The sequence below is a fragment of the Rutidosis leptorrhynchoides genome, chromosome 1 (genome assembly GCF_046630445.1).
Source record: "Rutidosis leptorrhynchoides isolate AG116_Rl617_1_P2 chromosome 1, CSIRO_AGI_Rlap_v1, whole genome shotgun sequence".
Classification (NCBI taxonomy): Eukaryota; Viridiplantae; Streptophyta; class Magnoliopsida; order Asterales; family Asteraceae; genus Rutidosis; species Rutidosis leptorrhynchoides.
Genome location: NC_092333.1, coordinates 220,598,195 through 220,742,373, shown reverse-complemented (window position 1 = coordinate 220,742,373; position 144,179 = coordinate 220,598,195).

The window sequence follows — 144,179 nt, the reverse complement described above, 5'->3', positions numbered from 1 at the left end:
AATAAACATGCTTTAAACGTCAACAAAAATGTTGGTGAGTTATAGGTTTAACCTATATATATCAAATCGTAACAATAGACCACAAGATTTCATATTTCAATACACATCCCATACATAGAGATAAAAATCATTCATATGGTGAACACCTGGTAACCGACAATAACAAGATGCATATATAAGAATATCCCCATCATTCCGGGACACCCTTCGGATATGATATAAATTTCGAAGTACTAAAGCATCCGGTACTTTGGATGGGGTTTGTTAGGCCCAATAGATCTATCTTTAGGATTCGCGTCAATTAGGGTGTCTGTTCCCTAATTCTTAGATTACCAGACTTAATAAAAAGGGGCATATTCGATTTCGATAATTCAACCATAGAATGTAGTTTCACGTACTTGTGTCTATTTTGTAAATCATTTATAAAACCTGCATGTATTCTCATCCCAAAAATATTAGATTTTAAAAGTGGGACTATAACTCACTTTCACAGATTTTTTACTTCGTCGGGAAGTAAGACTTGGCCACTGGTTGATTCACGAACCTATAACAATATATACATATATATCAAAGTATGTTCAAAATATATTTACAACACTTTTAATATATTTTGATGTTTTAAGTTTATTAAGTCAGCTGTCCTCGTTAGTAACCTACAACTAGTTGTCCACAGTTAGATGTACAGAAATAAATCGATAAATATTATCTTGAATCAATCCACGACCCAGTGTATACGTATCTCAGTATTGATCACAACTCAAACTATATATATTTTGGAATCAACCTCAACCCTGTATAGCTAACTCCAACATTCACATATAGAGTGTCTATGGTTGTTCCGAAATATATATAGATGTGTCGACATGATAGGTCGAAACATTGTATACGTGTCTATGGTATCTCAAGATTACATAATATACAATACAAGTTGATTAAGTTATGGTTGGAATAGATTTGTTACCAATTTTCACGTAGCTAAAATGAGAAAAATTATCCAATCTTGTTTTACCCATAACTTCTTCATTTTAAATCCGTTTTGAGTGAATCAAATTGCTATGGTTTCATATTGAACTCTATTTTATGAATCTAAACAGAAAAAGTATAGGTTTATAGTCGGAAAAATAAGTTACAAGTCGTTTTTGTAAAGGTAGTCATTTCAGTCGAAAGAACGACGTCTAGATGACCATTTTAGAAAACATACTTCCACTTTGAGTTTAACCATAATTTTTGGATATAGTTTCATGTTCATAATAAAAATCATTTTCTCAGAATAACAACTTTTAAATCAAAGTTTATCATAGTTTTTAATTAACTAACCCAAAACAGCCCGTGGTGTTACTACGACGGCGTAAATCCGGTTTTACGGTGTTTTTCGTGTTTCCAGGTTTTAAATCATTAAGTTAGAATATCATATAGATATAGAACATGTGTTTAGTTGATTTTAAAAGTCAAGTTAGAAGGATTAACTTTTGTTTGCGAACAAGTTTAGAATTAACTAAACTATGTTCTAGTGATTACAAGTTTAAACCTTCGAATAAGATAGCTTTATATGTATGAATCGAATGATGTTATGAACATCATTACTACCTTAAGTTCCTTGGATGAACCTACTGGAAAAGAGAAAAATGGATCTAGCTTCAATGGATCCTTGGATGGCTCAAAGTTCTTGAAGCAAAATCATGACACGAAAACAAGTTCAAGTAAGATCATCACTTGAAATAAGATTGTTATAGTTATAGAAATTGAACCAAAGTTTGAATATGATTATTACCTTGTATTAGAATGATAACCTACTGTAAGAAACAAAGATTTCTTGAGGTTGGATGATCACCTTACAAGATTGGAAGTGAGCTAGCAAGCTTGAAAGTATTCTTGATTTTATGAAACTAGAACTTTTGGAATTTATGAAGAACACTTAGAACTTGAAGATAGAACTTGAGAGAGTTCAATTAGATGAAGAAAATTGAAGAATGAAAGTGTTTGTAGGTGTTTTTGGTCGTTGGTGTATGGATTAGATATAAAGGATATGTAATTTTGTTTTCATGTAAATAAGTCATGAATGATTACTCATATTTTTGTAATCTTATGAGATATTTCATGCTAGTTGCCAAATGATGGTTCCCACATGTGTTAGGTGACTCACATGGGCTGCTAAGAGCTGATCATTGGAGTGTATATACCAATAGTACATACATCTAAAAGCTGTGTATTGTACGAGTACGAATACGGGTGCATACGAGTAGAATTGTTGATGAAACTGAACGAGAATGTAATTGTAAGAATTTTTGTTAAGTAGAAGTATTTTGATAAGTGTATTGAAGTCTTTCAAAAGTGTATAAATACATATTAAAACACTACATGTATATACATTTTAACTGAGTCGTTAAGTCATCGTTAGTCGTTACATGTAAGTGTTGTTTTGAAACCTTTAGGTTAACGATCTTGTTAAATGTTGTTAACCCAATGTTTATAATATCAAAAGAGATTTTAAATTATTATATTATCATGATATTATGATGTACGAATATCTCTTAATATGATATATATATACATTAAGTGTCGTTACAACGATAAACGTTACATATATGTCTCGTTTCAAAATCATTAAGTTAGTAGTCTTGTTTTTACATATGTAGTTCATTGTTAATATAATTAATGATATGTTTACTTATCATAATATCATGTTAACTATATATATAACCATATATATGTCATCATATAGTTTTTTTTTTTACAAGTTTTAACGTTCGTGAATCACCGGTCAACTTGGGTGGTCAATTGTCTATATGAAACCTATTTCAATTAATCAAATCTTAACAAGTTTGATTGCTTAACATGTTGGAAACATTTAATCATGTAAATATCAATCTCAATTAATATATATAAACATGGAAAAGTTCGGGTCACTACAAAATGTATCCATGTAAACGGTTCCAAAATCTTGAGACTCTGTTTAATAGACTTTGCTTATCTTGTCGAAACCATATAAAGATTAAGTTTAAATTTGGTCGTAAATTTCCGGGTCGTCACAGTACCTACCCGTTAAAGAAATTTCATCCCGAAATTTGATTGGAATCGTCATGGCTGACAATAAAAATGTTTTCATGACCCACATGAGCTGATAATTAGAGTTTTATTACCATTGAGTAATAAGGATAAGAGAATTCAATTATTCGAAGCAACGAATGAAACTATCACAAAAGAGTGAAATGAGAAAATAAAGTTTCGTCATATCTTTTAACGTAGATTCAATTGATTTCCAGAGTTCCAGGGATTTAGAGAAAATCTTCGTAATAAGATTTGATTCTTCGGTAATTAAGGAAATAGGATCTTCCTTGATTAAATGCAACAATCTATTTCGTTTGCCCTGTCGGATATTTCACTATAAATCCACCCTCTTCATTTCCTTTATTTCATCACTTCTATACTTTTCTTTCCTCGATTTTAAGTACAGCAAATAATGATCTAGAATTCGTAGATATGAGTTTTGAAATGAACATGACTAACGTTCTAAGAGAGAAATTGTAATAGCACGATCTTGATTGGTTAAATTACCAGAATTCAAGAGAAAAGATAGAAGTATCAAGAAATTATGTTCTTGATATGTTTATATATTAGATAGAATGTAAGAGTCGCGTAACATGGCCCATGATGACGTTATGGTCTGTGAATCATCACGTTTTATTAGAAACTCAGCATGACTTACTGTAATATAATCACGTTGATCAAGTGTCATTATATTATACTAACTCCTGCATTAATTTCCAACACTACTTCAAAATCATTCATAATTCAAACTCAAATTTTAAAGGAATTTAGAAACTATGGTAGTTTCCTTTATGATGTAATATAGATAGCACGAAGAGATAAATAATTTCGGACGAGAATATTTATGAAATTATCTTCAGAAATATCGAAGATATTTATGATGATATTTTGGAATTTCTAAGTTCGATGGTTGATGAAGAAAGATTTTCTGCAAGATTTTAACATGAGTACGGAGCAAGATATTCGTTGAAGGTTTCATCGGATCCAGAATTACCTGGATTCTTTGAATATATGGTATGGTCCTTGTATTTAGCCTTGGTCTCCTACATGGTTTACTCAATCTGTTCTTCAGTACCAAATTTCCTATCGAGCGTTCCTAACACTCCCTTCTTTATCACTAAACTTTTGGCCGTTTCGACCATCTACAATTTTTCTATTTCCTCTTCATTTAATGCTACAATGTCTGAATCATCAGTTATCAATCTGAGGTGGTTTCAAGAGAATTGTGTTTTTAGATGATTAAACGCTGATGGTAATATGGTGGAATATAAAAGGTTCCCCGGTAAATATAAAAGAGCACGCATATATATCAAGGTTATAATATGGCTGTTTTGAACGAATAGTCGAAGTTGATTTGCTGGAGATGTGATAAAATTGGATAATTTAGAAAGGGATTGTACGGCTATTGTCGGTAATAACAATGCGAAAGAAGCTAGCACGGATACGTGTTAAACGTTTACTCAGGTTCCAAGTGTTTTTCAGGTGCATAACTATATGCATAAATCTTTTCTTCCGTAGATGAAGTGCGGTTGGTTCATTTTCTCGATTGAGGTATTTTCAAGAATCATGAAAGGTTTGAACGCAGATTGTAATCGTCAAGATACAAATGAGGTTTAAGATGAAATCAAGTGGCAAACTTGAAGAATTGTTTAGTTTCATATGTTATAATCAATATTTTAATTCATTTTAATTGTCCAATGTTGGTAGTCCTCAGTTGATAGTCCACAGTTAGCAATATATAATATTCGAATTAATTAATACGTGTCGTGACCCGTGTACATGTCTCAGACTCGATCACAACTCAAAGTATATATATTATTGTAGAATCAACCTCAATCCTGTATAACTAACTCCAGCATTACTGCATATAGAGTGTCTATGGTTATTCCAAATAATATATATAGATGCGTCGATAGATATGTCAAAACCTTGTATACGTGTCCCGATATTTAAATGCGTAAATAACAGTATTTAAATGACGATAAATAAAGTGCGTAAAATAAATAACAGAAATTAAATGACGATAAATAAAATTGCGAGAATATAAATTGCGATAAATAAACTGCGATAAATTAATTGCGATAATAAAATGTAATAAGGAATTAACAGTTAGCTAGGATTTTGTTAGCGTCGATTCTTAACAAAATTTCTCATAGTTAATTTATTTGTTTCTAACAAATTTTATTTTGTCAAATGTTTTCTTCATTATGCCCTTGTTGGATTCTAATAAGTCAAAATCCAATTATGAAATTGACTGAAAATGGCTACTCTGTGGTGAACGGATTCGTATAGTTGTGGGTGTAAGTAGGATTGTAAATGACCGTTGAATCAGATTCAAAGAATGTACAATGTAACTTACTAATGTAAAAACTAAATATTCCTCGGGTATTACCTACCCGTTAAAATATTTTCATCATTAACAGTTTGTAAGAAAGAATTTTTAATTACAATCTTTATGAAAACATATATACATATATATTTTCTTCAGATGTAATCATGGATTTAATGAGTTAATATGATATTAATCTCATTTACTTTATGGTTAGAACTAGAGTACATAATCTCTAAAACATTAGAGGTTACATAACCATCATGTCGAACGAAGATAAACGATGTAGAACGTCATATAGAATGATGATTATTCTCGAGGTACAGAATGAGATGTTGAGGCATGTGGTGTTGAAACTTAGTTTGTTGGTGGTACTGTTGTTGATGTTGCTGGTACTGTTGGTGCTGATGATGTTGCTGAAGCTGGTACGTTTTGCACCATATTTTTTAAATTGATTACTCGAGCGCGAAGTTCGTTGACTTCTTGTATTACTCCGGGATGATTATCGGTCGGAACGAGCAGATGAATATGGTTTAGAATTTTAGATAGAATATAATCGTGGCGAGATACTCTGGAAATGAGAGAGAAAATGATGTTTCGAACAGGTTTGCCGGTAAGTGCTTCAGGTTCATCGCCAAGAGGGAAATTTGGTTGATGGAAAGTATCGCCTTCTTCTCGCCTCCATTGATTAAGTCGAACTCAGCCCCAATTCATCCAGAATTGATGATGGCTGATTGGTTGATTCATTCCGGTGACGCTGTTTCCGGATCTTAGGTGAACATCCATATCAGAATAGCTGTCGGAATAACTATCGGAATAGCTATCGGAATCTGAGGACTCGAACTGGTTGAGGGATTCATCTCGTACGATCAGATGAAGGATTTTCGATAAGAAAATAGATTATAGGATATAGATTAGTACCCTGCAATACATAATTTACATATGCATATATAATACTAAAATCCCATAAGTTACGGAAGAATCTACGGAAACTGTCAGGCAAAGGTAACAATAACAGATACGCTAATATATGAATTAGCAGATACGATAAGATATGAACTTCGTCTATACACTATTCATGCAGTCGATGCAGTAAAATGTGTCTAGACTAAGAATGATAAGCAGGTAATTTCCGACAAGAAATGATAAGCAAAACTTTTGACATGCAGACACGGTCGAAGCCTAGACTCACTAATGCATCTAAATAACTATCAGTTAGACACACTAATGCAAGACCTGGTTCACTAAGACCAGTGCTCTGATACCACATGAGACGACCCGTCCTAATCCATAAGGACGAATACAATAACATATGATTGCATCGCGAGGTATTTGACCTCTATATGATACATTTTACAAACGTTGCATTTGTTTTTAAAAGACAACCTTTCATTACATCAAAAGTTGACAGGCATGCATACCATTTCATAATATCCAACTTATAAATGACCTAATCTGTCATTTACTTAATAAAAATCTCTATTGAACTCAACGACTTGAATGCAACGTCTTTTGAAATATGCCATGAATGACTCTAAATAATATCTTTATAATGAGCAAATGCACAGCGAAAGATTTCTTTAATACATGAGAATAAACATGCTTTAAAGTGTCAACCAAAAGGTTGGTGAGTTCATTAGTTTAACATAAATAATCATTTTCATCATTTTAATAGACGACAAGATTTTCATTTCCATTTCTCATAAATATACGTCCCATGCATAGAGACAAAAATAATCATTCATATGGATTGAACACCTGGTAACCGACATTAACAAGATGCATATAAGAATATCCCCTATCATTTCGAGAAATCCTTCGGACATGATAAAAACGAATTCGAAGTTCTAAAGCATCCGGTACTTTGGATGGGGTTCGTTAGGCCCAATAGATCTATCTTTAGGATTCGCGTCAATTAGTAGACTGGTTTACTAATTCTTAGGTTACCAAGTAAAAAGGGACATATTCGGCTTCGATCATTTAACCATATAATGTAGTTTCGATTACTTGTGTCTATTTCATAAAACATTTATAAAAGCAGCGCATGTATTCTCAGTCTCAAAAATATATATTGCAAAAGCATTTAAAAAGGGAGCAAATGAAACTCACCTAATGTATTTTGTAGTAAAAATACATATGACAATATTGAACAATGCAGGGTTGGCCTCGGATTCACGAACCTATATCATTTATGTACTTATTAATATACATAATTGTAATCGAACAAATTTATTTATTATATCTTAATTTATATATTATATATATTTAATTTGTGTATATATTCAAAATGAATAATATTTATATAGTTATATTAATATATCTATATTTATATTTATATATATAATTGTTTAGTGTTATTTTTTTAAAAATCAATAATTTGTGATATGCAAATATTTATATAAATAATATTAATAGGTTTGATATATAAAAATAATTATTATCTATACATTTAGTTATATTACCATATCTATATCTATCTATGTGTTTAGTATTAGATTTACAGTTTAATAATTTGTTATATATAAGTATTTATATAAAAATATTATTATGTTTGATATATAATTATAAAGCTAGGATATATATATATATATATATATATATATATATATATATATATATATATATATATATATATATATATATATACACATATATATATATATATATATATATATATATATATACACATATATATATATATATATATATATATATATATATATATATTATGTATATTCTATGTACATTATTTATCGATTAAAAAATGATAGTTATGATAATATTAATGATAATAATGAAAACAAGGATATTTCAAATTTTAAATATATTAATAATACTAATAAAAATGATACTAATACTAATATTATTGAAAATAATAATAAATTTTATTCTAGTTCTTATATTTGTAATAATAACATTTATAATACTTAACAATAGTGATATTGATAATGCTAGTAATAAATGATGTTCATAACACTTAGTAATAATAACAATACTAATAATAATAATAATAAAAACAACTATAATAATAATAATAATAATAATAATAATAATAATAATAATAATAATAATAATAATAATAATAATAATAATAATAATAATAATAATAATAAATAATAATAAACAATAAAAGGCTACGTCACAAGAATTAGTTCCAAAAATAACAGTCCCCGCAGGGACTCGAACCCGCGACCTCTCGAAACACACACCAAGCACTTAACCACTCGTCCATTCTGTTTTTCCTTACAGTCCTCACAACTTAATTATATTTAGATCGTTTCTCCTTCCTGTTTATTCCTTTCCTTCTTCATCTTCACGAACAATCAACCAAAGAAATTAACAAACAAAACAGTCAAACACTAAATGAATTAAGTTCATCATTGGAGACGACTTGTGAAGGGTACAGTTGATCGATTAAACAAAAAAAAACTGCAGAGGCTTGCTGCTATCGCAGCCTTTTAACAAAAAAAAATATAGATTTTTGATTTTAAGAACGTTTTAACAGAAATTTCCTACATGAAATAGATTGAATATCACTCCTAATATCTTTATCAATCTGATGCAAGCTTGCCGTTCAAAAAAAAATATCTTTATCAATCATCAATTGAACTTGAATCATTGAGTTGAGTTCGAATTTTCACGAAGAACAGACTGTTGACTTTTTTGATTAAAAGTTTGACCTCAAAATTAAACTTTGATTTCGCGATTTACGATTTGAAAACTTACAGATGGATTGAACAAGAGATTCCTAATACAACTGCAATTCCATATTCTTCAATTGAATTCGTATTTGAGTTTTGGCAAAAAAATAAATAAATAAATAAATATGGAAGAACGGAGATATTGAGCTGATGTAATATGTATTTCTGTTTAGTTCTTCAACTGCTGTGATTGTGAAAGATAAATGATAGTGATATTGGAAGAATTCACTAAGCTTGATTATATGATGGAAGTGGGTCTCGACATGTACTCACGGGTGCCGCATAAATACAGAAAGAGAGAAATAAAATATATAATTTGATTGTGAAATAAAATTGGATCCTATGTATCTATTATAACTTTTATCATTTAATCCATCTAATTAATAAACAAATATAAATATATCAATATTGCTAATAATATTAAAACTAAATAAAATACTAATACTAATACTAATAATAATATTAGAAGTAACAAAAATAATAACACCAAAATAATACTAAGAATACTAATAATAATGATATTTAATAATAATGATAATAATAACATTATTAATAATACTAATAAAAATACTAATTTTTATAATATTAATATTATTAGATTATAATAATAATATTAAGAATAATGATAATATAACAATTTATACCTATCAAATTTCCTATTTATATATTAAATGAATAATATTAATACTACTGATATCAATATTAATAATAAATGAACTAATAATATTATTAATATAATAACTATATTTTAACTTGTAGTTTAATACATTAACATTAAATATGTAATATTAGATAATATATACATATAGTATTTATATCTTTTATATATATTCCACCATACCTAATGATTATCTATAGAAATTATATATAGTTTTAATTTAACCACCATTTGGTTATCTTGTATATTATTTTCATATTTTTAATTTTAATTGTTTAAAATGCACTTTGTTAATTTAAAATTTTATATATACACTTATATTTATATTTATATACATATTTACATAATTATTTATACCCAATTGTTCGTGAATATTCTTACATTTATATATTTATTTATATATATATTTAATTACATTTTTATTTACAAATAAATTGTTTGTGAATCGTCGGGAATAGTCAAAGGTTTAAATGTATCCATGTAAACGGTTCCAAAATCTTGAGACTCTGTTTAATAGACTTTGCTTATCTTGTCGAAACCATATAAAGATTAAGTTTAAATTTGGTCGGAAATTTTCGGGTCGTCACACTAGCAGTTCTTGTAATTGGCTCTAAAACTCTTGCATTTCAAAAGGTGCGAGTCGATAAGGTGCGCGAGCTACAGGTGCAGCTCCTGGCACTAAATAGATCTGAAACTCCACTGCTCTCGGTGGCGGTAATCCAGGCAATTCTTCCGGAAAGACATCGGAAAATTCGTTCACAATTCGTACGTCATCCACGCTCTTCACTTCGGTTTCTAACGTTTTCACATGTGCGAGAACAGCAAGACGTCCTTTCTTCATGATCTTTTGCGCTTTCATGCAACTAATGAGATTCAGTTTCGAGCTACATCTCTCTCCGTAAATGATCAGTGGCTCACCGTCTCCGTGTGGTATACGAAGAGCTTTATCTCTACAGATAATGTCAGCCCTTATCTTGGTCAACCAGTCCATACCGACAATAACATCAAAGCTTCCCAACTAAATGGGTATCAAGTCAATCTAGAAATCCACACCAGCATTGTTGATAATAGTTCCTCGGCTAACTTGGTCAACTTTCTCAAGTTTTCCATTTGCTACCTCTACAAGCATACTCCCCTTTAAAGGAACTAACGACCAATTTATCTTAGAGCAAAAGTATCTACATACATAACTTCTATCGGCACCAGTATCAAACAGAACAGAAGCTAATAGATTGTTGATAGTGAATATACCTGTGACCAAGTCGGGGTTCTCACGGGCATCCCTTGCGTTTACATTGAATGCTCTTCCATGCGGTGGTCCGCCGTCCTTTCGCTTATTGGGACACTCATTTCTGAAGTGGCCCGTCTGTCCGCATTCATAGCACTTTCTCGGTCCCGTGGGGTTCGGCTTCCCAGTCATGGTGGTGATCTTGCAGTCCTTGCCAATATGCCCGGTCCTTTTGCACTTTTCACAGACAACATTACAGTACCCGGTATGGTGCTTGTAGCACCTCTTGCACTGTGGCAGACTACCCTTGTAGTTGGGGTTCGAGTTGGTGTTCGGATTGGGGTTCCTCCCATCGTTGTACCTCTTAGTGGGGGTTTGATCATAGGCTCTCCCCTTGTTGTTGTCCCACTTACGCTTCTCACTGCTAACCCCCGATTCGGGATTTTGCCTTTTCCGGTTCATCGATGATAATTTGGTTCCTTAAGGTGTGCGCCATGCACATTGCTTCCGGGACATTAGGTGGCTTAGACGAGGTGACATTTCCCTTAATGGACTTAGGAAGTCCCCACAATTACCTTTCCATCCACTTAAACTCTGGGGTAACCATCGTTGGACACATTAGAGCTAATTCCAGATACCTACGGTTGTAACCATCAAGATCGTTTCCAACAACCTTCAACTGCCAAAACTCGGCCTCCATTTTCTGGATCTCTGTTCGGGGACAATACTCCTCAATCATGGCCCCTTTAAATTCTTCCCAAGGAGTAGCATATGCCTCATCAATACCCTTGGCTTGAGCAAGTGTGTTCCACCAGGTTAGTGCGCCGTCCGACAACGTACATGAGGCATACTTGGTTTCGTTCGTCTCTGAGCAATTGCTTACACGGAACACAGATTCTAATTTCTCAAACCGCCTAGTGAGACCAACGGGCCCCTCAGTACCACTAAAGCTGTGGGGCTTGCAGCTTTGGAATTCCTTATAAGTACACCCATTATGAATGGGCTGGTTAACTGGTGGAGCTTGGGGGTTTATTTTCGCTGAAGCTGCGGCTACTCGTTCAGTGATCATTTCTTCGATATGTACTGTTGTGGTCATTGATCTTCCGTTGGCCATTGATGTTCTAAACAAAAATTTTGATTCAAGTCAAAATCTAGTATTCAAATAATAATAATAATAATAATAATAATAATATAGTATATGGTTAACAACGTGGAATCAACACATCACATGTTAATTAAGTAATGCAAATAGATTCAGATACCACAAAATCATCATACAGTAACATAAATAGAACACCGTACAAGAATTAAACAACACAAAGTTCCATTCATTAATAATAAGTTGCATACATCCGTATAGGTTCGTACAATACATAAGTAATACATGAAACTACAAATGATATTACATAATGAAATCTAATACAAATGTCCTATGGTGATGGTGGGTGTAGGATGTCCATTACGTGGGACATCTGGTCCTCGAGCTCAGTAACTCGAGCAAGGAGGATCTCCACTTCCCTCGTCAGTTCCTCGACAGAGGGAGATGGTGGGAAAGGCGGTGCTGATGGTGCAGGTGGTGCGGGTGGTACAGACGGTCCGGCACCAGAAGTAGATGCTACGTATCGGGGAGCCTTACGTATGAATGGATCAGCAAGATACGGCACAAGCCGCTTATGACGGTAACTCTAGCCCTCAGTCCATGTGCGTTAACGGACGATCCCCCTCCGTTAACCCCAGGAATAACGGTACCGTCGAAACGATACTGCTTCTTCAGCGGAGTGGAGGGTGGCTGCACGGGTGCCTCATCAGGGTCCTCATCGGAATCCTCGTCACTGGAGTCATCGGAGGATGAGTCGTTGGATGATGAGTCGACGGATGATGGGTCATCTGAATCGGCTGGGGGTGGCTGCGCGGGTGGCTCTGCTTGGCCGGCTATCATCAGTCAGTATCTAAAAGGCGGGATCGGCACGAGACGTCCATTAGGATGGCGTCCGCACCAATAGTTATGCTCATTACGGAACGGACCTTCCCCAAGTTCCGCCGGAATCACAACACCACTGGAATGGTGCTGTGGCTCCGAGGGTCCTGGGAAAAGTGGAGCTGGAATCTTCTGTAGGTCCTCAGCTCCGTCAGAGATGATCAATGGGTCGGGTGCATGGATACTGGCTCCAGAGGATGAAGCGCCAGAGTCACTGGAGGGTGTCGACGATGGGATCTGAGAATCGGCAACCATGGCAGGCGAGGTGGCGGATGAGTCTGAGTCGCTCTCCAAAATGATAACAGGTGGAATATCCGACATCTGAACAAGGAAAAATAACTTTTTTCATGTCAGTAAGTCATAAAGCAAGCACGTATTAGGCAAAGTAACTACGATAGTCTAGATCATGTATAGTAGTAAATAACATGGCAATAATAACAAATCGTACAGAAGTAGCATGCAATTGAAAGCAGATAATAGCATGCATTAGTGAAAACAAGTAGTGGCATACGACATATAGCAGTAAAAGCAAGCAGCAGCATGCATTAAGTTCCACAGAAACAAGTAAACTAGCAAGTTGTAGATTAGTCCTATTAGTGAATCCTAGTCGGTCGGGTCTAGACTCACTAATGCAACCTAATTCCCTACAACCAATGCTCTGATACCAAATGTGATGCCCTGTACAAAACCATCGTGTACGATTCACCAACAACAGGATTATTACAAGGTCAAACACTATATGTTGTGTCGAAATAAGTTTGCATTCATGATAAAAGGTGACGTTTTAACCAACGTCAAATGTTTAACATCCTAAAGTATGCTTCTACGAATAGCAAGCAAAAATAATAGTATGTGACCCGTAGGTCGTTACAAATACATTGTTTCAAAAATAACAAAGTTTGAATGCAAATAAACGTTTCATGCGATGACATCTCTAATAAGCGCAGCGGGAGTCTACAAAGCATGGCAACTACAGCGGAAGTAATCAAACCTTAAGCACCTGAGAAAAACGTGCTTAAAAACATCAACACAAAGGTTGGTGAGCTATAGTTTAAGTATAACAGTAATGTAAGGTAGGCCACGAGATTTCAGTGTTTCAAAATAGTATGAAAAGTATATGTATAACCGTGGGCACTTGGTAACTAACTTAACGTAAATAACACCCCCTAAAAGTACACTTGGCGAGTGCGTAAGTTTACGAAGTATTAAACACCCGTTAAATGCTAGCACTACTAGTCCGAGTAGGGATGTCAAACCCTATGGATCCATATCTAAGATTCGCGTTCACCGGTTCAAAGACCAATGACTAAACGTTACCGAGCTAAGGGGAAAGTTTATGCCGTTGTATAACCCACACATATATAAAGTTTAAGTACTCGTGCCTAGTATGTAAAACGTAAAATGCGCATGTATTCTCAGTTCCCAAAATAGTTAAAGTAAAAAGGGATGCTATAACTCACAGTGGAAAGTAGTAAAAGTCGATACGCGGGAATAGTAAGCAAGTGGTTGGTCCGAAAGGTCCTCAACCTAAGTCAAAACTTACTAAGTCAGTAAATCATTCCCAAAGGTTTAAAAGTATGTAAATTATGTCTTAAGTATCATCATCATTCATCATCAAACAAAAAGTGTAAACTAAGTTTCAAGTCAAGACTAGGGTTTGAAACAAGGGCTGACTTCGTTCAGTCGGCACGACCTCTTTACAAACTGACGTCAACAGTCCCTCTCGATTCTGGGTAAAATATAAAAAGTGTTCAAATTTAATAACTAAATTCTAAATACATTTTTAGTAAGCCTAAAATTTATGGAACTCATTTTCGGATCACCGTTTATTTTAAAATTACATAAGTTTGAATTTAACTTGCTTAATATCAATCGAAACATCAAACGAGCATTACAATCATTTAATATTTATTTTTAATATACTTTGTTTATATATAGAGATATATTTTAAATAATAATTATTATAATATCCTATTTTTATTTTAATTTACATAAAAAATTTTAGTAACAACAACATACAATATTTAAAATTATGTTTCCAATTATTATATATATATATATATATATATATATATATATATATATATATATATATATATATATATATATACACCTATCAAGTTACAATTAATTGTTCGTGAATCGTCGGAACTGGTCGAAGGTCAAATGATTTCATAAAATAGTTCAAAAATTTTGAAATTCAATTTAGTAGACTTTGCTTATCATGTCGAAACCATATAAACATTAAGTTTAAATTTGGTCGAAAATTCTCGGGTTGTCACATTATTATCAATAGATAATATATAAATATAGAAATTGATATATATATAAATTGAAATGTTATTATTAGTATTATTATTAATAATATTATTGTTATACATTTATTGTAATTAACATTATTATCATTAGTAATAATATTATTATTACTATTATATTTGTATTATTAATAGTTATAATATTATGAGTATTATTATTATATTTATATTTATTAATAAGATTAACTAAAATATATAAATATATAAATATATAAAGAGATATGCATATATAGTGATATATAGTGATATATAAATACAAATAGATATACACAGATATATATAGGCCGTTATATACAGATATAATTATTAGGAAATCAGTATTATTATTATTATTATTATTATTATTATTATTATTATGTTTATATTTATTAATTATTAATTATTAATAAGTAAATATAATTTATATAAACAAGATATATTACGCGTTTAAATTAAATACCTATCACTATCTGATTGAATTTTTCTTTATCTTTTTCTCCTTGATTTAGATTCCTGTCTGTGAATTCTATTAGATGTCAAATTCAGTCCACAATCACAAACAAAATCGGTTTAACATCATATTCACCTTTTATCTTTATTTTATATTTTTCTGTTACAAATTGATTCTACCTGTCGACCTTTATCTGTGTATATAACAATCACATAATTCACGATATGGTACAAAAACCGTTCGAGCATATCACAAGTATTATCAATTATCAATTATGAGTGCTTTTATCAAGAAAATTAATCAGAAAATATAGAAAACAGTCGAGTACCCCTGTTCCTGGTTCATCATGTCAAAAGCTCGAATTTGAATCGTTCCTCAAAATGTATTAATACCGTTTTGTTAGGAATCTGTTAAGTAAACTTTCTGTAAAATTTCAATCTTCAATTTTTCATATTGAGTTTGAATTTGAAGGTCAAACTTTTATTTTCAAAAGTCAAACAAAATGTTCTTGATAAAATTTGAACTCATTGTTATGTTTTAAGTGAAATAAAGAATTGAAAAAGATTTTAAGAAAGTTTTAAAACATATTTTGTGTAGGAATTATGAGCTGAAACTGTGTTAAAATCGAAATCAATCTTTGAATTTTAAAAAAAAAATTTCGTTGAACAGCAGGTCAGTTCTTCGTTTATATTTTTTTTTCTTTTTTAGTTTCTATAATTACAAACAAATTTAAATGGTTAGTTACATTCCTACTGAGCAGTTTAATTAAGGTTAATAGGTGAGTTGAGAAAATATCGATCTCTGATCGATTTAGGGAGTGAAGAAGAAGGACACAGCTTGTTAAGGATTAAATAAAAACAGTTTGAGGATATAGGTAGGAAAATGGGTAGCAGCCCGATGGTTTAGAGTGGTTGCGTGTTTACGGGAGGTCTCGGGTTCGAGTCTCGCGACTGATATGCGTAGAGGTGTATACAAAATAGTTATATATTTACTACGAAAATACTATTAAATACGATACAATTTTACACAAGATATTTATTTATTTATAGAATGGATATACCTAAACCTTGCTACAACACTTATAGGCAGTGTACCTAATCGTACGGTAGTGTAGTTTTGGGTAAGTCCGGTTCGTCCACAGGGAACTCGCCAAGTTTAACGCTATATTTTTAAAACTATATTTGTAAATATATATATATATATATATATATATATATATATATATATATATATATATATATATATATATATATATATATATATATATATATATATATATATATATATATATATATATAAGTTGTATTATTATTATAAAAGGGGGTTTTTACCGTTTAATGACCGGTTTGTCGATTTAAAACTTTAGTCGCAGTTAAAACCTAATGTAAAATATTAAAAATAAATATAACTTAATTTAAAGCATAAAGTAAATAACGATAATGAAATTGCGATAATTAAAAAGTACGATAATTAAAATAACGGTAAATAAAATTGCGATAATTAAAAAGTACGATAATTAAAATGACAATAAATTGAAGTGCGATAATTAAAAGTGCAATTAAATATGAAATAAAGGAAATTAAATATGAAATAAAGGAATTATGCTTATTTAAACTTCCGTAATCATGATGTTTGACGTGTTGATTTTAGTTTATTACCTTGGGTTAATTGTTCTCTGTCCTGGATTATTCGATATGTCCATACGGATTTGTCCATAATAGTCCATCAGTCATAATCATAAAGTGCGGAAGTCTCCGTCAAATTATTCTTATTCCCGAAGTCAAATATTCCAACTAATTGGGGATTCGAATTGTAACAAGTTCTTAATACTTTGTTTAATGAATACACCAGGTTATCGACTGCGTGTAGTCCAAGGTTTTACTAATTTGTTAACAATTACACCAATTACCCTTGAATGTAATCCACCCCTGTTTCAACAAGTCTATTAACTATTAATCCAGTTCCATGTCCGGTAAAATGAACAATGATTGGTATTTATAGATATCCCGCCCACCGTACCCGATTAAGCGTATGTGGTTATTTATAGATACGTCAAATTATAACCTTTATATTAAATTAACGAGGTATCGTTAAGTTAATATAAAACCCATTAATAGCCCATAGTCTAATTTCCACAAGTGTCGTTATTTTATCCAAACCCCAATTATGGTCCAAAGTCTAATTACCCAATTTTAATATTAGCCCAACATCACGATTACTTCGGCTTAAATAAGCATAATAATAACTTAGCTACGAGACATTAATTTAAAAAGGTTGAACATAACTTACAATGATTAAAAATAGCGTAGCATTACACGGACAGAATTTTGACTTACACCCTTACAACATTCGCTAACATACCCTTATTATTAAAATTATAATTAATATATATATATATATATATATATATACGTTAATAGATAGGAAGAGAAAAAGATGTGTTAAATTGATCACCAAACTGCGAAATTTATAGGAGTGTGACCAGATACTGTTCACCATGCGATCGCATGGTTTTATAACTGCCAGGCCATGCGATCGCATGGCCTGCTTTTCCAGCTCACCTGAGCTTGTTTGCTTCTTGCCGACGGTTTATAAATATATATATAATATATAAATAATTTTAAGAATTATTTAAATATTATATTATATTTATGTGCATAGGTGACTCGTAATTTTTAGTTCGTTGCGTCGAGCGTTGAGAGTTGACTCTGGTCCCGGTTCTAGATTTTCGAACGTCTTTTCGTACAATTTAATATCTTGTATTTAGCGTTTTGCGGCTTGTACTCTTGTAATTTTGAGACGTTTCTCACCAATAATTTGAACCACTTTGATTGTACTTTGTACTTTTTAGCTTTTTGGTCGTTTGCGTCTTCAATTCGTCGAATCTATCTTTTGTCTTCACCTTTTATTATTTAAACGAATATCACTTGTAAATAGAACAATTGCAACTAAAAGCTTGTCTTTCTTGAGGGATAATGCTATGAAATATATGTTCGTTTTTAGCATTATCAAATATTCCCACACTTGAACGTTGCTTGTCCTCAAGCAATATAGTCTTGAAATAAAAATACTAGAATCACTTCTTTATTATTCACACTTTGTACATCAGTGATTTCTATACGGCGGTATGAACAATGGTAGTAACGTTGTGGTTTACAGTCCCACATGACTATGAAAATTTAGATCCTTAAGGAAATTGGATCTTTATGAAAACATTTGATCTTTTGAAAATTCAATCTAGCTTTTACCCTAGATAAGTTTTCCGGAATAACCCTTCACCGGTGTTTGCAAAATGTTTTTGTGGGTTTCATATTTGAAAATTTTAGATCAAAACTTGCGGTTTTGTGTCACCCACTTGCTAACCTTGTATTGGAAAAGAAACACATCCAGTTTACTTGCTCCGTATATTACCTTTCGGTAAACTACCGTCCGGTTGTAAAGGAAAGTGTTGAACAAGCAACTGTTAAGGCAATGTCCCCTGACATGCTTTTAATTATGGTCTATATCGTGTCGGATGCAATTACTATCCTTTGTAGGAGCAATAGTAAAGCTCACCCTATAATTTTTCAGTCTGGCACAAGGTCCTGTCTTCGACCATGCTATGCAACCACCGTTCTTACGGTTGACGCCCGATTTGGTTCAGATGACCTAATGAATTCCAGGTGAATTCCTAGGATTTTACGTTCAATGGTAATGAACGCATTAAAAATGGGTTTTCAAAAAACAAATCGGTTTGTAATTTTGATCAAAATATTTTCTCGTTCAAGCTCGAGTTTAGATATCATTGAATTCCATGAGTTTGTAATTCTCAATCTTTAAAAGTAAATCTCTAGGATTGAGTAATATCAGTCTTAAAAGCTGATTTTTGATCTTTAAGGAGATTATCCTTTCTGGGGATCTGATTCATTAGTCTTATCAAGCTAATTTGCACGGCGCCCTCCCCATTTTACGAGACAGATCCTCTCATGGTTAGGATAAGTCTGACCACTTGGCGACCCTGTTTGATGCTGAGGTCCGTGGATTTCCAGCTGATTTTTGAGAAAACTTTTCAAGGTTTTTCGTAGACTCTACAACTGGTCTGGACGACAACTTCCTGACCTAAATCAAGAAGCGCGTGTCTTTTTCGGAAGACTTTAATTCCTATTAATGATGGATTTGATTCATCGTGTAGATCCATCTTTCTTTCAAATGTATTATAAGAAATTGGGTAAAACTGATAAAATTGTCCAAAACAAAAGTATCTTCAGTTATTTGTACAAAAATATGTGATATATGTTTTAAATAACTTGGTAAATTTTTCCCACACTTGGCTTTTATTTTCCTTTCTTTGCCTTTTTATTGTCCTTTATTCCATTTTAAATGAATTCTAACATTTTGGGTTGTTTCTCAATTTATGTCCTTTCCGAGGTAACAATAATTTCGGTGTTAACAACTAGTTTTATCATTCATAAATATGTATAAACATGATTTTGAATTCATTTAATTGAAAATTTTGAAAATTTTACTAGAATTGGGTAGTCAGTATATAAGACTAGGGTTGTTCTTTATTATCAGAGAGCACTAGATTCTAATACAACTACTGCGTTACTAGTATTTTTAATGGTAACCAAGTGTTTAAATTAAAATTTTTTAAAAATCCGAAAGAATTTAACCCCTTTCCACACTTAAGATCTTGCAATGCCCTCATTTGCAAGAAATCAGTAACATTTTAAATTATTGAGGGTGATTAGTGTAGAAAAACGATTAAATTTTACCAAAGTTTCCAAACATATTGGCGTTTGTTTGTTGAATGATAAATGGTGCACATCATTTGTTCCTTCTATCTTGTTGTTACATCACATTTGTTTTTGGTTTTGTCATCAAAATTAGCAGCTTTTGCTGAACTTAATGCCAGTCTTTGAAAATGCACTGTTTTACCCTGTTGTATACAATTGACAATATACATACATACAAATATAAACATGCATGGTAATTTGAAATGGGACTTAAAATCTCACTTTCAAATCAAATATGAAATATTAGTACAACATAATAAAAATATTAAATATTACATAAAAGTATCAATATTTGTATGCTTAAACATAAATAAATAAAAATAATAAAAAGATAAAAATCATAAAAATAACCAACGGAACTATATCAATCTGGATAGGGGTTCCAGTTCATGTCATCGGTCGGGTTCCATGGTTGGTGATAGGTGTACTGATAGGCCTGGTTAGGGTCGTAGAGAGTATATGGTGGTTTCATCTCGGGCTGGTGTGGAGGATAGTAAGCGGGTCTGGTCGGTACGTAGTAATCCTGAGGTGATAGCCGACTCATGATCTGACGCTGATGATAGTCCCATCTATCATGCTGTCGTTGCCTGGAATGCTCGTAATCATTCTGGACTTGCCACTGCTCGTACCGTCTATGTCTCTCCTCGTTTGTCATATCTACCTCATCTACACGCTGGTAGACGTCAGTCATAGCCTCCCTAATGACATCCCTAATGTCATCTGCTTCCTCCATTTCCTCATCTGAACCTCTCTCTACCTGAGGATGATTACCAACATAGGGTATTGCCTGATTGCGTCTGCTTTTTAATACCTTAGCACCCTGATAGACCCTCAATCCTAAAGGCTCAACCTGTTCCCTACATTCTAAAAGTGGACCCCCTTGATCCCTATCTACACCCAAATACTCTCCAATGAGAGTAACAAAAATACCTCCTCCTATTATTCCCCCTTCCTGTATTCCTTCTACCATGTTAGACAAATAAAAACCAACACCGTAAGGGATATTAACAAAGCCTCTTGGGTCTCGAATACACTTTAGGTAAAATAAATCATGTAAGGTCATTTTCTCCTTGTTTTGACCTCTCTTTGTAATCGAGTTAGCCAGAAATCAATTAATTATACGAAGCTCGGCTCTGTGAATATGTAAGTAGGTATGTGTTCCTGCCCGCCCAAAAACATTAGAATCTGACATACGCCTCCAGACGGCGTTAGCATCAAAATTCCTATCTACCCTTTCACCATGATAAATCAAATTCATACAATCGGGTAGTAGTAATTCAGCGGGCGTATATATCTGCAAAGCCCTGGCCATGTCCAGCATGGACATCCTGTACATCCTACGGCCAAGTATAAATCTAAGAAAACTCCTATCATCTAACCTATCTACATACGCATTTAACGCTATAGTACTCATAAGCTCAATGCACCATTCCTTATATACAGGTCTACGAATGGTGAATAAACGTTCCCAATCGTGAAAAGAAGAGCAGCCATATCTTTGGATCAAATGCTGTCTAACTGAGTTAGCAAGTTGGACCCTTTCCAAAGGCTCCCAATCGATTACCCTTGGCACTTCTACATTTTTTGGTACCAGTTTGAATTTGTTACTTTGATATGTTGGGTAATCTTTCCAGCTTCGATCAAATCTTAGATTAGGATGCAACTATTCTTCATGAATCATTGGGTGAGCTACAATCGGATGCATCGGAAATACTACGTAAGCATCAACATATTCTTGATGCGGATCATAATAAGGTACGTGTTGATCAGGTTGTTGTTGTGGTTCCTGTTGTTGCTCCGGTTCAGGTTCATATTGCATTTCTGGTTCAGGTTCTGGAGCAGGTTGCCTAGATGATGATGAAGCACCATCAGTATCGGTATTTCTCTGCAAAACACATTAAACAAAAAATTTGTGCATCCAAATATGCATTAGTGTTAGCAAAATAACAAATTAACATAATCACAATAACATGTTTAATCAAAATTAAACTTATACACATTTTCACAATTTTTACAATTCTACACTTTTTCAAATAAGCATATATGAAAATGTTTACAAAGTTCATAAGCATTTAACTCAAATAACATGTTAAAACAATCATTACTAGCAATTAAACAAGTTTCAAATGGCATTTATATCAATTTAATCAAGTTCATGAATTTTATACCTAAAAAGTCCACTTTAATTCTCAAAAATCATGTTTAGGATCAAAGTTTGGATCATTTAGCTTCCTAAACATGTTACACTACTTAATTTAGTAATAATTCATGACAAAAATCGGCCATAACCTGTTTAAATCAAAAAGCCCCAAATTGCTCAAGAACACAAACCCTAGATTCCTAAAAATTTTGAAGTTTTTGGCTTCAAATTATGTTAAATAGCATCAATCTAGGTTATACATGCATAATATACTAACAATTTAACTCTAATTACACTAGAAATTAACAAAATCAAATTAGGTAAAATATTGATAAATATCACAAAAACTAGAAAATTTATTAGCTTAGGGGTGTAATTTTTACCTTCTTTGAAAAGCTTCTGAACAATTTCATGATTAGAGAGAGAAATTTGACGAATTATGGTGAAAAATTGTGAATTTTAGAGGTGATTTGGGAGTGTATTCGTGTATGTGTGTGTGTAAAATGTGGAGAGCAGAAGCAGTTCGCTGCTCTTTATGTTTCTGACCAGTTTTTGGACCTCATGCGATCGCATGAGGTTGAAGGCCAAACCCCATGCGATCGCATGGTTTTTTTTTTTTTTTTTTTTTTTTTTTTTTTTTTTTTTTTTTACTAAAAACCTTATACTTTTAAAATATAGATTAATAAATTTTAAAAATTTGTTTCTTTTTAGGAGTGAGAGCGTGTCGGATCGTTGTCCTAGTCTGTCCCTCGACAAAATTTTAAAATTTGTCACTTTTTAAACGTTGTTTTAAAAGTAAAGATTTTTGGGGTTTTTTTTTTTTTTTTATGTTTTTGGCATACTTTAATTCAATAAGATTAAAAATAATGATAATAAAAGTTCTCGTCCCTCCCTCGGGTAAAGCAATTTCGGTTCAACGACTTAGTTTTCAACTCACGACGAATTTTAAAAATCATATTTTTAACTTAGTGAAATAAAATAAATTTTTGTTTTTAAATTCACACCAAACTTAAATTTAAAATGCATAAAATTAAAAATTCATATTATTAAAATTTAAAAATTCACACCAAACAAATATTATATTTTTGTTTTTATACATACAAACTTATATTAAAAATATTAATTTTTTAAATATTTACAAACTTAAATATATTAATTTTAAAAAGTTTATAATAATAATTTAATATTAATTTTAAAAACAAAGTAAAAATAAAATTAAAATTTTTTTTGGTCTTTTATCCCACTTTAATCAATCAAATAGCCCCTCTTTTCGGTAAAGTAATTTCGGCTATATTACCTAGTTTTACTCCTGATGAATTTCTGAAATATTTTGGGTTGATTGATTAAAGATATTTATACCTTAAGAATAAACGGTAAATTTCGCATACCTAATTTTATTGAATACCAATTAAATACTTTATAGCGAACGATTCAGCGTTCATTATCAAAAGGTTAAAAGCAATATAAATAAAAATAAAAAAAACTGTACATACTTACATGTGAGAAAGAATTCTCAGAGACCTGCTTTATCTGACTCAATGGAGAGTCTTGTGATTTGGTTTTCCATAACTGCGTAAGCATAACCTCGACTTTTCAATATCTTTTCTTCTAAACATATAAACGGTCCTTCTCTGCATAGAGTAACAAATTCGGTATTTGAATATGTTTGATTATTTGAACATTTACCTTCGTGTGACCATTTTCTGCATTTGTAACATCTTTTAAGGTGTCGTGCTCTTCTTTTTGTTGCGGATTTTGATTTTCCTTTTCCAAAATGTATCTTATGATGATCTTTTCTGAGTTCTTTTCTTACTCCGTCCATTTTGGCTCTTATGAATGATACCAGTTCACTCGGAAGTGTGTCATTATTACGTTTAGTAATCATAGCATGTAGCATTAGACCATGGTTTAGATCAAAGGAATTCTTCATCTCGTAAAACTTAAAAAAAATAAAAATTCAGAATGGGGGGAGAAGACTAGTTCTTTAGGGTCTACTAGGGAAAGACCATTTGGATTCCATTCTCGAGAACTACACGAAAACAGAATATCTAACTCTAACAGAAATACATATTACCCTAAAAAGATTCGAACCTCCCCACACTTAGTTAGATGTGGTGTTGAAATTGTGATTAACGTTATTTTCAATTGGATCATCAACAACTTGTATATCTCTGACTTTTGCTTCAATCCATTTGTTGATTTCCTCCGTAACTTTCACAAATCAACTAACATCGCCTTTTTTTTGGCGATAAATTGGATACAAAATCGGTTACATAACTTAAAGTTTCCCTTAATCCTAGCATCGTGAATCCGTTTATAAAGTTTCTTCGTTGAACTGTTAAAAACGGGTTCATCTAATTTCGTATCATCAACGGGGTTCTTTGTGATCGGATTATCATTAAGTGTTTCTTCATCTTCCCCACACTTATGCGTTTTTATTGGTCTAACAGTTTTGGTTGGTGGAGATCTAAACTTTCGGTTCACAAAGGTGATCGATTTATCTCCATCCCTAAGTGTCATTCTACCTTTTCTTACATCAATGAATGCTTCGGTGGTTGCTAAAAATGGGCGACCTAAAATTAGAGGAATATCAAGGTTTTCCTCCATATTAATCACTATGAAGTTTGCAACAAAGGTCAAACTTCCCACGTTAACAAGTAAATTATTTGCTATTCCAACCGGGTGTTTAATGGTTAGGTCAAATGATTGAACACCTATTTTGGTTGGTTTTAATTTACCCATACCAAATCTTTTGTATAAGGAAAGAGGCATAATATTTGCGCTTGCTCCTAAATCTGCGAGTCCATTATATATAGCACCATCATTAAGCAAGCAAGAAATGATAAATTCGCCCGAGTCTCCTGCTTTAGTAAGTCGAGTTGGTTTGTAAACCTTTTTCGGGTGTTCTTTTCTTGGTTCTTTCACTTCTATTTGAACTTCTTTTTCTTCATTTCTTGGAATAGGAGGTTTATATAGGAATTCTTCTTCATCACTCCAATTTGAATCCTCCCTATTTACCAATTTTGATTTTTCATATGTTGTTGATAACATATTTATGTTTTCATTTTGAAGGTTTTCTTGGGTGGTGAAATTATGATTGACTTCATTGTCAACTTTCATCGGACCATGTATGTAATGTTTAATTCTGTGACCATTAACTTTAAATTCAATCCCATTTGAATTTATTAACTCTATTGTTCCGTATGGGAAAAACTCTTTTGACTACGAATGGTCCAGACAATCTTGATTTCAATTTTCCAGGAAATAGCTTGAATCGTGAATTGAAAAGAAGAACTCTGTCTCCTTCTTTAAATTCTTTTGAACTTCTGATTCTTTTATCATGCCATTTCTTCGTTCTTTCCTTATAGATTAACGAATTTTCATATGCTTCATGTCTTAATTCTTCTAATTCGTTTAGTTGACTTAATAGTAGATGTCCGGCTTCATGCAAATCAAGATTACATGTCTTCAAAGCCCAAAATGCTTTGTGTTCAATTTCTACTGGAAGATGACATGCTTTTCTGTAAACGAGTCTAAAAGGTGTGGTTCCAATTGGAGTTTTATAGGCTGTTCTAAAAGCCCAGAGTGCATCCTCCAATTTCATGGACCATTCCTTCTGATTTGATCCTACGGTTTTCTCTAGAATACGTTTTAAAGCTCGGTTGGTATTTTCAACTTGTCCACTTGTTTGTAGATGATAAGCGGTTGAGATTTTATGAGTTACTCCATATCTTTTGAGAACTTTCTCAAGTTGATTATTACAGAAATGAGTACCCCGATCACTTATTAAAGCTTTCGGTGTTCCGAACCTTGCAAAAAGACGTTTTAAAAAGTTGACTACAACTAGTGCATCGTTAGTCAGGAGAGCTTGTGCTTCTGCCCATTTAGATACATAATCAATGGCAATGAGAATGTAGAGATTATTATTAGATTTTGGAAATGGACCCATAAAGTCAATACCCCAAACGTCAAATACTTCACATACTTGAATGACATTTTGTGGCATTTCATCACGTTGACTTATTTTTCCGGCCCTTTGACATGCATCACAGGATTTGCAAAGAAGGTGTGCGTCTTTGAAAATTGTAGGCCAATAGAATCTAGCATCGTAAACTTTTCTTGCTGTGAGTTGAGGCCCATAATGCCCTCCTGTTGGTCCTGTGTGACAATGGTTTAAGATTTGACTGGCTTCATCTCCGAATACACATCGGCGTATTATTCCATCGGGATAACTTTTAAATAAATGTGGATCTTCCCAGAAATAGTGTTTTATATCACTAAAGAATTTCTTTCGTTTTTGGTACGACAATCCTTTTTCAAGGAATCCACATACTAAGTAGTTTGCATAGTCTGCAAACCATGGATTTTCATTATAATCTATCTTCAATAGATATTCATCAAGAAAGTTATCTTGTATGGCCGATTCATTTAGAACTTCTAATTCGGAATTTTCAAGACGAGAAAGATGATCAGCGGCGAGATTTTCTGCTCCCTTTTTATCTCGGATTTCAATATCAAACTCTTGTAAGAGTAAGATCCAACGGATTAATCTTGGTTTGGCATCTTGTTTTGAAAATAGGTATCTAAGAGCAGAATGGTCGGTATAGACCACCGTTTTATCTAGAACGAGATATGAACGAAATTTGTCAAAAGCAAAGACAATAGCAAGGAGTTCTTTTTCATTAGTTGTGTAATTCATTTGTGCTCCTTGTAATGTCTTACTAGCGTAATAAATAGGTTAAAATCGTTTTTCAATCCTTTGTCCTAAAACGTCTCCCATTGCAAAATCACTTGCATCGCACATAAGTTCAAACGGTAGATTCCAATTTGGAGTTATCATGATCGGCAAATTAGTGAGTTTTTCTTTAAGAATATTAAAAGATTTGATACATTCATCTGAAAAGATGAATGGAGCATCTTTTTCTAGGAGTTTATTCATAGGAGTGGCAATTTTAGAAAAATCTTTTATGAAACGTCGGTAAAAACCGGCATGCCCTAGAAAACTCCTAACTCCTCTAACATTGGTGGGATGTGAAAGTTTAGCAATTACATCTACTTTAGTTCTATCCACTTCAATTCCTTCCTTTGAGATTTTATGACCAAGAACGATGCCTTCTTTAACCATGAAATGGCATTTCTCCCAATTAAGTACTAGATTTGATTGTTCGCATCTAATAAGCAATCGTTCAAGATTAACTAGACATGATTCAAATGTATCACCAAAGACTGAAAAGTCATCCATGAAAACTTTCATGCATTCTTCTATCATGTCATGAAAAATCGCCATCATGCACCTTTGAAAGGTCGCAGGGGCGCGTGAATGTGGTTTTCTCTTGATCTTCGGGTGCTATTGGAATTTGAAAATATTCGGAAAAACCGTCAAGAAAACAATAGTAACTATTTCCGGCTAATATTTCCAACATTTGATCAATGAAAGGTAAGGGAAAGTGATCTTTTCTGGTGGTATCATTTAATTTTCTATAATCAATACAAACACGCCATCCTGTTACAGTCCTAGTAGGAATAAGCTCATTTTTCTCATTTGTGATGACAGTCATGCCACCCTTCTTAGGTACGCATTGAACTGGGCTTACCCATGGACTATCAGAGATTGGATAAATTAAACATGCACCTAGTAGTTTAATAATTTCTTTCTTAACAACATCTTGCATATTAGGATTTAGTCTTCTTTGGCGTTGCACATACGTTTTATGACCTTCTTTCATAAGGATTTTATATGTGCAATACGAAGGACTTATGCCTTTAATATCATGAATCTTCCATGCAATAGCTGGTTTATAAGCTTTTAGCACAGAAATGAGTTGAGATTTTTCATTTTCAGTAAGAGAAGATGATATTATTACAGGTAATTCAGATTCACCATGTAAATAAGCATATTCCAAATGGTTTGGAAGTGGCTTTAACTCTAATGTCGGTGGTTCTTCTATCGATGATTTATATCGATATCTGTCTTCTTCTTTTAGCATTTGAATTTCTTCTGTTGTTGGTTCATATCCATTAGCCATAAGTGTGGCTAATATTTCAACTTCATCAATTGGTTTCGTTCCTTCTCCTAAAGAACATTCTCCTGTTCCTTGTAATTCTGGAAATTCTTCTAACAATTATGCATGTGAATCTATAGTTTGAATATAATAACATGTATCATCTGCAGATTGCGGTTGTTGCATGGCTCTATCAACTGAAAAGGTAACACTCTCGTCCTCTATACTTAGGGTCAGTTTCTTACCAAACACGTCTATTATTGCTTTAGCCGTGTTTAAGAATGGTCTTCTTAATATGAGAGGAACTCGAGAATCTTCTTCCATATCCAGAATAACAAAATCTACTGGAAATACTAAAGTACCAACTTTAACTAGCATGTTTTCCATTATCCCTCTAGGATATTTTACTGATCTATCTGCTAGTTGTATGCTTATTCGTGTTGGTTTCAATTCTCCAAGGTCTAGTTTAGCGTATAGTGAATACGGCATTAAATTTATACTAGCACCTAAGTCTGCCAATGCTTCTATTGAACTAAGACGACCCAGAAAACATGGAATCGTGAAACTTCCTGGATCAGATAATTTTTCTGGTATCTTATTCAATAGTACTGCAGAGCAAATAGCATTCATAGTAACAGCCGAGAGTTCTTCCATTTTCTTTCTATTTGTGATTAGATCTTTCAAGAATTTAGCATATCTAGGCATTCCTGAAATCATATCAATGAAAGAAAGATTGACATTTATTTGTTTAAACATATCCAAGATTTGGATTGCTCGGCTTTAAGTTTCTCTTTTCTCATTTTACTCGGGTAAGGAAGTGATGGTTGGTATGGTTTAACATAAGGTTTAGTCTTAACTGTGTTATCTTCATTAACCTTTTCAACTACCGGTTCTGTTTCCTTATCTTGCTCAGATTGTGGTTCTTGTGAAGTAGGAATAGTGTCATTAAAAATTACAGGTATTTCAGGTGGTTTAAGTGTAATACCACTTCTTGTGGTAATGGCTTTAGCTGTTTCATTCCGGGGGTTAGAATTTGTATCACTAGGCAGACTTCCCGGTTTTCTTTTACCTATCAACCTTGCTAGGTTGCTTACTTCTTGTTCCAAATTTTGAATAGAAGCTTGTTGATTTCTAAATGCTTGAGCATTTTGTTCATTGGTTTATTTCTGAGATGTGAAAAACTGCGTTTGAGATTCAACTAGCTTCGACATCATATCTTCTAAATTTGGCTTTTTATCATCGGTTTGTGGTGATTTGTTTTGAAAATTAGGTCTTTGCTGACTATAAGTATTATTAGATACTTGTTGATTGCTAGGACCTTGTTGGTTGTTGTATGGAACATTTCGGTTATAATTCTGGTTTTGATTGTAGATTGGTCTTGGCGGTTGATAATTATTCTGATAATTATTTCCAGGCCTTGGGTTTATGTATGAAACATTCTCTCTTTGTTCTATTGTTAGTTCAATACTGAGACAATCTTTTGTCAAATATGGTCCTCCACACTGCTCACAACTAATTCGTATTGAGTGAATATCTTTAGTCATCTTCTCCATTCGTCTCTCGACAGCATCTATCTTTGCAGAAACGGAATCGAATTCATGGCTAGAATCGGCTCTAGCTGCTTTAGATGATCTAACGATATCTTTTTCTTGATGCCACTCATGTGAGTGAGAAGCAGTGTTATCAATAATTTTGTAAGCGTTAGTTGCGGTTTTCTTCATAATGGAACCATCAACTGCTATATCGATGTCTTTTCTTGTAGTGATGTCGCATCCTTGGTAGAATATTTGTACTATTTGACAAGTGTCTAAACCATGTTGCGGACATCCTCTTAATAACTTTCCAAATCTTGTCCACGCCTCATATAGAGTTTCATTTGGCTTTTGTGTGAACGTAACAATTTCTCCTTGAAGTCTCACGGCTTTAGATGCCGGAAAGAATTGTTTAAGAAAATTTTCAACTAAAACGTCCCATGTATCAATCGCCCCTTCAAGTAACGATTCTAACCAATCGTTGGCTTCTCCCTTTAAAGTCCAGGGAAATAACATGAGATATATCTGTTCATCCTCCACTTCTCTTATTTTAAATAGAGTACAGATCCTATTAAATGTACGAAGATGTTCGTTTGGATCTTCCTTCGGCGCACCACTAAATTGGCATTGATTAGTTACCACGTGTAGGATTTGTCCTTTGATTTCATAATCTGGCGCATTAATGTCAGGTTGAGTAATTACGTGACCTTGGCCAGTGCGTTTAGCTCTCATTCGGTCTTCCATACTTAGAGGTTCCAGATTCTCCATTATTGAATTTGTTGAATCTGAATCACTAGAGGATTCTGATTTAATAGGTTGTTCCTCAACAATCTCTGTTTGAATGATTGGTGGTTTCGGAGGCAAGATTAATGGTTCAGGATCTCTGAATTGTCCCTGAATATCCTCCGGATTCTCAATTGTGTTATCGGGTTCAAAAAATGGATTATCGGAAATTTGAATTGGAGTACTTGGTCGACTAGATGACGATTCTAAAGAAAAATCAACGGTGACAATATTGGCTAGATGTCTTGATCGAGTTACAGGTGGTGAACGTATAAAAGGTGGTGAACATTTTGCTCGGTGCATTCACTGAATATCCTATTAGTTATAAAAGATAAAAATTATATAAGTTATTAAATTAATAGACTTTTCTGATTTTGCCCACGTTTTGAATAGCCAAAAGATGTGGCAGGGAGCCAGAACCCTTTAAATCGGAAGCTCACAACTCAGCCACTAACAAATCCAACTATTACTACGAACTAGAAAATTTTGGATGTCTATCAATTTAACCACTTAAAATAATTTTTCGTTGAAATTTAAAGAAATTTTAGAGAAGAAATAGAAAATTCTATGTCCTAAAAACTAGAGCGTCGTGAAATAAGAAAGAAAAAGAGCGCGTCGAAAAACGTCGAAAAATAAAAGGTCGAAAAATAATAAAAAGAACGTAGCGCGTCGAAACTTAAAAGTCTAAAAACTAAGAACTAAAAGTTGCGTCTAAAGGTATTAAAGCTTAAAAGAAATACTATATCCAAAACGTCAATAACTTAAAAAGGTACTAAAATATTAAAACGGCGTCGCAAAATTCTAAAGCACCTAAATCTTAGTCTAAAGAAAAAGTACTTAAGGGATTTTATGGCAAAGCCTAAGAATCTAGAAATAAAAATAACTACGGCAAAAACTATGACTTAAAACTAAATACGAACGAAAAATACAGATATTACGCTAAAACAAATAAAAAGATACAAAATATAAAAAAATAAACTTAATGTTGTAAAAAGTACAATTTTTATTAAAATATTATTTTTATATTATTTATTTTACAAAAGTATTAATTTTATAATTTATTAAAACTAATTAAAACTAAAAATACAAATTAAATACTAAAACTAAAATAAACTATAAATTAATTAAACCCTAATTAGGTCATTATTAATAATTAATATATAATTAAAACCCTAAACTATCGGCTGAGGTTACCAGGCGGGTCAAATCAAGCCATGCGATCGTATGGTTTGATAGTTAAAATCTCATGCGATCGCATGAGCCTCGGATCCGGTTCAAAAATTGGACTACTACAGTTCTCGGCCTGATTGATTTATATATATATATATATATATATATATATTTTTTTTGTTTTTAGATTATATAAAATATATATATAACTTAAATAAAAATTTAATTTTAAAAACTAAAATAAAAATACTTTTTAACTTTATATATATTTAACAACTCTTAAAAACAAATATATAGATTTTGTTTTTCTTTTTATATTTTTGTATTTTTAATATTTAAAACGTATATTTTTATACTAAGAACTTAATAAATTTTTTTTTTTTTATATAGCGTTGCGCTTTCGGTGATGTTATTTCCCCGGCAGCGGCGCCAAAAATAATTGATGTGCGTAGAGGTGTATACAAAATAGTTATATATTTACTACAAAAATACTATTAAATACGATACAATTTTACACAAGATATTTATTTATTTATAGAATGGATATACCTAAACCTTGCTACAACACTTATAGGCAGTGTACCTAATCGTACAGTAGTGTAGTTTTTAGTAAGTCCGGTTCGTCCACAGGGAACTCGCCAAGTTTAACGCTATATTTTTAAAACTATATTTGTAAATAAATATATATATAAATATAAGTAGTATTATTATTATAAAAGGGGGTTTTTACCGTTTAATGACCGGTTTGTCGATTTTAAAACTTTAGTCGCAGTTAAAACCTAATGTAAAATATTAAAAATAAATATAACTTAATTTAAAGCGTAAAGTAAATAACGATAATGAAATTGCGATAATTAAAAAGTACGATAATTAAAATAACGGTAAATATAATTGCGATAATTAAAAAGTACGATAATTAAAATGACAATAAATTGAAGTGCGATAATTAAAAGTGCAATTAAATATGTGATGTTATGCGAGGTGTATATAAAATAGTTATTAATTTTAGCAGAAAACACTATTAAATACGATACAATTTTACACAAGATATTTATTTATTTATAGAATGGATATACTTAAACCTTGCTACAACACTTATAGGCAGTGTACCTAATCGTACAGTAGTGTAGTTTTTAGTAAGTCCGGTTCGTTCCACAGGGAAATCTTTAAACAAAGCTCAACGCTATATTAGTTTACTTTTATAAAAATACAAATATATATATAAGTAATATTATTATTATAAAGGGGGGTTTTTACCGTTTAATGACCGGTTTGTCGATTTTAAGACTTTAGTCGCAGTTAAAACCTAATGTAAAATATATAATAAATACAAGACTTAAATTAAAGCGTAAAGTAAATAACGATAATGAAATTGCGAATAATAAAAGTGCGATAAAATAAAATTGCGATAATTAAAAAGTACGATAATTAAAAGTGCGATTAAATAACAATAAATAAAAGTGCGATAATTAGAAGTGCAATTAAATATAAAATAAAGGAAATTAAATATGAAATAAAAGAATTATGCTTATTTAAACTTCCGTAATCATGATGTTTGACGTGTTGATTTTAGTTTTATGCCCATGGGTTAATTGTCCTTTGTCCTGGATTATTTAATATGTCCGTCTGGTTTTTGTCCATAACAGTCCATCAGTCATAAATATAAAGTGCGAGTGTCCTCGTCAAATTATTATTATACCCGAAGTTAAATATTCCAACTAATTGGGGATTCGAATTGTAACAAGGTTTTAATACTTTGTTTAATGAATACACCAGGTTATCGACTGCGTGTAAACCAAGGTTTTACTACTTTGTTAACAATTACTCCAATTACCCTTGAATGTAATTTCACCCCTGTTTTAATTATTCTAGTGGCTATTAATCCATTCCCGTGTCCGGTTAAATGAACGATTATTCGTACATATAAATACCCCGCCCATCGTGTCCGATCGAGTGTATATGGTAATTTATAGGGACGCCCAATTGTAAAGCTTTATATTAACATTAACAAACTTTCATTTAGTTAAACAAATATAAAGCCCATTAATAGCCCATAGTCTAATTTCCACAAGTGTCGTTCTTTTGTCCAAACCCCAATTATGGTACAAAGCCCAATTACCCAATTTTAGTAATTAGCCCAACATCATGATTACTTCGTTTTAAATAAGCATAATAATAACTTAGCTACGAGACATTAATGTAAAAAGGTTGAACATAACTTACAATGATTTAAAAATAGCGTAGCGTTACACGGACAGAATTTCGACTTACACCCTTACAATATTCGCTAACATACCCTTATTATTAGAATTATAATTATAATTAAAATTAAAATATAAATTATATATATATATATATATATATATATATATATATCGTATATATGAGAGAAGAGAGAAATAGATTATTGATTTTGATCAGAATTCGGTTGGCTTTATAGGGATTTTCGTTTTTTGGGGCTCCGCGACTCGCGGTGAATTTTGCCTTCAAACTCCGCGAGTCGCGGAGAATAAATTTACAGCTCACACCCTTGGAGTCTTTCTCTGCCGACGGTTTTATAATATATATATAATATATATATAATTAATATAATTAATTATATATTATATTATATTTATATACATAGTTAACTTGTAATTTTTAGTCCGTTGCGTCGAGCGTTAAGAGTTGACTCTAGTCCCGGTTCCGGATTTTCGAACGTCCTTGCGTACAATTTTATATTTTGTACTTTGCGTTTTGAATCTTGTACTCTTGTAATTTCGAGACGTTTCTTATCAATAATTGGAACCTCTTTGATTGTCTTTTGTACTTTTGAGCTTTTTGGTCGTTTGCGTCTTCAATTCGTCAAATCTGTCTTTTGTCTTCACCTTTTATTATTTAAACGAATATCACTTGTAAATAGAACAATTGCAACTAAAAGCTTGTCTTTCTTGAGGAATAATGCTATGAAATATATGTTCGTTTTTAGCATTATCAAATATTCCCACACTTGAGCGTTGCTTGTCCTCAAGCAATATTGTCTTAAAATACTAGAATCACTTCTTTATTCTTCACACTTTGTACATCAGTGATTTTCTATACGGCAGTATAAACAATGGTAGTAACGATATGGTTTACAGTCCCACATGACTATAAAAATTTAGATCCATTAAGGAAATTGGATCTTTATGAAAACATTTGATCTTTTGAAATCTAGTTTTTACCCTAGATAAGTTTTCCGGAATAACCCTTTACCGGTGTTTGCAAAATATTTTTGTGGGTTTGGTGGGTTTTAGATTTGAAAATTTTAGCTCAAAACTTGCGGTTTTGTGTCACCCACTTGCTAACCTTGTATTTGGAAAGCAACACGTCCAGTTTACTTATCCCGTATATTACCTTTCAGTAAACTACCGTCCGGTTGAAAGGAAAGCGTTGAACAAGCAACTGTTAAGGCAATGTCCCGTGACATGCTTTTAATTATGGTCTATAACGTGTCGGACGCAATTACTATCCTTGGTAGGAGCAATAGTAAAGCTCACCCTTATAATTTTTCGGTATGGCACAAGGTCCTGTCTTTGACCACTATGCAACCACCGTTCTTACGGTTGACACCCGATTTAGTTCAGGTGACCTAATGAATTCCAGGTGAATTCCTAGGATTTTACGTTCAATGGTAATGAACGCATTGAAAATGGGTTTTCAGAAAACAAATCGGTTTGTAATTTTGATCAAAATATTTTCTCGTTCAAGCTCGAGTTTAGATATCATTGAATTCCATGAGTTTGTAATTCTCAATCTTTAAGGTCAATCTCTAGGATTGAGTGATATCAGTCTTAAAAGCTGATTTTTAATCTTTAAGGAGATTATCCTTTCTGGAGATCTGATTCATTAGTCTTGTCCAGCTAATTTGCATGGTGCCCCCCCATTGTACGAGATAAATCCTTCTCATGGTTAGGATAAATCTGACCACTTGGCGACCCTGTTTAATGCTGAGGTCCGTGGATTTCCTGCTGATTTTAGTGATGACTTTTCTAGATTTTTCGTCAACCTATAGCTGGTCTGGACGACAACTTCATGACCTAAATCAAGAAGCGCGTGTCTTTTTCGGAAGACTTTACTTCCTTTTAATGATGGAATTGATTCATCGTGTAGATCCATCTCTTCTTTTCTTTCATCGGGTAAAACAGTTTAGTTTAGTCCAAAGCAAAAGTATTTTCAGTTATTTGTTACAGATATATGTGACATATGTTTAAAATAACTTGGTAAATTTTTCCACACTTGGCTTTTTATTTTTCTTTTTATCGTCCTCTATTCCATTTTAAATGAATTTTGACATTTTAGTTTGTTTCTCAATTTATGTCCTTTCCGAGGTAACAATAATTTCGGTGTTAAAACCTAGTTTTATCGTTCATAAATATGTATAAACATGATTTGAATTCATTTAATTGAAAATTTTGAAAAATTTTACTAGAATTGGGTAGTCAGTATATAAGACTAGGACTGTTCTTTTTTATCAGAGAGCACTAGATTCTAATACAACTACTGCTTTACTAGTATTTTTTAATGGTAACCAAGTGTTTAAGATAAAAATTTTAAAATCCGATAGAATTTAACCCCTTTCCACACTTAAGATCTTGCAATGCCCTCATTTGCAAGAAATCAGTAACAATTTAAATTATTGAGGGTGATTTGTGTGAAAATGATTAAATTTTTACCAAAGTTTCCAAATATATTGGCGTTTGTTTGCTGAATGATAAATGGTGCACATCATTTGTTCATTCCGTCTTGTTGTTATTTCACATATATTTTGCATCTTGTCGTCAAAATTAGTTGCTTTTGCTGAACTTAATGCCAGTCTTTGAAAATGCGTTGTTTTACCCTGTTGTGTACATAAGATAAACTGCAAACATATATACATATTTTTGAAGTTTGGTATATTATCCCACATTCAAAAATTATTAAAATCTAAGAATAAAAGTTAGATAATTATAAAAATGATTACAATATTAACAAAAGTATTAAACGTATCAATAATTACAAATTACAAAATAATAAAAAATAAAAAAAATAATAAGTAAACTAAGGATGATATTGGTACCAATAGGGGTTCCAGGCATAACCGTAAGTGCTATAGAATGCTTCGGCAGGGTCATACGTAGGATATGGTGGCTGCATCTCTATAGACCAAGGAGGGAAGATGGGTTTCGGTGTAGGAATATAGTTTCTACCTATATGTTGGCAATGAGCTATGATTTGGTTCTGATGAACTTGCCAATCTTCAAATGCTCTCTGTCTAGCATTTTCGTATTCCTGAGAAGCTATAAACCTATGCATTTCTTGCATCTCATTCCCCCCTCCTACATTACCTTGCTGCTGGTTTCTCTCCACCTGTGGATGTCTACCATGGTATCGTACTGCGGCGTTATTTCGCCTCTTCAAAACTTTCGCACCATGGTATACATTTAAACCTATAGTATCGCGGGGTTCTGGTTCTTCTACTAATAATCCCCCCCGACTTATATCCACACCGAGATATTCACCAATCAAAGTAATAAAAATACCACCTCCTATTATGCTATGTGGTCGCATCCCCCGAACCATAGCTGATAAATAATAACCCACACAATATGGTATACTTACAGCGCTTTGTGGGTCTCGAATACACATATGGTAAAACAAATCCTGTTCATTTACTTTTTCTTTGTTCTTACCCCTTTGTGTAATCGAATTAGCTAAAAACCTATGTATCACTCTTAATTCGGCTCTATCTATATCCAAATAAGAGTAATTTCCCCCTTTGAAACGGTGATGGCTTGTCATTTGACTCCACACACCGTGTGTATCAAAATTCTCATCTATCTTTCTACCGTTTAGTATCAATCCTCTACAATCGGCAGACGCTAACTCCTCAGGCGTATATATACGTAAAGCCTGAGCCATGTCCAGTAAAGACATGTGGCGCATCGAACCGCCTAACAAAAATCTAATAAAAGAACGATCGGTTAAACTAGCTACCCGATCATTCAACTCTATACTACATAACAATTCTTCACACCATACTTTATATACAGGTCTACGTATGGTGAATAAACATACCCAGTCATTAAAAGAAGAATTACCATACCTCTGTACAAGTAATTCCCTAATTGGCCCGGCCAATTCTACAGCTTCTAAGGGTCCCCATTCTATGACCCTCGGTACCTCAACAACCTTAGAATGAAGAGTATGCAAACCCCGTTGATATTTTGGATAATCTATCCAAAGTCTGTCAAATCTCAGGTTCGGGTGCAACTATTCCAAGTGCATATCGGAAAAGGTCATGATTGGATGAGGTATATCCTGCTTGTAGTAGTTATCCACCTCCTGTTGTTCTAAATTCTCAGCAGGAGCATTGCGGGCTTGGGATGAAGATTCACCCCTTTCATTCTGCAAAACACATCAAACACAATTTTTGTGCATCCAAATATGCATTAGTGTCAGCAAAATCATCAATCAAAATAATTACAATGACATTATCAATTTATATCAAACTTAAGCTCATTTTCACATTTTTATCAAATCTACACTTTTTCAAATAAGCATATACGAAAATGTTCGCCAAGTTCATAAACATTCAACTCAAATAACATGTCAAAATAATCATTACTAGCAATCAAACAAGTCTCAAATGGCATTATCTTTCAAAAATCAAGTTCATGAATTTTAGACTTGAAAAAGTCCACTTTAATTCTCAAAATCATGTTTAGGCTCAAAGTTTGGATCATTTAACTACCTAAACATGTTACACTACTTAATTTAGCAACAATTCATGACAAAAATCGGCCATAACCTGTTTATATCAAAAAGCCCCAAATTGCTCAAGAACACAAACCCTAGATTACTCAAAATTTGAAGTTTAAGGCTTCTAATCATGTTAAACAGCATCAATCTAGGTTATACAAGCATAATACATAAACAATTTAAGCCTAATTACACTAAAAAGCATCAAAATCAAATTGGGGAAAAAATAGTTCAAGAACACCAAATTTCGAATTAAATGGTGTTTAGGTGTAGAAATTTACCGTTTTTCTTGAGTAATTCTTAGATAGCATCCTTCTCAACATGATTTTAGCAAAAGATTTGGTGATTAACGGTTAAAAATTGGGATTTTTGGGGTGTTTTTGGGTGTATTTTCGGGGTTTTTTCGTAGCAGTTTTTGAGTTGGGTTGGGGACTGATCTGTTCTGCGGGTATATTTTTTTTCTGATTTTTTGACCCTCCGCGAGTCGCGGTGAAATACTCTTCAAACTCCGCGACTCGCGGAGTTTGTTTGTTTTTTTTTTTTTTTTTTTTTTTTTATAATCATTAACTTTTGAAAACAATTAAGAAATTAATTTTAAAATTTTGTTTCCCTTATTATTTAGGAGGAGGTCGTTTCGGATCGATGTCCTAGTCCGTCTCTCGACAAAATTTTAAAATTTGTCTTTTTGTAGCGATTGTTTTAAAAGCTAAGATTTTTGGGTTTTTTAATGTTTTTGGCATACTTTAAATCAATAAGATTAAAAATAATGATAATAAAAGTTCTCGTCCCTCCCTCGGGTAAAGCAATTTCGGTTCAAAGACCTAGTCTTCAACTTACGACGAATTTTAAAAATCATATTCTTAACTTAATGAGATAAAGTAAATTTTTGTTTTTAAATTCACACAACTTAAATATAAAATTCAAAATTAAAAATTAAAAATTAAAAATTCACACCAAACTTAAAATTTGAAATGCATAAAATTAAAAATTCATATTTTAAAAATTAAAAATTCACACCAAACTTAATTTAAAAATTCATATTATAAATTCATACCAAACTTATATTAATTTTTCAAATATTTACAATTTTAAATATATTGTTTTTACAAAGTTTACAATATTAATTTAAGATTTAAATATTAATTTTAAAAACATGGTAAAAAAAAATCTTTTTGTCTTTTTATCCCACTTTAATCAATCAAATATTATCAAAAATATGCGCCCCTCTTTTCGGTAAAGTAATTTCGGTTCCAAGACCTAATTTAACTCATGACAAATTTTTGAAATATTTTGGGTTGATTGTTTAAAGATATTTATACCTTAAGAATAAACGTTAAATTTCGCAGTGATGTAATAAATTTTTGAATGATATCAATAATTTCGGTCGCCAAACCTAATTTTATTTAATACCAATTTAATACTTTTTAGCGAACAAATTAGCGTTTATTATCAAAAGGTTAAAAATAAAAATAAAAATAAAAACTGTACAGACATACCTGTGAAATAGATTTCTTAGTTATATGATCTATCCCATTCATAAGATAGTCGGTTTAATTGGTTTTCCATGGCTACATAGGCGTAACCTCGAGCATTCAGTGTCTTTTCTTCTAAACATATGAACGGTCCGTCTCTGCATAAAGTAACAAATTCGGTATTTGAATAGGTTTGATTATTGGAACATTTACCTCCATGTGACCATTTTCCGCATTTGTGACATCGTTCTAGGTGTCGTGCTCTTCTTTTCGCTGCGGATTTTGATTTTCCTTTACCAAATTGTAACTTATTATCTTCGCATCTGGATTCTTTTCTAACTCCGTCCATTCTTTCTCTGATTACTGATACTATTTCACTCGGGAGTATGTCATTATTACGTTTAGTGATCAAAGCGTGTAGCATTAGACCATGGTTTAGTTCACAGGCAGTCTTCATTTTGTAAAAACCTAAAAAAAATAAAAATTCAGAATGGGGGGAGAAGACTAGTTCTTTAGGGTCTGCTAGGGAAAGACCATTCGGGTTCCATTTTCGAGAACTACACGAAAACAGACAATTAACTCTAACAGAAATACATATTATCCTTTAAAGACTTGATTCTCCCCACACTTAGTTAGCTGTGGTGTCGAAATTGTGATTAACTTCGTTATCGACTTCCATCGGACCATGTATGTAATGTTTAACTCTGTGACCATTAACTTTAAATTCAATCCCATTTGAATTTATTAATTCTATCGTTCCGTATGGGAAAACTCTTTTGACTATGAATGGTCCAGACCATCTTGATTTCAATTTTCCAGGAAATAGCTTGAATCGTGAATTGAAAAGAAGAACTCTGTCTCCTTCTTTAAATTCTTTTGAACTTCTGATTCTTTTATCATGCCATTTCTTCGTTCTTTCTTTATAGATTAACGAATTTTCGTATGCTTCATGTCTTAATTCTTCTAATTCGTTTAGTTGACTTAATCGTAGACGTCCAGCTTCATGTAAATCAAGATTACATGTTTTCAAAGCCCAAAATGCTTTGTGTTCAATTTCTACTGGAAGATGACATGCTTTTCCATAAACAAGTCTAAAAGGTGTGGTTCCAATTGGAGTTTTGTAGGCTGTTCTAAAAGCCCAGAGTGCATCCTCCAATTTAATGGACCATTCCTTCGGATTTGATCCTACGGTTTTCTCTAGAATACGTTTTAAAGCTCGGTTGGTATTTTCAACTTGTCCACTTGTTTGTGGATGATATGCGGTGGAGATTTTATGAGTTACTCCATATCTTTTAAAAACTTTCTCAAGTTGATTATTACAGAAATGAGTACCCCGATCACTTATTAAAGCTTTCGGTGTTCCAAACCTTGCAAAAAGACGTTTTAAAAAATTGACTACAACTCGTGCATCGTTAGTTGGGAGAGCTTGTGCTTCCGCCCATTGAGATACATAATCAATGGCTACGAGTATATATAGATTATTATTAGATTTTGGAAATGGACCCATAAAGTCAATACCCCAAATGTCAAATACTTCACATACTTGGATGACATTTTGTGGCATTTCATCACGTTGACTTATTTTTCCGGCCCTTTGACATGCATCACAGGATTTGCAAAGAAGGTGTGCGTCTTTGTAAATTGTAGGCCAATAGAATCCAGCTTCATAAACTTTTCTTGCTGTTAGTTGAGGCCCATAATGCCCTCCTGTTGGTCCTGTGTGACAATGGTTTAAAATTTTACTAGCTTCATCTCCAAATACACATCGGCGTATTATTCCATCGGGACAACTTTTAAACAGATGTGGATCTTCCCAGAAATAGTGTTTTATATCACTGAAGAATTTCTTTCGTCTTTGGTACGATAATCCTTTTTCAAGGAATCCACAAACTAAGTAGTTTGCATAGTCTGCAAACCATGGGATTTCATTATAATCTATCTTCAATAGATATTCATCAGGAAAGTTGTCTTGTATGGATGATTCATTTAGAAATTCTAATTCGGGATTTTCAAGACGAGAAAGATGATCAGCGGCGAGATTTTCTGCTCCTCTTTTATCTCGGATTTCAATATCAAACTCTTGTAAGAGTAAGATCCAACGGATTAATCTTGGTTTAGCATCTTGTTTTAAAAATAGGTATCTAAGAGCAGAATGGTCGGTATAGACCACCGTTTTTGCTAGAACGAGATATGATCCAAATTTGTCAAAAGCAAAGACAATAGCAAGGAGTTCTTTTTCAGTAGTTGTATAGTTTGTTTGTGCTCCTTGTAACGTCTTACTAGCATAATATATAGGTTGAAATCGTTTTTCAATCCTTTGTCCTAAAACGGCTCCCATTGCAAAATCACTTGCATCGCACATTAGTTCAAATGGTAGATTCCAATTTGGTGTTATCATGATCGGCGCATTAGTGAGTTTCTCTTTAAGAATATTAAAAGATTTGATACGCTCATCTGAAAAGATGAATGGCGCATCCTTTTCTAGGAGTTTATTCATAGGAGTGGCAATTTTAGAAAAATCTTTTATGAAACGTCGGTAAAAACCGGCATGCCCTAGAAAACTCCTAACTCCTCTAACATTAGTGGGATGTGGAAGTTTAGCAATTACATCTACTTTAGCTCTATCCACTTCAATTCCTTCTTTTGAAATTTTATGTCCAAGAACGATGCCTTCTTTAACCATGAAATGGCATTTCTCCCAATTAAGTACTAGATTTAATTGTTCGCATCTAATTAGCATTCGTTCTAGATTAACTAGACATGATTTAAATGTATCACTGAAGACTGAAAAGTCATCCATGAATACTTCCATGCATTCTTCTATCATGTCGTGAAAAATCGCCATCATACACCTTTGAAAGGTTGCAGGGGCGTTACAAAGTCCAAATGGCATGCGTTTGTAAGCAAAAGTACCATAAGGGCACGTGAATGTGGTTTTCTCTTGATCTTCGGGTGCTATTGGAATTTGAAAATATCCGGAAAATCCATCTAGAAAACAATAGTAACTATTTCCGGCTAATCTTTCCAACATTTGATCTATGAAAGGTAAGGGAAAGTGATCTTTTCTGGTGGCGTCATTTAATTTTCTATAATCAATACATACACGCCATCCTGTTACAGTCCTAGTAGGAATAAGCTCATTTTTTCATTTGTAATGACAGTCATGCCACCCTTCTTAGGCACGCATTGAACTGGGCTTACCCATGGACTATCAGAGATTGGATAAATTAGACCTGCATCTAGCAGTTTAATAATCTCTTTCTTAACTACATCTTGCATATTAGGATTTAGTCTTCGTTGGCGTTGCACATACGTTTTATGACCTTCTTCCATAAGGATTTTATGTGTGCAATACGAAGGACTTATTCCTTTAATATCATGAATCTTCCATGCAATGGCTGGTTTATGAGCTTTCAACACAGAAATGAGTTGTGATTTCTCATTTTCAGTAAGAGAAGAATATTATTACAGGTAATTCAGATTCACCTGTAAATAAGCGTATTCCAAATGGTTTGGAAGTGGCTTTAACTCTAATTTTGGAGGTTCTTCTATCGATGATTTATATCGATATCTGTCTTCTTCTTTTAGCATTTGAATTTCTTCTGTTGTTGGTTCATATCCATTAGCTATAAGTGTAGCTAACATTTCAGCTTCATCAATTGGTTCATTACCTTCTCCTAAAGAACATTCTCCTGTTCCTTGTAATTCTGGAAATTCTTCTAATAATTCTGCATGTGCATCTATAGTTTGAATATAATAACATGTATCATCTACAGATTGTGGTTGTTGCATTGCTCTATCAACTGAAAAGGTAACACTCTCATCCTCTATACTTAGGGTCAGTTTCTTACCGAACACGTCTATCATTGCTTTAGCCGTGTTTAAGAATGGTCTTCCTAATATGAGAGGAACTTGAGAATCTTCTTCCATGTCCAAAACAACAAAATCTACTGGAAATACTAAAGTACCAACTTTAACTAGCATGTTCTCCATTATCCCTCTAGGATATTTTATTGATCTATCGGCTAGTTGTATGCTTATTCTGGTTGGTTTCAATTCTCCAAGGTCTAGTTTAGCGTATAGTGAATACGGCATTAGATTTATACTAGCACCTAAGTCTGCCAATGCTTCTATTGAACTAAGACTACCCAGAAAACATGGAATTGTGAAACTTCCTGGATCATATAATTTTTCTGGTATCTTATTCAACAGCACTGCTGAACAATTAGCATTCATAGTAACAGCCGAGAGTTCTTCCATTTTCTTTCTATTTGAGATTAGATCTTTCAGGAATTTAGCATATCTTGGCATTCCTGAAATCACATCAATGAAAGGAAGATTTACATTTATCTGTTTAAACATATCCAAGAATTTGGATTGCTCGGCTTCAAGTTTTTCTTTCTTCATTTTACTCGGGTAAGGAAGTGGTGGTTGGTATGGTTTAACATAAGGTTTATCCTTAACTGTGTTATCTTCATTAACCTTTTCAACTACCGGATCTTTTTCCTTATCTTGATCAGGTTGTGGTTCTTGTGGAGTAGGAATAGTTTCATCAGAAGTTACAGGTATTTCAGGTGGTTCAAGTGTTGTACCACTTCTTGTGGTAATGGCTTTAGCTATTTCATTCCGGGGGTTAGCATTTGTATCACTAGGTAGACTTCCCGGTTTTCTTTCACCTATTAATCTTGCTAGGTTACTTACTTCTTGTTCCAGATTTTGAATAGAAGCTTGTTGATTTCTAAATGCTTGAGCATTTTGTTCATTAGTTTGTTTTTGAGATGTGAAAAACTGCGTTTGAGTTTCAACTAGCTTCGTCATCATATCTTCTAAATTCGGCTTTTTATCATCGGTTTGTTGTGGTGGTTTGTTTTGAAAATTAGGTCTTTGCTGATTATAAGTATTATTGGATATTTGTTGATTGCTAGGACCTTGTTGGTTGTTGTATGGAATATTTCGGTTATAATTCTGGTTTTGATTGTAAATCAGTCTTGGCGGTTGATAATTATTCTGATAATTATTTCCAGGCCTTTGGTTTATGTATGAAATATTCTCTCTTTGTTCCATTGTTAATTCAATACTGAGACAATCTTTTGTCAAATGTGGTCCTCCACACTGCTCACAACTAATTCGTATTGAGTGAATATCTTTAGTCATCTTTTCCATTCGTCTCTCCACAGCATCTATCTTTGCGGAAATGGAATCTAAGTCATGGCTAGAATCGGCTCTAGCTGCTTTAGATGATCTAACGATATCTTTTTCTTGGTGCCACTCATGTGAGTGGGAAGCAGTGTTATCAATAATTTTGTAAGCATCAGTTTCGGTTGTCTTCATAATAGAACCACCAGCTGCTATATCTATGTCTTTTCTTGTAGTGATGTCGCATCCTTGGTAGAATATTTGTACTATTTGACAGGTGTCTAAACCATGTTGCGGACATCCTCTTAACAACTTTCCATATCTTGTCCACGCCTCATATAGAGTTTCATTTGGTTTCTGTGTGAACGTAACAATTTCTGCTTGAAGTCTTACGGCTTTAGATGCAGGAAAGAATTGTTTAAGAAATTTGTCAACTAAAACGTCCCATGTATCAATCGCCCCTTCAGGTAACGATTCCAACCAATCTTTGGCTTCTCCCTTTAAAGTCCAGGGAAATAACATGAGATATATCTGTTCATCCTCCACTTCTCGTATTTTAAATAGTGTGCAGATCCTATTAAAGGTACGTAGATGTTCATTTGGATCTTCCTTCGGCGCACCACTAAATTGGCATTGATTAGTCACCATGTGTAGAATTTGTCCTTTGATTTCATAATCTGGCGCATTAATGTCTGGATGAGTAATTGCGTGACCTTGGCCAGTGCGTTTAGCTCTCATTCGGTCTTCCATACTTAAAGGTTCCAGATTCTCCATAATTGAATTTGTTGAATCGGTATCACTAGATGATTCTGATTTAATGGTTCGTTCCTCAACAATCTCTGTTTGAATGATTGGTGGCTCCGGAGGAAAGTTTAGTGGTTCAGGATCTACGAACCGTTCCTGAATATTTTTCGGAGTCTCAATTGTGAGGTTGGGTTCAAAAAATGGATTATCGGAAATTTGAACTGAAGTACTTGGTCGACTGGATGACGATTCTAAAGAAAAATCAACGGCGGTTATATTTGCTAAATGTCTTGATCTAGTTACAGGTGGTGAACGTACAAAAGGTGATGAACGTCTTGCTCGGTGCATTCACTGAATATCCTATTAGTTTTTAAAAGGAAAGAAAAATTATAATAAGTTATCCAATCAATAGACTTTTCTGATTTTGCCCACGTTTCGAATAGCCAAAAGATGCAGCAGAGGGGCAGGATTCGTTTGGTCTCAATATAATTGAGGACTGTTTGGCTCCAATAACCCGGTCCACGTACAAATCCAACTATTACTACGAACCAGAAAATTTTGATGTCTATCAATTTAACCACTTAAAATAAATTTTCGTAATTTTAAGAAATTTAGATAAGAAGTAGAAAAAATTCTAAGTCCTAAAAACTAGAATGGCGAGAAATAAGAGAGAAAAAGAGTTCGTCGCAAAAGGTCGAAAAAGAAAAAAAAATGGTTGAAAAATAAAAGGTGACGGAAAAATAAAAGAAACTTATAAAAACTTAAAAATACTTAACTAACCTAATCTTATTACTACAACCAACTTAAAATTATAATCGCAAATTGAAATTACTAATTGGAATGATAATTGATACATAGTAAAAAGTGTCTAAAAATATTAAAGCTTACAGGAAAAACTAAATCCCAAATGGAAATAACTTAAAAAGAAACTAAAACTTAAAAAGGCGTCGCAAAATTCTAAAGCACCTAAATCTTAGTCTAAAGAAAAAGCACTTAAGGAATTCTACGGCAAAGCCTAAAAATCTAGGAGTAAAAATAACTATAGCAAAAACTAAGTTTAAAATTAAATATGAGAGAAAAATACAAATATTATGCTACAACGATTAAAAAGGGACAAAATATAAAAATATACAAAAAGTTGTAAAAAGTACAATTTTTATAAAAATATTATTTTTATATATATATATTTTTTAATAAAACTACTAATTTTACAATTTAATAAAACTAATTAATACTAAATACATAAATTAAATAAAAAGTAAAAGTTAAAATAAAATTAATTATAATAATAATACATAATTAGGGTTTATATTAATAATAATTAATAAATACTCCGCAATTAATACAGATTTAGGGTTCTGTCGGTGGTGTCAGAGTAACTCCGCGAGTCGCGGTAATTAATGTAGAAAACCCCGCGAGTCACGGCGTTCCAGAATTCAGATGACAGCTTTAAATTCGACGCGTTTTTTCTTTATTTATTTATTTTTATTTTCTGTTTTTAATTTTTTTCTATAAATAAAAGATAGTTAATAAAACTTATATTTTTATAAACTAAAATAAAGATAAAGAAACTTATAAAACTTAAATATTTAACAAAATCTTAAAAATACTTATATTTTTGTTTTTCTTTTTATATTTTTGAATAATTAAAACGTATTTTTATAAAAACGAATTTTAATAAAAGTTAACTAAAAATCTTTTTTTTTTCTATATTATATTAGCGTTGCGCTTCCGGCGTTTAAGAGTGTCCCCGGCAGCGGCGCTAAAAATACTTGATGTTATGCGAGGTGTATATAAAATAGTTATTAATTTTAGCAGAAAACACTATTAAATACGATACAATTTTACACAAGATATTTATTTATTTATAGAATGGATATACTTAAACCTTGCTACAACACTTATAGGCAGTGTACCTAATCGTACAGTAGTGTAGTTTTTAGTAAGTCCGGTTCGTTCCACAGGGAAATATTTAAACAAAGCTCAACGCTATATTAGTTTACTTTTATAAAAATACAAATATATATATAAGTAATATTATTATTATAAAGGGGGGTTTTTACCGTTTAATGACCGGTTTGTCGATTTTAAGACTTTAGTCGCAGTTAAAACCTAATGTAAAATATAAAATAAATACAAGACTTAAATTAAAGCGTAAAGTAAATAACGATAATGAAATTGCGAATAATAAAAGTGCGATAAAATAAAATTGCGATAATTAAAAAGTACGATAATTAAAAGTGCGATTAAATAACAATAAATAAAAGTGCGATAATTAGAAGTGCAATTAAATATAAAATAAAGGAAATTAAATATGAAATAAAAGAATTATGCTTATTTAAACTTCCGTAATCATGATGTTTGACGTGTTGATTTTAGTTTTATGCCCATGGGTTAATTGTCCTTTGTCCTGGATTATTTAATATGTCCGTCTGGTTTTTATCCATAACAGTCCATCAGTCATAAATATAAAGTGCGAGTGTCCTCGTCAAATTATTATTATACCCGAAGTTAAATATTCCAACTAATTGGGGATTCGAATTGTAACAAGGTTTTAATACTTTGTTTAATGAATACACCAGGTTATCGACTGCGTGTAAACCAAGGTTTTACTACTTTGTTAACAATTACACCAATTACCCTTGAATGTAATTTCACCCCTGTTTTAATTATTCTAGTGGCTATTAATCCATTCCCGTGTCCGGTTAAATGAACGATTATTCGTACATATAAATACCCCGCCCATCGTGTCCGATCGAGTGTATATGGTAATTTATAGGGACGCCCAATTGTAAAGCTTTATATTAACATTAACAAACTTTCATTTAGTTAAACAAATATAAAGCCCATTAATAGCCCATAGTCTAATTTCCACAAGTGTCGTTCTTTTGTCCAAACCCCAATTATGGTACAAAGCCCAATTACCCAATTTTAGTAATTAGCCCAACATCATGATTACTTCGTTTTAAATAAGCATAATAATAACTTAGCTACGAGACATTAATGTAAAAAGGTTGAACATAAATTACAATGATTTAAAAATAGCGTAGCGTTACACGGACAGAATTTCGACTTACACCCTTACAATATTCGTTAACATACCCTTATTATTAGAATTATAATTATAATTAAAATTAAAATATAAATTATATATTTATATATATATCATATATATGAGAGAAGAGAGAAATAGATTATTGATTTTGATCAGAATTCGGTTGGCTTTATAGAGATTTTCGTTTTTTGGGGCTCCGCGACTCGCGGTGAATTTTGCCTTCAAACTCCGCGAGTCGCGGAGAATGAATTTACAGCTCACACCCTTGGAGTCTTTCTCTGCCGACGGTTTTATAATATATATATATAATATATATATAATTAATATAATTAATTATATATTATATTATATTTATATACATAGTTAACTTGTAATTTTTAGTCCGTTGCGTCGAGCGTTAAGAGTTGACTCTAGTCCCGGTTCCGGATTTTCGAACGTCCTTGCGTACAATTTTATATTTTGTACTTTGCGTTTTGAATCTTGTACTCTTGTAATTTCGAGACGTTTCTTATCAATAATTGGAACCTCTTTGATTGTCTTTTGTACTTTTGAGCTTTTTGGTCGTTTGCGTCTTCAATTCGTCGAATCTGTCTTTTGTCTTCACCTTTTATTATTTAAACGAATATCACTTGTAAATAGAACAATTGCAACTAAAAGCTTGTCTTTCTTGAGGAATAATGCTATGAAATATATGTTCGTTTTTAGCATTATCAATATGAAATAAAGGAAATTAAATATGAAATAAAGGAATTATGCTTATTTAAACTTCCGTAATCATGATGTTTGACGTGTTGATTTTAGTTTATTACCATGGGTTAATTGTTCTTTGTCCTGGATTATTCGATATGTCCATACGGATTTGTCCATAATAGTCCATCAGTCATAATCATAAAGTGCGGAAGTCTTCGTCAAATTATTCTTATTCCTGAAGTCAAATATTCCAACTAATTGGGGATTCGAATTGTAACAAGGTCTTAATACTTTGTTTAATGAATACACCAGGTTATCGACTGCGTGTAGTCCAAGGTTTTACTACTTTGTTAACAATTACACCAATTACCCTTGAATGTAATCCACCCCTGTTTCAACAAGTCTATTAACTATTAATCCAGTTCCGTGTCCGGTAAAATGAACAATGATTGGTATTTATAGATATCCCGCCCATCGTACCCGATTAAGCGTATGTGGTTATTTATAGATACGTCAAATTATAACCTTTATATTAAATTAACGAGGTATCGTTAAGTTAATATAAAACCCATTAATAGCCCATAGTCTAATTTCCACAAGTGTCGTTATTTTATCCAAACCCCAATTATGGTCCAAAGTCCAATTACCCAATTTTAATATTTAGCCCAACATCACGATTACTTTAGCTTAAATAAGCATAATAATAACTTAGCTAAGAGACATTAATTTAAAAAGGTTGAACATAACTTACAATGATTAAAAATAGCGTACATGGACAGAATTTCGACTTACACCCTTACAACATTCGCTAACATACCCTTATTATTAAAATTATAATTAATATATATATGTTGATAGATAGGAAGAGAAAAAGATGTGTTAAATTGATCACCAAACTGCGAAAATTATAGGAGTGTGACCAGATACTGTTCACAATGAGATCGCATGATTTTTTAACTGTCAGGCCATGCGATCGCATGGCCTGCTTTTCCAGCTCACATGAGCTTGTTTGCTTCTTGCCGATGGTTTATAAATATATAAATAATATATAAATAATTTTAAGAATTATTTAAATATTATATTATATTTATGTGCATAGGTGACTCGTAATTTTTAGTCCGTTGCGTCAAGCGTTGAGAGTTGACTCTGGTCCCAGTTCCGTATTTTCGAACGTCTTTTCGTACAATTTAATATCTTGTATTTAGCGTTTTGCGGCTTGTACTCTTGTAATTTTGAGACGTTTCTCACCAATAATTTGAACCACTTTGATTGTACTTTGTACTTTTTAGCTTTTTGGTCGTTTGCGTCTTCAATTCGTCGAATCTATCTTTTGTCTTCACCTTTTATTATTTAAACGAATATCACTTGTAAATAAAACAATTGCAACTAAAAGCTTGTCTTTCTTGAGGGATAATGCTATGAAATATATGTTCGTTTTTAGCATTATCAGCGACAACATATTTTTTAAAGCTTCTTTTGAGGTAGTTTTCCTATCAAAATTTTTATTATTATTATTAATATCATTATTATTAGAATTATAATTATTATTAACATTTGCGTTATCATTGTTATTATTATTAGTATTATTAATATGATTATTATTGTTATTGTTATTAATATTAGTATTATAATTATGATTGTTATTAATATTAATAATATAAGTAGTAATTATCAATTATTAGTATTATTAGGTATTAGTAATATTATGATTATTATTATTATCATTTTGCTATTATGTAACATCATTAAGTATTATTTAGGTTATTATTAGTTTTATTAATATCAATATAAGTATTATTATGATTAGGATTGTTATTATTAATGTTATTATAAAAATAATACAAACTATTATTATTATGATTAATATTAGTATTAGTATCATTGTAGACTTATTATTATTATTAACAAAAGTATTATTATTAAGATTATCATTAGTAATAAAATTGTTATAATAATAATTATTATTAAGTATTATGTATTATTATCAAAATTATTATATTCATTATCATTATTATTAAACTTTTCATTTTATTAAAAACTACTGTTATTATCATTATTATAAGATTTATCATTAAAACCATCATTAATATTATTATTAATAAAATCATTAATATTATTATCATTATTATTATTAACACTAGTATTATCATTATCATTATTTTAATTACTACTAATATTATTTTAGTATTAATATAATTACTATTTTAACAAACAAATGAAATATATACATATAAAATATTTGATACATATAACATAACAAAAGTTATATTTTTATAAAGTAATAATGAGATACATGAAATACTAATATAAAAATTATATCATTAATATATATATATATATATATATATATATATATATATATATATATATATATATATATATATATATATATATATATATATATATATATATATATATATATATATACGGGCAGGATCAATGGGGAAGTAACCAATCGGGAGGATGCGGGGGGAAGCAAAAATAAAAAAAAAATTTGGTTTTTTTTTTAAATTTTTTTTCCGACATCAAGATCACACAAAAATATGAACATTTAGAAGAGACACTTCGTGATGAATGTTATTATTTAGGCGGGAAAACGATCGACAAAAATAACATTCAAGATAATATTGTTCGTGAAGAATATGAACGTTTTTTCCATGTTTTGTGAAGTAAAATTTAGCCCGATTTAGAGTTTAGGGTTTAGGGTTTAGGGTTTGGTGTTTTGGGTTTATTCCATAAACCCAAAACACCAAACCCTAAACCCTAAACCCTAAACCCTAAACTCTAAACCGTTCGTGTTAAAAACTCAATCTAAATCCTAAATCTAAACCCTAAATCTAAACCCTAAACCCTAAATTTCTAAACCCTAATATCTACACCCTATAAACCCTAATATCTAAACCCCAATAGCTAAAACCTCAAAATACGCTCGAAAAACACGATAATTGTTATATATTACTTCTTCAAGCGTTTTCCCGCCAAAATAAAAAAATTTATCAAAAAGTGTCTCTACTAAATGTTCATATTTTCATCTCATCTATAATGTTCGTGAACAAAGTTTTTTCAAAAAACGAAAAAAAAAGTTTTTGCTTCCCCCCGCTTCCCCCCGAATGGTTACTTCCCTCTTGATCCTACCACTATATATATATATATATATATATATATATATATATATATATATATATATATATATATATATATATATATAATTGTTCGATTACAAGAATATGTATTAATGAATATACAAATGATATAGGTTCGTGAATGTAACGACCCTGGATTTTTCAACGCTTAATTATTAATATTTATTATTAATACTTGTGATTTAATAAATGTATCTTTATACGTTTACTTGTTATCGTACTTGACTTTACATGTCCCGACTTGTCTTTGTGACACACGAACTTTTCACGAATAATATTTCGGATATTATTTACATTCATGATTAATTTTTATTAATCATTTTTAATTAACTAAGGTTACTAGTTAATTACTTGGGCTTTTAGTTAGTTTATTGCTTACTTGGACTTGGGCTTGTGTTAATGGACTTAGAAGCCCACCCTACTTATCTTAATGGACTAATTAGCCCAACATTATGTTAATGATGCTTTAAGACTAACCAAGATTAATTAAGTTATGAGGAATCTAGTTACTAGTACATTTACACCATTTTCCCACACCCTTTAGCTTTAATACTATTTCAAGCCCTCACCACCTCGCCATGTATGAAAGTAGAAGTTTGAACCTTCCCCTTTGGTGCTTGGAAAGCCGTCGGCCACCATGGGTAAAGGGGTGCTCAAATCTTTTTTTGTGATACTTATCTACTAGTATTCTCTCATTACACTTCATTCTTCTCACACACACTTACTTGCAACTTCTCATTTTCTCTCATTTGCTCTCTACTTTGTAAGTAACATGAGCTTTTTTTTCTTCTTTCTTTTCTTAAAAATTGAATTATATCACTTGATCATCATCATTCTCTTGTTTAATTACTTGTTCTTTTGTTATTGTTATTTACTTACTAGTTATTAAGAATCAAACACTCTAGTTTGTTCTTCATAGCATCTTGTTCATATAAGAACATACAAGAACCTAAACTTTCTAGTTATGGTTCTACACTTAATGTTTTAAAAGATTTAAAGTTCATGAGTTTTAAAATCATACTTGTATTCATGTTTGTAAACTTAAGGTTTACTTTCCTTAAAGATCAAAGCCTTGGCTTGAATCTTTAAATTATGAACAACCATGAACTTGTTACTTGTAGATTTAATTTATTTCTTCATTTTATGTACTTTAAAGTTGTGATGTTGTTAAATTGGTTAAGTATTACTAGTTAATCTTGATCTCATTTTTCTTGAACTAAAGTTAACTTTATAAGTTCAAGAACATGGAAGTATAACTTTCTAGTTATAACTTCAAATACTTATGTTGGATCTAAGTTTATATAACTTATGGTCTTCTAATTTTGTTATAAATAAGAGCTTACAAGCTTACATACATTTTTCAAGTTGAAAATCTAAGTTTCATAACTTATGGTTTCATTAAAGTGTAGATCCAAGTCTTGTAACTTAGGATCTAACTTAAGAACACTAGATCTAGACTTTCTAGTCTAGGATCTTTAAGATCTAGCTAAGATCTAAGTTCTACAACTTATGATCTTAATTATTTAGTTTACTTTCAAGTTTGTAGCTTAATATTACTAGTAGAACTCATGTATGTGTCGGATCTAAGAACTTGATGTAACTTTGGTTCATCAAACTACATACAACTCTTAAGTGAGTTGTGTAACTTATCTTAGACTTACACTAGCGTTATGATGGTCAAACCTTGGTTAAGATGATGTAAACCCATCAACGAGTTGTACACTTGAAGCTATACGCATCAAGGATGAGAACCGTGATGAGCATCAAGCACCAAGAACCCACCGGAACACCTTTAGCTACTCTTTCTGGAACTGATCAGACTACCTGGGCTACTGTAAAGCGGATTTTCAGTTAGTTCGGTTCGAGTAGATGATTTTCCGTTTAGACCTCGTCTTAATCCGAGTTGGCCTCCCGAAAGTCACTACACCCTATTAACGTTGTGCTGAAATTTCTGACCTACTCGCACTTAAACCATCACCACGGTCAAACGAAGACGTGTTTGGTTCTGGAAATTGTTCAGCCTCTAGGGGACTCATATACGGATCCATGGCCACTGGTCTCACCTCATTTCAGTTTGTATAAAGGTCGTGGCGACTGAACGAAGTCAGCCCTTTGTTTAAACCCTAGTCTTGACTTAAAACTTACTTTACACTTTTTGTTTGATGATGAATGATGATGATACTTAAGACCTAATTTACATACTTATAAACCTATTAGAACTATTTACTTACTTAGTAACTTTTGACTTAGGTTGAGGACCTTCCGGACCAACCACTTGCTTACTATTCCCGCATATCAACTTTTACTACTTCCACTATGAGTTATAACATCCCTTTTTACTTTAACTATTTTGGGAACTGAGAATATATGCGCATTTTACGTTTTACATACTAGGCAAGAGTACTTAAACTTTATATATGTGTGGGTTATACAACGGCATAAACTTTCCCTTTAGCTCGGTAACATTTAGTCATCAGTCTTTGAACCGGTGAACGCGAATCTTAGATATGGATCCATAAGTTTTGACATCCCCACTCGGGCTAGTCGCGCTAGCATTTAATGAGTGTTTAATACTTCGTAAACATACACACTCGCCAAGTGTACTTTTAGGGGGTGATAAACGTTAAGTTAGTTACCAAGTGGCCACGGTTATACATATACTTTTCATACTGTTTTGATACGCTATTGAAGCACTGAAATCTCGTGGCCTACCTTATATTACTGTTATACTTAAACTATAATTCACCAACCTTTGTGTTGACGTTTTTAAGCATGTTTTTCTCAGGTGCTTAAGGTTTGCTTGTTTCGGCTGTACTAGTCATGCTTTGTAGACACCCGCTGCGCTTGTTAGAGTTGTCACCGCATGAAACATTTTATTTGCATTCGAACTATGTTACCTTTTGAAATAATGATTTGTAACGACCATTGGGTCACGTACTATTACTAATTGCTTCTGTTCATTGAAGCATACTTTTGTTGTAACACATTCGATGTTGGTTAAGAAATCACCTTTTATCATGTATGCAAACTCTTTTTGAAACAACATATAGTATTTGACCTTGTAATGATCATGTTGTTGATGATTCGTACACGATGGTTTTGTACGGGGCATCACATTTGGTATCAGAGCATTGGTTGTAGGGAATTAGGTTGCATTAGTGAGTCTGGACCGACCCGAGTAGGATTCACTAATAGGACTAATCTACAACTTGCTAGTTTACTTGTTTCTGCGGAACTTGCTGCATGTTGCTTCTTACTTTTACTGCTATATGCCGTATGCTACTACATAATTTCACTACTGCATGCTATCATCTGTTTACGATTGCATGATACTTGTCGTTATTACCATGCTACTTACTGTTATAGATGATCTAGATTGTCGTAGTTACTTTGCCTAATATGTGCTGGCTTTATGACTTACTGACATGGAAAAAGTTATTTTTCCTTGTTCAGATGTCGGATGCCCCGCCCACTATCATTCACTTGGAGAGTGACTCGGACTCATCGGCCACCTCACCTACCGTTGTTGCTGACTCGATCTCGTCATCTACACCCTCCAGTGACTCAGGCGATTCATCCTCCGGAGCCAGTAGCCAAGCACCCGACCCAGTGATTACCTCTGACGGAGCCGAGGACCTACAAGAGATTCCAGCTCCACTTGCCCCAGGACCCTCGGAGCCACAGCACCATTCCGGTGGTGCTGTGATTCTCGTGGAACTTGGGGAAGGTTTGGTCTGTAATGAGCATAACCATTGGTGCCGATGCCTTCTTGATGGACGTCTCGTGCCAATCCCGCCTTTCAGATATCGACTGATGATGGCCGCCCGAGGAGAGCCACTCATGCAGCCACCCCCAGATGGTTCTGACGACCCTTCATCCGACGACTCATCCTCTGACGACTCCAGTGATGAGGATTCCGATGAGGACCCCGATGAGGCACCTGTGCAGCCACTCTCCACCCCACCGAAGAAGCGGTACCGTTTTGATGGTACCGTTATTCTAGGGATTAATGGAGGTCGACCATTCGTTAACGCACATGGACTGAGGACTAGAGTTACCGCCCGTAAGCGGCTTGTACCGTATCCGGCTGATCCCTTCATCCGTAAGCCTTACCATTATGCAGCATCTACTTCTGGTGCCAGACCGTCTGCACCACCAGCACCATCTGCACCACCATCACCACCTACCCCACCATCTCCCTCTGTCGAGGAACTGACAAGGGAGGTGGAGATCCTCCGTGCTCGGGTAACTGAGCTCAAGGACCAGATGTCCCACATAATGGACATCCTTCACCCACCATCACCATAGGACATTTGTAGTAGATTTCATTATGTAATCTCACTTGTAGTTTTATGTTTTACTTATGTATTGTACGAACCTATGCGGATGTACGTAACTTTTTATTAATGAATGTAAGTTTGTGTTGTTTAATTCTTGCACGGTGTTCTATTTACATTGCTGTATGATGATTCTGTGGTATTTGTACCTAGTTGCATTACTTAATAAGCATGTGATGTGTTGATTCCATGTTGTCTACCATATACTATATTATTATTTATTGAATGCGGGATATTTACTTGACTCAAAATTTTTGTTTAGAACATCAATAGCCAACGGAAGATCAATACCAACCGCAGCACAGATCGAGGAAATGATCAACGAACGAGTCACCGCAGCTTTAGCGAAAATGAACCCCCAAGCTCCACTGCCACCGGTTATCCAGCCCATTCGTAATGGGTGTACATACAAAGAGTTTCAAAGCTGCAAGCCCCACAACTTTAGTGGAACTGAGGGGCCAGTTGGTCTCACTAGGTGGTTTGAGAAATTAGAATATGTGTTTCGAGTTAGTAACTGCTCAGAGGCGAACAAAACCAAGTATGCTTCATGTACGCTGTCAGATGGCGCACTAACTTGGTGGAACACTCTGGCTCAAGCAAAGGGTATTGATGAGGTGTATGCCACTCCATGGGAAGAGTTTAAGGGGGCCATGATTGAGGAGTATTGCCCTAGGACAGAGATCCAGAAAATGAAGATTGAGTTTATGCAGTTGAAGGTTGTGGGAAATGATCTCGATGGTTACAACCGTAGGTATCTAGAATTAGCCCTGATGTGTCCTACCATGGTTACCCCGGAGTTTAAGCGTATGGAAAGGTACTTGTGGGGACTTCCTAAGTCCATTAAGGGAAATGTCACCTCATCTAAGCCACCAAACGTCCCGGAAGCAATGCGCATGGCGCACACCTTAATGAACCAAATTATCAGCGATGAACCGGAGAAGGCAAAATCCGAAGCGGGTAGTAGTGATAAGCGTAAGTGGGACAACAGGAAGGGGAGAGTCTATGATCAAACCCCCGTTAAGAGGCACAACAACGGTGGGAATCCCAATCCGAACACCAACTCGAACCCTAACTACAAGGGCAGTCTGCCACAGTGCAAGAGGTGCTACAAGCACCATACCGGGTACTATAACGTTGTTTGTGAAAAGTGCAAAAAGACCGGGCATATTGGCAGAGACTACAAGATCACCACCATGACTGGGAAGCCAAACCCCAATGGACCGATAAAGTGCTATGAATGTGGATAAACGGGCCACTTCAGAAATGAGTGTCCCAACAAGCGAAAAGACGGCAGACCACCGCGTGGTAGAGCTTTCAATGTAAATGCAAGGGATGCTCGTGAAAACCCCGACTTGGTCACAGGTATATTCACTATCAACAATTTATTAGCTTCTGTCCTATTTGATACTGGTGCCGATAGAAGTTATGTATGTAGACACTTTTGCTCTAAGATAAATTGGTCGTTAGTTCCTTTAAAGGAGAGTATGCTTGTAGAGGTAGCCAATGGAAAACTTGAGAAAGTTGACCAAATCAGCCGAGGAGCTATTATGAACATAGCTGGTGTGGATTTCGAGATTGACTTGATACCCATTAAGTTGGGAAGCTTTGATGTTATTGTCGGTATGGACTGGTTGACCAAGATAAGGGCTGACATTATTTGTGGAGATAAAGCTCTTCGTATACCACACGGAAATGGTGAGCCACTGATTATTTACGGAGAGAGATGTAGCTCGAAACTGAATCTCATTAGTTGCATGAAAGCGCAAAAGATCATGAAGAAAGGACGTCTTGCTGTCTTAGCACATGTGAAAACGTTAGAAACTGAGGTGAAGAGCGTGGATGATGTACGAATTGTGAATGAATTTTCCGATGTCTTTCCGGAAGAATTGCCTGGATTACCAAAACCGAGAGCAGTATAGTTTTAGATCGAATTAGTGTCAGGAGCTGCACCCGTAGCTCGCGCACCTTATCGACTCGCACCTTCCGAAATGCAAGAGTTGTAGAGCCAATTACAAGAACTGCTAGACCGTGGATTTATCCAACCAAGTTTCTCGCCTTGGGGCGCACTTGTTTTGTTTGTGAAGAAGAAGGACGGATCATTCCGCATGTGTATCGACTACCATGAACTCAACAAATTGACGATTAAGAATCGATATCCTCTTCCCCGAATTGACGATCTTTTTGATCAACTACAAGGATCGAGAGTTTACTCTAAGATCGATTTGCGATCCGGTTATCACCAGTTGAGGGTGAAAGAGAGCGACGTGATGAAGACTGCATTTAGAACTCGTTATGGTCATTTTGAGTTTCTCGTGATGCCTTTCGGTTTAACCAATGCACCTGCCGTGTTTATGGACCTCATGAATCGTGTCTGCAAGCCATACCTGGATAAGTTTGTTATCATCTTCATAGATGATATCCTCATCTACTCCAAAAGTGAAGAAGAACATGAGCAACATCTTCGTCTAGTGTTGGAACTCTTGAGACAAGAGCAACTTTACGCCAAATTCTCCAAGTGTGAGTTTTGGTTGAAGGAAGTCCAATTTCTGGGTCACGTTGTGAGTGATCAAGGTATCAAGGTTGATCCCGCAAAAATCGAAGCTATCAGCAAGTGGGAAACAACCACTACTCCAACTCACATCCTCCAATTTTTAGGTCTCACCGGTTACTACCGAAGATTTATTGAAAGTTTCTCTCTGATTGCGAGTCCTTTGACTGGGCTGACTCACAAAGGGAAGAAGTTCATTTGGGAACTCGAACAAGAATCAGCATTTCAAACCTTGAAGAAGAAGTTAACTACCGCACCTATCTTATCACTTCCTGAAGGCAGTGACGATTTCGTCTTTTATTGCGATGCTTTGAAAAGTGGTTTTGGTTGTGTACTGATGCAACGCACAAAGGTTATCGCTTATACCTCTCGTCAACTGAAGATTCACGAATGAAATTACACTATGCACGATCTTGAGCTTGGAGCCATTGTCTTTGCATTAAAGCTGTGGAGACACTATCTTTATGGGACTAAGAGCACTATTTTCACCGATCATAAAAGCCTCCAGCACATCTTCGATCAGAAACAACTGAATATGAGACAGTGTCGATGGATCGAGCCACTGAACGACTATGATTGTGAACTTCGTTATCACCCTGGCAAGGCAAATGTTGTAGCTGACGCTTTGAGCCGAAAGGAGAGGATGGCACCTCTTCGTGTTCGGGCACTGAACATCACCATTCATTCAAATCTCAACAGCCAGATCCGAGCAGCCCAAGATGAGGCTCTCAAGGAGGAGAATATATCTCATGAATACTTGAACATTCTTGTCTCTCGATTCGAGGTTAAGGAGACTGGACTCCGATGCTATGCCGAAAGAATTTGGGTACCCCATTATAGAGATCTACGAAACCTTATATTATATGAAGTCCACAAGTCGAGATATTCGATTCACCCAGGAGCCGGTAAAATGTACCACGATCTCAAGGAACAGTATTGGTGGCCTAATCTTAAGAAGGACATTACAACTTATGTTGGAAAGTGTTTGACTTGTTCGAAAGTTAAGGCCGAACATCAGAGGCCTTCTGGGTTACTTAAACAACCGAAAATCCCGCAATGGAAGTGGAAAAGGATAACAATGGATTTCATTACGAAGTTACCAAATACGACGGGCGGATACGATACCATCTGGGTTATTGTTGACTGTCTTACTAAATCTGCACACTATTTAGCCATGAAGGAAACAGATACGATGGAGAGACTCACTCAACTATACATAAAAGAGGTTGTATCTCGTCATGGTGTACCTTTATCGATCATCTCAGATCGGGATCCCCGTTTTGCTTCCAGATTTTGGCGTTCTTTGCAAGAAGCCTTAGGAACTCGTCTCGACATGAGTACTGCGTATCACCCACAGACCGATGGTCAGAGCGAATGCACGATTCAGACTTTGCAGGACATGTTGCGTGCATGTGTCATTGATTTTGGAAAGGCTTGGGAAAGGAATTTGTCGCTAGCCGAATTCTCTTACAACAACAGTTATCACTCGAGTATTAATGCCGCACTTTTTGAAGCATTGTATGGCCGCAAGTGTCGATCTCCTATTTGTTGGGCCGAAGTAGGCGAAACGCAAATCACCGGACACGAGATAATCCATGAAACAACTGAGAAGATTGTCCAAATTCAAGCGAGACTTAAGACGGCCTGTGATCGCCAAAAGAGTTATGCAGACCTTAAACGTAAGGACTTCGAATTCAACGTGGGTGACCGTGAAATGTTAAAGGTTGCACCTTGGAAGGGTGTAATTCATTTTGGAAAACGTGGAAAGTTAAACCCGCGATACATTGGTCCTTTTGAAATCTTGGAGCGTGTTGGACTCGTTGCTTACCGTTTAGATCTTCCAACTCAATTGAGCATGTATCGAATTTAAAGAAGTGTCTTGCTGAACCGGAACATGTCATACCATTGGAGGAACTTACGATTGATGACAAACTCCACTTCGTGGAAGAACCTGTCGAGATTATGGACCGTGAGGTCAAAACTTTGAAATGCAACAAGATTCTGATCATCTGAGTACGATGAAATGCCAAACGAGGACCTGAGTTTACTTGGAAACGAGAGGATCAAATGATGCTGAAGTATCCTCACCTTTTCCCGACTCCTCCATCTACCTCAGCTTAAAATTTCGGGACGAAATTTTCTTTAACAGGTGGGTAATGTAATGACCTTGGATTTTCCAACGCTTAAATATTAATATTTATTATTAATACTTGTGATTTAATAAATGTATCTTTTTACGTTTACTTGTTATCGTACTTGACTTTACATGTCCCGACTTGTCTTTGTGACACACGAACTTTTCACGACTATTCTTTGGATATTATTTACATTAGTGATTAATTTTTGTTAATCATTTTTAATTAACTAAGGTTACTAGTTAATTACTTGGGCTTTTAGTTAGTTTATTGCTTACTTGGACTTGGGCTTGTGTTAATGGACTTAGAAGCCCACCCTACTTATCTTAATGGACAAATTAGCCCAACATTATGTTAATGATGCTTTAAGACTAACCAAGATTAATTAAGTTATGAGGAATATAGTTACTAGTACATTTACACCATTTTCCCACACCCTTTAGCTTTAATACTATTTCAAGCCCTCACCACCTCCCCATGTATGAAAGGAGAAGTTTGAACCTTCCCCTTTGGTGCTTGGAAAGCCGTCGACCACCATGGGTAAAGGGGTGCTCAAATCTTTTTTTTGTGATACTTATCTACTAGTATTCTCTCATTACACTTCATTCTTCTCACACACACTTACTTGCAACTTCTCATTTTCTCTCATTTACTCTCTACTTTGTAAGTAACATGAGCTTTTTCTTCTTCTTTCTTTTCTTAAAAACTGAATTATATCACTTGATCATCATCATTCTCTTGTTTAATTACTTGTTCTTTTGTTATTGTTGTTTACTTACTAGTTATTAAGAATTAAACTCTCTAGTTTGTTCTTCATAGCATCTTGTTCATACAAGAACATACAAGAATCTAAACTTTCTAGTTATGGTTCTACACTTAATGTTTTAAAAGATTTAAAGTTCATGAGTTTTAAAATCATACTTGTATTCATGTTTGTAAACTTAAGGTTTACTTTCCTTAAAGATCAAAGCCTTGGCTTGAATCTTTAAAGTATGAACAACCATGAACTTGTTACTTGTAGATTTAATTTATTTCTTCATTTTATGTACTTTAAAGTTGTGATGTTGTTAAATTGGTCAAGTATTACTAGTTAATCTTGATCTCATTTTTCTTGAACTAAAGTTAACTTTATAAGTTCAAGAACATGGAAGTATAACTTTCTAGTTATAACTTCAAATACTTATGTTGGATCTAAGTTTATATAACTTATGGTCTTCTAATTTTGTTGTAAATAAGAGCTTACAAGCTTACATACATTTTTCAAGTTGAAAATCTAAGTTTCATAACTTATGGTTTCATTAAAGTGTAGATCCAAGTATTGTAACTTAGGATCTAACTTAAGAACACTAGATCTAGACTTTCTAGTCTAGGATTTTTAAGATCTAGCTAAGATCTAAGTTCCACAACTTATGATCTTGATTATTTAGTTTACTTTCAAGTTTGTAGCTTAATATTACTAGTAGAACTCATGTATGTGTCGGATCTAAGAACTTGATGTAACTTTGGTTCATCAAACTACATACAACTCTTAAGTGAGTTGTGCAACTTATCTTAGACTTACATTAGTGTTATGATGGTCAAACCTTGGTTAAGATGATGCAAACCCATCAACAAGTTGTACACTTGAAGCTATACGCATCAAGAATGAGAACCGTGATGAGCATCAAGCACCAAGAACCCACCGGAAAAACTTTAGCTACTGTTTCTGGAACTGATCAAATTACATGGGCTACTGTAAAGTTGATTTCCAGTTAGTTCGGTTCGAGTAGATGATTTTGCGTTTAGACCTTTTCTTAATCCGAGTTACGGTTTAGGATCTATGGCCTCCCGAAAGTCACTACACCCTATTAACGTTGTGCTGAAATTTCTGACATACTCGCGCTTAAACCGTCACCACGGTCAAACAAAGACGATTTTGGTTTTGGAAACTGGTCAGCCTCTAGGGGACTCATATACGGAGCCATGGCCACTGGTCTCACCTCATTTCAGTTTGTATAGAGATCGTGGCGACTGAACGAAGTCATCCCTTGTTTCAAACCCTAGTCTTGACTTAAAACTTACTTTACACTTTTTGTTTGATGATGAATGATGATGATACTTAAGACCTAATTTACATACTTATAAACCTATTGAAACAATTTACTGACTTAGTAACTTTTGACTTAGGTTGAGGACCTTCCGGACCAACCACTTGCTTACTATTCCCGCGGATCGACTTTTACTACTTCCACTGTGAGTTATAGCATCCCTTTTTACTTTAACTATTTTGGGAACTGAGAATACATGCGCATTTTACGTTTTACATACTAGGCAGTAGTGCTTAAACTTTATATATGTGTGGGTTATACAACGGCATAAACTTTCCCCTTAGCTCGGTAATGTTTAGTCATCGGTCTTTGAACCGGTGAACGCGAATCTTAGATATGGATCCATAGGGTTTGACATCCCCATTCGGGCTAGTAGCGCTAGCATTTAACGGGTGTTTAATACTTCGTAAACATACACACTCGCCAAGTGTACTTTTAGGGGGTGATAAATGTTAAGTTAGTTACCAAGTGCCCACGGTTATACATATATTTTTCATACTGTTTTGAAACACTGTTGAAGCACTGAAATCTCGTGGCCTACCTTACATTACTGTTATACTTAAACTATAACTCACCAACCTTTGTGTTGATGTTTTTAAGCATGTTTTTCTCAGGTGCTTAAGGTTTGCTTGCTTCCGCTGTACTAGTCATGCTTTGTAGACACCCGCTGCGCTTGTTAGAGTTGTCACCGCATGAAACATTTTATTTGCATTCGAACTATGTTACCTTTTGAAACAATGATTTGTAACGACCATTGGGTCACGTACTATTAATAATTGCTTCTGTTCATTGAAGCACACTTTTGTTGTAACACATTCGATGTTGGTTAAGACATCACCTTTTATCATGTATGCAAACTTTTTTTAAAACAGCATATAGTATTTGACAATGTAATGATCCTGTTGTTGATGATTCGTACACGATGGTTTTGTACGGGGCATCTCAGTGAATCTGAGGTCAACTGTAACATCCCATTTTTCCCGTACATATTTAAAGGTTGTCGAATGGCTCAGTTGAAGGCAATTGACGTGCCGCGGAAGCCTTTTTTGTGCCGCGACATTGAACTCAAACCAGAGTCAGGAGGCATGATAAGAAGGGTCGAGTTTTCCTTTATATGTCGTGCCGCGGAGAATGAGGTCGCGTCGCGACAAATAACTAGAATCTGAGTCAGGAATGATTTAAGAAAGCTCGTAAAATACGTTAAATGCCGCACCGCGATAATTGGGGCCGCGTCACGACCCACTAGGTGAACTGGTTCCTGATTTTGTTTTTAAAATAAATGGTTCAAGGGCAAAATCGTCATTTTACGTCTAGATCTGATTTGGAGCACTAAATCTCCACCACTTATCCATTTTATTCATTTTCATTTCCCTTTTCTTTCTCCATTTACTCTCAAAACTTAAAAACCCATTTGATTTCAAGTGAGATTTGAGAGTGGAGATTGGTGAATCAAACCTTGGAGCAAGAATTAAAGTCGTTCTCCTTGTTCTTAGCTACAAGAGGATAGTGTTGGTAAGTCCTAACTCCATGTTTTGAGTTTTAATTAGTTTATGCTAGGGTTTGGTTCATTTGGAACTTGTAAGACCCATTTGGGGGTAATATGGGTGGATTTGGGTTAGGTGATAAAAGGAAACCCTAAATAGCCATAATCTAGGGTTTGGTCTTATGATTTGGAGTTGTAAGTGTTAAATGGTGTTTTAGTCACTAATGCACTTGTAATTGAAGGAAGAATTGTAAATGGGTCATGTTCGACTAAAATTGTAAGTGTAAGTATTAAAATGGGTCAAAAGAGTAATGTTGACCTAGTTTGGGCGAAATGAGTATGAATTAACCTAAGTTTGCGTTAGTTAAAGTTAATAGACTTTAATTCACTAGCTTTAGTGATTAAAGTTGAGTCTTGGCCATTTATGGGCGGTTTTGATGTAGTTGAGCCATTTAATGCAAATTGGTTCATTAAATGCTCAAGAGTGAGTAAGGTGGTTAATTCCACTTGTTGTGTATTAAATGTGTACTAATGTACTAGGTACTTTGCTCGAAGCATACGGAAGCATTAAATCATCACCGAATCATTAATGTGAGTGGAATAATTATATGCGTAGGTATATAATGTATCTAATTGTTGTAGCGTGAGATATGAAGTGTCGAGGTGTTAAGACACCACGTTTCACGTGATGAGTGAAGTGTTGAGGTGTTAAGACGCCACTCGGAGTGAAGCATTGAGGTGTTAAGATGCCACTCTAAGTAATTGACGGGTGAAGCATCGAGGTGTTAAGATGTCACTTGGGGTGAAGTATCGAGGTGTTAAGATGCCACCCGGGGGTTAGTGATACGAGGTGTTAAGTACACTAATGGATGTTGTGAACTCCGATGGTCTTTCGCGGGCACCATTCCCTTGTACGATTGGTTAACCATGGTTATTGTGTTGTAAGCGAAGGCTTATTATATTGTTCGATTTATATATATATATATATATATATATATATATATATATATATATATATATATATATATATATATATATATATATATATATATATATATATATATATATATATATATATATATATATATATATATATATATATATATGCGATTGTTATGCTAGCTTGTGGTATTGGAGGTTGGTAGCCTCGTATGGATGATAAGCTAATTGTGTTGCTAGCATGTATTTCGGTATGTGTATTTGAGTGTTTGCAAGTAAGTATATTATATATGTATGTGTATAATTATTGCATTCACTAAGCTTTAGCTTACCCTCTCATTGTTTATCCTTTTAGATGCAGGTGCGGATAGGGGAAAGGGGTTGTTGGGCACTAGGTGTCCTTTGATGATGTTTCGTTAGAGCTTTTGGAAGTTGGCCTAACGTTTTGGATAGTTTAGTCTCAAACCATGCTCGAAGTGTCGTTTGGATTATAAACTATCATTTGTAGTGGGTCGAACTTGTATTAAACTTAATTAATGGCCTTCGTGCCTTGTAAACATTTAAATTGTGGTACGTTTTAAATGGAACTTGTGGAATGGTCTATGTGACGACCCGGGAATTTCCGACTAAATTTAAACTTAATCTTGATATTATTTCGATACGATAAGCAAAGTATGTAATGTTGAGTCTAGAAAATTTTGAAACAATGTTCATATATTCAATTGACTTTCGACTGTTTCCGATGATTCACGAACCATTGCTTGTAAATATGTGGATATATATAAATATGTGTATATATAAATATATGTATAATATATATAATAACATGAACATTAATAAACTATTATATACATTTATTGTTATAAATAAATATGTACAATAAAATACATTGTAATAAAAACTATTATTTTATATGTATATATATTTTAATCATTTAATATATATTTATGTGAATAGTAAATGTTGTTATTTAAAACTGTTTATATATATACATAGTGTATATTAAATATATTTAATTTTGAGCTTAAATGGTAAATGTCTGTAACTTTCGGTTGACGTTTAATTATTTTAAAATAGATCTAATATATATATAAGAAGTTCTAAAATAAATGTTGTTTCAAAATTTGATTAAAAAGACAATAGTTTTGATAAATATTTTTTTTACCATTTCAATCTAAGTTTTTGTACTCCGTACATATAAATTGGAACAGAAAATAAATATTTTTCGAACCTTTTTGATCAGGTTTCAAACAGGTAATGAGTGAAATAATTAAATATGTTTAATCAAAAAAATTGGAATTTTTAGGAACACTTTTATATGTTAACTGTTTAGCAATGGACACAATATAATACTCCGTGAATTAGATATTATTATTAAAGAAACCATTATTTTTTTATCATTAATAATATTATTATCATTTTTTTATGATTTTTGTGTCATTATTACTTATAATTATTATGGATATAATGATGATGATGATGATGATGATGATGATTATTATTATTATTATTATTATTATTATTATTATTATTATTATTATTATTATTATTATTATTATTATTATTATTATTATTATTATTATTATTATATTTATTAATTATTAATATTAATCTAAAAAAAAAAGTTAAGAACTAGTACCATTCCGTTACCCATTTCAATCCAACTTTTTCAAATTTTGTTTTCTGTCTGTAATCTGTTAGATGTCCATTTCACAACTCAATTAGGATCAATGCAATCACTCTATAAAAGAATTGTTCTGCAATTCATTAAGTAAAACATAAAAAATCACAAAATAAGCTCGACACTCTGTACATTCATCTTTTTCACCATATTTTGATTTCGAATGAATTTCCAAAATGTAATAATGCAGTCTTGTTAGGAATCGTCTATCTAAACTATCTGTAAGTTTTCAATCTTCAATTCTTTCTATCAACTTCTAATTTGAGAGTCAAAGTTTTGGTTTTCAAAGTCAACTAAGTGTTCTTGAATCAAATTCGAGTTTGTTTTGATATCTCCAGTTAATTTGATGATCCATAAAGTTTATAGGAATGATTTGCAACACAATTCATGTTGTAATCATAACCTATAACACTCTTAATCTAAAAATCAATTTTTGAGTTCTTGAGTTCTTCACAGTAGTATACACTAACGTAAATTCGAAACAAATTTCAAAAACTAAAAATTCAGAGTTGTTAGGAATCATTTACTTAAACTTCCTGCAAAATCTCAAGTTCCAATTCTTAATAACGAATTCGAATTTGCGAGTCAAAGTTAAATTGTCAAAAGTCAACTGTTTTGTTTTTGGAGAAATTAGAGCTTGTTTTAATGTTTTAAGTTCAATTGACGATTTCAATAGTTTTTAGGAATGATTTGAAACATGTTTCATGTTGTAAAGATTGTCCAAAACGAACTCAAAATTGAAAACAAAAATTTTTTTTTCTAGCTACACGCAAGCAGTAGGATTTTTTTTTGTTTTTTTTTCTCATTTTTTTATATCATGAACACATTTTTATTTTTTGTTTCATGTTTGTTTAGAAGTCCTAAAACCATTTTGATGATTGACTATTAAGAATGAAGTTGTTTGATTGTTTAGATTTTGGTGAAGAAGATGAAGTGGGTTGAAACATGTAATAGATAAGTATTTGGGTTTGTATTATAAATCAGAAAAACTGAAATGGAGGAATGGTTAAGGGTGTTGATGAGTGAGCAAGAGGTCTCAGGTTCGAGCCCGGCTTGGTACAATCTTTTTAAAACTGACTCCTAAGGTAGTTTTATTCTTTTAAAAATTATTATTATTATTATTAATATTATTATTATTATTATTCTTAGTCAGGTATTTCTACAATTATTAATTTTGCAAAACAAAAGATATATATGTAAATATATTATTACATAAAATATAATAATATTATATAAAATTATGTTTCAACTAATATTATTGATATAACATTAATTAAATATCAAATAAGTATCATAATATATTATAAGAATAAGTAATACATAACAAATATATAAACTTAATTGATTTATACTATAATGTGTTAATACTTGATATAGGTTCGTGAATCCGAGGCCAACCATGCATTGTTCAATGTCGTCATATGTATTTTTACTACAAAATACAGTATTGTGAGTTTCATTTGAATCCCTTTTACTCTTTACATTTTTTGGCTGAGAATACATGCAAATGTTTTACTACTGTTTTACAATATATATATGCGTGAGTTTCATTTGCTCCTTTTTAAATGCTTTTGCAATATATATTTTTGGGACTGAGAATACATGCGCAACTTTTATAACTGTTTTACGAAATAGACACAAGTAATCGAAATTACGTTCTATGGTTGAATGATCGAAACTGAATATGCCCCTTTTTATTAAGTCTGGTAATCTAAGAATTAGGGAACAGACACCCTAATTGACGCGAACTCTAAAGATTGATCTATCGGGCCCAACAAGCCCCATCCAAAGTACCGGATGCTTTAGTACTTCGAAATTTATATCATGTCCGAAGGAGGATCCCGGAATGATGGGGATATTCTAATATGTATATTGTGAATGTCGGTTACCAGGTGTTCAATCCATATGAATGATATTTTTGTCTCTATGCATGGGACGTATGTTTATGAGAAATGGAAATATGAAATCTTGTGGTCTATTAAAATTATGGAATTATTATTTATGTTAAACTAATAAACTCACCAACCTTTTAGTTGACATTTTAAAGCATGTTTATTCTCAGGTACGAAAGAAATCTTCTGCTGTGTATTTGCTCATTTTATAGATATTACTTGGAGTCATTCATGGCATATTTCAAAAGATGTTGCATTCGAGTCATCGAGTTCATCAAGATTATTATCAAGTCAATTATAGTTGGATATATTATGAAATGGTATGCAAGCCTGTCAACTTTCGATGAAATGAAAGTTTGTCTTTTCAAAAACGAATGCAATGTTTGTAAAATGTATCATATAGAGGTCAAGTACCTCGCGATGTAATCAACTGTTGTGAATTGTTTATAATCGATATGGACTTCGTCCGGATGGATTAGGACGGGGCGTTAAAGTTGGTATCAGAGCGGTGGTCTTAGCGAACCAGGTCTGCATTAGTGTGTCTAACTGATAAGTCGTTAGGATGCATTAGTGAGTCTGGACTTCGACCGTGTCTGCATGTCAAAAGTTTTGCTTATCATTTAGTGTCGAAAATTATTTGCTTATTATCCTTAAAGTCTAGACACGTCTTACTGCCTCTATTGCATAGACAGTGTATAGATAAGTTCATATCTTAGCGTATATGTTATTGTTACCTTTGCCTGACAGCTTCCGTAGATTCCTCCATAATTTATGGGATTTTAGTATTATATATGCATATGTAAATTATGTATTGCAGGGTACTAATCTACATCCTATAATCTATTTCTTATCGAAAATCCTTCATCTGATCGTACGAGATGAATTCTTCAAGCAGTTCGAATTCCTCGGATTTCGATGGCTATTCCGATATGGAGTTTCACCTATCAGCGTCACCGAAATGAATCAATCAATCAGTCATTCCCAATTCATCTGATGGGTTCGTAGTCGACTTAATCAATGGAGACGCGAAGAAGGCGATCCCTTCCATCAAACGAATTCACCTATTGACAATGAACCTGAAGCGTTTACCGGCGAACCTGTAGACACCATTTTCTCTCTCACTTCCAGAGTGTCTCGTCACGATCATATAATATCTCAGATTCTAAACCTCATTCATCTGCTCGTTCGAACCGAAAATCATCTTAGTATAATAGAAGAAGTCAACGAGCTTCACGCCCGAGTTGTAGCCTTGGAAAAGATAGTGCAAAATTTACCAGCTTCAGCAACATCACCGGCATCAACAGTACCATCAATAACAGTACCAGTACCATCAACAATCCATGCCTCAACATCTCACTTTGTACCTCAAGTATAATCATCGTTCTACGTATCGTTCTACATCATTTATCTTCGTTCGACATGGCGATTATGTAATCTCTAATGTTTTAGAGATTATATATTCTTGTTCCAACGGTAAATCAAATGAGTTTAATATCATATTGACTCATTAAATCCATGATTACATCTGAAGAAAATATATATGTATATATATTTTCATAAAGATTGTAATTAAAAATTCTTGTGTACAAACTGTTAATGGTGAAAATATTTTAACGGGTAGGTAATACCCGAGGAGTATTTAGATTTCACATTAATAAGTTACACTGTACATTCTTCGAATATAATTCAACAGTCATTTACTATCCTACTTACGTCCATCGATATACAAATCCGTTCACCACAGAATAACCATATTCATCCAATTTCATATTTGGATTTTGATTTATCAAAAATCAAGTGGCATAATGAAGGAAACATTTGACAAAATAAAATTTGTTAGAAACAAACAAATTAACTATGAGAAATTTTGTTAAGAATCCACGCTAACTGTTCCTAACTAATTGTTCCCAGCTAACTGATTACACTTTATTTATCGCAATTTAATTATCGCAATTTACATTCTCGCAATTTTATTTATCATCATTTAATTTCTGTTATTTACTTTACGCACTTTATTTATCGTCATTTAATTTTTGTTATTTATTTTTACGCACTTTAAATATCGGGACACGTATACAAGGTTTTGACATATCATATCGACCCATCTATATATATTATTTGGAATAACCATAGACACTCTATATGCAGTAATGCGGGAGTTAGCTATACAGGGTTGATGTTGATTCTATAATAATATATATACTTTGAGTTGTGATCGAGTCTGAGACGTTTACGGGTCACAACACGTATTAATTAATTCGAATATTATATAGTAAACTATATATGAATTATTATTTGTACACTGCTAACTGTGGACTATCAACATTGGACAATTAAAATGAATTAAAATATTGATTATAACATCTGAAACTAAACATTTCTTCAAGTTTGCCACTTAGTCTCATCTTAAACCTCATTTGTATCTTGACGATTACAGTCTGCGTTCAAACCTTTCATGATTCTTGAAAACACCTCAATCGAGAGGATGAACCAACCACACTTCATCTACGAAAGAAAAGATTTATGCATATAGTAATGCTCCTAAGAAACTCTCGGAAATTGAGTAAAAGTTTAACACGTAGCCGCGTCAGATCCTTTGGCATTTATTAGCAAAAATAACTTTGCGATCCCTTTTCAAAGTAGCCAATTTTGTCACAGCTCCAGCAGGTCAACTTCGACTTTTCATTCGAAGTAACCTTACTATAAATCCTGATATATACAATTACCCTTTTAATACCGGAGAATTCTTTTATATTCCACCATATTACCAGCAGACGTACCAGCAACCTTGTTGCTTCTTGGCTTAAATCTCTCTGACAAATCATTATATTTATTCATTGAAACCCTATCATATACTCATCCGCATCTTGTAACGAGAACTGCCATACCAATTACCGGGAATCAGCCATCAGTACTTTGAAAACTCACAGCATATCTACATCAACAGTTATATGTATGACATTTATCTCTTAGAATTATGATCTCTCATTCTGAAATTCTGAAAAGCACTCAGTCACAAATCAATACTCTGAATGTTGAAAAAAAGCTGAATGAAGCAGCAGAAACCATAGACAACCATAAACGCCCTTAGTCATCGGAAGTTTGATGATAAAGAATAGTATGTTGGAAAAGCTCAGAAAAGTTAGAACTGGAAAACTGATTGAGCAAACTACGAAGGAGTCTTTGAACAAATCACAAGAACTAAGCTTGTACATTAAGAATCCTGATGATTCTGTTTCTGATGAAATCTTTAGCGAATACCTTGCTTCTGACTCCAAACTCTTGCGGATAAATTTTCTTCACCACCCTTCGATATTAGAAATTCCAAGATATCATCGTATCTTTCATTTTAAATATCCTCTATATTTCTGAAGATATTTTCATAACTATTCTAATCTGAAATCATTAATCTCTTCGTGCTATCAGTGTTACATCATATAGAAACTGTTAGTTTCTATATTCTGTAAACTTTTGAGCTTAAAATATGAATGTTATTGAAGTAATGTTCGGAACCGAAGCATGAGTTAGTATAATATAATGACACTTGATCAACGTGATTATATTACAATAAGTCATGCTGAGTTTCTAAATGGAACATGATGATTCACAGATCATAACGTCATCATGTGCCATGTTACACGACTCTTACGTTCTGTTTAATCTATAAACATATTAAGAACATATTTTTCTTGATAGTCCTATCTTTCCTTGAATTCTGGTAATTTAACAAATCAAATTGTGCTATTACCGTTTCTTTCTTAGGACACTAACAATGTTCATTCTGGAACTTATATCTGCGAATTCTGGACCATTACCAGAGATGCACAATCGCAAGAAGAAGAAGAAACGAAGGGACAAAGCTCCAAAATATAAATTGGAGTATAAATCGCAGCAAATAAGGGGGAAGTATTAACTGTGGATGACAGTGATTATAGGAGACAGGAATAGGGACATTGAAATATAAGGAAGAATATAAAGCCCAACAACAACACCGAAATTACAAACTGTGGATATCAGTGCGTATAGCAATATAAAGACATGGGAGGATTATAAATACAATAATCCCTAGAGCATAGTAGAAATAAACAGATTCATTCTGTGGAAGTTGGAAAAGGAGAATGATTGTTACGACAGTCAGGATAAGGACAAGGATTAGAATTGGATTAAGCATTTTCACAATCTTCTGGATTTGGGAATTGAGTATAGAAGTGGTGAAAACTAATGGAACGGAAAAGGTAAATTTATAATGGAAATATCAGATGAGGTAATCGGGACAAATCGTCACATTTAATTATAGAGATCTTAATTTCCTTATTCGCCAAATAATCAAATCTTTTAGATTTCGAAGATTTTCTTTATATCCCTTGAATTCCGGAATTTAATCAAGACGACGTCAAAAGTTAAGACAAACTTTATTTTCTAAATTCAACCCTGACTCTGTCAAAAGTTAAGATGAATCTTTACTTTCCTATTTCACTCTTTGGTGATAGCTTCATTCGTGCTCTTCGAATAATCGAATTATTTTATCTGTATTATGCAATAATGATAAAACTCTATTTATCAGCTCATATTCGTCAGGAAAACATATTTATCGTTAGCCATGACGACCTCACTCAAATTTCGGGACGAAATTTCTTTAACGGGTAGGTACTGTGACAACCCGAGAATTTCTGACTAAATTTAAACTTAATCTTGATATGATTTCGATACGATAAGCAAAGTATGTAATGTTGAGTCTAAAAATTTTTGAAACAATGTTCATATATTCAATTGACTTTCGACTGTTTCCGATGATTCACGAACCATTGCTTGTAAATATGTGGATATATATAAATATGTGTATATATAAATATATGTATAATATATATAATAACATGAACATTAATAAACTATTATATACATTTATTGTTATAAATAAATATGTACAATAAAATACATTGTAACAAAAACTATTATTTTATATGTATATATATTTTAATCATTTAATATATATTTATGTGAATAGTAAATTTTGTTATTTAAAACTGTTTATATATATACATAGTGTATATTAAATATATTTAATTTTGAGCTTAAATGGTAAATGTCTGTAACTTTCGGTTGACGTTTAATTATTTTAAAATAGATCTAATATATATATATAAGAAGTTCTAAAATAAATGTTGTTTCAAAATTTGATTAAAAAGACAATAGTTTTGATAAATATTTTTTTTACCATTTCAATCTAAGTTTTTGTACTCCGTACATATAAATTAGAACAGAAAATAAATATTTTTCGAACATTTTTGATCAGGTTTCAAACAGGTAATGAGTGAAATAATTAAATATGTTTAATCAAAAAAATTGGAATTTTTAGGAACACTTTTATATGTTAACTGTTTAGCAATGGACACAATATAATACTCCGTGAATTAGATATTATTATTAAAGAAACCATTATTTTTTTTATCATTAATAATATTATTATCATTTTTTTATGATTTTTGTATCATTATTACTTATTATTATTATGGATATAATGATGATTATTATTATTATTATTATTATTATTATTATTATTATTATTATTATTATTATTATTATTATTATTATTATTATTATTATTATTATTATTATTATTATTATTATTATTATTATTATTATTGTTATTAATATATTTATTAATTATTAATATTAATCTAAAAAAAAAGTCAAGAACTAGTACCATTCCGTTACCCATTTCAATCCAACTTTTTCAAATTTTGTTTTCTGTCTGTAATCTGTTAGATGTCCATTTCACAACTCAATTAGGATCAATGCAATCACTCTATAAAAGAATTATTCTGCAATTCATTAAGTAAAACATAAAAAAAATCACAAAATAAGCTCGACACTCTGTACATTCATCTTTTTCACCATATTTTGATTTCGAATGAATTTCCAAAATGTAATAATGCAGTCTTGTTAGGAATCGTCTATCTAAACTATCTGTAAGTTTTCAATCTTTAATTCTTTCTATCAATTTCTAATTTGAGAGTCAAAGTTTTGGTTTTCAAAGTCAACTAAGTGTTCTTGAATCAAATTCGAGTTTGTTTTGATATCTCCAGTTAATTTGATGATCCATAAAGTTTATAGAAATGATTTGCAACACAATTCATGTTGTAATCATAACCTATAACACTCTTAATCTAAAAATCAATTTTTGAATTCTTGAGTTCTTCACAGTAGTATACACTAACATAAATTTGAAACAAATTTCAAAAACTAAAAATTCAGAGTTGTTAGGAATCATTTACTTAAACTTCCTGCAAAATCTCAAGTTCCAATTCTTAATAACGAATTTGAATTTGCGAGTCAAAGTTAAATTGTCAAAAGTCAACTGTTTTGTTCTTGGAGAAATTAGAGCTTGTTTTAATGTTTTAAGTTCAATTGACGATTTCAATAGTTTTTAGGAATGATTTGAAACATGTTTCATGTTGTAAAGATTGTCCAAAACGAACTCGAAATTGAAAACAAAATTTTTTTTTTCTAGCTACAAGCAAGCAGTAGGATTTTTTTTTGTTTTTTTTTCTCATTTTTTTTATATCATGAACACATTTTTATTTTTTGTTTCATGTTTGTTTAGAAGTCCTAAAACCATTTTGATGATTGACTATTAAGAATGAAGTTGTTTGATTGTTTAGATTTTGGTGAAGAAGATGAAGTGGATCGAAACATGTAATAGATAAGTATTTGGGTTTGTATTATAAATCAGAAAAACTGAAATGGAGGAATGGTTAAGGGTGTTGATTAGTGAGCATGAGGTCTCAGGTTCGAGCCCGGCTTGGTGCAATCTTTTTAAAACTGACTCCTAAGGTAGTTTTATACTTTTAAAAATTATTATTATTATTATTATTATTATTATTATTATTATTATCCTTAGTCAGGTATTTCTACAATTATTAATTTTGCAAAACAAAAGATATATATGTAAATATATTATTACATAAAATATACTAATATTATATAAAATTATGTTTCAATTAATATTATTGATATAACATTAATTAAATATCAAATAAGTATCATAATATATTATAAGAATAATTAGTACATAACAAATATATAAACTTAATTGATTTATACTATAATGTGTTAATACTTGATATAGGTTCGTGAATCCGAGGCCAACCATGCATTGTTCAATGTCGTCATATGTATTTTTACTACAAAATACAGTATTGTGAGTTTCATTTGAATCCCTTTTACTCTTTACATTTTTTGGCTGAGAATACATGCAAATGCTTTACTACTGTTTTACAATATATATATGCGTGAGTTTCATTTGCTCCCTTTTTAAATGCTTTTGCAATATACATTTTTGGGACTGAGAATACATGCGCAACTTTTATAACTGTTTTACGAAATAAACACAAGTAATCAAAATTACGTTCTATGGTTGAATGATCGAAACTGAATATGCCCCTTTTTATTAAGTCTGGTAATCTAAGAATTAGGGAACAGACACCCTAATTGACGCGAACTCTAAAGATAGATCTATCGGGCCCAACAAGCCCCATCCAAAGTACCGGATGCTTTAGTACTTCGAAATTTATATCATGTCCGAAGGAGGATCCCGGAATGATGGGGATATTCTAATATGTATATTGTGAATGTCGGTTACCAGGTGTTCAATCCATATGAATGATATTTTTTGTCTCTATGCATGGGACGTATGTTTATGAGAAATGGAAATATGAAATCTTGTGGTCTATTAAAATTATGGAATGATTATTTATGTTAAACTAATGAACTCACCAACCTTTTGGTTGACACTTTAAAGCATGTTTATTCTCAGGTACGAAAGAAATCTTCCGTTGTGTATTTGCTCATTTTATAGATATTACTTGGAGTCATTCATGGCATATTTCAAAAGATGTTGCATTCGAGTCATCGAGTTCATCAAGATTATTATCAAGTCAGTTATAGTTGGATATATTATGAAATGGTATGCAAGCCTGTCAACTTTCGATGAAATGAAAGTTTGTCTTTTCAAAAACGAATGCAATGTTTGTAAAATGTATCATATAGAGGTCAAGTACCTCGCGATGTAATCAACTGTTGTGAATCGTTTATAATCGATATGGACTTCGTCCGGATGGATTAGGACGGGGCGTTAAAGTCTACATATTTAATTGGCGCGTAAATGTGTATTAATAAAAAAAAATTATCGTATGGAATACGGATTGGGTTGTTTCAAGTGGTATCAGAGCATGGTCTAAGGGATTTAGGCGACTTGAGATAGGTGCCTAGACTTAGACTTATTTGTGTATGCGCTTTATGCGGGACTTGTAGGAGACGGGTCGGACCATGAGTTGATTAGTGCTTAGGTTTATGTGAATTAACCTTGCACTAACTGTTTTGTGTTGTCTTAGCAATCATCAAGCGAGATAGACGTTGTACTAGTGAATTAATGCAACGTGATCGCGTAACAATGATCAGCTACCATTGTTACGGGTTCAAATCGTGTCAAACAACCGATGTACAACGATTGTTGAGCAAGATGGGGTAGTGTGGTGTATATGTATATACATATGGGTTAAGTCCTTTCATTTCGTTGTTTAATTTACTTCATTTTATAGAATGAAGATGAGAAATAGACACGACACCAATGACGGAAGTACGAGTGAGGATGTTGAACTCACGACCAAGGTTGAGGCCATCTTTAAAAGGCTAAAAAAGGATTTTCTTGATGATGTTCGAAAGTTTTTCCAAGATTCGGTTGATGGGCAAGTAACCGAAATGATAAATGAGCGAATGAATGCCGCGATCGAGGAGGAATTAGAAGCTAGAAACATTCATCCTCGTGGTGAAGGGGGTGATGGTAACGGTGGGAATGGAAGGCGGGACTTCCATTACAAAAATTTCAAGGATGCTCAACCCCCGATGTTTAATGGGGTACGAGATCCGTTGAAAAGCACATGTTGGATTTTTGATATCGAGGGAGCTTTCCGTACCGCGGAATGTCCTCCCGAGAAGAAGGTGAGGTATGGTTCTAGTATGTTGCGGGAAGAAGCTAAGTTGTGGTGGGATGATAAAATCAACTTATATGGTGAGGAGCAATGTATGAGTTTGACGTGGGAAGAGTTTAAGAAGGAATTTTTTCAAAGAATACCGAACTTCTTCCGATCTTGATATAATCCGGGACGAGTTGCACAATTTGCAACAAGGTTCAATGGACTTGGTTACTCTCAAGTCTACCTTCTTGGCAAAGACTCGTTTTTGTCCGAAATATGTTGGTGACGATCACAAGCTAATGAAAGATTTCTACCGTACCATGAATGATGAGTATAAGGGTAAGATTAGCCGAGGAGCGGCTAAGTCTTTTGAAGAGTTATTTGAATTGGCTCGGGGTTTTGAGCCGGAAGTTCCAAGGAGAAGTGATTTCACTTTTTCTAAAAGAAAGTTTGAAGGTTCTAGTCATTCTAACTTTTCAAACAAGAAGAATAAGAACAAGAAGGGTTCCGAAAGTGTCAATAGTGTGAAGAAGGGCGCTTCCGGTGGTTTTTCTTTTTCGTGCTACAATTGTGGGCAAGCGGGTCATATGGCTCGTGATTGTCCGAAACCATCTTCAGGAAACAAGCTCACTTGTTTTAATTGCGGTAAAGAAGGGCATAAGAAGCCGGAGTGTCCCGATTTGCGAAACGATAATGTTAAGCGTCTAGAGAAGGCGGCGGGTATGGCTAGGGGTCGCAACTATTTGATGACGAATGATGAAGCCAAGCAATCCAACGAAGTTGTCTCAGGTACTTTTATGGTTAACTCTAATCCGGAAAAAATTCTATTTGATAGATGTGCAAATTTGTCGTTTGTGTCTCCAAAATTTGTGCCTAAACTTAATAGACCGTTAGCTAAGTTAAGTCGTCCGGTAGAAGTCGAAATAGCGGACGGCAAAACGGTGCTAGTGGTGGATGTGTGTAAAAATTGTGATGTCGTGTTTGGTGCCGAAACTTTAAAATTGATCTCATCCCGATGACTTTGGGTAATTTTGATATCGTTGTTGGTATGGATTGGCTCGATCATAATAGAGACGATATTGCATGCTATAAAAAATTTATTCGTGTAAAGACCCCAAGTGGGGGAGAGTTAATTATTCACGGTGATAAACGGAGAAGACTTGTGCCGATATGCACTTTTGCACGGGCATGTCGTTTCCTTGTTAGTGGTGGCATGGCTTTTCTTGCCCATGTTGTTGATACTCGAGATGAGCCACCATCCATTCGTGAAATTTCGGTGGTAAATGAGTTTGAAGACGTTTTTTCGGATGAGTTACTGGGTGTTTCGGCGGAAAGACAGGTTAAATTTCGCATTGAGTTGGTTCCGGGAGCTACTCCCATTGCTAAAACTCCTTATCGTTTAGCGCCGACGGAAATGCAAGAGTTGTTAAATCAAACCCAAGAGCTACTTAAAAAGGGTTTTATCCGACCGAGTGCTTCGCCTTGGGGCGCTCCGGTTTTATTCGTGAAGAAGAAGGATGGTAGTATGCGGATGTGCATCGATTATCGTGAGTTGAATAAGGTGACGATCAAGAATCGTTATCCATTGCCTCGGATTGACGATTTATTTGACCAACTCCAAGGTGCAACGTATTTCTCTAAAATCGACCTAAGGTCCGGCTATCACCAAATGCGGGTCCGTGAGGAAGATATTGAGAAAACAGCTTTTCGAACGCGTTACGGGCATTTTGAATTCGTAGTTATGCCTTTTGGTCTTACGAATGCACCGGCGGCATTCATGGACCTTATGAACCGAGTGCGCCAACCTATGTTGGACAAGTCGGTAATTGTGTTCATTGACGACATACTTGTCTATTCGAAAAGTATGAAGAAACATGAACATCATTTACGGAGTGTGTTAAAGACATTACGGAAGGAGAAGTTGTATGCTAAATTCTCTAAATGTGAATTTTGGCTAAGGGAAGTTCAATTCCTTAGCCATATCGTGAACGAAAATGGTATTCAAGTAGATTCGGGGAAGATTGAGACAGTAAAGAGTTGGGGATGACCGACTATGCCTACGGAAATCCGAAGTTTTCTCGGATTGGTCGGTTATTATCGTCGGTTTATCCAAGACTTTTCTAAGATCGCTTCTTCGTTGACGAAATTGACGAGGAAGAACGCGAGATTTAATTGGGAGAACGAGCAAGAAATTGCTTTTCAATTGCTAAAAGAGAAATTGTGTCAAGCTCCGGTGTTAGTGTTGCCGGAAGGTGTAGAAGACATTACGGTGTATTGTGATGCCTCTATAAATGGGCTCGGGTGTGTTCTAATGCAAAGAGGTAAAGTCGTTGCTTACGCCTCTCGACAATTAAAGGAACACGAAACGAGATATCCGACTCATGATCTTGAGTTGACAGCGGTTGTGCATGCATTGAAAATTTGGCGCCATTACTTGTATGGTGTCAAGTGTACAATTTATTCGGATCACAAGAGTTTGAAACATCTTTTCGATTAAAGAGATTTGAATTATCGTCAACGTAGGTGGATGGATGTAGTAAAAGATTATGATTGTGAAATACTTTATCATCCGGGCAAGGCGAATGTGGTCGCGGATGCATTAATTCGAAAGAGTCGACATCCAGCGATACGAGTAGGATCGTTATGTATGATTATTACTAACGATTTTCTTGAAAAACTTGGTGTGATTCAAATTGAAGCTTACGTTCACCACAAGCATGCGGAACGAATTGTGGGGCAAGCGGAATTCATTACTATGGGTTCGCGTGGTTTGTTGTCTTTTCAAGGAAGAGTGTGGGTGCCTAAGATGGGGGATTATCGACTAGTGCTACTTGATGAAGCACATAAGTCAAAGTATTCCGTTCATCCGGGCGATACGAAAATGTATCTCGATTTGAGAAAGGATTATTGGTGGTCGGTCATGAAACGTGATGTTGTTAAGTATGTTGAGCAATGTGTCACGTGTTTGCAAGTTAAAGCCGAACACCAAAAGCCGTATGGTAAGTTACAACTGTTAGAAATCCCGAAGTGGAAATAGGAGCACATTACCATGGATTTTATCACAAAGTTACCAAAGATGGCGAGAACCCAATTCGATTCGATTTGGGTGATAGTTGATGGACTGACGAAGAGTGCATTGTTTCTTCCCATCCGGGAAGCGATATTGATAATGCTAAAAACGAACATATATTTCACAGCATTATTCCTCAAGAAAGACAAGCTTTTAGTTGCAATTGTTCTATTTACAAGTGATATTCGTTTAAATAATAAAAGGTGAAGACAAAAGACAGATTCGACGAATTGAAGACGCAAACGACCAAAAAGCTCAAAAGTACAAAATACAATCAATAAGGTTCCAATTATTGATAAGAAACGTCTCAAAATTACAAGAGTACAAGATTCAAAACGCAAAGTACAAGATATTAAATTATTCGCAAGGACGTTCGAAAATCCGGAACCGGGACCAGAGTCAACTCTCAACGCTCGACGCAACGGACTAAAAATTTCAAGTCAACTATGCACATGAATATAATATAATATATAATTAATTCTTAAAATTAATATATATATTATATTATATTTAAAAACCGTCGGCGTAAAAAAACAAAAACTTTTGAGTCTCCCCAGCTGGCCATGCGATCGCATGGCCTGGAAGGCATAAATTCATGCGATCGCATAGTGCACAGTTCCAGCCCACATGCCCATAAAAATCGAGCTTTAGTGTAACACAAAACACATCTTTTTCTTCTTCTCATTCAACGTATAATATTTATATTTATATTATAATTTTAATTTTAATTTATAATAATAAGGGTGTGTTAGCGAATGTTGTAAGGGTGTAAGTCGAAATTCTGTCCGTGTAATGCTACGCTATTTTTAATCATTGTAAGTTATGTTCAACCTTTTTAATTTAATGTCTCGTAGCTAAGTTATTATTATGCTTATTTAATCCGAAGTAATCATGATGTTGGGCTAAAAATATTAAAATTGGGTAATTGGGCTTTGTACCATAATTGGGGTTTGGACAAAAGAACGACACTTGTGGAAATTAGACTATGGGCTATTAATGGGCTTTATATTTGTTTAACTAAATGATAGTTTGTTAATTTTAATATAAAGATTTACAATTGAACGTCCCTATAAATAACCATATACACTCGATCGGACACGATGGGCGGGGTATTTATATGTACGAATAATCGTTCATTTAACCGGACACGGGAATGGATTAATAGCCACTAGAATTATTAAAACAGGGGTGAAATTATGTATAAGGACACTTGGCATAATTGATAACAAAGTATTAAAACTTTGGGTAACATTCAGTCGACATCCTGGTGTAATTATTAAACAAAGTATTAAAATCTTGTTACAGTTTAAGTCCCCAATTAGTTGGAATATTTAACTTCGGGTATAAGGATAATTTGACGAGGACACTCGCACTTTATATTTATGACTGATGGACTGTTATGGACAAAAACCAGACGGACATATTAAATAATTCAGGACAAAGGACAATTAACCCATGGGCATAAAACTAAAATCAACACGTCAAACATCATGATTACGGAAGTTTAAATAAGCATAATTCTTTTATTTCATATTTAATTTCCTTTATTTTATATTTAATTGCACTTCTAATTATAGCACTTTTATTTATTGTTATTGTATTTAATTGCACTTTTAATTATCGTACTTTTTAATTATCGCAATTTTATTTTATCGCACTTTTATTTATCGCAATTTCATTATCGTTATTTACTTTACGCTTTAAATTAAGTCTTTTATTTATTTAATATTTTACATTTTGTTTTAACTGCGACTAAAGTTTTAAAATCGACAAACCAGTCATTAAACGGTAAAAACTCCCTTTAAAATAATAATATTACTTTTATATATATTTGTATTTTTATAAATTACAACTAATATAGCGTTAAGCTTTGATTAAAAGATTCCCTGTAGAACGAACCGGACTTACTAAAAACTACACTACTGTACGATTAGGTACACTGCCTATAAGTGTTGTAGCAAGGTTTAAGTATATCCATTCTATAAATAAATAAATATCTTGTGTAAAATTGTATCGTATTTAATAGTTTTTCCTTGTAAAATTTAATAGTATTTTATACCCCTTAGCTTTAACATCAAGTATTTTTGGCGCCGCTGCCGGGGAACTTTCTTGCTTAAAAGTCGGAAGCGCAACGCTAAATAAAAAAAAGAAAAAAAAAGATTTTTATTTTTAGTTTACTTTTATTAAAATACGCTTTTGTAAAAATACGTTTTAATATATTCGAAAATATAAAAAGAAAAACAAAAATATAAATATTTTTAAGAGTTTGTTAAATATTTAAGTTCTATAAAAGTTTCTTTATATTTATTTTATAAAAATATAAGTTTTATTTAATTTATAAAAATATATTATATAAATATTTAAAACAGAAAAAATAAACACCGCAAAATAAAAAATAAAAAATAAACTCTCGGGCCTGCTACTGTAGCAGCCCGTAACCTGGCCCAAAATCCTGGCTCATGCGATCGCATGAGCCCGAAGGCATAAACTCATGCGATCGCATGAGAGTGTCTGACACGCCAACAGGAAACCCTAACTGCATTAATTACGGTGTATTATTATTATTATTTAATAAACCCTAATTAGGTTTTAATATTTTATTATTTAGTTTAATTTTAGTTTTTAATTTATTTTATATTTAGTTAAATTAGTTTATTTAAATTGTAAAATTAATAGTTTTATTAAATAAATAATATAAAAATAATATTTTTATAAAAAATTGTACTTTTTACAACTTTTAGTATATTTTTATATTTTGTCCCTTTTTAATTGTTTTAGCGTAATTTTTTGTATTTTTCGCTCGTATTTAGTTATTAATTCATAGTTTTTGCCATAGTTATTTTTTTTATTTAGATTTTTAGGCTTTGCCGTAAAATCCCTTAAGTGCTTTTTTTAAGACTAAGATTAAAGTGCTTTAGAATTTTGCGACGTCTTTTTAAGTTTTAGTACCTTTTTAAGATATTGCCATTTGGGATATAGTTTTACTTGTAAGCTTTAATATTTTTAGACGCCTTTTACCTATGTATCAATTATCATTCCAATTAGTAATCTCAATTTGCGATTATAATTTTAAGTTATTGATAGTAATAAGGTTGGGTTAGTCGAGTGTTTTTAAGTTCTATAAGTCATTTTTTTTTTATTTCTTATTTTTCGACGCCTTTTATTTTTTGCGATCTTTTCTTTTTCGACCTTTTTCGACGCACTCTTTTTCTTTCTTATTTCTCGCTATTCTAGTTTTAGGACATAGATTTTTTTTCTACTTCTTATCTATACTTCTTAAAATTACGAAAATTTATTTTAAGTGGTTAAATTGATAGACATCAAAATTTTCTGGTTCGTAATAATAGTTGGATTTGTACGTGGATCGGGTTATTGGAGCCAAACAGTCCTCAATTATATTGAGACCAAACGAATCCTGCCCCTCTGCTGCATCTTTTGGCTATTCGAAACGTGGGCAAAATCAGAAAAGTCTATTAATTGGATAACTTATATAATTTTTTCTTTCCTTTTAAAAACTAATAGGATATTCAGTGAATGCACCGAGCAAGACGTTCACCACCTTTTGTACGTTCACCAACTGTAACTCGATCAAGACATCTAGATAATATTACCGCCGTTGATTTTTTTTTAGAATCGTCATCCAGTCGACCAAGTACTCCAGTTCAAATTTTCGATAATCCATTTTTTGAACCCGACCTCACAATTGAGAATCCGGAGAATTTTCCTCCGGAACCACCAATCATTCAAACAGAGATTGTTGAGGAACGAACCATTAAATCAGAATCCTCTAGTGATTCCGATTCAACAAATTCAATTATGGAGAATCTGGAACCTTTAAGTATGGAAGACCGAATGAGAGCTAAACGCACTGGCCAAGGTCACGCAATTACTCATCCAGACATTAATGCGCCAGATTATGAAATCAAAGGACAAATTCTACACATGGTGACTAATCAATGCCAATTTAGTGGTGCGCCGAAGGAAGATCCAAATGAACATCTTCGTACCTTTAATAGGATCTGCACTCTATTTTCATGCCAAAAGTGGAGGATGAACAGATATATCTCATGTTATTTCCCTGGACTTTAAAGGGAGAAGCCAAAGATTGGTTGGAATCGTTACCTGAAGGGGCGATTGATACATGGGATGTTTTAGTTGAAAATTTTCTTAAACAATTCTTTTCGGCATCTAAAGCCGTAAGACTTCAAGGAGAAATTGTTACGTTCACACAGAAGCCGAATGAAACTCTATATGAGGCGTGGACTAGATTTGGAAAGTTATTAAGAGGATGTCCGCAACATGGTTTAGACACCTGTCAAATAGTACAAATATTCTACCAAGGATGCGACATCACTACAAGAAAAGACATCGATATAGCAGCTGGTGGTTCTATTATGAAGAAAACCGTAACTGATGCTTATAAAATTATTGATAACACTGCTTTCCACTCACATGAGTGGCACCAAGAAAAAGATATCGTTAGATCATCTAAAGCAGCTAGAGCCGATTCTAGCCATGACTTAGATTCCATTTCTGCAAAGATAGATGCTGTCGAGAGACGATTGGAAAAGATGACTAAAGATATACACTCAATACGAATTAGTTGTGAGCAGTGTGGAGGACCACATTTGACAAAAGATTGTCTTAGTATTGAACTAACAATGGAACAAAGAGAGAATGTTTCATATCTAAACCAAAGGCCCGGAAATAATTATCAGAATAATTATCAACCGCCAAGACCGATCTACAATCAAAACCAGAATTATAACCAAAATATTCCATATAACAACCAACAAGGTCCTAGCAATCAACAAGTATCCAATAATACTTACAACCAGCAAAGACCTAATTTTCAAAACAAACCACCACAAACTGATGATAAAAAGTCGAATTTAGAAGATATGATGACGAAGCTGGTTGAAACTCAAACGCAGTTTTTCACATCTCAGAAACAAACTAATGAACAAAATGCTCAAGCATTTAGAAATCAACAAGCTTCTATTCAAAACTTGGAACAAGAAGTAAGTAACCTAGCAAGGTTAATAGGTGAAAGAAAACCGGGAAGTTTACCTAGTGATACAAATGCAAACCCCCGGAATGAAACAGCTAAAGCCATTACCACAAGAAGTGGTACAACACTTAAACCACCTGAAATACCTGTAACTTCTGATGAAGCTATTCCTACTCCACAAGAACCACAACCTGATCAAGATAAGGAAAAAGAACCGGTAGTTGAAAAGGTTAATGAAGATAACACAGTTAAGGCTAAACCTTATGTTAAACCATACCAACCACCACTTCCTTATCCGAGTAAAATGAAAAAAGAGAAACTTGAAGCCGAGCAATCCAAATTCTTGGATATGTTTAAACAGATAAATGTAAATCTTCCTTTCATTGATGTGATTTCAGGAATGCCTAGATATGCTAAATTCTTGAAAGATCTAATCTCAAATAGAAAGAAAATGGAAGAACTCTCGGCCGTTACTATGAATGCTAATTGTTCAGCAGTGCTGTTGAATAAGATACCAGAAAAACTATCTGATCCAGGAAGTTTCACAATTCCATGTTTTCTGGGTAGTCTTAGTTCAATAGAAGCATTAGCAGACTTAGGTGCTAGTATAAATTTAATGCCGTATTCACTATACGCTAAACTAGACCTTGGAGAATTGAAACCAACAAGAATAAGTATACAACTAGCCGATCGATCAATAAAATATCCTAGAGGGATAATGAAGAATATGCTAGTTAAAGTTGGTACTTTAGTATTTCCAGTAGATTTTGTTGTTCTGGACATGGAAGAAGATTCTCAAGTTCCTCTCATATTAGGAAGACCATTCTTAAACACGGCTAAAGCAATGATAGATGTGTTCGGTAAGAAATTGACCCTAAGTATAGAGAACGAGAGTGTTACCTTTTCAGTTGATAGAGCAATGCAACAATCGCAATCTGCAGATGATACATGTTATTATATTCAAACTATAGATTCACATGCAGAATTGTTAGAAGAATTTCCAGAATTACAAGGAACAGGAGAATGTTCTTTAGGAGAAGGAACTGAACCAATTGATGAAGTTAAAATGTTAGCCACACTTATAGCTAATGGATATGAACCAACAACAGAAGAAATTCAAATGCTAAAAGAAGAAGACAGATATCGATACAAATCATCGATAGAAGAACTTCCGAAATTAGAGTTAAAGCCACTTCCAAACCATTTGGAATACGCTTATTTACATGGTGAATCTGAATTACCTGTAATAATATCGTCTTCTCTTACTGAAAATGAAAAATCTCAACTCATTTCTGTGTTGAAAGATCATAAACCAGCCATTGCATGAAAGATTCATGATATTAAAGGAATAAGTCCTTCGCATTGCACACATAAAATCCTTATGGAAGAAGGTCATAAAACGTATGTGCAATGCCAACGAAGACTAAATCCTAATATGCAAGATGTTGTTAAGAAAGAAATTATTAAACTGCTAGATGCAGGTTTAATTTATCCAATTTCTGATAGTCCATGGGTAAGCCCAGTTCAATGCGTGCCTAAGAAGGGTGGCATGACTGTCATTACAAATGAAAAAAATGAGCTTATTCCTACTAGGACTATAACAGGATTGCGTGTTTGTATTGATTATAGAAAATTAAATGACGCCACCAGAAAAGATCACTTTCCCTTACCTTTCATTGATCAAATGTTAGAAAGATTAGCTGGAAATAGTTACTATTGTTTTCTAGATGGTTTTTCCGGATACTTTCAAATTCCAATAGCACCCGAAGATCAAGAGAAAACCACGTTCACGTGCCCTTATGGTAATTTTACTTACAAAAGCATGCCATTTGGACTTTGCAATGCCCCTGCAACCTTTCAAAGGTGCATGATGGTGATTTTTCACGATATGATAGAAGAATGCATGGAAGTTTTCTTGGATGACTTTTCATTCTTCGGTGGTACATTTGAATCATGTCTAGTTAATCTTGAACGAATGCTTATTAGATGCGAACAATCAAATCTAGTTCTTAATTGGGAGAAATGTCATTTCATGGTTAAAGAAGGCATCGTTCTTGGACATAAAATTTCAAAAGAAGGAATTGAAGTGGATAGAGCTAAAGTAGATGTAATTGCTAAACTTCCACATCCCACCAATGTTAGAGGAGTTAGGAGTTTTCTAGGGCATGCCGGTTTTTACCGACGTTTCATAAAAGATTTTTCTAAAATTGCCACTCCTATGAATAAACTCCTAGAAAAAGATGCTCCATTCATCTTTTCAGATGAATGCATCAAATCTTTTAATATTCTTAAAGAGAAACTCACTAATGCGCCGATCATGATAACACCAAATTGGAATCTACCGTTTGAACTTATGTGCGATGCAAGTGATTTTGCAATGGGAGCCGTTTTAGGACAAAGAATTGAAAAACGATTTCAACCTATATATTATGCTAGTAAGATGTTACAAGGAGCACAAACGAATTACACAACTACTGAAAAAGAACTCCTTGCTATTGTCTTTGCTTTTGACAAATTTCGATCATATCTCGTTCTAGCTAAAACGGTGGTCTATACCGACCATTCTGCTCTTAGATACCTATTTTCAAAACAAGATGCCAAACCAAGATTAATCCGGTGGATCTTACTCTTACAAGAGTTCGATATTGAAATTCGAGATAAAAGAGGAGCAGAAAATCTCGCCGCTGATCATCTTTCTCGTCTTGAAAATCTTGAATTAGAAGTTCTAAATGAATCGGCCATACAAGACAACTTTTCTAATGAATATCTATTGAAGATAGATGAAAGGACCCGTCCTAATCCACCTGGAGGAAGTCATCAACATTTGGTCCCATTGCGATGATCGGCTCCAAGTAATGTCCTTATATTGAGCAAATGCACAGCGGAAGACTTAATTCATACCTGAGAATAAACATGCTTTAAAGTGTCAACCAAAAGGTTGGTGAGTTCATAGGTTTATCATACCAATCATTTCAATATGTTAATAGACCACAAGATTTCATAATCATAAACATAATACACTCGCAAGTGTATGTAAAGCATTCTAAGTGGTTGAGCACTTGGTAACCATACTTAACATTTAATCAACGTCGCATATTCCCTTTATTATGAAATCTCACTACACCGTACCAAGTGTAGTCACCAAAACGAAGTACTGTGCAACCGTTGAATACTGGTCGTCCAGTCCGGTTGGGGTTGTCAGGCCCGATAGATCTATCAACAGGATTCGCGTTTACAATACCCATGTAAATAGTAGTTACCAAGCTACAGGGAAATATGCCAGTGGTACAACTCAACGTAGAATATATTTTTAAGTACTTGTGTCTATTTTGTAAACATTTATAAAAGCAGCGCATGTATTCTCAGCCCAAAAATATATATTGCAAAAGCAATTAAAAAGGGAGCAAATGAAACTCACTTTTGCCTTGAAGGTATTTAATTCGACTTGGTCTCCGATAGATATCACGAACCTAACCATATATATAATATATCAACATATTTTCTTTTTAAGTAATCGTTACATATATATATACTTTTAATATTTTCTTAGTCCGTAGTTAGCAGTCCGATGTTAGTGGTCCACAATTAGTTGCTTAAATAAAATAAATAAAGACCCCATTGTATTCGTATTGATCAAAATTAATCTCGACCCATGGTACCATGTTGTCAAATGACGTGTTGCGTACATAAAGTACCGTGATGTCAAATGACGTGTTGCGTACAATCATGAGGTCTTATGATTAATCTTCTCGTGTTGTTTACGGGTGGTCCTGAAATATATAAAATCAAATCATAAGTAATTATATATAAAATATCATATTAATTAGAAAAGATATGATTAATTTACTTTTTCTCTAAATATTTTCGTAGCTAAACTAGCTTCGGATACCCAATCTTGTTTTAGTCGTAATTTCTTCATTACAACTCCGTTTTTGTTGGTTCAACTTGCCACTTCCTTGGATCGAGTCAAATTTTAAGAATATGAACTGAAAATACCTTAGTTTATATTCGAAATTATAGGTTATAGGTCAAACTTTGGTTAAACTTATGAAAGTGATCATTTTCCATCATAAAAACAACATTTAATGATCATTTTTCTAAAAATACTTACACTTTGAGTTAAACCATGAAATTTTTATGTGTTAACATATTCATAAGAAATGTCATTTTTCCAGAACATGAACTTTCAATTCAAAGTTCAAGATGGTTTTTAATTATCCAACCCAAAACAGCCCCCGGTTGCACTCCGACGACGTAGATTCAGTTTTTAAGATGTTCTTTGTAAAACCAAGTTATATCTGGTTAGGTTAGCATATAATTATGATATATTACAGGTCTTGAAGTATTTTAAAAGTCAAGTTAGAAGGATCTATTTAGTTTTCGAACAAGTTTGAAATCATTCAAACTATGTTCTTGTTGTTAAAATTTTATACCACAAAATAAGACAGCTATATGAATATGAATTGAATAAGATTATGAACAAGGTTACTACCTCAAGTTACTTGGACAAAGTTACTGCAAAAGATAAGAAATAATCTTGGAATCAAAGAGTGGTGGAGTTAGATCAAAAGGTTGGAAGTAAACTTCTTCAAATGGGTGGTTATTTTGATATGTTCTTGAAAGAGTTTTCTTATGGTGTTTAAGGCTTGTAATTGAAGCTAAATGATGGGAAAAATGCTTGGAGATGATCAAGTATGAAGTTAGGAGTATTTTGAGAGAGAAATGAGGGTGTAGGTATGAGAAAATGGAGTGAAGAAATGGTGTTCATTTATAAAAACGTTTTTAGTTTACAAAGAAAGAAAAAGATTCCTAATTTTGTTTTCTTACTAATAATTCATACTACTTGACAAATCCTAGTTACCTCATATCTAGGGCAGTAATAATGTTGATTAGGATGTTGATTTGATGTGTATATACCAATAGTAAATACGTATAGAAGCTGTGTATGATACAGGTACATATACCCTAGATATACGTATAGAAATCTTGAGGAAACGGAACGAGAATTCAAATATAGCTATCTTTTGTGAATATACTTATATTTTTTTATGTATTTAAGTCCTTAAAAAGTGATTAAATACATTATATATACGATACATGTATAAGCATTATAGATTATAAGTATATATATCAAAGAATGTTACGTATAGTTATCGTTTTGAAAACTTAAGTTAGTAGTTTCAAAATATACTTATAACTCATTGTCATTAGTACACAATGAGATGTTAAACCATCCTTAGATCATGTTAAATATATATAAATACATATATATACACAAACATATAATTATCGTATGTTATATAGTTCGTGATATCATCGGTCATATTGGACAGTCAAACGTTGTGTAAAACTCTTTTCAAAAACACAAGTCTTAACAATTTGGATTGCTTATCATGTTGGTATGGTTTAATTTATGTAAATATTAATCTCATAAGTATAATTTGGTCGAAAAATTCCGGGTCATTACAGTACCTACCCGTTAAAGAAATTTCGTCTCCGAAATTTGATAGAGGTTGTTATGGATAACAATAAGAAGGTTTTCATGACAAATATAAGGTGATAATGGGGTTTTATCATCATTGAGTAATGTAGATAAAACGATTCGATTATGCGAAGAATATAAATGAGACTATCGTAAAAGAGTGAGATGAGTAAAATATATTCGTCTTAACCGATGACGTAGTTATGATTGATTTCCGGGATTTAAGGGATTTAAAGAGAATCTTACGTAATAAGATTTGGTTCTTTGGTGATTAAGGAAATCAGGATCTTTTTTGATTATATGCAATAATCTGTTTCGATTGCTCTGTCGGATATTTCACTATAAATTCACCCCTTCGTTTCCTTATTTTCCACGACTCACACCTTTTATTCTTTCTCCCTTGATTCTTACTTTAAAGCATTCATCAATATGCTCCATCCAGTCCTGATTCTTGATATACTCCTAACTTTTATATCTGTCATTCTTCTTTTTCATCTACCACCAGAAGAATCTATTTACTTCTACTATACTCTTGTGTTTATAGTGTTTCAAATTCTCCCGTGTCTCTATATTGATATCTGCATTGATATACATGGTTTGTAATTTCGGGGTTATTATCGGAGTTTATATTCTTCATTATTTATCGGAGCTTCATGCTTTCGTTTTCTCTTCCCGACTTCGAGTCAAGCGAGTAATGGTCCGGAATTCGTAGATATGAAATTCAGAATGAACATAGCTAATGCTCTAAGAAGAAAATGGTAATAGAACGATTTTGATTTGTTAAATTACCAGAATACCCTGGAGAAGACCGAGTCATCCAAAAAATATTCTCTTGATATGATTAGAGATTAAATAGAATGTAAGTGTCATGTAAATGACACATGATGATGGTACTGTGAATCATCATGCTTCATTAGAAACTCACCATGACTTACTGTAATATAATGACGTTGATCAAGTGTCATTATATTATACTAATCCATGCTTCAGTTCCCAACACTACTTCAAAACATTCATATTTTAAACTCGAAGGTTTCAGAATTTAGAAACTAACACAGTTTCTTTTATGTTGCAGATATTACGGAGAGATAAATGATCTCAGATAAGAATAGTTGTGAAATTATTGCCAGAAATATGGAGGATATTTATAATAGAACATACGAGAATATCTTAGAATTTCTAATATCAATGGATGATGAAGAAGATTTGTCTGTGAAGGTTTAGAATGAGAAATAAGATGTTTGCTAACGATTTCAGCAGGCACAGAATCATTTGGATTCTTTGAAGGCAAACTTATTCTTTGTGATTTGTCCACGGCTTTCTTCATAGTTTCGCATAATTCGCTTTTCGGTACTAAATTTTCTATCGAGCGTTCCTAACACTCCTTTCTTTATCATCAAACTTTTGGTCATTAAGATCATCTATAACATGCTGCTTCGTCAGCATTTTCAAAGTTAACTGATCTGGGTCATCGATTATCAAACCGAGGTAGTTTCAGGAGAATTGTGTTTTTAGAATGATTAATCGTTGATGGTAATATTGTGGAATATAAAAGGTTCCCCAGTTACAATAAAGAGTACGCATATATATCGCGGTTATAATGAAGTTGTTTCGGATGAAAAGTCGGAGTTGACTTGCTGGAGCTGTGACAAAATTAGCTACTTTGGAAAGGGATTGCAAAACGATCTTCGGTAATAACAATGTCAAAGGAACTAGAACAGATACATGTCAAACGTTTACTCAGTTTCCGAGGGTTTTTCAGGTGCATAACTATATGCATCAATCTTTTCTTCCGTAGATGAAGTGCGGTTGGTTTATCCTCTCGATTGAGGTGTTTTTAAGAATCATGATAGATTTGAACGCTGATTGTAATCGTCGAGATACAATGAGGTTTAAGATGAAATCAAGTGGCAATCTTGAAGAAATGTTTAGTTTCATATGTTATAATCAATATTTTAATTCATTTTAATTGTCCAATGTCATTAGTCCACAGTCGATAGTCCACAGTAACAGTCCAATAATTCATATATAGTTTAATATATAATATACGAATTAATTAATACGTGTCGTGACCCGTATACGTCTCAGACTCGATCACAACTCAAACTATATATATTATTGTAGAATCAACCTCAACCCTGTATAGAGAACTCGATCATTACTGCATATAGATTGTCTATGGTGATTCCAAATAATATATATAGATGCGTCGATATGATATGTCAAAACATTGTATACGTGTCCCGATATTTAAAGTGCGTAAAATAATTACAGAAATTAAATGACGATAAATAAAAGTGCGATAATTAAATTGCGATAAATAAAATGTAATCAGTTAGCTAGGAACAGTTAGCTGGAACAGTTAGCGTGGATTCTTAACAAAATTTTTCATAGTTAATTTGTTTGTTTCTAACAGATTTTATTTTGTCATATGTTTTCTTCATATGCCACTTGTTGGATTCTGGGAAGTCAAAATCCAAATATGAAATTGAATGAAAATGGTTATTCTGCGATGAACGGATACGTATATCAGTGGTTGTAAGTAGGATAGTAAATTACTGTTGAATCAGCTTCGACGATTGTACAATGTAACTTATTAAGATGAAATCTAATTATTCCTCGGGTATTACCTACCCGTTAAAAAAAATTTCACCATTAATATTTTGTACAAAAGAACTTTTAATTACAATCTTTATGAAAACATATATACATATATATTTTCTTCAGATGAAATCATGAATTTAATGAGTTAATATGATATTAATCTCATTTGCTTTTCGGTTTGAGCTAGAATAAGAAATCTCTAAAACTTTTTGAAACCACATATTCTTCGCAGAATATCAATGAAGTTATGGATCAATACTTCATCGTTCATTATTGTTGGTACTCCTTGGTATCTATGGTGCGTATGATGTTGATGTTTGTGGGACAGATTATGATGTCGATACGTGTGATGCGGATGTTGTTTGTTAGTGGTGATGATGGTATTGTTGATGTTACTGATGGTGGTGCTGATTATGCTGCTGGTGCTGCTGCTGGTGTTTGCAACCTTCGCACCATGTTCTCCAAAGCTGTCACGCGAGCGCGAAGTTCGTTAACTTCTGCTAGTACACCGGGATGATTGGCGGTTGAAGCGAGCGACTGAACAAGATTTGTAATATGGGATAGTATATAATCGTGATGAGATACTCTAGAAATGAGAGAGAAAATGGTGTTTCGAATAGGTTCGCCGGTAAGTGCTTCAGGTTCATCGCCAAGAGGGCAATTTGGTGGATGGAATGGATCACCTTCTTCTTGTCTCTAGTGATTTAGTATATTACGAACCCATCCCCAATTCATCCAGAATAGATGATGGGAAATTGGTTGATCCATTCCGGTGACGCTGCTTTCGGAGCCCGAATGGAAATCCATATCGGCATAACTGTCGGAATCTGAAGAATTCGTACTAGATGTGGAATCCATCTTGTATAATGGGGAAAATGAATTTTTGGTATGGAATAGATTATAGAAGTTAGATTTGGTACTCTTTAATACATAATTTACATATGTATATATAATACCAAAATCCCGTAAATTACGGAGAATCTTTGAAAAGATATCAGTCAAAGTTCGCATTAACAGATATGCTAAGATAAGAATTCGTCTATACACTATCAATGCAGTAAATGCAGTAAAACGTGTCTAGACTTATGAATGATAAGAAGTTAATTTCCTAAGGATGATAAGCAGATGATTTCCGACTAGAAATGATAAGCAAAACTTTTGACATATAGACATGGTCGAAGTCCAGACTCATTAATGCATCCTAACAACTACTAGTTAGACACACTAATGCAAGACCTGGTTCGGAACGACCACCGCTCTGATACCAACTGAAAGGACCCGTCCTAATCCACCTGGACGAAGTCATCAACATTTGGTCCCATTGCGATGATCGGCTCCAAGTAATGTCCTTATATTGAGCAAATGCACAGCGGAAGACTTAATTCATACCTGAGAATAAACATGCTTTAAAGTGTCAACCAAAAGGTTGGTGAGTTCATAGGTTTATCATAACAATCATTTCAATATGTTAATAGACCACAAGATTTCATAATAATAAACATAATACACTAGCAAGTGTATGTAAAGCATTCTAAGTGGTTGAGCACTTGGTAACCATACTTAACATTTAATCAACGTCGCATATTCCCTTTATTATGAAATCTCACTACACCGTACAAGTGTAGTCACCAAAACGAAGTACTGTGCAATCGTTGAATACTGGTCGTCCAGTCTGGTTGGGGTTGTCAGGCCCGATAGATCTATCAACAGGATTCGCGTTTACAATACCCATGTAAATAGTAGTTACCAAGCTATAGGGAAATATGCCAGTGGTACAACTCAACGTAGAATATATTTTTAAGTACTTGTGTCTATTTTGTAAACATTTATAAAAGCAGCGCATGTATTCTCAGCCCAAAAATATATATTGCAAAAGCAATTAAAAAGGGAGCAAATGAAACTCACTTTTGCCTTGAAGGTATTTAATTCGACTTGGTCTCCGATAGATATCACGAACCTAACCATATATGTAATATATCAACATATTTTCTTTTTAAGTAATCATTACATATATATATACTTTTAATACTTTTAATATTTTCTTAGTCCGTAGTTAGCAGTCCGATGTTAGTGGTCCACAATTAGTTGCTTAAATAAAATAAATAAAGACCCCATCGTATTCGTATTGATCAGAATTAATCTTGACCCATGGTACCATGTTGTCAAATGATGTGTTGCGTACATAAAGTACCGTGTTGTAAAATGACATGTTGCGTACAATCATGAGGTCTTATGATTAATCTTCTCGTGTTGTTTACGGGTGGTCCTGAAATATATAAAATCAAATCATAAGTAATTATATATAAAATATCATATTAATTAGAAAAGATATGATTAATTTACTTTTTCTCCAAATATTTTCGTAGCTAAACTAGCTTCGGATACCCAATCTTGTTTTAGTCGTAGTTTCTTCATTACAACTCCGTTTTTGTTGGTTCAACTTGACACTTCCTTGGATCGAGTCAAATTTTAAGAATATGAACTGAAAATACCTTAGTTTGTATTCGAAATTATAGGTTATAGGTCAAACTTTGGTTAAACTTATGAAAGTGATCATTTTCCATCATAAATCCAACATTTAATGATCATTTTTCTAAAAATACTTACACTTTGAGTTAAACCATGAAATTTTTATGTGTTAACATATTCATAAGAAATATCATTTTCCAGAACATGAACTTCCAATTCAAAGTTCAAGATGGTTATTAATTATCCAACCCAAAACAGCCCCCGGTTGCACTCCGACGACGTAGATTCAGTTTTTAAGATGTTCTTTGTAAAACCAAGTTATATCTTGTTAGGTTAGCATATCATTATGATATATTACAGGTCTTGAAGTATTTTAAAAGTCAAGTTAGAAGGATCTATTTAGTTTGCGAACAAGTTTGAAATCATTCAAACTATATTCTTGTTGTTAAAATTTTATACCACAAAATAAGACAGCTATATGAATATGAATTGAATAAGATTATGAACAAGGTTACTACCTCAAGTTACTTGGACAAAGTTACTGCAAAAGATAAGAAATAATCTTGGAATCAAAGAGTGGTGGAGTTAGATCAAAAGGTTGGAAGTAAACTTCTTCAAATGGGTGGTTATTTTGATATGTTCTTGAAAGAGTTTTCTTATGGTGTTTAAGGCTTGTAATTGAAGCTAAATGATGGGGAAAATGCTTGGAGATGATCAAGTATGAAGTTAGGAGTATTTTGAGAGAGAAATGAGGGTGTAGGTATGAGAAAATGGAGTGAAGAAATGGTGTTCATTTATAAAAACGTTTTTAGTTTATAAAGAAAGAAAAGGATTCCTAATTTTGTTTTCTTACTAATAATTCATACTACTTGACAAATCCTAGTTACCTCATATCTAGGGCAGTAATAATGTTGATTAGGATGTTGATTTGATGTGTATATACCAATAGTAAATACGTATAGAAGCTGGGTATGATACGGGTACATATACCCTAGATATACGTATAGAAATCTTGAGGAAACGGAACGAGATTTCAAATATAGCTATATTTTGTGAATATACTTATATTGTTTTATGTATTTAAGTCCTTAAAAAGTGATTAAATACATTATATATACGATACATGTATAAGCATTATAGATTATAAGTATATATATCAAAGAATATTACGTATAGTTATCGTTTTGAAAACTTAAGTTAGTAGTTTCAAAATATACTTATAACTCATTGTCATTAGTACACAATGAGATGTTAAACCGTCCTTAGATCATGTTAAATATATATAAATACATATATATACATAAATGTATAATTATCGTATGTTATATAGTTCGTGATATCATCGGTCATATTGGACAGTCAAACGTTGTGTAAAACTCTTTTCAAAAACACAAGTCTCAACAATTTGGATTGTTTATCATGTTGGTATGGTTTAATTTATGTAAATATTAATCTCACGAGTATAATTTGGTCGGAAAATTCCAGGTCATTACAATAGATTATAATGAAATTCCATAGTTTGCAGACTATGCAAACTATTTAGTATGTGGATTCCTTGAAAAAGGATTATCGTACCAAAAACGAAAGAAATTCTTCAGTGATATAAAACACTATTTTTGGGAAGATCCACATCTGTTTAAAAGTTGTCCAGATGAAATAATACGCCGATGTGTATTCGGAGATGAAGCTAGTAAAATTTTAAACCATTGTCACACAGGACCAACAGGAGGGCACTATGGGCCTCAACTAACAGCAAGAAAAGTTTATGATGCTGGATTCTATTGGCCTACAATTTACAAAGAGGCACACCTTCTTTGCAAATCCTGTGATGCTTGTCAAAGGGCCGGAAAAATAAGTCAACGTGATGAAATGCCACAAAATGTCATTCAAGTATGTGAAGTATTTGACATTTGGGGTATTGAATTTATGGGTCCATTTCCAAAATCTCATAATAATCTCTATATTCTCGTAGCCATTGATTATGTATCTAAATGGGCGAAGGCACAAGCTCTCCCAACTAACGATGCACGAGTTGTAGTCAACTTTTTAAAACGTCTTTTTGCAAGGTTTGGAACACCGAAAGCTTTAATAAGTGATCGGGGAACTCATTTTTGTAATAATCAACTTGAGAAAGTTCTTAAAAGATATGGAGTAACTCATAAAATCTCCACCGCTTATCATCCACAAACAAGTGGACAAGTTGAAAATACCAACCGAGCTTTAAAACGTATTCTAGAAAAAATCGTAGGATGAAATCCGAAGGAATGGTCCATTAAATTGGAGGATGCACTATGGGATTTTAGAACAGCCTACAAAACTCCAATTGGAACCACACCTTTTAAACTCGTCTACGAAAAAGCATGTCATCTTCCATTAGAAATTGAACACAAAGCATTTTGGGCTTTGAAGACATGTAATCTTGATTTACATGAAGCTGGACGTCTACGGTTAAGTCAACTAGACGAATTAGAAGAATTAAGACATGAAGCATACGAAAATTAATTAATCTATAAAGAAAGAACGAAGAAATGGCATGATAAAAGAATCAGAAGTTCAAAAGAATTTAAAGAAGGAGACAGAGTTCTTCTTTTCAATTCACGATTCAAGCTATTTCCTGGAAAATTGAAATCAAGATGGTCTGGACCATTCATAGTCAAAAGAGTTTTTCCATACGGAACGATAGAATTAATAAATTCAAATGGAATTGAATTTAAAGTTAATGGTCACAGAGTTAAACACTACATAGATAGTCCAATGGAAATCAACAATGAAGTTAATCACAATTTCGATACCACAGCTAACTAAGTGTGGGGAGAATCAAGTCTTTAAAGGATAATATGTATTTCTGTTAGAGTTAGATTTTCTGTTTTCGTGTAGTTCTCGAAAATGGAACCCGAATGGTCTTTCCCTAGCAGACCCTAAAGAACTAGTCTTCTCCCCCCATTCTAAATTTTTATTTTTTTTAGGAAATGAAGACTGCCTGTGAACTAAACCATGGTCTAATGCTACACGCTTTGATCACTAAACGTAATAATGACACACTTTCGAGTGATCTAGTATCAGTAATCAGAGAAAGATTGGATGGAGTAAGAAAAGAATCCAGATGCGAAGATAATAAGTTACAATTTGGTAAAGGAAAATCAAAATCCGCAGCAAAAAGAAGAGTACGACACCTTGAAAGATGTCACAAATGCGGAAAATGGTCACATGGAGGTAAATGTTCAAATAATCAAACCTATTCAAACACCGAATTTATAACTTTATGCAGAGACGGACCGTTCATATGTTTAGAAGAAAAAACACTGAATTGAAAGGACCCGTTCATATACATTATAAACGATTCACAATAGTTGATTACATCGCGAGGTATTTGACCTCTATATGATACGTTTTACAAACATTGCATTCGTTTTTAATAGACAAACTTTCTTTACATCAAAAATTGACGGCATGCATACCATTTCATATTACATCCAACTATAATTGACTTAATATTAATCTTGATGAACTCAACGACTCGAATGCAACGTCTTTCAAAGTATGTCATGAATGACTCCAGGTAATATCCTTAAAATGAGCTAATGCACAGCGGAAGATTTCTTTAATACCTGAGAATAAACATGCTTTAAAGTGTCAACCAAAAGGTTGGTGAGTTCATTAGTTTTTAATAATCAATAATTTTTGTAATAGTAATAGACCACAAGATTTCATTTTCCATAAATATCCGTACACTCACAAGTGTTTAAAAGTATTCTATAAGTTGTAGGCACCCGGTAACAAGCCTTAACATTCATGTTTTACCCTCTGAAGTACACCAGATCAGGTGTGTTTAAAATAACCTCGAAGTACTAAAGCATCCCATAGTCAGGATGAGGTTTGTCAGGCCCAATAGATCTATCTTTAGGATTCGCGCCTATCGTACATAGACAAGTAGTTTAATGTTACCAAGCTAAGGGTATATTTCTGGTTTAAACCCACATAGAATTAGTTTTAGTACTTGTGCCTACTTCGTAAAACATTTATAAAACAGCGCATGTATTCTCAGCCCAAAAATATATATTGCAAAATCAATTAAAAAGGGAGCAAATGAAACTCACAATACTGTATTTCGTAGCAATTATGTATATGACGGCACTGAACAAGTGCAGGGTTTGTCTCGGATTCACGAACGTATCAATATTGTGATTCAATATTACAGGAAAGTACGTAGACGCAATGAAAATGATAAACATTAGGTTGACCTCACGAGCAATACCCTCGATCAATACCCATAACCTCCATAGCTATAACCCATAATTTCCTTAGCTCTATCCCATTTGAAAACTTATTTTGAAATCGTCTGAGTATAACTCCGTCGTAGTATTTTATGTATACTAATAATATCTTGAAATAATACAAAGAAAATATATATATGTAATTCGATTGAGAGAGTTTAGAGAAATATATTTTCAAGTTTCTATGAAATAATGAAACCTATTCAATTCTATTTATAATAGATTTTTGAATTATTAAAGTGAATTATTAAAGTATGAATTATTAAAGTGAATTATTAAAGTATGAATTATTAAAGTGAATTATTAAAGTATGAATTATTAAAGTATGAATTATTAAAGTGAATTATTAAAGTGAATTATTAAAGTATGAATTATTAAAGTGAATTATTAAAGTGAATTATTAAAGTATGAATTATTAAAGTGAATTATTAAAGTGAATTATTAAAGTATAAATTATTAAAGTGAATTATTAAAGTGAATTATTAAAGTATGAATTATTAAAGTGAATTATTAAAGTATGAATTATTAAAGTTAAAGTAAAATAAAAGTAAAGTAAAGGTAAAGTTAAAGTTAAAGTATAGTAAAAGTATAAAACTATATACGTATAATACGCGTATAAATATATATAATATTAATTTAAATCGTTATATATATTTAATAAAATAATATATAAATATCGTTATCTTTATCATACTGGTTAAGTAATGAGTTATCAAAAGTGGTTCTAGATATTTATAAAAGATATATACGTTTTAATAATAAAGTTCTTTTTAAACTGAAAACGTTTTTTGTACTTTTGAAACTAAATCAAATAAATATGATAATTTTGTTTTCCAAAACTAAATATATTTAAGAATCATTTTGTTAAAAGGTTAAAATAATGGAAATCGTTATATCATAAAACATTTTAGAAAAGTAGAATTATATATATTCATAATAGGTTTCAAGTTTTTAAATTACAGTCTATTGGTGAAGCATGGGATAAAGTCCAAAGGTTAAATAAACGTATGAAATCATCTTAATGAAAAATGTCGAGTTACTTAACTTATCGATATCCAACATCTAAGTTATTTACACTCCACGTTCTTATTTTCATATTAAATAAAATGAAAGTTAACATAGTTATCTTATCAAGGTCACGAGAAAAATATTATAAAACATGCCTTGGAAATTAAACAGGAATTTCCACTAACCCTTGTCTAGTTCCTGTTAATTGACACATTTTTTCTTATTTATAAATCACTTTACCATTTTTCGAATGTTGTCAAAAAGAATAGACTTCTTAAATCACAGTGGACCTCATAACATAGGCCCGTAATCATATCATAATGTATCTGATAATTCAATCATTTGATATTATCTCTTAATTCTGTCGATAAATATATCGAAACAAATACGTTCATGTAAAGTATCATATATTTAATACTTTGTTAATGTTTTCAGTTAATATTATATATTATATATGCATATCTATGTACTCATAATTGTTCGTGAATCGTCGAACACGGTCAAAGGGTAATTGATTACATGAATGTAGTTCCAAACTTTTTGAGATTCAACATTACAAATTCTGCTTATCGTGTCGGAAACATATAAAGGTTAAGTTTAAATTTGGTCGGAAATTTCCGGGTCGTCACAGTACCTACCCGTTAAAGAAATTCCGTCCCTAAATTTGATCGAGGTCGTCATGGATAACTATAAGAATATTATTATGACGAATATAAGTTGATTCATAGGGTTTTATCATGATTGAGAAATATGGATAAAATAATTTGATTACTCGAAACGTATGAGTGAATCTATCGTAAAAGAGTGAAATGAGAAAATAGGGATTCATCTTATCTTTTGACGTCATCACGGTTGATCTCCGGATTAAAGAAAATCTTTGTAATCTACATAGGATTTGATTCTTCGGTGATTAAGGAAATTATGATCCTCTTCGATTTAATGCGATGATTCATCTCAATTTTTCTGTCGGATATTTCACTATAAATCCACCTCCTTCATTTCCTTTTAATTCACACCTTCTATTCTTTCTCCCTCAATTCTTACTTTAAAATTATTCGTCAATATGCTTCATCCAGTGCTGATTCTCGATATATTCCTCACTTTCATATCTGTCATTCTTCTTTTTCATCTACCTCCAGAAGAATCTATTTACTTCTACTATACTCTTGGTTTTATAGTGTTTTTAGTTCTCCCGTGTCTTTATATTGCTATATGCATCGATATATACGGTTTATAGTTTCTGGGTTGTTGTTGGGTTTTATATCTTCCCTTATATTTCGATGTCCCTGCTTCTGTCTTCTATAATCATTGTCATCCCTAATTAATGCTCTCTTTTATTTGCTGCGATTTATACCCCAATTTCTATTTCGGAGTTTGTCCTTTCGTTTCTTCTTCTTGCGATTAAGCACCGCTTGTAATGGTCCAGAATTCGCATATATGAATTTCGGAATGAACATTGTTAATGTTCTAAGAAGGAAACTGTAATGGCACGATCTTGACTTGTCAAATTACTAGAATACCTCGGAAAAGGCCGAATCATCAAGAAATATTTTCTTGAAATTTTAGAGGTTAAAGAGAATACAAGAGTCGTGTAACATAGCACATGATGACGTTATGATCTGTGAATCATCACATTCCATTTAGAAACTCAGCATGACTTACTGTAATATAATCACGTTGATCAAGTGTCATTATATTATACTAGTTCATGCTTCAGTTCCCAACACTACTTCAAAAATATTCCTATTTTAAATTCAAAAGTTTCAGAATTTAGAAACTAAAATAGTTTCTTTTATGATGTAATACAGACAGCACGAAGAGGTAAATGATTTCCGATAAGAATAATTATGGAAATATCTTTAGAAATATAGAGAATATTTATAATGAAAGATATGATGATATCTTAAAATTTCTAATATCAGAGGATGATGAAGAATATTATCCGTAAGGGTTTAGAGTCAGGAGCAAGGTATTCGATAATGACTTCAGCAGACACTGAATCATTTGGATTATTTGAAGGTAGATTTCGTCCTTGTGATTTATCCACAGCCTTCTTCATGGTTTGCTCAATCCGTATTTTTCAGTACCAAATCTTCTCTTTTTCTGAGGTTTGCCAACACACTACTCTTTATCATCAAACTTTTTACTGTTAAGGTCGTTTATAGTTTTTGCTGCTTCATCAGTATTTCGAGAACTAGTTCGCACTTTAGGGTGTTTTTCAGAAACTTCACATTCAAAGTATATAAGTCCAGAAGATATACACATATAATTGTTGGCGTAGACATGCTGCGAGATTTCAAAATACTGATTGCTAATTTCCGATGATTCGTATGGAAATTCTCTTTACAAGATGCAGATGAGTGAATGATGAGGTTTTGATAAATATAAAGATTTTTCAGAAAGTCAAAGATCAATGAAGTTGTTAATAAGTTTACTGCTAATGTGGCGAGATATGAAAGGTTCCCCGGTAATAATGATGAAGGGGTAATCATTATAATAAGGCTTATTCGAATGAACAATTGAAGTTGGTTTGTTGGAGCTGTGACAAAACCGTCTATTTTTAGAAGGGATTGAAAAGTTATTTTAGCTAGTAAATGCCAAAAGGTCTGACATGGATAAATGTTAAATTATGACTTTGGTTTCAAGAGTTGTTCAGGTACGTAACCGTGGATAACATGTGGTTGGATCATCATCTCGATTGTTCATTATTGGAAGTGTCTTCAGGTATTTCGAAGGGCTTGAACACAGATTATAATCGTTAATATACATACGATGTTCTAACACAGTTTTGAAGTTAAAGTATAGCTTTGAAAGATGTAAGAATCTAAGAGTGATGATACCGGTTATAACTTGAATTGAATTCGGCAATTTCAAAATCAGAATATGTAATTAGATTTTTGAATGAGTATGGTTGTTTTGATTTCTATAAAAGAATGTATATTGTTGTGAAAGTAGGGAGTATAATGGATGATTTGCTGAATCAGATTCGAAGAATGTAACATATTAATTTTGAATTTATATATCTCTCAGGTATTACCTACCCGTTAAAAAAAATGTCACAATTAATATTTTGTACAAAAGAATTTTATTACAGTCTTTATGGAAATATATGTGTATATTTCTTCAGATGTAATATAGATTTAATGAGTTAATATTAAATTAAACTCACTTGATTTATGGTTAAGACTAGGATAGATAATTTCTAAACTTTAGAAATTACATAATCGTCGTAGAATGTTTTTCCAATGAAGTTATGAATCAATACTTCATCGTTGTGGTATTCCTTAGTATCTATAGGGCGTATGACGTCGATGCTCATGGGACAGATTGTGAAGTTGAGGTTTGCGATGCGGTTGTTGTTGGTGGTGGTAATGGTACTGTTGATGTTGTTGATGGTGGTACTGGTTATGTTGCTGGTGCTGCTGCTGGTGTTTGTAACCTTTGCACCATATTCTCCAAAGCCACTACCCGAGCGCGAAGCTCGTTGACTTCTTCTATTACACCGGGGTGATTGTTGGTTCGGACGAGCGGATAAATAAGACCTAGAATTTGGTGTAGTATATAATCATGACGAGATACTCTGGAAATGAGAGAGAAAATGGTGTTTCGGACAGGTTCGCCGGTAAGTGCTTCAGGTTCATTGCCAAGAGGGCAATGTGGTGGATGGAAAGGATCGCCTTCTTCTTGTCTCCAATGATTAAGGAGGCTACGAACCCATCCCCAATTCATCCAGAATAGATGATGGCTGATTGGTTGATCCATTCCAGTCACACTACTTTCGGAGCTTGAGTGGGATTCCATTTCAGAATCCGAGGAACATGAACTGATGACGAATTTCATTTCGTACGATTTGATAAAGGATTATTCGATACGAAATGATTTTGTGGCTATCGGGTGGTATTCTAACTACATAGAATATCTATATATATAGATCAAAAGATTTCATAGATTACGGAGGAATTTACGGAATATGTCAGGCAAAGTTTACGGTAATAGATACGATAAGATATGATTTATCAGATACGCTAAGATATGAATTTTGTCTATACACTATTCATGCAATCAATGCAGCAAGACGTGTCTAGACTAAGAATGATAAGCAGGTAATTTCCTAAGGATGGTAAGTAGATGATTTCCGACTAAAAATGATAAACAAAACTTTTGACATGCAGACACGGTCGAAGTCCAGACTCACTAATGCATCTTAGCAACTATCAGTTAGACACACTAATGCAAGACCTGGTTTGCTAAGACCACCGCTCTGATACCAACTGAAAGGACCCGTTCATATACATTATAAACGATTCACAATAGTTGATTACATCGCGAGGTATTTGACCTCTATATGATACGTTTTACAAACATTGCATTCATTTTTAAAAGACAAACTTTCTTTACATCAAAAATTGACGGCATGCATACCATTTCATATTACATCCAACTATAATTGACTTAATATTAATCTTGATGAACTCAATGACTCGAATGCAACGTCTTTCAAAGTATGTCATGAATGACTCCAGGTAATATCCTTAAAATGAGCTAATGCACAGCGAAAGATTTCTTTAATACCTGAGAATAAACATGCTTTAAAGTGTCAACCAAAAGGTTGGTGAGTTCATTAGTTTATAATAATCAATCATTTCTGTAATAGTAATAGACCACAAGATTTCATTTTTCATAAATATCCGTACACTCACAAGTGTTTAAAAGTATTCTATAAGTTGTAGGCACCCGGTAACAAGCCTTAACATTCATGTTTTACCCTCTGAAGTACACCAGATCAGGTGTGTTTAAAATAACCTCGAAGTACTAAAGCATCCCATAGTCAGGATGAGGTTTGTCAGGCCCAATAGATCTATCTTTAGGATTCGTGCCTATCGTACATAGACAAGTAGTTTAATGTTACCAAGCTAAGGGTATATTTCTGGTTTAAACCCACATAGAATTAGTTTTAGTACTTGTGCCTACTTCGTAAAACATTTATAAAACAGCGCATGTATTCTCAGCCCAAAAATATATATTGCAAAATCAATTAAAAAGGGAGCAAATGAAACTCACAATACTGTATTTCGTAGCAATTATGTATATGACGGCACTGAACAAGTGCAGGGTTTGTCTCGGATTCACGAACGTATCAATATTGTGATTCAATATTGCAGGAAAGTAGGTAGACGCAACGAAAATGATAAACGTTAGGTTGACCTCACGAGCAATACCCTCGATCAATACCCATAACCTCCATAGCTATAACCCATAATTTCCTTAGCTCTATCCCATTTGAAAACTTATTTTGAAATCGTCTGAGTATAACTCCGTCGTAGTATTTTATGTATACTAATAATATCTTGAAATAATACAACGAAAATATATATATGTAATTCGATTGAGAGAGTTTAGAGAAATATATTTTCAAGTTTCTATGAAATAATGAAACCTATTCAATTCTATTTATAATAGATTTTTGAATTATAAAAATGAATTATTAAAGTATAAATTATTAAAGTGAATTATTAAAGTATGAATTATTAAAGTGAATTATTAAAGTATGAATTATTAAAGTGAATTATTAAAGTGAATTATTCAAGTATGAATTATTAAAATGAATTATTAAAGTGAATTATTAAAGTATGAACTATTAAAGTGAATTATTAAAGTGAATTATTAAAGTATGAATTATTAAAGTGAATTATTAAAGTATGAATTATTAAAGTATGAATTATTAAAGTTAAAGTAAAGTAAAAGTAAAGTAAAGGTAAAGTTAAAGTAAAGTAAAAGTATAAAACTATATACGTATAATACGCGTATAAATATATATAATATTAATTTAGATTGTTATATATATTTAATAAAATAAAATATAAATATCGTTATCTTTATCATACTGGTTAAGTAATGAGTTGTCAAAAGTGGTTCTAAATATTTATAAAAGATATATACGTTTTAATAATAAAGTTCTTTTTAAACTGAAAACATTTTTTGTACTTTTGAAACTAAATCAAATAAATATGATAATTTTGTTTTCCAAAACTAAATATATTTAAGAATCATTTTGTTAAAAGGTTAAAATAATGGAAATCGTTATATCATAAAATATTTTAGAAAAGTAGAATTATATATATTCATAATAGGTTTCAAGTTTTTAAATTACAGTCTATTGGTGAAGCATGGGATAAAGTCCAAAGGTTAAATAAATGTATGAAATCATCTTAATGAAAAATGTCGAGTTACTTAACTTATCGATATCCAACATCTAAGTTATTTACACTCCACGTTCTTATTTTCATATTAAATAAAATGAAAGTTAACATAGTTATCTTATCAAGGTCACGAGAAAAATATTATAAAACATGCCTTGGAAATTAAACAGGAATTTCCACTAACCCTTGTCTAGTTCCCGTTAATTGACACATTTGTTCTTATTTATAAATCACTTTACCATTTTTCGAATGTTGTCAAAAAGAATAGACTTCTTAAATCACAGTGGACCTCATAACATAGGCCCGCAATCATATCATAATGTATCTGATAATTCAATCATTTGATATTATCTCTTAATTCTGTCGATAAATATATCGAAACAAATACGTTCATGTAAAGTATCATATATTTAATACTTTGTTAATGTTTTCAGTTAATATTATATATTATATATGCATATCTATATACTCATAATTGTTGATGAATCGTCGAACACGGTCAAAGGGTAATTGATTACATGAATGTAGTTCCAAACTTTTTGAGATTCAACATTACAAATTCTGCTTATCGTGTCGGAAACATATAAAGGTTAAGTTTAAATTTGGTCGGAAATTTCCGGGTCGTCACATGAATGCTCGAGGTTACGCCTATGTAGCCATGGAAAATCAATTAAACCGACTATCTTATGAATGGGATAGATCGTATCACTAAGAATACTATCTCACAGGTAAGTCTGTACAGTTTTTATTTTTTATTTTTATTTTTAACCTTTTGATAATAAACGCTAATTTGTTCGCTATAAAGTATTAAATTGGTATTCAATAAAATTAGGTTTGGCGACCGAAATTATTGATATCATTCAAAAATTTATTACATCACTGCAAAATTTAACGTTTATTCTTAAGGTATAAATATCTTTAATCAATCAACCCAAAATATTTCAAAAATTCGTCATGAGTTAAATTAGGTCATGGAACCGAAATTACTTTACCGAAAAGAGGGGCGCATATTTTTGATAATATTTGATTGATTAAAGTGGGATAAAAGCCAAAAAGATTTTTAATTTTATTTTTTACCATGTTTTTAAAATTAATATATAAATATTAAATTAATATTTTGAACTTTGTAAAATCAATATATTTAAGTTTGTAAATATTTGAAAAATTAATCTTTTTAATATAAGTTTGTATGTATAAAAACAAAAATTTAATATAAGTTTGGTGTAAATTTATAATATGAATTTTTAATTAAGTTTAATATGAATTTTTAATTTTATGCATTTTAAATTTAAGTTTGGTGTGAATTTAAAAATAAAAATTTACTTTATTTCGCTAAGTTAAAAATATGATTTTTAAAATTCGTCGTGAGTTGAAGACTAGGTCGTTGAACCGAAATTGCTTTACCCGAGGGAGGGACGAGAACTTTTATTATCATTATTTTTAATCTTATTGAATTAAAGTATGGCAAAAACATTAAAAAATCCAAAAATCTTTACTTTTAAAACCGCGCTTTGATTTGACAAATTTTAAAAATTTTGTCGAGGGACAGACTAGGACATCGATCCGAAACGCCCTCATCCTAAAAAGAAACAAATTTTTAAAATTTTATTAATTTTATGTTTTATTAAGAATAAGGTTGTATATATATATAAAAAAAAAAAAAAAAAAAAAAAAAACCTGAAAGTACTGTACCCGGAACCCCATGCGATCGCATGGGGTTTACTCTTCAACCTCATGCGATCGCATGAGGCTGGATTCCAGGCCAGTTTGATAAAAAGAACAGCTCGCTGTTTTGCACAAAAAACACACATACATATACGAACCAACCCCAAAATCACCTCTAAAATTCGCAATTTTCCACCGTAATTCGTCATTTTTCTTGCTCTAATCATGCCTAGATTCTCATTCTTCAGCAAAATGGTAAAAATTACACCCCTAAACTCTATAAATTCCTAGTTTTTGTGATAATTACCAATTTTTTACCTAATGCAATTTTGTTAATTTCTAGTGTAATTAGTGTTAAATTGTTAGTATTTTATGCATGTATAACCTAGATTGATGCTATTTAACATGATTTGAAGCCAAAAACTTCAAAAATTTTAGAAATCTAGGGTTTGTGTTCTTGAGCAATTTGGGGCTTTTTGATATAAACAGGTTATGGTGTCATGAATTATTGCTAAATTGAGTAGTGTAACATGTTTAGATAGTTAAATAATCCAAACATTGATCCTAAACATGATTTTTAGAGATTAAAGTGGACTTTTTAAGTCCAAAATTCATGAACTTGATTAATTTGATATATTTGCCATTTGAGACTTGTTTAATTATTAGTAATGACTATTTTGACATGTTATTTGAGTTAAATGCTTATGAATTTTGTATACATTTTCATATGTGCTTATTTGAAAAGTGTAGAATTGTGAAAAATTGTGAAAATGTGTATAAGTTTAATTTTGATTTAACATGTTATAGTGATTGTTTTAAGTTGTTATTTTGCTAACACTAATGCATATTTGGATGCACAAATTTTGTGTTTAATGTGTTTTGCAGAAAGCCGATACTGGAGGTTCAGGAGCATCATCATCTAGACGACCACTACCAGCACCAGAACCAGAACCAGAAATGCAACACGAACAACAACCACAACAGGAACAATAACAACAGCCTGATCAGCACGTACCTTATTATGATCCGGTACAGTTTGTTGATGAATTCATAGTATTCCCAATGAGGCCGCCAGTAGAATTCCCAACGATTCCTGAGCACACTCTGCATCCTAATTTGAGATTTGATAGGAGATGGAGAGATTACGAGACATATCAAAGGAACAAATTTAAATAGGTAACAAAAAATGTAGAGGTACCAAGGGTAATCGATTGGGCCCCTTTGGAAATGGTCCATCTAGCTGACCGTCTTAGACAGCTTTTGGTACAAAGGTATAACAGTTCTTCTTTTACAGATTGGGAACGTCTTTTCACCATTCGTAGACCTGTATATAAGGAATGGTGTGTTGAGTTGATGAGTACTGTATCACTTGATACAAATATAGTTAGAATAGATGATAGAAGATTTCTTAGGTTTATCCTTGGCGGTAGGATGTACAGAATGTCCATGCTAGACATGGCCAGGGCCTTACAGATATATACTCCTGGTGAGTTGCTATTACCCGATTGTACAAATTTGATTCATTATGGTGAAAGGGTAGATAGTAACTTTGACGCTGACGCCATTTGGAGGCGTATGTCACATTTTGATGTTTTTACACGAGCAAGAGGACACTCCTATACACATATTGACAGAGCCGAGCTTCGTATTATTCATAGATTTTTGGCTAACTCAATTACACAGAGAGGTCACAATAAAGAAAAAAATACCTTACATGATTTATTCTACCTAAAGTGTATTCGGGATCCTAGAAGCTTTGTCAATATCCCTTACTGTGTTACTTTTTATTTATCTAAAATGGTAGAGGGAATGCAGGACGGGAGTATAATAGGAGGAGGTATTTTTGTTACTCTCATTGGAGAGTATTTAGGTGTTGATAGGAACCAAGGGGGTCCATTACAGCTTTGTAGAGAACAGGTTGAGCCCTTAGGATTGAAAGTTTATGTGGGTGCTAAGGTATTGAAAAGTAGACGTAACCAGGCAGTACCCTATGAGAGATCTCATCCTCAGGTAGAGAGAGGCTCAGACGAGGAAATGGAGGAGGCGGAAGACATTAGGGATGTCTTTCGAGATGCTATTCTTGACGTCCACGTTCGTATAGATGAGGAAGCAATGACGAACGCGGCCAGACATAGTATGTATGAGCAGTGGAACTCCGAGCGAGTATACGAGGATTATAGGCGACGCCAACATGATAGCTGGGTAGTTCATCAGCACCAAATCATGAGCCAGCTATCACATCAGGTACCAAATAACTATGTACCTACTCGACCTGCTCATTTTCCGCCACACAGCCCCGATATCCGACCACCCTTGAACCGGTATGACTATAACCAAGCCTATCAGAACACCTATAACCAACAATGGAACCCACCTGATGAGATGAACTGGAACCCCTATCCAGACTGATTTGGTTCCATTTGGTTATTTATATGATTTTTATGTTTTTATCTTTTTACTTATTCATGTTTAAACTTATGTTATTGAATATACTTATGTAATTTTTATAATTTTTATTATTATTGTGTACTAATATTTCACATTTAGGATTTGAAAGTGGGATATTAAGTCTCATTTCAAATTGCCATGCATGTTTATATTTATATGTATGTATATTGTAAATTGTACAAAACAGGGTAAAACAGCGCATTTTCAAAGACTGGCATTAAGTTCAGCAAAAGCTACTAATTTTGATGACAAGATGACAAATAAATGTGATGTAACAACAGACCGAATGAACAAATGATATGCACCATTTATCATTCAGCAAACAAACGCAAATATGTTTGAAAACTTTGGTAAAATTTAATCATTTTTCTACGCTAATCATCCTCAATAATTTAAATTGTTACTGATTTCTTGCAAATGAGGGCATTGCAAGATCTTAAGTGTGGGAAGGGGTTAAATTCTTTTAGATTTTTAAATTTTTTTTACTTTAAACACTTGGTTACCATTAGAAATACTAGTAAAGTAGTAGTTGTATTAGAATCTAGTGCTCTCTGATGATAAAGAACAGCCCTAGTCTTATATACTGACTACCCAATTCTAGTAAAAATTTTCAAAATTTTTCAATTAAATGAACTCAAAATCATGTTTATACATATTTATGAACGATAAAACTAGGTGTTAACACCGAAATTATTGTTACCTCAGAAAGGACATAAATAGAGAAACAAACCAAAATGTTAAAATTCATTTAAAATGGAATAGAGGACAATAAAAAGGAAAATAAAAGCCAAGTGTGGGAAAAATTACCAAGTTATCTTAAACATATATCACATATTTCTGTAACAAATAATTGAAGATACTTTTGCTTTGGACTAAACTAAACTGTTTTACCCGATGAAAGAAAAGAAGAGATGGATCTACACGATGAATCAATTCCATCGTTAAAAGGAAGTAAAGTCTTTCGAAAAAGAAACACGCTTCTTGATTTAGGTCATGAAGTTGTCATCCAGACCAGCTGTAGGTTGATGAAAAATCTAGAAAAGTCATCTCTAAAATCAGCAGAAAATCCACGGACCTCAGCATAAAACAGGGTCGCCAAGTGGTCAGATTTATCCTAACCATGAGAAGGATTTATCTCATACAATGGGGGGCACCGTGCAAATTAGCTTGATAAGACTAATAAATCAGATCCCCAGAAAGGATAATCTCCTTTAAAGATCAAAAATCAGCTTTTAAGACTGATATTACTCAATCCTAGAGATTGACCTTAAAGATTGAGAATTACAAACTCATGAAATTCAATGATATCTAAACTCGAGCTTGAACGAGAAAATATTTTGATAAAATTACAAACCGATTTGTTTTCTGAAAACCCATTTTCAATGCGTTCATTACCATTGAACGTAAAATCCTAGGAATTCACCTGGAATTCATTAGGTCACCTGAACCAAATCGGGTGTCAACCGTAAGAATGGTGGTTGCATAGCATGGTTAAAGACAGGACCTTGTGCCAGACCGAAAAATCATAAGGGTGAGCTTTACTATTGCTCCTACCAAGGATAGTAATTGCGTCCGACACATTATAGACCATAATCAAAAGCATGTCAGGGGACATTGCCTTAACAGTTGCTTGTTCAACGCTTTCCTTTACAACCGGACGGTAGTTTATCGAAAGGTAATATACGGAGCAAGTATACTGGACGTGTTGCTTTTCCAATACAAGGTTAGCAAGTGGGTGACACAAAACCGCAAGTTTTGAGCTAAAATTTTTAAATCTGAAACCCACCAAACCCACAAAAATATTTTGCAAACACCGGTGAAGGGTTATTCCGGAAAACTTATCTAGGGTAAAAGCTAGATTTAATTTTCAAAAAAAAAAAAAAAATCAAATGTTTTCATAAAGATCCAATTTCCTAAAGGATCTAAATTTTCATAAGTCATGTGAGACTGTAAACCACATCGTTACTACCATTGTTTATACCGCCGTATTGAAATCACTGATGTACAAAGTGTGAAGAATAAAGAAGTGATTTTTGTATTTCAAGACTATATTGCTTGAGGACAAGCAACGCTCAAGTGTGGGAATATTTGATAATGCTAAAAACGAACATATATTTCATAGCATTATTCCTCAAGAAAGACAAGCTTTTAGTTGCAATTGTTCTATTTACAAGTGATATTCGTTTAAATAATAAAAGGTGAAGACAAAAGACAGATTCGACGAATTGAAGACGCAAATGACCAAAAAGCTCAAAAGTACAAAATACAATCAATAAGGTTCCAATTATTGATAAGAAACGTCTCAAAATTACAAGAGTACAAGATTCAAAATGCAAAGTACAAGATATTAAATTATTCGCAAGGACGTTCGAAAATCCGGAACCGGGACCAGAGTCAACTCTCAATGCTCGACGCAACGGACTAAAAATTTCAAGTCAACTATGCACATGAATATAATATAATATATAATTAATTCTTAAAATTAATATATATATATATTATATTATATTTAAAAACCGTCGGCATAAAAAAAACAAAGACTTTTGAGTCTCCCCAGCTGGCCATGCGATCACATGGCCTGGAAGGCATAAATCCATGCGATCGCATGGTGCACCGTTCCAGCCCACATGCCCATAAAAATCGAGCTTTGGTGTAACACAAAACACATCTTTTTCTTCTCCTCATTCAACGTATAATATTTATATTTATATTATAATTTTAATTTTACTTTATAATAATAAGGGTGTGTTAGCGAATGTTGTAAGGGTGTAAGTCGAAATTCTGTCCGTGTAACGCTACGCTATTTTTAATCATTGTAAGTTATGTTCAACCTTTTTAATTTAATGTCTCGTAGCTAAGTTATTATTATGCTTATTTAATCCGAAGTAATCATGATGTTGGGCTAAAAATATTAAAATTGGGTAATTGGGCTTTGTACCATAATTGGGGTTTGGACAAAAGAACGACACTTGTGGAAATTAGACTATGGGCTATTAATGGGCTTTATATTGTTTAACTAAATGATAGTTTGTTAATTTTAATATAAAGATTTACAATTGAACATCCCTATAAATAACCATATACACTCGATCGGACACGATGGGCGGGGTATTTATATGTACGAATAATCGTTCATTTAACCGAACACGGGAATGGATTAATAGCCACTAGAATTATTAAAACAGGGGTGAAATTATGTATAAGGACACTTGGCATAATTGATAACAAAGTATTAAAACCTTGGGTTACATTCAGTCGACATCCTGGTGTAATTATTAAACAAAGTATTAAAATCTTGTTACAGTTTAAGTCCCCAATTAGTTGGAATATTTAACTTCGGGTATAAGGATAATTTGACGAGGACACTCGCACTTTATATTTATGACTGATGGACTGTTATGGACAAAAATCAGACGGACATATTAAATAATCCAGGACAAAGGACAATTAACCCATGGGCATAAAACTAAAATCAACACGTCAAACATCATGATTATGGAAGTTTAAATAAGCATAATTCTTTTATTTCATATTTAATTTCCTTTATTTTATATTTAATTGCACTTCTAATTATAACACTTTTATTTATTGTTATTGTATTTAATTGCACTTTTAATTATCGTACTTTTTAATTATCACAAGTTTATTTTATCGCACTTTTATTTATCGCAATTTCATTATCGTTATTTACTTTACGCTTTAAATTAAGTCTTTTATTTATTTAATATTTTACATTTTGTTTTAACTGCGACTAAAGTTTTAAAATCGACAAACCGGTCATTAAACGGTAAAAAACCCCCTTTAAAATAATAATATTACTTTTATATATATTTGTATTTTTATAAATTAAAACTAATATAGCGTTAAGCTTTGATTAAAAGATTCCCTATGGAACGAACCGGACTTACTAAAAACTACACTACTGTACGATTAGGTACACTGCCTATAAGTGTTGTAGCAAGGTTTAAGTATATCCATTCTATAAATAAATAAATATCTTGTGTAAAATTGTATCGTATTTAATAGTTTTTCCTTGTAAAATTTAATAGTATTTTATACCCCTTAGCTTTAACATCAGATATCATCGGAGACTTTGGCTAAGTTGTTTATCAAAGAGGTGATAGCGAGACACGGGGTTCCTATATCTATTATTTCGGATCGAGATACCCGTTTTACATCTCGGTTTTGGGAGAAGTTTCACGAAGATATGGGTACACAATTGAAATTGAGCACGGCGTATCATCCTCAAACGGACGGTCAAACCGAACGTACTAATCAAACATTGGAGGATATGTTACGTGAGTGTATTATTGATTTAGGTGGTAGTTGGGATGAGCACTTACCTTTGGTGGAATTCTCGTACAATAATAGTTATCATACTAGTATCGAGATGCCACCTTACGAGATGCTTTATGGACGGAGGTTCCGAACTCTGATTTATTGGGGTGAAATTGGTCAAAAAGAAATCGGGAGTACCGATTTGGTCTTAGAAACGAATAGTAAGATTGATATGATTCGGGATCATTTGAAAAAGGCGCAAGATAGACAAAAGTCGTATGCCAACAAGCGTAGACGAATGATCGAATTTCAAGAAGGTGACATGGTGATGCTTAAGGTTTTGCCATGGAAAGGTATTATTCGGTTTCGAAAACGGGGAAAGTTAGCTCCTCGGTTTATTGGTCCTTTTAAAATTCTATCTCGTGTTGGTGAAGTTGCGTATCGTTTGGAATTACCCGAAGAGTTTGCAGAGATCCATAATACATTTCATATTTCCCATCTCCGTAAGTGTCTTACGGATGATTCTTCTTGGGTGCCATTAGACGAGATTGAGCTAAACAATAAGTTAGAATATATTGAGGAGCCGATTGCCATACTCGATGAGAAGGTCAAAAGGTTGAGAAATAAAGAAGTAAGAACTTTTAAAGTTCATTGGCATCGTAGTAAAGGTTCTGAGTTTACTTGGGAGCCTGAAGAATTCGTGTTGGTTTATCTTCCGGCTTGTCATGCGACTTGGATCGCGAGGACGCACTCCGATTCAAGTGGGGAAGAGTTGTAACATCCCGTTTTTCCCGTACATATTTAAAGGTTGTCGAATGGCTCAGTTGAAGGCAATTGTCGCGCCGCAGAAGCCTTTGTCGCGCCGCGACATTGAACTCAAACCAGAGTCAGTAGGCATGATAAGAAAGGTCGAGTTTTCCTTTATATGTCGCGCCGCGGAGAATGAGGTCGCGTCGCGACAAATAACTAGAATCTGAGTCAGGAATGATTTAAGAAAGCTCGTAAAATACGTTAAATGCCGCGCCGCGATAATTGGGGCCGCGCCACGACCCACTGGGTGAACTGATTTCGGATTTTGTTTTTAAAATAACTGGTTTAAGGGCAAAATCGTCATTTTACGTCTAGATCTGATTTGGAGCACTAAATCTCCACCACTTATCCATTTTATTCTTTTTCATTTCCCTTTTCTTTCTTCATTTACTCTCAAAACTTAAAAACCCATTTGATTTCAAGTGAGATTTAAGAGTGGAGATTGGTGAATCAAACCTTGGAGCAAGAATTAAAGTCGTTCTCCTTGTTCTTAGCTACAAGAGGATAGTGTTGGTAAGTTCTAACTCCATGTTTTGAGTTTTAATTAGTTTATGCTAGGGTTTGGTTCATTTGGAACTTGTAAGACCCATTTGGGGGTAATATGGGTGGATTTGGGTTAGGTGATAAAAGGAAACCCTAAATAGCCATAATCTAGGGTTTGGTCTTATGATTTAGAGTTGTAAGTGTTAAATGGTGTTTTTAGTCACTAATGCACTTGTAATTGAAGGAAGAATTGTAAATGGGTCATGTTTGACTAAAATTGTAAGTGTAAGTATTAAAATGGGTCAAAAGAGTAATGTTGACCTAGTTTGGGAGAAATGAGTATGAATTACACTAAGTTTGCGTTAGTTAAAGTTAATAGACTTTAATTCACTAGCTTTAGTGATTAAAGTTGAGTCTTGGCCATTTATGGGCGATTTTGATGTAGTTAAACTATTTAATGCAAATTGGGTCATTAAATGATCAAGAGTGAGTAAGGTGGTTAATTCCACTTGTTGTGTATTAAATGTGTACTTATGTACTAGGTACTTTGCTCGAAGCATACGGAAGCATTAAATCATCACCGAATCGTTAAGGTGAGTGGGATAATTATATGCGTAGGTATATAATGTATCTAATTGTTGCAGCGTGAGATGTGAAGTGTTGAGGTGTTAAGACACCACGTTTCACGTGACGAGTGAAGTGTCGAGGTGTTAAGACGCCACTCAGAGTGAAGCATCGAGGTGTTAAGATGCCACTCTAAGTAATTGACAGGTGAAGCATCGAGGTGTTAAGATGCCACTCGGGGTGAAGTATCGAGGTGTTAAGATGTCACCCGGGGGTTAGTGATACGAGGTGTTAAGTACACTAATGGATGTTGTGAACTCCGATGGTCTTTCGCGGGCACCATTCCCTTGTACGATTGGTTAACCATGGTTATTGTGTTGTAAGCGAAGGCTTATTATATTGTTTGAGTTATATATATATTTATGCGATTGTTATGCTAGGTTGTGGTATTGGAGGTTGGTAGCCTCGTATGGATGATAAGCTAATTGTGTTGCTAGCATGTATTTCGGTATGTGTATTTGAGTGTTTGCAAGTAGGTATATTATATATGTATGTGTATAATTATTGCATTCACTAAGCTTTAGCTTACCCTCTCGTTGTTTATCATTTTAGATGCAGGTGCGGATAGGGGAAAAGGGGTTGTTGGGCACTAGGTGTCCTTTGATGATGTTTCGTTGGAGCTTTTGGAAGTTGGCCTAACGTTTTGGATAGTTTAGTCCCAAACCATGCTCGAAGTGTCGTTTGGATTATAAACTATCATTTGTAGTGGGTCGAACTTGTATTAAACTTAATTAATGGCCTTTGTGCCTTGTAAACATTTTAATTGTGGTACATTTTAAATGGAACTTGTGGAATGGTCTACATATTTAATTGGCGCGTAAATGTGTATTAATAAAAAAAAATTATCGTATGGAATACGAGTTGGGTTGTTTCACGATGGTTTTGTACGGGGCATCACAGTGAATCTGAGGTCAACCCTGCATTGTTCAATGTCGTCATATGTATTTTTACTACAAAATACAGTATTGTGAGTTTCATTTGCTCCCTTTTTAAATGTTTTTGCAATATATATTTTTGGGCTGAGAATACATGCACTGCTTTTATAAATGTTTGATGAAAAAGACACAAGTACTTGAAACTAAATTCTTTGGTTGGATTACTATACCGAATATCGCCCCTTCAAGTCTGGTAACCTAAGAATTAGGGAAATGGCCCCTATGAAATGTCCCGTTCTTATTGATTAAAAATGTTCCATATTAATTGATTTCGTTGCGAGGTTTTGACCTCTATATGAGACGTTTTTCAAAGACTGCATTCATTTTAAAACAAACCATAACCTTTGTTTCTTCAATAAAGGTTTAAAAAGCTTTATGTAGATTATCAAATAATGATAATCTAAAATATCCTGTTTACACACGACCATTACATAATGGTTTACAATACAAATATGTTACAACAAAATAAGTTTCTTGAATGCAGTTTTTACACAATATCATACAAGCATGGACTCCAAATCTCGTCCTTATTTAAGTATGCGACAGCGGAAGCTCTTAATAATCACCTGAGAATAAACATGCTTAAAACGTCAACAAAAATGTTGGTGAGTTATAGGTTTAACCTATATATATCAAATCATAATAATAGACCACAAGATTTCATATTTCAATACACATCCCATACATAGAGATAAAAATCATTCATATGGTGAACACCTGGTAACCGACATTAACAAGATGCATATATAAGAATATCCCCATCATTCTGGGACACCCTTCGGATATGATATAAATTTCGAAGTACTAAAGCATCCGGTACTTTGGATGGGGTTTGTTAGGCCCAATAGATCTATCTTTAGGATTCGCGTCAATTAGGGTGTCTGTTCCCTAATTCTTAGATTACCAGAGTTAATAAAAAGGGGCATATTCGATTTCGATAATTCAACCATAGAATGTAGTTTCACGTACTTGTGTCTATTTTGTAAATCATTTATAAAACCTGCATGTATTCTCATCCCAAAAATGTTAGATTTTAAAAGTGGGACTATAACTCACTTTCACAGGTTTTTACTTCGTCGAAAAGTAAAACTTGGCCACTATTGATTCACGAACCTATAACAATATATACATATATATTAAAGTATGTTCAAAATATATTTACAACACTTTTAATATATTTTGATGTTTTAAGTTTATTAAGTCAGCTGTCCTCGTTAGTAACCTACAACTAGTTGTCCACAGTTAGATGTACAGAAATAAATCGATAAATATTATCTTGAATCAATCCACGATCCAGTGTATACGTATCTCAGTATTGATCACAACTCAAACTATATATATTTTGGAATCAACCTCAACCCTGTATAGCTAACTCCAACATTCACATATAGAATGTATATGGTTGTTCCGAAATATATATAGATGTGTCGACATGATAGGTCGAAACATTGTATACGTGTCTATGGTATCTCAAGATTACATAATATACAATACAAGTTGATTAAGTTATGGTTGGAATAGATTTGTTACCAATTTTCACGTAGCTAAAATGAGAAAAATTATCCAATCTTGTTTTACCCATAACTTCTTCATTTTAAATCCGTTTTGAGTGAATCAAATTGCTATGGTTTCATATTTAACTCTATTTTATGAATCTAAACATAAAAAGTATAGGTTTATAGTCGGAAAAATAAGTTACAAGTCATTTTTGTAAAGGTAGTCATTTCAGTCGAAATAACGACGTCTAGATGACCATTTTAGAAAACATACTTCCACTTTGAGTTTAACCATAATTTTTGGATATAGTTTAATGTTCATAATAAAAATCATTTTCTCAGAATAACAACTTTTAAATCAAAGTTTATCATAGTTTTTAATTAACTAACCCAAAACAGCCCGCGGTGTTACTACGACGGCGTAAATCCGGTTTTACGGTGTTTTTCGTGTTTCCAGGTTTTAAATCATTAAGTTAGCATATCATATAGATATAGAAAATGTGTTTAGTTAATTTTAAAAGTCAATTTAGAAGGATTAACTTTTGTTTGCGAACAAGTTTAGAATTAACTAAACTATGTTCTAGTGATTACGAGTTTAAACCTTCGAATAAGATAGTTTTATATATATGAATCGAATGATGTTATGAACATCATTACTACCTCAAGTTTAGTAGGTAAACCTACTGGAAGTGACAAGAAATGATCTAGCTTCAAAGGATCTTGGATGGCTTGAAAGTTCTTGAAGTTGGATCATGACACAAAAACAAGTTCAAGTAAGATTTTTACTCGAATTAAGATAGTTTATAGTTATAGAAATTCAATCAAAGTTTGAATATGAATATTACCTTGAATAAGAAAGATAACCTACTGTATATAACAAAGGTTTCTTGATCTTAGATGATTACTTGGAATGGATTAGAAAGCTTGGAAGTAAATTAGTAAACTTGAAGGGATTTTTGAAGTGTTCTTGAAGTGTTCTTCCTATGATGATTATAGCTTGATTCTTGAAGTGATTTTTGATGAAGATGATGATTAACTACTGGAAAAATACATTCATAATGGTGTGTGTGTGTTGAGAGAGAATTAGAAAGAGAATTGGAAGTGAAATGGAGTAAATGATGAGTGGTAATTGGTGAGTGGTGAGTGGGGTTTAAAGGAGTTCTAGTTAGTTGACTAGCTCATGGTAGAAGTTAAAATTGATTAGTAATACATGAAATAATCAAGAGTGGAATTCCATGCTAGTTCCTATTGGTATATACCCATAGTAAGTACGTTTTGAAGCTGTGTATAATACAGGTAAGAATACGACTAGAATTCTTGATGAAAGAAAAGAATGGGAAAGTAACTGTAACCATTTTTGTTAAGTATGAGTGTTTTGATATATGTCTTGAAGTCTTCCAAAAGTATTTTAATACATCTAAATACACTACATGTATATACATTTTAACTGAGTCGTTAAGTCATCGTTAGTCGTTACATGTAAGTGTTGTTTTGAAACCTTTAAGTTAACGATCTCAATTAATGTTGTTAACCCATTGTTTATTATATCTAATGAGATGTTAAATTATTATATTATCATGATATTATGATATATTAATATATCTTAATATGATATATATACATTTAAATGTCGTTACAACGATAATCGTTACATATATGTCTCGTTTCGAAATCCTTAAGTTAGTAGTCTTGTTTATATGTATATAACTCATTGTTACTATACTTATGGAGATACTTACTTATCATAATTTCATGTTAACCATATGTATGTCCATATATATATCGTCATGTCGTTTTTACAAGTTTTAACGTTCGTGAATCGCCGTTCAACTTGGGTGGTCAATTGTCTAAATGAAATTTATTTCAATTAATCAAGTCTTAACAAGTTTGATTGCTTAACATGTTGGAAACATTTAATCACGTAAATATCAATCTCAATTAATATATATAAACATGGAAAAGTTCGGGTCACTACAGTACCTACCCGTTAAATAAATTTTGTCCCGAAATTTTAAGCTGTTGAAGGTGTTGACGAATCTTCTGGAAATAGATGCGGGTATTTCTTCTTCATCTGATCTTCATGCTCCCAGGTGAACTCGGGTCCTCTACGAGCATTCCATCAAACCTTAACAATTGGTATCTTGTTTTGCTTAAGTCTTTTAACCTCATGATCCATTATTTCGACGGGTTCTTCGATAAATTGGAGTTTTTCGTTGATTTGGATTTCATCTAACGGAATAGTGAGATCTTCTTTAGCAAAACATTTCTTCAAATTTGAGACGTGGAAAGTGTTATGTACAGCCACGAGTTGTTGAGATAACTCAAGTCGGTAAGCTACTGGTCCGATGTGATGACCCGTCCTAATCCATCCGGACGAAGTCCATATCGATTATAAACGATTCACAACAGTTGATTACATCGCGAGGTACTTGACCTCTATATGATACATTTTACAAACATTGCATTCATTTTTGAAAAGACAAACTTTCATTACATCGAAAGTTGACAGGCATGCATACCATTTCATAATATATTCAACTATAATTGACTTGATAATAATCTTGATGAACTCGACGACTCGAATGCAACGTCTTTTGAAATATGCCATGAATGACTCCAAGTAATATCTATAAAATGAGCAAATACACAGCGGAAGATTTCTTTCGTACCTGAGAATAAACATGCTTTAAAGTGTCAACCAAAAGGTTGGTGAGTTCATTAGTTTAACTTAAACAATCGTTTCCATCATTTTAATAGACCACAAGATTTCAGATTTCCATTTCTCATAAACATACGTCCCATGCATAGAGACAAAAATATCATTCATATGGATTGAACACCTGGTAACCGACATTAACAATATGCATATATAAGAATATCCCCATCATTCCGGGATCCTCCTTCGGACATGATATAAATTTCGAAGTACTAAAACATCCGGTACTTTGGATGGGGCTTGTTGGGCCCGATAGATCTATCTTTAGGATTCGCGTCAATTAGGGTGTCTGTTCCCTAATTCTTAGATTACCAGACTTAATAAAAAGGGGCATATTCGACTTCGATAATCCAACCATAGAATGTAGTTTCACGTACTTGTGTCAATTTCGTAAAACAGTTATAAAAGTTGCGCATGTATTCTCAGCCCAAAAATATAAAGGGCAAAAAGGCAAATGAAACTCACGATACTGTATTTTGTAGTAAAAATACATATGACGTCATTGAACAATGCAGGGTTGGCCTCGGATTCACGAACCTATATCAATTGTGTATATATTAATACGTATAATGTAAGTTACAAAATTTCATTTATTAATATGTATTATTTATATATTATAGTTTTGTAGAATTTATTCTAACCTTTATTTTAAAACGTATACTTATATTATATTTTAAGTTATATTTTATATATATATCGATTTTATGTATATATCTATAATGATTTACGTTTATATAAATAGTGACATTAATATATTTATATACATATATTTGTGGTTAGTATTGTATTTATGAAATTTTATTAGTTTGTTATGTGAATTATTAATACAATCCTAGTATATACCATAAGTATATATATAGTGTACAAAAGATTTATTTGTTAAAATAATAATTTAGATAATAATGATTTACTAATAATAATAATAATTTTATTAATAATGATAATACTAATAGCAAAAAAAATGAAAATGATAACTGTTAATGATACTAATAATAATAACTCTAAAATAATATTAATACTAATACCATACTTATGTTAATAATAAGGGTTCTAATATTTATAAAATGATAAATGATAATCATAATAATACTAGTAAATATTAATGATGATACTGATAAATATGATATTATTAATTGTAAATGTACTGATGATACTATTATTTATAAACCGGTACAAATTCTAATATTGATGATAATAATATATTTTTATTTCCTTCATAATAATAATAATGATAATCATAATCATAATCCTAATGATGATAAAATACTAAAATGATAAGTTTATTACTAATAATAATATTATTAATACCTATCATAATAATAATAGTAATGTCTATAATACTTTCAAATATGATAACAAGTATGATACTAATAATAACAATAACAATAACAATCAAAACAATCACAATAATAATAATAATACTAATAATAATTAATATATAATAACAATAAAAAAATTAGAAAAGAAAACTACCTCACATGAAAAGAGTTTCAAAAAAAAAAAGAAACTATCGTCCTCTGGACTCGATCTCGTGACCACATGCTCACACGCAAACACTCTCGACCATCCCACCAATTCTGATTCTCTGTACTAATATCGAATTTAAATTTTATATATAAACAGTTTTTCTTCTATTCCTCTTCTTCTCCACAAGTCTCATGGATTCAACAAAACATCAATAACCAAAAAAAAATAAAAAATCGGGGTTCCCTTTAAAGCTTCAAAACATTACAGAAAAAAAAATAATTTGGGTTCTAAAATAAAAAAAAAAACACTAAGGCCTACTGCAGCGTCGGTTCTTGGAACAAAACAAAAAAAATTGATTTCGTAATAGATAACATTATAGATAATGTTTATAACACGAAATAGTTTTCTAAACATGTATAAAAACTACTGGAATCGTCAATTTGATCAGAAACATATACACGAACGCGAATTTGTCTCAAGAACAATTGTTGACTTTTTTTAAACTAAACTTTGACTTCAAAATTCAAGATCGATATAAAGATTTGAGAGTTGAGATTTTGCAGATAGATTCAAAGAAAGATTTCTAACCTTTCTGCATTTTTAGATTTTGAAACTTTATTCGAAATTGAATTAAGAGAAAAAAAAATTGGAGCGTGCAGAGAAGAAGAAAACAAAAATATCGCTGTGCTCTTTAATCCCATTGGATTTCCTTTTTATTTGATTTGCAATTATACATAATCATGTTGTAATAATAGAGATCGGTTGATAAAAAAATGGAGAAAATGTCAACACAGGTTCACGAGTTGGGAGCAGGAAAGAAACAAAAAAAATAATAATAATAGAGATAAAGGATACAGAGGTCAAGCGTATAATATAGATCCCTACTGCTTTTTTTTTTTAATTAATAATAATAATATATAATAACAATACTATTAATATCTAATAATATTAATAAAATTAATAATAATGATAAATATAATATTAATGATAATAATAATTGTAAAAATGATAATAATAATAATAATAATAATAATACCATACTAATTATGATAATATTAATAATTTATCGATAATAATAATATTAGTAATAATAATCTAATTTATACATCCAATTTCATCTTTATATGATATAAAGTGATATTATGAATACAAATATTGATATTTGACGATACAAATAACATTACTACAACAACTATATTTGTATTTAAATTTAATTTATTAATATCATCTATTATTATGTAATATTTAATAATTATGTAATATGTATTGTAACATATACTGAATATTATATATTTATGCATTTTAATATAAATATATTATAATATTTATTTACATACTAATTATATTATACTTATGTATGTAATTATGAAAAATATAAATGTTTTATATATGTAAGTATTATATATATTTATTAAAATAGTACATTATTTCATCATAGATTAATTATAAATTTCTACATATACATAATATAATAATTATGTATAAAATCATATATATATATATATATATATAGTTATATTTATGTATATATGTATACTACCATATATATAAAATCATGTTTTAAATGTTGAGTAGATGATTAATTATGTATATTAAACAATTAACTACAAAGTATAACATTGTACATTTAATATTTTGATAACGTTGGTAAAATATGTTTGAATCATTTATATACAATATACTATATATATTCAAAATGAAAATCTTTAGTTATTAAATGTTATCTTTTATAATAACAAAATTACTTAATAGTTCATTAATACTAATATAATTAGTTTTATATATAATTATTTATATTTACATTCTTAGTTACAATTAAAGGTTCGTGAATCGTCGGAAATAGTTAAAGGTCAAATGTTATCATGAAATAGTTCAAACATAATGAGACTCGGTTTAATAGACTTTGCTTATCGAGTCGAATCATATAAGATTATGTTTAAATTTGGTCGGAAATTCCCGGGTCATCACAGTACCTACCCGTTAAAGAAATTTCGTCCCGAAATTTGAGTGAGGTCGTCATAGCTAACAATAAATATGTTTTCCTGACGAATATGAGTTGATAACTTGAGTTTTATCATCATTGAGTAATATGGATAAAAATAATTCGATTATTCGAAGAGTGCGAATGAAGCTATTCACAAAAGGATGAAATGAGAAACAAAGATTTGTTTTTAACTTTTGACGTAGTCAGGTTTGAATTTAGAAAATAAGGCGCGTCTTAACTTTTGACATTGCCTTGGTTGAATTCCGGAATTTAAGGGATTTAAAGAAAATCTTGAAGATCTATAAAATCTGATTCTTCGGGATTTATGAAAATTAAGATCTCTTTAATTAAATACGGTGATCTGCCCCGATTACTACGTCTGATATTTCCAGTATAAATTAAGCTCTTCCTTTCCATTATTCTCACCATTCTTATACTTTCTTTCTTAGTTCATACATCCAAAAGATTCTGAAAATGATTAATCCAGTTCTGATCCTTGTCCTCATCCTTACTATCGCAACAATCATTCTCCTTTTCCAACTTCCACCAGAGGAATCTGCTTTCTTCTACTTCGCCCTCGGGATTATAATGTTTTTAATTCTCCCGTGTCTTTATGTTGCGATAAACATTGATATACACGGTTTGTAATTTATGTGTTGTTATCGGACTTTATATTCTCCCTTATATTTCAAAGCTCTATGCTTTTGTTTTCTCTTCCCGACTTCAAGTCAAGCGAATAATGGTCCAGAATTTATAGATATAGAGTTTCGAATGATTATAATGTTCTAAGCATGAAGGAACGTGATAGCACGATTTGATTTTCAAATTTATCAACATCACGGAAGATAGAACCATCAAGAATACATTTTCTTGATTTGTTACGGAGTTAAGTAGGATGAAAGAGTTATGTAACATGGCACATGATGACGTTATGATCTGTGAATCATCACGTTTCATTTAGAAACTCAGCATGACTTACTGTAATATAATCACGTTGATCAAGTGTCATTATATTATACTAACTCATGCATTAGTTCCCATCATTACTACAATAACATTCATATTTTAAGCTTGAAAATTTACAGAATATAGAAACTAACAGTTTCTATATGATGTAATACTGATAGCACGAAAAGATTAATGATTTCAGATAAGAATAGTTATAAAAATATCTCCAGAAATATGGAGGATATTTATAATGAAAGGTACGATAATATCTCAGAATATCTAAGATCATAGGATGATAGAAACTATTGTCTGCAAGGGTTTAGAGTAAGGAGCAAGTTATTCACTATAGACTTTAGCAGACATTGAATTATTTGGATTCTTTGAAGTCAAACTTATTCTTTGTGATTTATCCACGGCTTTCTTCATAGTTTCGCATAATCTGCTTTTCGGTACTATATTTTCTATTGAATGTTTCCAATATATTGATACACAGGAAGCACGAAGAGGTATATAATTTCGGACGAGAATATTTATGAAAATATCCTCAGAAATATCAAAGATATTGATGATGATATTTTGGAATTTCTAAGTTCGACGGTTGATGGAGAAAGATTTTCCGCAAGATTTTAACATGACTTCGGAGCAAGATATTCTCTAAAGATTTCAACGGATCCAGAATTACCTGAATCCTTTGAATATAGGATTTGGTCCTTGTATTTGTCCTTGGTCTCCTTCATGGGTAACTCAATCTGTTTTTCAATACCCAATTTTCTATCGAGCGTTCCTAACACTCCTTTCTTTATCATCAAACTTTTGTCCGTTTAGACCATCTACCATTTTTCTGTTTCCTCTGCATTTAATGCTATGATATCTGAATCATCGGTTATTAATCCGAGGTGGTTTCAGGAGAATTGTGTTTTTAGATGATTAAACGCTGATGGTAATATGATGGAATATGAAAGGTTACCTGGTAACAATAAAAGAGCACGCGTATATATAAACGTTATAATAAGGTTGTTTCGTACGAAAAGTCGAAGTTGACTTGTTGGAGCTGTGACAACATTGGCTAATTTTGAAAAGGGATCGCAAAGTTGTTTTTGTTAATAAATGCCAAAGGATCTGACGCGGCTACGTGTTGAACTTTTACACAATTGCCGAGAGTTTCTCAGGTGCATAACTATATGCATAAATCTTTCCTTCCGTAGATAAAGTGCGGTTGATTCATCCTATCGATTGAGGTGTTTTCAAGAATCATGAAAGGTTTGAACGCAGAATGTAATCGTGAAGATACAAATGAGGTTTAAGACGAAATCAAGTGGCAAACTTGAAGAATTGTTTAGTTTCATATGTTATATTCAATATTTTAATTCATTTTAATTGTCCAATGTTATTAGTCCACAGTCGATAGTCCACAGTTGACAGTGCAATCATTCATATATAGTTTTATATATAATATTTGAATTAATTAATACGTATCGTGACCCGTGTACATGTCTCAGACTCGATCACAACTCAAAGTATATATATTATTATAGAATCAACCTCAACCCTGTATAGAGAACTCGATCATTACTGCATATAGAGTGTCTATGGTGATTCCAAATAATATATATAGATGTGTCGATATGATATGTCAAAACCTTGTATACGTGTCCCGATATTTAAAGTGCGTAAAATAAATAACAGAAATTAAATGACGATAAATAAAGTGCGTAAAGTAAATAACAGAAATTAAATGACAATAAATAAAATTGCGAGAATATAAATTGCGATAAAATAAATTGCGATAAATAAATTGCGATAAATAAATTGCGATAAATAAAATGTAATACGGAATTAACAGTTAGCTAGGAACAGTTAGCTAGGATTTTGTTAGCGTGGTTTCTTAATAAAATTTAATATTGTTAATTAGTCTGTTTCTAATCAATTTTTATTGTGTCCATTATTTCTTCATTATGCCACTTGTTGGATTCTGATAGGTCAAAATTCAAATATGAAATTGAATTTGAATAAAAATAGTTATTCTTTGGTGAACGGATAAGTATCCCGGTGGTTGTAAATAGGATAGTGAATAACTGTTGAATCAGATTCGAAGAATATACAGTGTAACTTATTAATGTGAAATTTAAATATTCCTCGGGTATTACCTACCCATTAAAATATTTTTATTATTAACAGTTTGTACAAAAGAATTTTTAATTACAATCTTTATGAAAACATATATACATATATATTTTCTTCAGATGTAATCATGAATTTAATGAGTTAACATGATATTAAACTCATTTAGTTTTCAGTTGGAACTAGAATAAATAATCTCTAAAACATTAGAGATTACATAATCACCATGTCGAACGAAGATAACTGATGTAGAATGTCATGTAGAATGATGATTATACTCGAGGTATAGATTGAGATGTTGAGGCATGTGATATTGAAATTTGGGTTGTTGGTGGTACTGTTGGTGCCGGTGATTTGGATGAAGCTGGTACGTTTTGCACCATATTTTCCAAGACTACAACTTATGCGCGAAGTTCGTTAACTTCTTCTATTACACCGGGATGATTGTCGGTTCGGACGAGCGGATGAATGAGGTTTAGAATCTGAGATAGTATATGATCGTGATGAGATACTTTGGAAATGAGAGAGAAAATGGTGTCTCGAACAGGTTCGCCGGTAAACGTTTTAGGTTCATTGTCAAGAGGTGAATTTGGTTAGTGGAAATGATCGCCTTCTTCGCGTTTCCATTGATTAAGTCGACTACGAACCCATCTCCAATTCATTCAGAATAGATGATGGCTAATTGATCGATTCATTCCGGTTACTCTGCTTTCGGAGCTCGAGTGGAAATCCATATCGAAATAGCTGTCGGAATAACTATCGAAATAGCTATCGAAATCTGATGGACTCGAACTGGTTGAGGGATTCATCTCGTACGATCAGATGAAGGATTTTCGATAAGAAATAGATTATAGGATGTAGATTAGTACCCTGCAATACATAATTTACATATGCATATATAATACTAAAATCCCATAAGCTATGGAGGAATCTACGGAAGCTGTCAGGCAAAGGTAACAATAACAGATACGCTAAGATATGAATTTAACTATACACTGTCTATGCAATAAAGGCAGTAAGACGTGTCTTAGACTTTAAGGATGATAAGCAAATAATTTTTCGACACTAAATGATAAGCAAAACTTTTGACATGCAAACACGGTCGAAGTCCAGACTCATTAATGCATTCTAACGACTATCAGTTAGACTCACTAATGCAAGACCTGGTTCGCTAAGACCACCGCTCTGATACCAACTGTGATGACCCGTCCTAATCCATCCGGACGAAGTCCATATCGATTATAAACGATTCACAACAGTTGATTACATCGCGAGGTACTTGACCTCTATATGATACATTTTACAAACATTGCATTCGTTTTTGAAAAGACAAACTTTCATTACATCGAAAGTTGACAGGCATGCATACCATTTCATAATATATCCAACTATAATTGACTTGATAATAATCTTGATGAACTCGACGACTCGAATGCAACGTCTTTTGAAATATGCCATGAATGACTCCAAGTAATATCTATAAAATGAGCAAATACACAGCGGAAGATTTCTTTCGTACCTGAGAATAAACATGCTTTAAAGTGTCAACCAAAAGGTTGGTGAGTTCATTAGTTTAACTTAAACAATCGTTTCCATCATTTTAATAGACCACAAGATTTCAGATTTCCATTTCTCATAAACATACGTCCCATGCATAGAGACAAAAATATCATTCATATGGATTGAACACCTGGTAACCGACATTAACAATATGCATATATAAGAATATCCCCATCATTCCGGGATCCTCCTTCGGACATGATATAAATTTCGAAGTACTAAAACATCCGGTACTTTGGATGGGGCTTGTTGGGCCCGATAGATCTATCTTTAGGATTCGCGTCAATTAGGGTGTCTGTTCCCTAATTCTTAGATTACCAGACTTAATAAAAAGGGGCATATTCGACTTCGATAATCCAACCATAGAATGTAGTTTCACGTACTTGTGTCAATTTCGTAAAACAGTTATAAAAGTTGCGCATGTATTCTCAGCCCAAAAATATAAAGGGCAAAAAGGCAAATGAAACTCACGATACTGTATTTTGTAGTAAAAATACATATGACGTCATTGAACAATGCAGGGTTGGCCTCGGATTCACGAACCTATATCAATTGTGTATATATTAATACGTATAATGTAAGTTACAAAATTTCATTTATTAATATGTATTATTTATATATTATAGTTTTGTAGAATTTATTCTAACCTTTATTTTAAAACGTATACTTATATTATATTTTAAGTTATATTTTATATATATATCGATTTTATGTATATATCTATAATGATTTACGTTTATATAAATAGTGACATTAATATATTTATATACATATATTTGTGGTTAGTATTGTATTTATGAAATTTTATTAGTTTGTTATGTGAATTATTAATACAATCCTAGTATATACCATAAGTATATATATAGTGTACAAAAGATTTATTTGTTAAAATAATAATTTAGATAATAATGATTTACTAATAATAATAATAATTTTATTAATAATGATAATACTAATAGCAAAAAAAATGAAAATGATAACTGTTAATGATACTAATAATAATAACTCTAAAATAATATTAATACTAATACCATACTTATGTTAATAATAAGGGTTCTAATATTTATAAAATGATAAATGATAATCATAATAATACTAGTAAATATTAATGATGATACTGATAAATATGATATTATTAATTGTAAATGTACTGATGATACTATTATTTATAAACCGGTACAAATTCTAATATTGATGATAATAATATATTTTTATTTCCTTCATAATAATAATAATGATAATCATAATCATAATCCTAATGATGATAAAATACTAAAATGATAAGTTTATTACTAATAATAATATTATTAATACCTATCATAATAATAATAGTAATGTCTATAATACTTTCAAATATGATAACAAGTATGATACTAATAATAACAATAACAATAACAATCAAAACAATCACAATAATAATAATAATACTAATAATAATTAATATATAATAACAATAAAAAAATTAGAAAAGAAAACTACCTCACATGAAAAGAGTTTCAAAAAAAAAAAGAAACTACCGTCCTCTGGACTCGATCTCGTGACCACATGCTCACACGCAAACACTCTCGACCATCCCACCAATTCTGATTCTCTGTACTAATATCGAATTTAAATTTTATATATAAACAGTTTTTCTTCTATTCCTCTTCTTCTCCACAAGTCTCATGGATTCAACAAAACATCAATAACCAAAAAAAAATAAAAAATCGGGGTTCCCTTTAAAGCTTCAAAACATTACAGAAAAAAAAATAATTTGGGTTCTAAAATAAAAAAAAAAAAAACACTAAGGCCTACTGCAGCGTCGGTTCTTGGAACAAAACAAAAAAAATTGATTTCGTAATAGATAACATTATAGATAATGTTTATAACACGAAATAGTTTTCTAAACATGTATAAAAACTACTGGAATCGTCAATTTGATCAGAAACATATACACGAACGCGAATTTGTCTCAAGAACAATTGTTGACTTTTTTTAAACTAAACTTTGACTTCAAAATTCAAGATCGATATAAAGATTTGAGAGTTGAGATTTTGCAGATAGATTCAAAGAAAGATTTCTAACCTTTCTGCATTTTTAGATTTTGAAACTTTATTCGAAATTGAATTAAGAGAAAAAAAATTGGAGCGTGCAGAGAAGAAGAAAACAAAAATATCGCTGTGCTCTTTAATCCCATTGGATTTCCTTTTTATTTGATTTGCAATTATACATAATCATGTTGTAATAATAGAGATCGGTTGATAAAAAAATGGAGAAAATGTCAACACAGGTTCACGAGTTGGGAGCAGGAAAGAAACAAAAAAAATAATAATAATAGAGATAAAGGATACAGAGGTCAAGCGTATAATATAGATCCCTACTGCTTTTTTTTTTTAATTAATAATAATAATATATAATAACAATACTATTAATATCTAATAATATTAATAAAATTAATAATAATGATAAATATAATATTAATGATAATAATAATTGTAAAAATGATAATAATAATAATAATAATAATAATACCATACTAATTATGATAATATTAATATTTTATCGATAATAATAATATTAGTAATAATAATCTAATTTATACATCCAATTTCATCTTTATATGATATAAAGTGATATTATGAATACAAATATTGATATTTGACGATACAAATAACATTACTACAACAACTATATTTGTATTTAAATTTAATTTATTAATATCATCTATTATTATGTAATATTTAATAATTATGTAATATGTATTGTAACATATACTGAATATTATATATTTATGCATTTTAATATAAATATATTATAATATTTATTTACATACTAATTATATTATACTTATGTATGTAATTATGAAAAATATAAATGTTTTATATATGTAAGTATTATATATATTTATTAAAATAGTACATTATTTCATCATAGATTAATTATAAATTTCTACATATACATAATATAATAATTATGTATAAAATCATATATATATATATATATATATATATATATAGTTATATTTATGTATATATGTATACTACCATATATATAAAATCATGTTTTAAATGTTGAGTAGATGATTAATTATGTATATTAAACAATTAACTACAAAGTATAACATTGTACATTTAATATTTTGATAACGTTGGTAAAATATGTTTGAATCATTTATATACAATATACTATATATATTCAAAATGAAAATCTTTAGTTATTAAATGTTATCTTTTATAATAACAAAATTACTTAATAGTTCATTAATACTAATATAATTAGTTTTATATATAATTATTTATATTTACATTCTTAGTTACAATTAAAGGTTCGTGAATCGTCGGAAATAGTTAAAGGTCAAATGTTATCATGAAATAGTTCAAACATAATGAGACTCGGTTTAATAGACTTTGCTTATCGAGTCGAATCATATAAGATTATGTTTAAATTTGGTCGGAAATTCCCGGGTCATCACATCCGACACGATCAATAATCTTGAATGGTCCAATATACCTTGGATTTAATTTCCCTCGTTTACCAAATTGAACAACGCCTTTCCAAGGTGCAACTTTAAGCATGACCATCTCTCCAATTTCAAATTCTGTATCTTTTCTTTTAATGTCAGCGTACCTCTTTTGTCGACTTTGGACGGTTTTCAACCGTTGTTGAATTTGGATGATCTTCTCGGTAGTTTCTTGTATAATCTCCGGACCCGTAATCTGTCTATCCCCCACTTCACTCCAACAAATCGGAGAACTGCACTTTCTACCATAAAGTGCTTCAAACGGCGCCATCTCAATGCTTGAATGGTAGCTGCTGTTGTAGGAAAATTCTGCTAACGGTAGATGTCGATCTCAACTGTTTCCGAAATCAATAACACATGCTCGTAGCATGTCTTCAAGCGTTTGTATCGTCCTTTCGCTCTGCCCATCAGTTTGTAGATGATAGGCAGTACTCATGTCTAGACGAGTTCCTAATGCTTGCTGTAATGTCTGCCAGAATCTTGAAATAAATCTGCCATCCCTATCAGAGATAATAGAGATTGGTATTCCATGTCTGGAGACGACTTCCTTCAAATACAGTCGTGCTAACTTCTCCATCTTGTCATCTTCTCTTATTGGCAGGAAGTGTGCTGATTTGGTGAGACGATCAACTATTACCCAAATAGTATCAAAACCACTTGCAATCCTTGGCAATTTAGTGATGAAATCCATGGTAATGTTTTCCCATTTCCATTCTGGGATTTCGGGTTGTTGAAGTAGACCTGATGGTTTCTGATGCTCAGCTTTGACCTTAGAACACGTCAAACATTCTCCTATGTATTTAGCAACATCGGCTTTCATACCCGGCCACCAAAAATGTTTCTTGAGATCCTTGTACATCTTCCCCGTTCCAGGATGTATTGAGTATCTGGTTTTATGAGCTTCTCTAAGTACCATTTCTCTCATATCTCCAAATTTTGGTACCCAAATCCTTTCAGCCCTATACCGGGTTCCGTCTTCCCGAATATTAAGATGCTTCTCCGATCCTTTTGGTATTTCATCCTTTAAATTTCCCTCTTTTAAAACTCCTTGTTGCGCCTCCTTTATTTGAGTAGTAAGGTTATTATGAATCATTATATTCATAGATTTTACTCGAATGGGTTCTCTGTCCTTCCTGCTCAAGGCATCGGCTACCACATTTGCCTTCCCCGGGTGGTAACGAATCTCAAAGTCGTAATCATTCAACAATTCAATCCACCTACGCTGCCTCATATTCAGTTGTTTCTGATTAAATATGTGTTGAAGACTTTTGTGGTCGGTATATATAATACTTTTGACCCCATATAAGTAGTGCCTCCAAGTCTTTAATGCAAAAACAACCGCTCCTAATTCCAAATCATGCGTCGTATAATTTTGTTCATGAATCTTCAATTGTCTAGACGCATAAGCAATCACCTTCGTTCGTTGCATTAATAAACAACCGAGACCTTGCTTTGATGCGTCACAATAAATCACAAAATCATCATTTCCTTCAGGCAATGACAATATAGGTGCCGTAGTTAGCTTTTTCTTCAATAACTGAAACGCTTTCTCTTGTTCATCATTCCATTCAAATTTCTTCCCTTTATGCGTTAATGCAGTCAAGGGTTTTGCTATTCTGGAAAAGTCTTGGATGAACCTTCTGTAGTAACCAGCTAGTCCTAAAAACTGGCGTATGTGTTTCGGAGTTTTCGGGGTTTCCCACTTTTCAACAGTTTCTATCTTTGCCGGATCCACCTTAATACCTTATTTGTTCACTATGTGACCGAGGAATTGAACTTCTTCCAACCAAAATGCACACTTTGAAAACTTAGCGTACAATTCTTCCTTCCTCAATACTTCTAACACCTTTCTCAAATGTTCACCGTGTTCTTGGTCATTCTTTGAGTAAATAAGTATGTCATCAATGAAAACAATGACAAACTTGTCAAGGTATGGTCCACACACTCGGTTCATAAGGTCCATGAACACAGCTGGTGCATTAGTTAAACCAAACGGCATGACCATAAACTCGTAATGACCGTAACGTGTTCTGAAAGTAGTCTTTGGAATATCATCTTCTTTCACCTGCATTTGATGATACCCGGAACGTAAGTCAATCTTTGAATAAACAGACGAGCCTTGTAGTTGATCAAATAAGTCGTCGATTCTCGGTAGTGGGTAGCGGTTCTTGATGGTAAGTTTGTTCAACTCTCGGTAGTCGATACACAACCTGAATGTACCATCTTTCTTCTTGACAAACAAAACAGGAGCTCCCCACGGTGATGTGCTTGGTCGAATGAAACCACGCTCTAAAAGTTCTTGTAATTGGCTTTGCAGTTCTTTCATCTCGCTGGGTGCGAGTCTGTAAGGAGCACAAGCTATTGGTGCAGCTCCTGGTACAAGATCTATTTGAAATTCAACGGATCGATGTGGGGGTAATCCCGGTAATTCTTTCGGAAATACATCAGGAAATTCTTTTACAATGGGAACATCATTGATGCTCTTTTCTTCAGTTTGTACTTTCTCGACGTGTGCTAGAACAGCATAGCAACCTTTTCTTATTAGTTTTTGTGCCTTCAAATTACTAATAAGATGTAGATTCGTGTTGCCCTTTTCTCCGTACACCATTAAGGGTTTTCCTTTTTCTCGTATAATGCGAATTGCATTTTTGTAACAAACGATCTCTGCTTTCACTTCTTTCAACCAGTCCATACCGATTATCACATCAAAACTCCCTAACTCTACTGGTATCAAATCAATCTTAAATGTTTCGCTAACCAGTTTAATTTCTCGATTCCGACATATATTATCTGCTGAAATTAATTTACCATTTGCTAATTCGAGTAAAAATTTACTATCCAAAGGCGTCAATGGACAACTTAATTTAGCACAAAAATCTCTACTCATATAGCTTCTATCCGCACCCGAATCAAATAAAACGTAAGCAGATTTATTGTCAATAAGAAACGTACCCGTAATAAGCTCCGGGTCTTCCTGTGCCTCTGCCGCATTAATATTGAAAACTCTTCCGCGGCCTTGTCCATTCGTGTTCTCCTGGTTCGGGCAATTTCTAATAATGTGGCCTGGTTTTCCACATTTATAACAAACTACATTGGCATAACTTGCTCCGACACTACTTGCTCCGCCATTACTCGTTCTGACACCATTTGTTCCTTTCGTTCTATTAACCCCTGGTCCGTAGACCTCACACTTCGCCGCGCTATGACCATTTCTTTTACACTTGTTGCAAAATTTGGTGCAGAACCCCGAGTGATACTTTTCACACCTTTGGCATAGCTGCTTCTGATTGTTGTTGTTGTTGCGGTTATTACTGTTGTTTGGATGATTGTTGTAGTTGTTGTTGTTGTTGTTGTTGTTGTTGTTGTTGTTGTTGTTGTTGTTGTTGTTGTTGTTGTTGTTGTTGTTGTTGTTGTTGTTGTTGTTGTTGTTGTTGTTGTTGTTGTTGTTGTTGTTGGGCCGTTTGTTGTAGTTGCGATTGATGTTGCGATTGTTGGGATAATTGTTGCGATTATTGTTGTAATTGCTGTTGTTGTTGTATTGGTGATTCTTATCACCGTTTTCCTCCCACTTTCTTTTGACTTGCTTCACATTGGCCTCTTCAGCAGTCTGTTCTTTAATTCTTTCTTCAATCTGGTTCACTAGTTTGTGAGCCATTCTACATGCCTGTTGTATGGAGGCGGGCTCGTGTGAACTTATATCTTCTTGGATTCTTTCCGGTAATCCTTTCACAAACGCGTCGATCTTCTCTTCCTCATCTTCGAATGCTCCCGGACACAATAGGCACAATTCTATGAATCGTCTTTCGTACGTGGTAATATCAAATCCTTGGGTTCGTAACCCTCTAAGTTCTATCTTGAGCTTATTGACCTCGGTTCTGGGATGGTACATCTCGTTCATCAAGTGCTTGAATGCTGACCACGGTAGTGCATACGCATCGTCTTGTCCCACTTGCTCTAGATAGGTATTCCACCATGTTAAATCAGAACCTGTGAAGGTATGCGTAGCGTACTTCACTTTGTCCTCTTCAGTACACTTACTTATGGCAAACACCGATTCGACCTTCTCGGTCCACCGTTTCAATCCGATCGGTCCTTCGGTTCCATCAAATTCCAAAGGTTTGCAGGCAGTGAATTCTTTGTAGGTGCATCCTACACGATTTCCTGTACTGCTAGATCCAAGGTTATTGTTGGTATGTAGCGCAGCCTGTACTGCGGCTATGTTTGAAGCTAGAAAAGTACGGAATTCCTCTTCATTCATATTCACGGTGTGTCGAGTAGTCGGTGCCATTTCCTTCAAAATAGTCAAATGGAACAAGTTAATCATACAGAATATTAAGAGTAGTTAATAGTATTTCGTAGCATAATATGAACTCATTTATAAAAGTTTTTTCTTCATATTAGCGTTTTATAAGTTTAAATTCGGGTAGTACTTACCCGTTAAGTTCATTCTTAGTAGCTAATATACAATTCAACTACTACAATTCTATACGAAAAACTGATTATAATAATATTTCGCGTTCAAACTTTTACACAATATTTTACAAACTTACAATACCGCTTATTTTACATATAGCATGAAATATATCACACAATAAATTTGATACAAGATGGTTGTGAAGATAATTCTAGCTAGTACACAAGTCGTTCAGCAAAGGCAATAAAGACACGTAATTCATACGTCCAGAAACAAGTCATGTATTCTGGTTTTACTAGGATTACTTCCCATCCTTGGTCTTGTGGAACATAACCGTTATGGCCGTTGATAAGACAGCGTGTTGTAACGTCGTCAAAGGGACGAGGGTTACGTAATGTCCAACAGTCCCGTAACAATCTAAAAACCTCATTTCTTACCCCAATTACCGACTCCGTCACTTGTGGGAACGTTTTGTTTAATAGTTGTAGCCCGATGTTCTTATTCTCACTTTGGTAAGAAGCGAACATTACTAATCCGTAAGCATAACATGCTTCTTTATGTTGCATGTTAGCCGCTTTTTCTAAATCACGAAGTCCAATATTCGGATATATTGAGTCAAAATAATTTCTTAACCCATTGCGTAAAATAGCATTTGGGTTCCCCGCAATATATGCGTCAAAGTAAACACATCGTAACTTATGGATTTCCCAATGTGATATCCCCCATCTTTCGAACGAAAGCCTTTTATAAACCAAGGCATTCTTGGAACGTTCTTCGAATGTCTTACAAACTGATCTCGCCTTAAATAGTTGTGCCGAAGAATTCTGACCGACTCTAGACAAGATTTCATCAATCATGTCTCCGGGTATGTCTCTTAAAATATTAGGTTGTCTATCCATTTTGTGTTTTTATACTGTAAAATAGACAAGAGTTAGATTCATAAAAAAATACTTATTAATACAAGCAATTTTTACATATATCATAAAGTATAAGCACACTATATTACATATATTACACCACACGAATACAACTATCTTATTCCGACTCGCTTGTTTCTTCTTCTTCGGTTTTGGTTCGTTTTGCCAAGTTTCTAGGGATATATGATGTTCCCCTAATACGAGCCATCGTTTTCCACATTGGTTTAGAAAAACCTGGTGGTTTAGAGGTTCCCGGGTCATTGTTACAACTTAAGGACTTCGGGGGTTGACGATACATATAAAGTTCATCGGGGTTGGAATTAGATTTCTCTATTTTTTTGCCCTTTCCCTTATTATTTTCTTTTGCCTTTTTAAATTCAGTTGGGGTAATTTCTATAACATCATCGGAATTCTCGTCGGAATCCGATTCATCGGAGAATTGGTAATCCTCCCAATATTTTGCTTCCTTGGCGGAAACACCATTGACCATAATTAACCTTGGTCGGTTGGTTGAGGATTTTATTTTACTTAACCGTTTTATTATTTCCCCCACCGGTTCTATTTCTTCATCCGGTTCCGATTCTTCTTCCGGTTCCGATTCTTCTTCCGGTTCCGACTCTTCTTCCGGTTCTTCTTCGGGAACTTGTGAATTAGTCCACGAATCATTCCAATTTATATTTGACTCTTCATTATTATTAGGTGAGTCAATGGGACTTGTTCTAGAGGTAGACATCTATCACATAATATCAAACGCGTTAAGAGATTAATATATCACATAATATTCACATGTTAAAAATATATAGTTTCCAACAAAATTTGTTAAGCAATCATTTTTCAAGTAAACACGGTCGAAGTCCAGACTCACTAATGCATCCTAACAAACTCGATAAGACACACTAATGCACAATTCTGGTTCTCTAAGACCAACGCTCGGATACCAACTGAAATGTCCCGTTCTTATTGATTAAAAACGTTCCATATTAATTGATTTCGTTGCGAGGTTTTGACCTCTATATGAGACGTTTTTCAAAGACTGCATTCATTTTAAAACAAACCATAACCTTTGTTTCTTCAATAAAGGTTTAAAAAGCTTTATGTAGATTATCAAATAATGATAATCTAAAATATCCTGTTTACACACGACCATTACATAATGGTTTACAATACAAATATGTTACAACAAAATAAGTTTCTTGAATGCAGTTTTTACACAATATCATACAAGCATGGACTCCAAATCTCGTCCTTATTTAAGTATGCGACAGCGGAAGCTCTTAATAATCACCTGAGAATAAACATGCTTAAAAAGTCAACAAAAATGTTGGTGAGTTATAGGTTTAACCTATATATATCAAATCATAATAATAGACCACAAGATTTCATATTTCAATACACATCTCATACATAGAGATAAAAATCATTCATATGGTGAACACCTGGTAACCGACATTAACAAGATGCATATATAAGAATATCCCCATCATTCCGGGACACCCTTCGGATATGATATAAATTTCGAAGTACTAAAGCATCCAGTACTTTGGATGGGATTTGTTAGGCCCAATAGATCTATCTTTAGGATTCGCGTCAATTAGGGTGTCTGTTCCCTAATTCTTAGATTACCAGACTTAATAAAAAGGGGCATATTCGATTTCGATAATTCAACCATAGAATGTAGTTTCACGTACTTGTGTCTATTTTGTAAATCATTTATAAAACCTGCATGTATTCTCATCCCAAAAATGTTAGATTTTAAAAGTGGGACTATAACTCACTTTCACAGGTTTTTACTTCGTCGAGAAGTAAGACTTGGCCACTGTTGATTCACGAACCTATAACAATATATACATATATATTAAAGTATGTTCAAAATATATTTACAACACTTTTAATATATTTTGATGTTTTAAGTTTATTAAGTCAGCTGTCCTCGTTAGTAACCTACAACTAGTTGTCCACAGTTAGATGTACAGAAATAAATCGATAAATATTATCTTGAATCAATCCACGACCCAGTGTATACGTATCTCAGTATTGATCACAACTCAAACTATATATATTTTGGAATCAACCTCAACCCTGTATAGCTAACTCCAACATTCACATATAGAGTGTCTATGGTTGTTCCGAAATATATATAGATGTGTCGACATGATAGGTCGAAACATTGTATACGTGTCTATGGTATCTCAAGATTACATAATATACAATACAAGTTGATTAAGTTATGGTTGGAATAGATTTGTTACCAATTTTCACGTAGCTAAAATGAGAAAAATTATCCAACCTTGTTTTACCCATAACTTCTTCATTTTAAATCCGTTTTGAGTGAATCAAATTGCTATGGTTTCATATTGAACTCTATTTTATGAATCTAAACAGAAAAAGTATAGTTTTATAGTTGGAAAAATAAGTTACAAGTCGTTTTTGTAAAGGTAGTCATTTCAGTCGAAAGAACGACGTCTAGATGACCATTTTAGAAAACATACTTCCACTTTGAGTTTAACCATAATTTTTGGATATAGTTTCAT